Here is a 144179-nt window from a genome sequence, read left to right as displayed (position 1 = left end):
TTATGTAAAATTGGAATAATCCCGCAGTGTAGACATACCCCTAAATCCAGGGAATAGACCAGCCCTTTCCTTTTGAATTCTAGCCCTTTTCCAAAGAACACCTCGTACTCGGAACGTTTTGAGTCCACAGAAGCTGAATTGTTGACATAAAGATGCAGATCTTGGAGGCATCAACTGCCACGTCAAAACCCAAGCTCTGCCCTTCCCGTTGAATGAGAAAGGTGCTGCATCACATCCAGCCAGGAAGGGCATACAAAGGGCAGAAACAGAAACATGAGTTATAAAGGGCTCGTAATGTGCTTCTGTCTACAAACCAAATATGCCACTGGGCAGGCTTGAAGGGGTAGGGCAAAGTTGTTACATTATATGTGATTCCCTACTTCATTTCCAGCGTCTCTGTTATTCCTCCCTTCTCACTCCCCTCTTTGCAGCCAGCTGGAGTGGAAGCTGTCCTCAGCTGTCACAGTTATGAAAGAGAGGAGGTGGGCAAGGGAAGATATTTTACTGACCCACCTTGCTTCTCTAATATCCTGGGACTGACACGGCTACAACTACCCTGCCTATGGTTCTCAAAGTCTGTGGAGGCTGTGTCTTGGGGCGCGCCGCTCGCTGCTGGACTAGCGCCTCCTTCTGATACCCTGGGGATTAGCTCGAGCCCACCGCCGCCACCCCAGCCGCGGTTTTCACACCATCACGTTGTCCACCTGCAGATCCTCCTACAGCCTCAGGAACCACAGCGCCCTCTTCGTGGCTCTGCCCTCCGGCCGCGTCACTGTCTGCGTTCCCCCCTTCCAGGGAAGGTTTAGCTCCTCAGTAGTCCTAGGCAGTCTTCCCGCTCATGGGCTCTGGGCCACATGCCCCGTGGCTGGTAGATGAACCCGGGCCCATCCTAAGCTGAGGCCTTACTGCTCGATCCCTGGGCTGCTTCCTACTACTGGTTCCCCTTTTTTTCCTAGGCCTACCAGTTCCCAAAGCCACCTCCCTCTTCCCAGGGAGTATCTGCCATCTGCAGTCTGCAATCTCCATTCCTGGGAGTGCCTGCCTCAGGGCCGGCTTTAGGCCGATTCCCCGGAATCAGGCCCTGCGCCTAAGAGGGCCTTAGGCACCTTTTTAATTTTTTTTCACTCATCCAGCAGTGGTCTGGGTCTTTGGTGGCACTTCGGCAGCGGGGGGTCCTTCAGGCACCTATGAGGCAGAAGGTGGTTTTTCTTCCACATTTAGGTACCCTGTACTCTGGGGCAGGTGCATATTTAGAGCAGCCTGAAGGCCTCTATAGTTTGCACCCAGCTGCCTATGAAATCGAGGGCTGTTCCAGCAACCAGGAATAGGCAAAGGCATCTGGGGATGCCTTCCTTTTCCTTAGCCACACCCCTTATGCATCCCCCTAAACTGGGGGCTGGTGGAGGAGGTGGAATTGTGGAGAGCTGCTACACCCATTCTACGCCCCCTGGGGAGTCGCCCAACATCAGGGACATTCATGACTCCTTGGCACCGGCAACATATATGATACATGAAGGGGCACAAGAAAACGAGAAAGAGGGAATGTGAAGTCTCCAGGAAAGAGCAGAGTGCGTCTGTCCTCTGTCCTGTGACTCTGGCTCACAAAATGGTGGTTCCTTACCCATTTAAAGGTGCAATACCCTGAACTCAACATTATGACAGTCACCCAGTATGTGCACCCCACACGAGCTGGGATTTTCAGAACCGGAGAGATAGTCAACAGGCAGGCTGCAGGTCAAATCTGGACCACCAGACACTTTTGAATGGACCTCAACATTTTTTATTTACTTATTATTATCATTATTGTTATTTTTTACAATTATTTTCTCTGAAATCTGGACCCTGACTATACTTTGACCAAGAAATTTGGACCTTGACAAAAAATAATTGACTACCCCTGGACTTCTGCATCCAACTACCAGTGATGGACTCCCAGAAAGGGCGATGGTTTCAGGCCCTTAAACACTTTGGAAAAACCTCAGTCACGATGGTTCTAATGAGAGGGTCCCTCTGCCCTGTGATCTTGCACCAGTCCCCGGGCTGAACGTCAGGAAACCCAGTCAGTGCCTGTGCTTCATTTCACCAGGGGAGAGACAGAGAACCCACTCCGTTTCCTAGGCAGCTTTCCTGGAACGCAGGGAGGATCAGCCCCAGGTCTGACACAACTTTTCCAATCAGTCTGTGATCTCAGGGGCTCTGGGAAACCAAACCTAAGTATATCACTCTCCTTCGCTCGATGATATTTTTCATACTCCTCCATGTTAGACTCCTACCCTTAAAAGCTGCTCCCGTCTGCACGATGTACCTGGGGTTAAGCCTAGGGGATAAAAGGCACCTCTAGATCTGACCCTTAAGGATTCGAAGAATTTAAAAGCCCTTCGCAGCAAATTCCTGAACATCCCAGGCCTGATTCCTGCCCCCACCGCCTTCCCGGTTCAGCCTCCATCCAGAAACTATAATTCAAGTCACACAGCTAGCGCTTCCATTTAAATAAATTTCATCCTGATTTAATGCATGAACGACCTTTTCATGCCAGCCCTTTGCAGCCAGGCAGGTGCACAAAGAAACAATTCACCTCAGTCACAGCAACTGAAAAGCATGGTTCACCCCAGTGACTAAGATACATGAGACCAACTCACTTGGGCTGGGGGTGGGGCGAGCTTTGTAGCAGGACAGGGCCCATAGCCGGTCTTCCCCAAGCAGGGACGGTATTGCTCCGTGTCCCTATCCAGCTCACCTCTCGAGTGCTGGGAGTTACGAGGGAGTGAAGGAGTCGGAAGGCAAAAGCTTGAAGGTGATACATCCAGGGCCTAAGACCCTGTCACATCCTTGGTGACATATCCAGGCCTGAGACCTTGGTTGAGGCTTTCAAAGGGGGGTTGGCAGCACATTGGAATCAATGGGAGCAGTGTGGTTAAATCTGCTCTTTAGCTTTGAAACTCATGGTGATTAATAATCTCCTTATCAGCCTAGGCAGCCCCACCATGGCAAAGAAGAAATGGAGGGTGGAGAGTGGTGGCTCTGCACAGGTTCCCATGCTCAGCAGGGCCTGTGGGCCGAGTCTGGAGCTGATGGCCATACCGGGCAGAGCTCTGAGGACTGTTCCATCCGTCCCCTGCTCATTTGCTCTGCAAGAGCCCTCAGGAGCTCAAGAAGATCTGGAATCCCAGCTGGGGAAAGGAGCTGTGCCACATCCAACCAGGAAGGCAGATCTGGTATGTTTCAATCTTATATTGTCCCTCTTTGGATGCTGTTTCCAGTTCAACTGTTTCCCTCTTCTTTGCTGTCACTGCTCAATTATCTTCAAACATATCAGTCTTGGGAACAATTGTTGCGAAGGGATGGGCTGGGGATGTTCAAAGAGGGCGGGACTTATGTTTCTTGGGGATTTCTTTACAGCTGCCGCTGGTTGGCATATAGCAAACTGTCGGCCACTCCCTGTAACTTTGCCCTCCTCATTCTGTTTTGCGTCACTTGCGTTCTCTTATCCTACCTGCTGCTTCGACTCATCTCACCAGAGCACTTATCGTCATCTCAGGAATTTGTCAGGACGGAAGCCAGAGGTGAGTTGTTTTCTTCACTGCTGTCTGGACTGTGGTTTCGGTGGCAAGTTCCCTAATCATAGGCAGCCTGGGGATACGGGCACTGGCCGAGGCGGCAGGATCCCTGGGTTCTAATTCCCAGTTCTGCCAGCCGTCTGGTCTATGACCTTGGACAAGCTGTTTCCCCCTTCCCTGCTGCGTCTGTCTTGGCGTGAGCTCTTGAAGGATGGGACTGTGGCAGTGCCAGGTAGGTAGCACCAGGAATCCTGGACTCCTTGCTGCTGTATTGTCATGCAAATAAATTTCTAAAAAAGGGATGGGTGAAAAGTGGAGTAAAAGGCTGAGGAAGAAACTGAGGTGGGCAGTGGTGAAGGAAACCCTGAGCCTTTGGAAGATCCTACGTAGCCCACCAGCGAGTGTGTGTTATAGCAGACAGCTATGGAGCTTGGGCTTCTCAGCTCATGCTTTTAGCTCTGGGAGTTCCTGGTGTGTCAGCCAAAGGGGTGGTAGTCACATCTAAATTGGTGGGTGCTCCCACTGTATTTTGAACCAGGAGCCTGATGAAACTGCAACCTGGAATTACCTGGTGCCTCCCTAAATCCTTCCTGCCAGCCAGTGTAGAAGAGGTCTAAGGGGTTGGAAAGGACTAGCTCTTTCAGTTTGCTCTGAGTAATTCCCAGCCACAAGGGCAACATCATACCGAAATGAGGTTATTTCAGCAGGGGCAGGTTTGGGAGGTAGGCCACCAAAGAGCTGGTCTGCCCTTGGCTGTGAGTCTGCAAGTGGTTTTGCTTCGTGTTGCCTCCTTTGGGCTTCAGATCTGTGACCACTTTCTAACAAGCGGTGCCAGTTCCTGGCATTGCTCTGTTCCCCTCGTCCCCATCGTGTTTAGTTTTCACTAATCACTAATCCCTCCGTCATTGGTGTCTCCTGCATTCCCAGGCCAGCAATGCAGAGCAGCGAGCAGACGAAAAGCCCAGCCTGCAAGAACCTCCTCCTCTTTATTCTCTCCCAATTCATACTCGCCCTCTGTTTGTTTGCATACCTTCAGCCCTCTAGGAACCAAGGCCCAGAGCCCCGGGCTGGCAATCCCTCTGCACTCACAACCCAGCCTGGAAACAGCCCAACAGCACCGCAGGCTGGTTCGGAACTGATCATCCTGCTATGGACCTGGCCCTTTGGGCACCCTGTTGCTCTGCAGAAATGCTCGGAGCTCTTTGGCATCCGGGACTGTCACATCACGGCCAACCGCAGCTGGTACCACAAGGCCAATGCGGTGATTGTGCGTCACAAGGATGTGTGCTCCAGCCCAAGGAAACTGCCCCAGGGCCCACGGCCCCCTTCCCAGCACTGGATCTGGTTCAACCTGGAGTCCCCCAGCCACAGCCCTAACCTGGGCTTTATGGATAACCTCTTCAACCTGACCATGTCATACCGGAGGGACTCGGATATCTTCACCCCCTAGGGGTGGCTGGAGGTCCTCAGCCAGCCCCAGAACTTCAGCATCCCAGCCAAGTCCAAGCTGGTGGCCTGGGTGATAAGTAACTGGAACCCAGCCTCCCGCCGGGTGCAGTACTATGAAGAGCTGAAGAAATACCTCCACGTGGATATATACGGCAGCCATCACATGCCTCTGCCCAGGGACAAGCACTTCTCCACCCTGTCCCAGTACAAGTTCTACCTAGCCTTTGAGAACTCGCTTCATGAGGACTACATCACCGAGAAACTCTGGAACAATGCCCTGGGCTCAGGGGCTGTGCCCGTTGTCTGTGGCCCCTCCCGAAAAAACTATGAGCGCTATCTGCCCCCTGATGCCTTTATTCACATCAATGACTTTCCCAATGCTCAAGGGCTGGCCCAGTACCTCCAGGAGCTGGACAAGGACCCAGCGCGCTACCAGCGCTACTTCCAGTGGCGAACATGGCTAAAACCGTCCGAGCGAAGTTCCTGGGCCATCCACTTCTGCAAAGCCTGCCGGGCCTTGCAAATGACAGAGACCTACCAGACCAGGACCGGTTTGGCTAAGTGGTTCCGCTAGGAGTTACATGCTCAGTTTACTGAGTTTAGTACAAATCATTTCTGGCTGGTTCAGTTGCAATTAGCCAAGACTGCTATTTTGCTTTGTACAGAAACATGCCTACATTTGTTACAAGCTGGGTAGATTTTGCACCAGGAAACGACTGTTCTGTGCATCGTCACCCCTCTGCCAGTCCTTGGCTGACTAGCTTCAGAAATCTGAAATTATGAAAAGCAGAATAAGGAAGAGATGACAGAAGGAAAAGCAGCTTCAGGGAGGGAGGGGAGGGCACCAGTTTCAGGAAGCTCTGATTATGGCCAGCCTAGGCCAGTGGTTTTCAAACTTTTTTTCTGGCAACCCAGTTAAATAAAATTGTTGACGTCCGTCACCCAACGGAGCTGGGGACGAGAGGTTCAGGTTATGGGAGGGGGCTCTGGAATGGGGCAGGGGGTTGGGGTGCGGGGATGAGGGCTGCAGGGTGGGGCCGGGAATGAGGGATTCAGGGTGTGGGAGGGGGCTCTGGGATGGGATGAGGGGTCTGGGGTGCAGGAGGGGTCAGGGGTCTGAGCTGGGGGTGTAGGCTCTGGGATGGGGCTGGGGATGAGGGGTTTTGGGTGAAGGAAGGGGGTCTGGGTTTGGGGGACTGAGGGCTGGGGCAGGGGATTAGGGTGCAGAGTTACCTAAGGCAGCTCCCAGTCAGCAGCTCAGCGAGGGTGCAAAGGCAGGCTTCAAGCAGCAGGTCCAGCTCCTAGGAGGAGGCGCGCAAGCGATTCCGTGCGGTTCTCGCCCACAGACACCGCCCTCCCCAGCTCCCATTGGCTCGTTCTCCTGGATGCGGAGATAATGGGTGAGTGAATAGAAGGATGAGGGGCACATTGGGCATTGTGGCTTCCACATGCCAAGCTGAGCAATTTTTAGGTCTGAGTAAACTATTAAGGGGCAGGCGGATGACAGATAGATCAAGGTCAGTTCTGGGCTCCCGTTACGGTGGGGCATGGGATAAGTGGGGATGTTGGGTTCCCTGGATATTGCAATTTAAACAAAAAAACCCAGTCAGAAGTCCAGAGGCTGGTTAGATTCCTGGGAACATTTGGATTTTAACAGTTTAATAAAGAAAAAAAATCAGGTAAATTCGTCAATATTTTGCTTTGATCTATAATTTAACTAAGGAACAAAGAGTCTCTAATCTGCGGCTGTTCCACTGCCCAACTCTGGATAACTTTACATATTTTGGCCTCCTGATAATAATTTGGGCCCCCCCGAAGTTCGTTGGGTGGTGATGAGGAAGTCTTTGCCCACCTGGTTGCGCAGAGCCTGGGATGATTAGCTTGATAGACTGGTAGAAAGATCGAGATAGGTTAATAATTTTGGCTCATCTACGACCTCACTTGGCGTTCATCTTTTACAGCAGGTGACCCTAAGTTTAGGGCTAATAGGGATGGGAGCCCAGATGGAACATCGTAGTCTCAAGAACCATGCAGGGGGTAACGTCCAAATTACTCTGTCATAAACAGATAGTTAAGGGTTACTAGAACAGGAGTACTTCATGTCTCTTTTGCCTGTAAAGGGTTAATAAGTTCAGTGAGCCTGGCTGTCACCTGACCAGAGGACCAGTCAGGGGACAGGATACTTTCAAATCTTGAGGGAGGGAAGTCTTTGTGTGTGCTGTTAGTTTTTGGTTGTTGTTCTCTCTGGGTTCTGAGAGTGACCAGACGTGCAACCAGGTTTCTCTTCAATCTCTGTGATACAGGCTTTTAGGTACTCAGAATAGTAAGTACTAGGTAGATAAGGTGAGTTAGGCTTATGTTTGTTTTCTTTATTTGCAAATGTGTATTTGGCTGGAAGGAGTTCAAATTTGTATTGTGCTGAAAGGATTTTAATTTGTACTTGTATACTTAGGCTGGGAGGGTATTCCCAGAGTCTATAGCTGAAAGATCCTGTAACATATTCCATCTTACATTACAAAGATAATTTTTACTGTTTTTTCTTTCTTTAATTAAAAGCTTTTCTTGTTTAAGAACCTGATTTTTTTTCTGGTGAGACCCTAGGGGACTAGGTCTGGATTCACCAGGGAATTGGTGGGGAGAAAGGAGGGAAGGGGGAGAGAAAGGTTAATTGTCTCTCTGTGTTAGGATTACTTTCTCTCTCAGGGAGAGTCTGGGAGGAGGAGAGAGAAGGAGCGGGGAAGGTGGATTTTCCTCTCTGTTTTGTGATTCAAGGAGTTTGAATCACAGTGATTTTCCAGGGTAACCCAGGAAGGGGAAGTCTGGGAGAGGCAACGGTGGGGGAAAGGGTTTACTTTCCTTGTATTAAGATCCAGAGGGACTGGGTCTTGGGGGTCCCTGGGCAAGGTTTTGGGGGGGACCGGAGTGTACCAGGCACTGGAATTCCTGGTTGGTGGCAGCGCTACAGGTTCTAAGCTGGTAATTGAGCTTAGAGGAATTCATGCTAGTACCCCATCTTTTGGACACTAAGGTTCAGAGTGGGGAATTATACTATGACATACCCAAAGCACCTTTCATGCCAAAGTTTGCAACTCTAACACCAACACTCGTTATTAAGTGACGACAAGCTGCATTCAGCACAGTGGGACCACCTTACCTGGCAGTGAACTGCAGTCACCTCTAGGGTGTAAATTGACAGCGTTTGAACTGTACAGAGCAGAGTTTTTAAAAGGTTCAGGCCAGAATGTGTCTCATTGCCACATGGCTGAATGTAACACATACAGATCGGAACGTGCCCAGGGCTTGAAAAAAACAAACAAAAAAAAAGCCACAGGACCTTGGTTCTGCCAGGGGTTGAATCTTTCCCCTATTGAATCAAGTTCAAAGTCCCCGTCCTGCTCTTCAAAGCACTCCGTGGGCTGGTATGCACATGCACCTGTAGTTTCTGTGTTTATAGCTCAGAAGCAAGGTCAAAAAAATGAGCTTTGTACATTGACTGGAAAGTGGGGAGGGTTGTGATGGTCCCTTGTTCCCAGGAGAGTTCATTCCACAGTCTCTGGACAGGTCTACATTAGATTGCCCCAGTGTCGTCGCTCAGGGCTGTGAACAATCCCCACCCCTGAGCAATGTTGTTAAACTTCCCCTAAGACCCTGTGTAGACAGCACTAGGTGGTAGCTGAATTCTTCCGTCAGCCTAGCTGCTGCCTCCCGGGGAGGTGGATTAATGACAGCCATGGGCAAACTCCTCCTGTTGCTGCACTAAATGCTGCTGTAGCAGTTTCAGTCTAGACACGGCCTCAACTCACCCAACACACACACGATCAAACCAAGCCACTGCACTGCTTCTCCTAGCGAGAGGAGGAGGGAGAACACACGCAAGGCGGGTGTGTAGTCACATGGCTTAACACTGTGGTTCTCAACCATAGGTCTGGGGGCTGCGAACACATTTCAGGGAGGGGGTCACCAAGCAGGACCAGCATTAGACGTGCAGTGGCCAGGGTAGAAAGCTGGCACCCCACTGCATGGAGCTGAAAAGCCCAGGGCACTGAGCCCCACCACCTGGGCTGAAGCCAAAGTCTCAGCAACTTAGCTTCACGGAAGCCCCTGTAGCATGGGGCCCCGGGCAACTGCCCTGCCCCTAACGCCGGCCCTGGCTTTTATATGCAGAAAACCAGCTACTGTGGCACAGGTGGGCCATAGATTTGGGGGGAGCGGGGACTCAGAAAGAAAAAAGTTGAGAACCCCTGACATTGCATGGCTGGAAGGAGCTCAGATACAATATTGGCTACAACAGGAGCAAACTGCACCTGCAGAAAAGCCGCAGCTTTGAAAACATCTGACTCCACCTTTTCTAAGCACTGTCGCTCCTGGGATATTCCTGCCAGCCGCATGGAGGCTTTGGAAACAGCTTGAGTTTAAATAGTGGCTGAGTTGAAAAATGATTCAAACCTTCCAGCCAGTAGCATCTGAACACCTCCCAAATCTGTGCTGTCCCCTCTGCCTCTTTCCAGAAGGCAGCTTGCTGATGGGAAGCCTCAGGGGAGAAAGAAAGGGGAGTTTTGAGGAGCACGCCCCCCGCAGCTTGGCCAGGGGAGCCTGAGCAGAGTGGAAGGAGATGTGAAGCAGCTTTGTGATTTACTCAGGCTGCAGGAGCCAGAGGAGGAAATGGGAAAATCAGGATTGACACCCTTTTCTGTGTGGCCCCTGCCAATGAGCACCAAAGAGCTGCTCACTGTCTCCGCTGTTCTACTCATGGGACTTCATAGATCCTGCCATGAGGGGAGGCAGTTTAAAACCCTGCGAGCAGTAAATCCTGTAACCTCCCCCTAGCCCTCAGGGATATGTGGGCTGTATTTTCACAAACAGCCTCTCAAAGCAGCTCCTGCAGTTCCCCCATTCCCAACTCTTGGTGCCAGCAAAAGGCCTCTGGGTGTGTAAATCGGCATCTCGAAAGTCTCCATTTGCACACAAACACACGCACACTCTGGCAAACTTGGAGGCCTGGCTGAACAGTGCAGCTTGCTGTAAAGTGTGTGTTGTGCCACTCTCCAGCCCACGGAGGGGGTAAAGGCAGACTACTGCTGCCAGGGGGTGGAGTTATTCTGTCGGTTTGTGTGGCAGAGTTGAATGCAGTGGAGGAATAGGGCCTAGAGTCCAGCCCTTTCGTGGGGGTTGTCATGGGAGTGTATTGGCCATAAACGAAGGTTTAAATGCTGCAATCCAGACAACAGACACTCCACACGTATAATACTTTCCCAGCAAGAATCCTGGGATTCTGTCTCTGCAAACCCAAACCATCTAGCCGGGATCGAGGAAGCCAGACAGCATGTTGGAAGTTTGCTCAGTTTGATCCCATGGGCTGTTCAATGTAGAACCCATCCTGCCCCATACGGGTTACTTCAGACCCGTCTCTGATGGGATTCTCAACCTCCCAGCCTAGGCTGTGCTCTGGCGACAGGAGGAGGCAAAGCTGGGGCAAAGGCAACCGTTTCTGCAGGAGGTTGGCGCACAGGGACTGCTCTGCAAAACACAGAGCAGCACAAACCACCTCTAATCCCAGAGACCAGCTAGCTTGTCTCCTCATGGCCACCTTCTTGGATGTGCCCTACGCCTCGTCCCCTTGTAGCTGCCACCAGGGAGCTCCACCGTTATTTGTATTTCAGTAGGACCTAGAGGGGCAGATCAAGATCAGAGGAGCGGCTTCCTAAACACATCGCACCAAACAGCCCCTGCCTCGAAAGGCTGGCAGTCTAATTAGACTATGAAAAGGAGGAGGAGACGCCCACTACTAACAGGCGGCTCTTGTCACCAATGCAGCTTCTCCAAGAAGGGGAGACTCGTTATCGGAAAACTGAGGCACAGAGAAGGGAAGCAGCAGGTCGGTGGCAGAGCCAGGAAAGGAACCCTTGTTTCATAGAGGCATAGAAATGTAGGGCAGGAAGGGACCACGTAGTCCATTTTCCCACTGCTGCACTGCTTACAGTCAGCTGTATGTGCTAGCTAGGAAGACCTCACTCACCGCTGAGCTTCATGGTCGATTTTGGAGTGAAACATATAAAGCTACAGCCTGGGGTCTCCTCTCAACTGACGCAATGGGAACAGCCGGCCCAGTGGAGCCCTGGGGGGTGGCTAGGAGCCCACAACATGCTGTGATTGGGGATGTCTACGCTGCATTATTAACCTGGGGAGGGGGACCCCAGGCTCATGGACTTGGTGGTCCCAAGCCCGTGCTTGAGCCTCCACACTGCATTTTAAACCCAGGCATACGATTGCTGGACCCTTGTCTCACAGCCTTGCCAATGCGGCCATAGAATCCTAGAATCTCGGAGTTGGAAGAGCCCTCAGGAGGTATCTAGTCCAACCCCCTGCTCAAAGCAGGACCAACCCCAACTAAATCATCCCAGCCAGGGCTTTGTCAAGCCTGACCTTAAAAACCTCTCAGGAAGGAGATTCCACCCCTTCCCTAGGGAACCCATTCCAGGGCTTCACCACCCTCCTAGCAAAATAGTGTTTCCTAATATCCAACCTAGACCTCTCCCACTGCAACTTGAGACCATTGCTCCTTGTTCTGTCATCTGCCACCACTGAGAACAGTCTAGATCCATCCTCTTTGGAACCCCCCTTCAGGTAGTTGAAGGTTACTATCAAATCCCCCCTTACTCTTCTCTTCTGCAAACTAAATAACCCCCGTTCCCTCAGCCTCTCCTCGTAAGTCATGTGCCCCAACCCCCTGATCATTTTTGTTGCCCTCCACTGGACTCTCTACAATTTGTTCACATCCTTTCTGTAGTGGGGCCCCCAAAACTGGATGCAATACTCCAGATGTGGCCTCACCAGTGCCGAATAGAGGGGAATAATCACAATAATCTGCTGACAATGCTCCTACTAATACAGCCCAATATGCTCTTAGCCTTCTTGGCAACAAGGGCACATTACTGATTCATATCTGGCTTCTTATCCATTGCAATCTCCAAGTCCTTTTATGCAGAACTACCACTTAGTCAGTCGGTCCCCAGCCATATGGCACTACACTGACCGTCTGACTCCGGTCTGGGGCTTTAGCTGTGTCCACACTGCAAAATGACAGGGCTGGGACTCAAGATACAGCGATACTCAGGCTCTGACCCCTCAACCCCCCAGCAGGGTCCTACGACCTGAGCCCTGCGTGTTTGCTGACCTGAGTCAGACTGATTTGTGTGTGGACGGAAGATGGGCTTGGGCTCAAACATGAGACAGAGCCTGGGCTTAGTGGGCAGTGGAGATATACCTTTGGCTTAGGGCACATCTAGACAGCAAAAAAAACTCTGCGTGGCAACAATTTCTACAGAGTTGGGCTCGCTCTACGGCCCTAAAAATAGCCAAGATGCCGCTCCAGCTTGGACTGGAGCTCAGGTTCTAGTGTCCAGTGAAGGGGGTGGGTTTCAGAGCCCAAGCTCCAGCCGAGCTGGAACGTCTACACAGGTGGGTCTAATGCCATAGCGCAAGCCCAAGTCTGTAGACCTGGGCTCTGCGATTCACTGCCATGGTGGGTATTTTCCCCCGTGTTTTTCCTTTACATGTTTCAGCTGTGATAACTGAGATCCCCAAAAGACGGGTGAAGCCACCTCCTAGAAGGTGGCACCTTCAGCTAAGCAAGAAAACGTCCAAGTGAATGGTCTTGGCCAATTGTCAGCTTCTGTGGTAATGGTGATGATACTCCTTAGGTGAGCACAACAAGGAGCAGTGAAAAGGTGTCTCAAATTTCAGTGCACAGAGGGGCCCGTTCCTCTGTCGTTCCACATTGCTGGGCCAGATCCTCAGGGACTTGATTTCAGTGGAACTACACTAGCCGATCCAGCCCACTGAGTTATTTACACCGTTGCAAAATGGGTACAAACCACCACTGTTCTGGGAATACTTCAAAGCATACTTGAAGTTGTCATTGGATAAGAGGGAAGGTCTTGTCATGGACTGAGAACTGGTTAAAAGACAGGGAACAAAGGGTAGGAATTAATGGTAAATTCTCAGAATGGAGAGGGGTAACTAGTGGTGTTCCCCAAGGGTCAGTCCTAGGACCAATCCTATTCAACTTAGTCATAAATGACCTGGAGAAAGGGATAAACAGTGAGGTGGCAAAGTTTGCAGATGACACTAAACTGCCCAGGATAGTTAAGACCAAAGCAGACTGTGAAGAACTTCAAAAAGATCTCACAAAACTAAGTGATTGGGCAACAAAATGGCAAATGAAATTTAATGTGGATAAATGTAAAATAATGCACATTGGAAAAAATAACCCCAACTATACATACAATATGATGGGGGCTAATTTAGCTACAACAAATCAGGAAAAAGATCTTGGAGTCATCGTGGACAGTTCTCTGAAGAAGTCCACGCAGTGTGCAGAGGCGGTCAAAAAAGCAAACAAGATGTTAGGAATCATAAAAAAGAGGATAGAGAATAAGAAGGAGAATATATTATTGCCCTTATATAAATCCATGGTACGCCTACATCTTGAATACTGTGTACAGATGTGGTCTCCTCATCTCAAAAATGATATACTAGCACTAGAAAAGGTTCAGAGAAGGGCAATTAAAATTATTAGGGGTGTGGAACGGGTCCCATATGAGGAGAGATTAAAGAAGCTAGGGCTTTTCAGCTTGCAAAAGAGGAGACTAAGGGGGGATATGATAGAGGTCTATAAAATCATGAGTGATGTGGAGAAAGTAGATAAGGAAAAGTTATTTACTTATTCCCATAATACAAGAAGTACGGTCACTAAATGAAATTAATAGGCAGCAGGTTTAAAACAAATAAAAGGAAGCTCTTCTTCACACAGCGCACAGTCAACTTGTGGGACTCCTTACCTGAGGAGGTTGTGAAGGCTGGGACTATAACAGCGTTTAAAGGAGAACTGGACAAATTAATGGAGGTTAAGTCCATTAATAGCTATTGGCAGGGATGGGTAAGGAATGGTGCCCCTAGCCTCTGTTTGTCAGAGGGTGGAGATGGATGGCAGGAGAGAGATCACTTGATCATTACCTGTTAGGTTCACTCCCTCTGGGGCACCTGGCATTGGCCACTATCGGTAGAGAGGATACTGGGCTAGATGGACTTTTGGTCTGACCTGGTATGGTCATTCTTATGTTCTTATGTAAAGCACTCGGTGAGCATTACAGGAGCTGTCCAGTCTGCAAAATGGTGCTGACGTGAGAAAAAAAACCTGAACTCATTTCCTGTGTCGAGTCCTGTTGCAAACACCATGGCCCGATTCCCTGTTGCCTGCAGCTCATGGAGTCATTTAACACCTCTGCAAAGTGAGTGTATGATGCTGCCATTCTGGTCTGGTGGCATTTCATACCCACTTGGGTCCAATGTAAACTGTGGCCCAAGGTGCAGAGCGATGAAGAATCCGGCCAATGATGGCTCATTTCGCTCTTGGACTCGGGTTATTTTTAAATAGTGAGACAGGCTGTATATTCAGAAGTGGAGCTGTGATTCTCCTGGCTGTAAAACTCCGGATCTGCTTCTGCGTAGGCACCAGCCAGCAGGTTTTTAACAGCTTCACTTACATCCAGCCAATTCAGGCACTGATACACAGAGCCGGGAGGCATTCAGCAAGCCATTCCAGTGGGTATCTGGCCAAGACTCTAGGGTGTATCTGACCATAGAGTCTGAAGCGGCCAGACCATACACAAAGCCAAAACCCCATGTTAATCAATGGCAAAATGTAGCTGCAAAAGACGGTCTATTTTCCCAAGCGAAATTCACTTTGCTTGCTCATAAATCCAGCACCGCTATGATCATTTCAACAGCGACTGTATAAATAGGCTTGTCAGAATTCGATTTTCATTTTTTTTAGAATTTCAACCGCTAACATCAATGTTTATTTTTAAGCCTTTTTCAAACACTTTTTCACGAGTTAAATGTTCACACGTGTGCAGAACTATGGGGCTTTGCAAACATTTTTCAAACTTTTTATCGTTGTTTTCACAGTTGAGGGAAAAAGTAAAGCTTTATAACTGTTTAAAAACACATATATAAATTTTAGTCATAAATCAAACGCTAAATCAGTTCTCAGGCAGCATTTTTCTTACTTTGCCTGGCTGTCCATTGCTATTATTATCGATGGAAATGTTTTTTTCCATCGGTTTGTGTGTGTACAGGGAAATCAACATGTATTGACATTTACTTGTAAAAATCCAATCCTTCCAAGCTTACACATAAAAGAAAAATACCCTGAAACAATAAAATAAAAAAATTGCCAAAGAATGAATGAGATAACTCAAAACTGCCTGTACATGTTTGCTTTCAACACTTTCAGTGCACAACTGGCCTCTCCAAATTCATTCTCGAAAGCAGCCCCATTTCCAAGGTGCTTATGATTTGCATGGTGCATGAAGCTGATCTGGTAACAATATTATTGCTACTGGAGGAGCGGCTGGTATGCAGTGTGGAGGACACAGGGCAGAAGGCAAGTGCTTGAGAATAGGGACCATGTGTTTGTACTGTTCGTACAGCACCGAGCACTGCATAGCGCCGATTAGGGTGTGAGAATGCACCGTGTGGTCCTGGCCTCTAAAATATTCAGGCCCCAAACACTTGCTTAACAGAAGTTAACAGTCCAATTGGATTACCTCCAGGAGGCAAGTTTAGCTCTATTTTCCCCTATGAATGGGACCCTCATCTGGGTTGGGGCCTCTGGATGCTACTGCAATATAAATGAGCATGATTATTATTGTGTTACTAATGCAAGAGACTGGAGCTGAGAGGCAGGGGAGGGAGCACAGGTAGCAGTGAGCAGTGTGATAAACAGCATAGACTCATAGAAGATTAGGGTTGGAAGAGACCTCAGGAGGTATCTAGTCCAACCCCCTGCTCAAAGCAGGATCAACCCCAACTAAATCATCCCAGCCAGGGCTTCGCCTCGAGCCGGGCCTTAAAAACCTCTAAGGATGGAGAATCCACCACCTCCCTAGGGAACCCCATTCCAGTGCTTCACCACCCTCCTAGGGAAATAGTGTTTCCTAATATCCAACCTAGACCTCCCCCACTGCAACTTGAGACAATTGCTCCTGAGAACAGCCAAGCTCCACAGTCACAGGGCGTCAGCTGCTTAGCCATGGTCAAGTTTTATGGAGCCGTCTCAACAGAGGGAGTTTTAAGGAGGGATAGTTTGTGTTATTGTTTATTATTGGAGTCCTGCTAAGTGCGAGGCCAGTCCCTTTCCCTGAACGTTGGAAATTTTCACCAGGATCAGGTGGGGGGTTTGATTGGAGCAGCTAGAAACATCCCCAGCTATTTTGGGAAGTTTGCAGGAACCCACACGGTGAATCGTGTGGCCCGTTGGATCGGGTTTTCCATCGGCTGCCAAGGCTTTAGGAGCCTAGGCAAAATAAATACCCTCGGTTACGATTCATGAATATTGACATAGCTGATCCAACAGCAATACAGCTTCCAGCGCCGATGCCCAAAATGGCAATGCAGCCTTCAAGGGATCTACTAAACCCTCTTATTTTAATGACACTAGAAGCAACCGAGTCTGAGAACAAAGCAGGGTGTAATGAACGCCCCATGCACAAACAAACACAGGCCATGTGCTTTCGAGCTGCAAAACAAGCTTTTATTAACCCGAAGCTCCCAGAACTGGCAGCTCTCAGTTTATTGATGCAAAGAAAAGAGAAGCGAGCTTGCACCATTGAACCACGGAGTTTGCGTTCATTATTGGAAGGGAAAATCGACACAGCAGCCCAAAAGCGATGTAATGAAGAAATCCGATCAAGTGAAACATCTGGATTCTTGTACTTCAGGGGCCTTGCTGCCAGAGAGTGGAGAATTACTCTGTAACTGACAGGCCCATTTATTAAGCAAGAGCGCAGGATCGGGGGAGCATTGCTAGGAAGCAGCATGCTTGCTTCCCCTTTTTAAGTGCCCAATTTCTCCAGGGGCTTAGCTCCCTGCCTCCTTTCAAACAGGCTTTGTTTTACAAAACAGTGGTCCGGAGAAGCAAAAAGAAACATAAACCTAAGTGCAATCACAGGGTGTATGCAAACAGTGTCATGAGATTGAGAGAAAATTCTGCTCCCAAATTTGGTTCCTTCTGTAGATCACCTGGATGGCGCATGAGATTTCTAAGCAAGGGTTGTTTTGGTAGGTGTTGACAAAAAGACACCTTAGAACATATGGAACTAGGCAAAACAGCATCATCCAAATTGCAACATGCAGGGAGGTGCAGTTGCGCAGCCTCAGGAGCGGGGGCTGTCTTTTTGAGATTTACTGTTAGCTAGATTGGATGGCGAGGCTGTGTCTGGTGGGACTCGCCCTATGTGGGAGGGGACTGGTGGTATTTGAGGCTAGGGAGTATGGGCTAGTGGGTGCAGCATGGGGCTGGGAGTCAGACAGTCCGGAGCGTATGTTACTGACTCAATAGCCTTTCCTCAAGCAACCAGAACAGATGGTTCATCTGTATCAATCGCCCCAGCATCTTCATTGTCTCTGCATGGCCCTGTAGCACATGGGGAGCAATCATACACGCGTGGGAAGGAGGGTACTGGCCTTCCCATATAAAGGAAAACATGGAATGGATATTGTGCGGGAAGGAGGACCAGCCTTGCACTCGCCGCCATTGATGAGCCACGCTGCAGGACCCCTCAGATACTGCACTGATGGGAGTCAGGTAACAGAGAGACACAGTAATGCAGGCCACCCATTTTCCCAGCAAACTGACTGGAGAGATAATGAGGGCTCCTTCCAGCAGTCAGGAAATTGAATAAATTAACCCCACAAAGGGCATTTATAGCTTGCTGCGTGGGAATTCTGGAAGTGGGAAACTGAGGCAGGGTGCTGATTCTTGGTAGCCCAGCATGCTATGCAGTCATTTGCACCAGCACGAAGTGCTACCATTTGGATCTGGAGAAAGAGCTGTCAGCAAAGTCCTTTGTCTTCTTTAATGTTCCACAATAGTTTGTCTCGTGCCGATGGGCCTTCCTAGTTGGCCAGAACATAAAACCTTCTGTTGGAGATCAGCACTCTACACTAGTGAATGTCTCTCTCCTGTCTGGTGACTTTACACTGTCACAGAGTCTTATAATATGTCCATTGAAATATTACCTTATGCTATGGGATACAAACGTTGTAAGCAAGATTAATGCAGGCAGCAACTTCCAAGCGTTCAATAAGGTCTAAATGCTAAATGCATTTTTATAATCTTAATCCCTATTTCAACAATACTAACACGCAGGTGAGCCAGACTGATTCCAGATACGCATGTGTCAGTGTCCCACCAAGGCATGGGGGACCTTGGTATGAGCTGGCACCTGGTTTGCCAGCATTGCAGCTACAACTGTAGGGGCTTTGGGGCAGGAAGCAGCTTTATGTCCTGTGTTCGGACAGTGCCTAGCGCTATGGAGGCCAGGTCTGTAAAGGGAGGCTCCTAAGTGCTATTGCAGTATAGATAATGAATTATCATCATCAGTGGCAAGTGGGAAGCTCCCTGTGGTTAGTGAAGGTGCCTATACCAAGCCACTGGAAGGACCAAGGCCCCATTGTGCTCCGTCCGGTACAAACACAGAAGAGAGATGGTCCCAAGTTCTGCAGAATTGAAAAGTTCTTTTTATAAACAAATTAAGTTTCGAGCCCTCCTCGATAGGACGAAACCCTTCCACACGTGATCCCTGTGCAAACCACTACAGTGCGCTCGGCCGGAGTTGGCAGTCAGGCAGCTCGCCTGATTAGATTGCGGCTCGTTGCTTTGCCAAACAGTGCAAGAGACCAGTCAGTGTCACTGCTGCTATCCAGCACCACTAAGTTTCACTCTTCCACTGCTTAGGAAGTCTCTGAGCCGCTTGGTAACTACTGTCCCTGGACCTATCTGATAACCCTCTCCACATCTCTTGGGTCAGACTTTGGCTGGTAGGTGTAGTCCTCTTGCTAGAGGCTGGTCAACTCCAGAACTCCCCATCCTGGCCTCAGGGTGGGCCTGCAAGCAGCCCCCTGCCTCAGTTTCCCTCTTGCAGAAGCCGCAGTAACAACACGAAGCCAGTTTTTGCAGTATAAATAGCCCTTTGTGGGGTTAACTTATTACAGAAGTCCCACCACCACAGCTGAGATTTCCCCAGCACAGTCCTGACAGTACAGTCCATCTTCAAGTCCCAGTAGCCCACCCGCCCAAGTACAGCTCTGGCATTTCTCACCCCGCTCACCTTTCAGGTATGGATCTGGAGTCTCTCACTGTGCCTCACCCCAGCCCCTCTCCCTGGGATGCTTCTCTGCCCTGCTCATGCTCAGGTTACCCTCTAGCTCTTGTCATGAGACACCAGCAGGGTCATTCCTCTATCTTTCCGCAGCCTTCAGCTCTCTCAGGCCCTCCGGCTTCAGCACTCAGAGAGCCAGCAGGCATCTCCCTCTGCAGCTGTCGGCCTTCAGTGCTCTCTGGCCTGGGGAAGTCTATAGGTGACCCACCCTGTCATAAACAGATAGCTAAGGGTTAATGTTCTTTTACCTGTAAAGGGGTAACACCAGTAACCTGAAACACCTGACCAGAGGACCAATCAGGAAACAAGACTTTTTCAAATCTGGGTGGAGGGAAGTTTTGGGTGTGAGTTCTTTGTTCTTTGTCTTGGGTCTGACCCTCTCGGCTCTGAGAGTGATTTTTCTATCTCCAGGCTTTCTAATCTTCTAATTACAAGTTGTAAGTACAAGGATAGTAAGACAATAGGTTTATATTGTTTTTCTTTTGTATTTACATGTGTGTAGTTGCTGGAATGTGTTAAATTGTATTCTTTTTGGATAAGGCTGTTTATTCATTTTTTTCCTTTAAGCAATTGACCCTGTATATTGTCATCTTATTACAGAGACTATTTTTAATGTCTTTTTCTTTCTTTTTTGTAACATAAAGCTTTCTTTTTAAGACCTGTTGGAGTTTTTCTTTAGTGGGGACTCCAGGGAATTGAGTCTGCAGCTCACCAGGGAATTGGTGGGAGGAAGAAGTCAGGGGGAAAATCTCTTTGTGTTAGAGTTACTAAGCCTGACTTTGCATACCCTCTGGGTGAGGGGGGAGAGATTAGATCTATCGGTACTTGTGTTTCCAGGACTGGAAGCAGGGAATCTCCTAGGGTCATACAGGGAGGGGAGCCTGGGAGGAAGTAACCAGGAAACAAGGGGAGGGGGTTATTTCCCTTTGTTGTAGGACTCAAGGCATCTGAGTCTGGGGGTCCCCCAGGGAAGGTTTTGGGGAGACCACAGTGAGCTAGGCACTGTATAATTCCTGGCTGGTGGCAGCTTTACCAGGTCCAAGCTGGTAACGAAGCTTGGACGTTTGCATGCTAACACCCATATTTTGGACGCTAAGGTCCAGATCTGGGAAAAAATGTTAACCTCCTAACACCCATATTTTGGACGCTAAGGTCCAGATCTGGGAAAAAATGTTATGACACACCCCTGACTGCCTGCCACTTTCACCAGCCTGATCTGGCTCCACCACTCACTAGGGAACTCTGACCGCTCCCTCCTCCGAGGGCGTTCCTTCCTTGAAGCGCTCAGACCATCTCTCCTGGTCTCTATTTCTCTAGACACTCCCAGCTCTTCACTCTAGAATCCCCGCTTGCCTTTGGGTTGTCTCCCATTGATAACTCCCGGGTGCAGCCCCACCTGCTCGTTACACCAAACTAGGGTGCATCTGGACTGCAGCAGGAGAGCTGGGCCCGATTTCATTTATGGGGCCAGCTCCCCTGTTACGTAGCACTTAAACAATAGTTCAACTCCTGTCCCTTGGGATGTGCCACATACACCACAGATAGCCCAGATACTGGAACACGGGACACCTGAGTCTGCCAGTGATCTTGGGCGAGGCATTTCTGTTTATCGCTGTTTCCTCCCCTACACTCTTTGTCTGTCTTGCCTATTTAGATTGTAAGCTCTGTGGTGCAGGGACTCTCTCATCTGTATCTGTTCAGGGTCTAGCACACCAGGGCCCTGTTCTAGGATGGGATAGCTCAGTGGTTTGAGCATTGGCCTGCTAAACCCAGAGTTATGAGTTCAATCCTTGAGGGGGTCATTTAGGGATCTGGGGCAAAGATCTGTCTGGGGATTGGTCCTGCTTTGAGCAGGGGGTGGGACTAGATGACCTCTTAAGGCTCCTTCCAACCCTGCAATTCTATGATTATAGGATGAAGCCCCACAGTGCTATCATCATAAACATAAACCTGGCATGATGTGGCTGGGAACAAACCAAACCCAGAGGTGTCCAAGACCCACTGCAGTTTGATTAATCCTGGGACTCCAACGCCAATTATGTGAAACAGACAACAGCAGCTTTTCAGTGACTGAGCCACCAGCCCTTCAATAGCATCAGCGTTTCTGGCTGAGCAGCGTCTGAAGCAATAAAAGGCTTTTGGAGTTGGTTAAATGCCAGGATGAGGTTGAGCCTCCACTGCTGGAACAGAATCTAGATGGTGCAAGAGAGGAGGAAAATCCAGCAAAACATCACACTCAAAAGAAAAATGAGGTGTCCCTGGCCTTATGGAGACAGCAACTCGGCCCTCATTTGTGCTTTCGAACCTTCTACTGACACCTCTTTGGGGTGGGTCTCGTTTGATTTCATTTGCCTCAATGTTTAAGGCCAGAAGGACCATCATGATCGTCCAGTCTCGGTGCTATGAACCCCAAGTGTTTAAAAACTGAGGCCAGGAAAAATTGTGAGATTGGCTTGAAAAATCACAACATTTTTCAAAATAAACTCTGGGGGACTTTTTATTTATCATCCAGTGCCAGCGCTTATGGAGTTCAAGTTTTCAAGCTTTTCTCTTCAACCATGAGGGTTAAAAACTTACTTTGTATTTAAATGACAGCTGAGATTCTCAGCTAATCACATGCTGCCAGGAGCTGGGGCTTTAGGAAAGCACCAGCTGTCAAGAGACTCGTGATAAAATTGCAAGCACTGGCAATACTGCAGTCCAACCTCCTGCATGATGCAGGCCAGACAGTTTCATCCAGTGGTTCCTACATTAAGCCCGACAACTTGTGGTTGAGCTGAAGCACCAGAAAGAACCACCCAATCTGAATATAAAGCCTTGATGTGACAGTGAATGTGCCACCTCGCTTTGTGGATCTGCCATATCCAATCGAATTACCCGCATTTTGCACATCATTTGAATTTTTCTGCCTTCAACTTCCAGCCTGTTAGCTTATAGCGCCTTTAATTGTCAGATATCTTTTAGTGGACTTGTTTTTATGTATCAGCTGGGAGAGTTGCACAGGATCAACATGGCACAAACAGGCAGATTTTCAGAGGTGAGCTCAGAAGGCGTTTTGAAGGCTCAGCACCTGCTGGAAAACGAGGCCCAAGGACAAGGTAACGTCATTGCCAAATAAATCTGGCAGCAAGAAGATGTCCCTGAAAGGAAAAAGCTAGTGAAGAAAGAGAGGCCCTAGTGATCAGAACTCTCATCAGATGACTAAAAGGCTGGGTGGGGTCTGCCCCCCGAGGGACTCCAGCTGACGTCTTTGGGCAGGGCTCTGTAGCTGAGATCCTTGCAACAAGACGGCTCTGCTGGCCAGCCTGTGTCTCTGAGCTACAGAGCAAGAACAGCTTTGGCTGTTAGCACTTACCTTGGATGAGCGGAGAGGGATGTCCAGCCACTCACATGCCTTGGGCATACAGTAGTAATTATGAGTGAATGGCTCCCTTCTTTCCCATTGCATAGACAGTGCTCCCAAGTAGGATGGCTGACACATCTCCATCGAAACAGCTTTTTGATGGAAAATTTGGGCTTTTTTGCAACTTCATGAAATTTTTCACAGAAATTTTCCACACAAAAATTTAGATTTTTCATCAAAACCTAAATGCCCCAAAACAGAAATATGTGTATTTGCAAATGATGCTGCAGTGCTTCATGGGAGATGTAGTCTGGTTGCCTCATATCCTCATTTTTCTCGATGGGCCGGATTTCCCACCTGCATTAAATCTCCCATGATGAACTGCCTCCCTGCTTCAAGATGGGAGACAGCCATGCATCATGGGAAATGTAGTCCAACCAGTGAATCCAGCCCATAGGAAAAAATGGGAGCATGGGGCACCTGAACTACAACTCCCATGAGGCACCATAGCAGCACTGTCAAAGCAAAATATTGTGATAATGCAATTTTCACTGCAAAAAAATCAAAATTTTGTGCAAATACACCCCCTTCCTTCATTTTTCCTCACCAATTCAAGTCCCCTGGAAGAGCTCAGTACAGGCCCAGGACCCTATGGTCATAGCTGCTGATGGTGGTGAGGAGGGTGACGGTGAGGAAGGCCAACCCCCAGCTCTGCTTCCTCTGGCTCCTAATTGGTAGGAGATGAACAAGGGATGGTGCGTCTGTGCGGGAGTTTCCAGATCTCAGCACCATCCCCTTCCTTACCTTGAAAAGGGGCAGAGCTGGCAGCGCGCCTCTCACCCCTCAGACAGCCATGTTGGCAGTCGGCTCCATGAGCCCTGACAGCACGGAGATGGCCGTGGTGTGGAGGCCTCCACCCTTGGGGGCAGCCCCCAATGGCTCATCAAGGGGGCTGCAGTCTGGGAACTACCGCCTGAGCCTCTCACATCAACTGTCATTTCTTTAAACTGTTGCAAACGTCAGATTTTCCAGGCAGCCTTTTCCAATTTGATCATTAAAAATCAAATCTCACCCCCCCACAGTTTTTGACACAGGCTGGCAGTGAGAGTGCAGACTTTTCTGTTTCAGGCATGCACACACACATACAAGGAGATTTATGAGTCTCTGAAGATGGTGCCTAAAATATTTAGAGAGTGTAGCTTCGAATGTGAGTGATGGAATCCCCCACAAGCCAGCCGCTGCTGTCAGGAATCTGGGTGGCAAGTGGGGAAATGTAAACAGACCTTTTTTCCATTCCCCCAAACACTATAAATCTTCTGGGCCAACAGCTTTTCCTGTTTTTCATCTAAAATCCATTCCCCCACCTCACCCATCTCCCGGCCAAAGAGCACAGATTCACTGCAAACTGCAGGGAGGATCAGGCTCTTTTGTTTAGATTGGGCGGTCGGCAAACAAGCCCCAAAGGTGCTTATCTACCGTCTCCCACAAGGCACTGACTATTTTTAGAGCAGCAGTAAAGTAAATCACCTTTGTAGGAAAGCATTAGGACTTGTCTAGGCTAGAAATTTTTTTGCTAGCATAGCCGTACCAGCAACCCCACCTAGTGTAGATGCCGTTTATACCAGCATAAAAGTACTTCTGCTACCCTACTTTAAGCCAGTTCCCCAAGAGACATGGGTTATGGCTACACTTCAAATGCAACAGTGGCCCAGCTTCTGCATTGTTGTGCATCCACCTCCCCAGGAGGTGGGAACGAGGCTGATGGAAGAATTTTTCCATCAACCTTGTGCGAGCTACACACGGACTTCAGTCAACTCATCTACGGCGCTCAGGGGTGTGGGTTTTTCACAGCCCCGGGCGATGCAGTTGGGTCAATCTAATTTCCTGATGTAGACCGGCCCTCATAGACTCATAGACTTTAAGGTCAGAAGGGACCATTTTGATCATCTAGTCTGACCTCCTGCACAATGCAGGCCACAGAATCTCACCCACCCACTCCTGTAACAACCCCCTGACCTATGTCTGAGTTATTGAAGTCCTCAAATCGTGGTTTGAAGACCTCAAGCTGAAAAGAATCCTCCAGCAAGTGACCCATGCCCCATGCTGCAAAGGAAGGTGAAAAATGCCATAATAGCAGAATCATAGTCATGGGCGGCAGGTATCGTAAGCAAGCGAAGGCTGTGCCTCTCCAAACGGCCTTCCTGGGCCCCGCCCTCAGTCCAGTGGGCCTCCTGTAGAGACTCGGGGCCACTGGGGCAGCTGGTGCCATGCTGCCTGCCCAGCGCTGGCCGCCCGAGCACCAGGCCTGGGGTCCACCTGTAGCCCTGGGGCTGGGGGCACAGCTGTGGATGCTGAGGCTGGGGAGAATGCTACGGGCTCCTGAGGGGGAAGGGGAGATACAAGGGGAGGGGTGGGGTCTTGGGCACAAGGGGCAGCGGCCGGGTCGCTGTCTGCCCATGTGCACAGTATATGCCAGTATAACTGCATCTGCACTAGGGCTTATATGGGCATGGTTACACTACAAAAGCGGCTTGTGTGTGTCTACACTTTGCTCCTTGGGTCGGCGGTGCACATCCTCACCAGGGGCACAGCACCAGTTGAACTCTGGGGCATTGTGAGATGGCTTCTGAAAGCCAGCAACAGTCGCTGTCAGCAGCGCAGTGTCTACGCGAACAGTGATCGAGCTTACTACACCCACTCTACGCCTCTGGTGGAGGTGGAGTTATTAAGTCAGGGTAGCAGCAGGGCCGCCCGGAGGATTTAGGGGATCTGGGGCAATGCGGGGGAGCTGCGGTGCTTGTACTCACCTGGCGGTGGTCCGGATCTTTGAGGGCAGGGGGGCCTTCAGTCGCTCCGTGTCATCAGTAGCACTGAAGGGCCCCCCGCTGCCAAAATGCTGCCGAAGACCTGGAGCAACTGAAGGGCCCACCACCGCCAAAATGCCACTGAAGACCCAGACTGCCGCCTGGCCAGGGCTCACAGGGCATTTCAGCGGCGAGGGGGCCCTTCAGTCGCTCCGCGTCTTTGGCAGCACTGAAGGGCCCCCCGCTGCCAAAGACCCGGACCACCACTGCATTTTCAGCTCCAAACGATCAGGCATATCCAGCCTCAGCTCCACTGCACCTTGTGCATTTGTTTCTACCAACGCAAAATACTACCGATATGGGAGCCTTTTACAGCCACTCTTGCACTTGCTTTGTGGAGGTGTAAATGACTGCATGGGGTGTAGGGCGGCTGAGACTCAGAGCTGGGCTTGCTCCTTGATATAAACAACAGAGTAACAGAGCACATAATGCTCTCGGCAGCCACCTTGAGGCTTCAGAGCTGGTTTCCCTCAGTTCTGCTCCTGCAGGACTAAGTCTTATGGAACTAAAAGTTTCCTGTTTTGTTTCCAGCTGGTAGTTTCGTTGATCTTCATGCCAAACACAGCCGGTAGGGCATGATCTTTGGCCAGTGACTTGTTTGGCTTAGAAATGAGTCCATCAGCAAAAGAAAACTCCAGTGTAGCAGAAACGCTAGTGTAGCAACTCCATCAGAACATAAAGAAGGTTTTTCCTCTCACTCATAAGCATCTTGACCATCACCAACAAGAACAACTCACACGCAAACGGGAGTTTGGCGACATTTGGCATGAAAATACGCCTCTCCCCCTGAAGCTACCGGGAGGACAGTTCTCAAACTCTTACTAATTTCAGTTTAACATCTTGTGTGATGAATCACTTTCAAGCCAGGGATTTTTTTTTCCAAATGCTGAGTCCTCACGCATCCCCTTGCCTTCAGTGAGAGCTGCAGCTGCTTGGCAAACCACGACACTTCTATTTAGGTACCTAAGTGCGGATTCAGGATCCTAGTTAGCACTCTCTGAAATATGGAGAGCTCCCAGCCTGGAATTTAGCTGACAAGTAGAGCTCGGTGAAATATTCTGGATGACTAGATTAGTTACCAAAAATGCAGTTTTGGGGTTGGCTGAAATTATTTGTTAATTCTGGTCAAATTTGCATCATAGTTTCAGCCAAAAAAATAGGGGTTGGGGAAAGAGCTTCAGAAGGGAATTTAGGTGCCATTCACCAAAGCACTAGAGGTCCCCATTCTGGAGCAGGAGTGCAGGTCTACCACCTCATAGGAGGGTGGACTGAGCACTGAGAATTTAGCTTTTTGGGGCGTTCACTCCATCTTGCTTGTTGAAGCTGTCTGACTTTGGGCCAGAAAGAGAGGGTAAAACTCACTCGCTGGCCACTGGCTGCACAGAGGTGGGAGATCACCGTGCAGCTCCCCCTCTGGGATACGGACTTGGCGGTGAGGCTACACCCAACCCTGACACAGTTTAAGGACTGGGCCTGCCCCAGAAACACCCCAGGGCCCTGCCCCTCCATGCCAGGTGCACCAGGTGTGGGGCAGGCAGGATCAGCAAGGCAGGGTCCAAGAGTGGAGTGGCTTAGTGTGTGGGGGATCCAGGTGTGGGTTGAGAGGGTTCTGTGTGGGGCAATCTGAATGCAGGTGGCTCAGTGGGGGATCTTGATGCACAACGGCTTGTTGGGGGGTTCTGGGTCCAATGGAAATGGGATTCTGGAAGGGGGTCCAGGTGAAGGTGGTTGGGGCTCAGCATGGAGGGATCAGAGTGTGTGAGGGGACAGAGCTCGTCAGGGATGTGTGGGTGTGGGGAGCTGAATGTGGGGATCCAGATGCTGGGGGAGTGGGGCTCAGTAGGGTGGGGACCCAGGTGCAGCTGGTTGGGGCTTGGTAGGGTGGGGATCTGGGTGCGGGTGGCTCATTGGGGTGGTCCAGGTGCCGATTGGATGAGGCTCAGCAGGAGGGTCTGGATGTGAGGGGGTCTGGATGCACAGGGGTTGGGCAGATGAGGGAAGAACTCCCTGTACAGAGATCCCTCCCCCTGCAGCTGAGGAGCACTGAGTGCAGGAAGTACATGGGGGGGGGAGAAGGGAAGAGAGTGTGCAGAGCTTCCTACAGCTGGGGGAGAAATTTGGGGGTGAGTCTGATATGCTATTATGGCCCCGGATGCCGTGCAAGGGAAGAGGAAGTCCCATCCTCCCCAGCCCAGCCAGGACTAGCAGCTGAGCCAGGCACAGGGTAGGAGCCACCAGCCAGTCTTCCCCAATCCCACCCCCTGCCCCACAGTGATTTACATCTCTGCTGGCTGCCTTGGGCACTCAAAACATACGGCTGGGGAGGGTCATATGACTGCTCTTGTAAATTCCCTTTGCTCCCCTGTCAGAAAGTCATTTTTCTGTGGGGAAGCAAAGAAATCTGCGGGGGACATAAATTCTGTGCGTGCACATTGATGCAGAATTTCCCTAGGATTATTATTTATACTAAGTTGAACAGCAACAACAGGAAACTTTGACAACAACTTGGCTTGGACTAGCCTAGTGGTGAGTGTTGCCTCATCAGAGGAGAGAAATCCTGGTGCCAAGGCCCTGCTCAAAGGAGGTGTTCAAGTCCCAGTCCCTACGGTAGTGCTCTAGCTATTGGGTAGAAGTAGGCCATCCCCTTCTTCTCCTTGGTTTTGTGACCTATCCCTTCATTTCAAAGGAGGCTAAAAAGCCTGAAAATTAAATGAACCATTTCATTTCAGGTTGAACAAAATGTTCCATTTGACCCCAAAACAAAAAACTGTTTCAACTTTTTCAATTTGCTAAAAATTGAGAAAAATTTTTGGTTTCGATTAGACAGGAATCAACATTTTTTCTAATATTTCAAAACTGCCAGCAAACTGAAAAATCAGCTCCACTGCCAACAATGCCAAAACTCCAGTGCTGCCAAATAGTGAAGCGGATTCTTTCAACGCTTGCTGAAAAGTATCCTGAATAACTCTGTAATACTGGGAATTTTCATCTATAGATCTCCAAGAGCTTTACACAGAAGGGTCAGTATTATTATCCTCATTTTACAAATGGGGAGAAGGCGGGGCCGAGAGCTTAAATGCCTGAACATGCTGTGTAACCTTAGGCAAGTCAGTGGCAGAGTCAGAAATGGACCCCAGGAGTTCTAGCTCGTACTTTGCAGCTGTGCCGCTGTCGAGCCATAATGTGGACAATTCCTACATCGATGGAAGGGCTATTTGCTGTTGATGTAGTTAATCCATCTCTCTGAAAGGTGGCAGCCAGGTCAGTGGAAGAATTCTTCCATCAACGTACCTGCATCTACAGAGTTAGGTTGATCTATACATGGCGCTCAGGGCAAAAAATTTTCACAGCACTGTGCAAGGAAGCTAATTCTTAAGTGCAGACCAGGCCTTAGTTTTATATGCTATCCCAGGGGTAGACAATCTATGGCAGGGGGGCCGAAGGCAGCATGCAAGCTGATTTTCAGTGGCACTCACACTGCCCAGGTCCTGGCCACCGGTCCGGGGGGCTCTGCATTTTAATTTAATTTTAAATGAAGCTTCTTAAACATTAAAAACCCTTCTTTACTTTACATACAACAATAGTTTAGTTCTATATTATGCACTTATAGAGAGAGACCTTCTAAAAACGGTAAAATGTATGACCGGCACGCAAAACCTTAAATTAGAGTGAATAAATGAAGACTCGGTACATCACTTCTGAAAGGTTGCCGACCCCTGTGCTATCCACTGGAAGATGCAGCCAGAGAGATAACAGAAGGAACGACTTGCTGCACTGAGACTGAACAAATGAAAGCACTTCTCAAATACTATTACAAATTAGAACCAGGTTCTCTCCCGCTCTGAAAACTTTGCCCAATAGGCCAAGCGAGGTCCAGGTGACTAAAGCCTACAGGGAGGGCTACCATAAGGGCAGCCTTGTTTGGCTTTATAACCAGCTCTCGAAGTTGCCAAGTTAATAGCAAAATAAAAATGAATGCAGCATCCTGTTGCCATTGATTAGACAGAGACAGAAGTGAAAGAAAATAACTGGACAGAAATCAATACAATCCTCACTTTATTTTCACCTGGTCTTAAGTATGTAACAGCATCACACCTGGCTTTAAGTTGTTTAAAAAAAATATTTCATACTGCATTTTACTCAATGTTCAGAATAAATGGTAAAATGTAATAAATGTAAACTGCACTGGCACCGTTTTTGCTCAATAAATAAAAAAAAGAAAGAAAGAATGCTTTATGTAGACTGCCCATTACCGTATCTAAATAAATAACATAAGTTACTTTGAATAAATAGAGATCATCTCACATACAGATGCATTGCATCAACTTCTTGCAGTTGGTCATTCGAGCCAACAATGCGGGAATGGAAGTGGCTGAACAGATGAAATTGACCAGCGCTGAAGAATGGACCATGGTTACTAGGAGGAACCCAGTAAAATAACTTGATCCTGTGTAATTTACAAAAAGAGAAATGAAATATTGTTTCCCATTCCCATTGTGTTTCTTTCAATTAATTTGAAACTACTCTCCTCTTTGAAATGGGGACTATGCCATAACTATTCCTTGCTCAACCAATATTGAAAGTATTCAGTAACCCTGTTTATTAAGAAAACAGATTTTTTTTCCTCCCTAAAAATAATTTGTCTTCATAAATCAGGCAAACCGATTTAATACAAAGTTTCTGGAACTATTTAAGTAAGGAATGGCCCGTTTGCCAATGGTTTCACTCAAATGAAAACAATGAAATTGGGCTGCCTCTCACACATACATCAATACAAATCAGAAATGACTCCAATGTAGCCAGTGGAGTTGCAACTGGTCTAAATGACAGAAGGATTAGTCTCCTAAACACCTCTGTACTTCACAATCCTTTTTGCACTGGCCAGTGCTATGGATATATAGTAAAAACACAGTGAATTGTGCTTGTAGCTCATTAGCAGACAGAAGAGGGTAAAATAATCTACCAACTCTCGTGGCTTGATCACAACTGCCAGAATTTTTTTTTTAAATGCGTCGTGTCTGGGAAGCTTGCCCTTTTTCAAACGCTATGAAATATCATTGCCCTTTATTGGTGGGTATATTTAAAGCTAATGGCCGATCTTCAGCATACAGATATGCAAGTTGCAGGAAAAAAAAACCCATAACAGATGTTATTGTTATTAACAATAAATAATTCATGAGATGGTGAAGAAAGAGCCAGGCGGCAGATTTGGATGTCACTTTCACATAGAGAATTTTCCATCTTTTTGCCCTTTCTGCATTTTAGACATTCTTTGGGAGGCGTAAAATCTCTTAATGCAGCCGAGAAGGAGATGCAGAAGCATTTGTCAAATAATAGAGAGAAAACCTATTAAAAACAGATTTCAGTGAATAAGCAATGGAGGAGCACCCAGAACGGGACCGATTTAGCAATATTATTACATAACACAAACAGAGGGCCTTATGGTTCCTCTGTGTAATGGCCCCAAATACAGCCCTGGACAGGACACACACACATCAAAATCCTCTGGCGAGAGGGAGGGAGCTTGGCATTCAGAAACCCAAACATTAACACTCACATTCAAACAAGAAATCAAACCAAACCAAACCAGCCGGCCACATTTGTGGTACGGCACCGCAGAGATCAGGCATTCGAGTGCCCTCTGCTGTGCTATTGAATCATTTCCTTGGTTCGTCACTAATAATGGGGCTCTGATTTTTGGAAAGGGGTTTTACTAACTGACGTCTTGCCTGCAAACACCAGGCAGAATCGACTTGGGCTGGAGCAGGTTGGTAGCCAGAATGACACAGCAGTCAGCAAGGCTTTCAACGGCTTTATTGGGCATTTGGGTAGATCAGAACATTTTCATCAGCTTCAAGATGAGAAAAAGCAGGCTCAACTGTCGGCTGGAAAATGGAGGCAAACAGGGCAGCTGTAGCGCCAAGTTAATGGATGGCCTCAACACTCCATATAATGAAACTTCTCTTTGCCTTGGCAACCCCTCCTGTCACAACGATTCGGTGCCGGCCAATCCAGACAGATCTCAAAGCACTTCACGAACCCATTGTACAAACGGTGGCCAAATTCTGCCCTTGGACACATACAAGTGACATGCAGGTATCTGAGGATGGGACTTGGCCCAAGGAGTCACTCCCACTCCACCCCCAAAAATGCAGCCTCCTCTGGGGTTCAACACACCAGCTGTTTAGCAACACCACAGACGGGAAATGGCTACAGCTCCTATCCTGAAGATACTGAGATCAGCTCAGGAGACGTCACTCCACAGTCCCTCCTTCTGGGACCCCTTTGCGACAACAGCACCGAGATCCGACCAACGGGAGCCATTTCTCTCCCTGTCTCGCTCCTGTTTCCATGCCTCTCACTACAACTGCAAGTCTCCCACGTGTCTATTCATCACATCCTCTTCTAGAGTGATGTGATAGCTGCCACCTTGGCTGGCACCCTGAGGACTGAAGCGGGGAACCTATAGAGGCTAAAAGCACAAGCTGCGAAAATTCCCTAGCTAGGGTTGCAACAGACATATCCTCTGTGGATCAGGCCCAGAGCGGGACCTGTAGCTCTCACTGACCGATGAGTTAGTCACACCTCTACATTAGCGTTAGCGTGGGTTCCAGGAAAGACAGGGAGAAGATCTGTATCGCTATATAGGAAACAGTCGTACTCCACGAATAAACTCGAAGGGCCTGATTCTGACTGACACGGGTTATAACGCTGGCTCACTGGACCCATGTTATTTTACACGAGGGGTGCCAGCCCTCCTCCAGGACTGTCCTGGAATCTCCTGGGACGAACGAGGACGCTTTAATGAAAGATGATGTCAGATCCAGCTCGAAAGGATAAGATTTTCGGTAGTGACTAGCAATCCTCAGTGCCCAGTTGGATACACCTTAAGGGGCCCTGATTTCCAGGGGGGCAGGTGGGAGGGTAGCTCTGTGCTTGCTGAAAATCAGGCCCGTTTAAGGTAACTCAGGTCAGGCACCTGAAATCACTAGACACTTCTAAAAATCTTGGTCTTTAGGCCTGATTTGGACATCACTTAAACCAGGTGTGACTCCACTGAGATCAGTGTAAACCAAATTCTTCCCCCCAATTCCCACTGATTTCAATGGGAGCCTGGTGTGATTGTGAATAATTTCCACAGGATCAGACCATAAGAGTTTGTCTTCCCTGCAAAGATACGTTGAGTGTTGCCCCGAACTCGAGTCCCAGCCACACATAGACGGCCCTCACTGGAGTATGGCGCTGCATTTAGCTCAAATCGGCTGGCCTGTCCGGGGCTACAGGTTACATCTCGAGAGAGCACAACTCATCAGTTGCTAACACAACCACCTCGTAGTATGGATGCAGGCTACTGACACTCCCAAATCTCTGCTCCTCCAGAGCCTTCCCACAATTCCCCACATGTGACCAGACAGGAAGTTCTCCCAGAATTCACTAGGAAATCCATGTCAGAGCAGCTCTGCTTACTGCGGGCTCAAGGAATTATGGGATAAATATCCCCAGAAGTCTTCATGCCACGCGTGTGTGAGTGCAGTGCCAGTGAGCACACGGCTGCTTGAGTGTTACCTTGTGATGTGGCCGCTCTCACTCAAGCTTGGCTCGCATGAGAGGAGCCAACTGGCGTGTAGATAATTCAAGTGTAGCTGGTTGGGAATTTTTTGAAAAAAAGTGGGGTTTTTTGGTCAGAAGATGCTGAGTCATTAAAATCGATTTTTTCCCCCAGGAAAGGGTTAGTTTCAGGAAGGTTTCGCACAAGAAAATTAGAGAGACGCCTACTCCCCCTACCCCCTAGAGTAGCCAACTGCCCAGTGATCAGGGCACAGTCCTGGGGTGGTTGGGGGAGACCCATTTCCAGGACAGTGGCTCTCTCCATATTCCAGGAGCGGGCTATTGGCTATTCTGGTGTTTCTCTCTCTCGTTTTCCACAAATTCCAAAAGGTCTTGATTTCATCACACCGCGGAACAGGGAACATTTCGAAAATCTCAAACATGTTGGCAGGATGAGAAAACCGTTTCCCACCCGAGTGAACTCTGCAATGAAGACCTACCCCAGTATGTCAACCCAGAGAATCCCTGTTCCCTGTCTGCTGCATTCTGGCCCCAGCCACAGATCATCTTTTTTTTTCTAAACCGGAGACTCTGCAAATGAAACCAGGTTTAACTTTTAGAGTGGAGTGGGCTGGGAACCAAATGCTCAAGAGGCCATTTACTCTTCTTCAGTTTTTTTAGACGTCAGAAGAGCGTCTCTCTCATCACTTGAAAATAGAATATCCCATGATCCCAGCTCCCAAGCTGAATGCTATTGCATCTGCTAGCCAGGCCCATGGCCTGAGGCAGTATGAGGGGATTTTTTTCATTCAGAACTGTTGCTGTGACACAAGCCATACTCGGAAAGAATAACTGAAATAGCGATTGTGTAGGCAGTGCTGGTCAGACTGTTTGCTGGGAATAAATCCACTGAATATTTGTCAGCGTTAGGCTCCCTTTCCCCCTCCCCCACAATGAATCAATTCAGATTTCTGCACCTGCATTCATTACTTACAAGCATTTACCTTTCACAGTACTTAGCTCTGTAACTGATCAAGCACCCACTGAATCCATGGGAAAACTCCCATTGTTTGGTGCATGCAGGATGGTGCATGAAGAAGAGACATGCCCCAACCAAACCCTTGTTCCTACCAATAGCCAGGACTAGCAGATGTAACAGGAAGGGGATAAGAACAAAGGAAAACAAGGAGCTATTTGGGTTCTGAATGACTGCACCCAAACACTATGGCCACCTCTCCTATTGCATCAATTCTTCCATTCCCTGACATCTTTCATGATAGCTTATTTTTCTGCATGCCTAAAGGAAATGAAAACCATGAAGAAATTAGCATTGATCTTCCCTAGGGCTCTGCCACGGACCACATGGATTACCAAAGAGCTACGCTCCAGTGGTCCACCCCATCTGTTTTCTTGTCTCCAAAAAGACATTCAGTTTACGTACACATGGAATCTCTTGACCGATGCTAGCATATCAGGTTCCCCCGGATGTAAATATCACCCTACATTGATTCTGGTGAAGTGCTAATCTTCGTCACACTTGTCTACAGTGAATAGTCATAAAAAATCACACGTGTCTTTGATTTATCTATCACCTGGGTGACATTCTGATCTGATTTATACCTCGGGCAATTCTCCATGAAGCCATTAAACTGGATTCTCCAGTCACTAATGCCAATTTCGCACTGATGCAACTCCTCTGACTTCAACACAGTTATTCTTGTGAATGGAGAATCTTAGCTCCTTGGAGTTGCATAAGGGCGTGGGGGGGGGGGGGGGCTGGCATAAGTCATCACACAATTTGGCACATCAAATAAAATGAAAAGCAAAGGCCTAAGACACAGGTGGAATGGATTCAAGGGACCAGTTCGCCTCATATACCACAGTGCAAATCAGCAGCAATCCCACTAAACAACAGACTTGCAGTGGAGTAAAAAATGGTGTAAGCGATGGTAGAATCAAGCCTAACGAGGGGAATTCCACCACACAGCCTCAGGCTGAATTCTCGTGCACAGCCTGCATTAGGAGGTGGAACGTCTTGTGCTACGTTCGCTGTATTTTTTAGAAAATATACACATTGGCTTTTGTCACTTCTGAACTAGCAGGAGCTTGGATTAGCCAAGCCTGCTGTTGAAGAGACTTTAAGTACACCATGTTCACAACCCCATTAGGGCATTAGACATGGTTTGTAAAGTTGAGTATATGTGAACCCGGCAGAAGCAAAGCATTGCGGCAAACAGCTGCCGTTTGCAAACTGACCGGCGGTTTTACATGTGTGTACAAAGCCAACAGATGGACTTTATTCCCCTCTCCTCCTGCCAGTTTCTACATCTGGGCTCCTCTTTCAAAGGTGAGGGTAAAGATTAGGATTCCAGAGCCCAGCAGTCTGCTTTTATATGGAAGCAGGGTGCAAGTGAGTCAAAGCCTGCTGAATGATGATGTTTATATTGCTTTGATACATCTTGGCTCCGTTCAGTTAAGAGCAGCTTTTGGATCCAATGCAAAAAAGCCTGACCTTTGGCAGGAGTCAGAAATCTATGCTATTCACTCTCCACATTACATTTTTCATGTCTTGCAGGAGATACACACAAGAAGTATTTGGGTTCCCATTCACATTATAGGCCGGGATTTTCAAAGTCAGGCTCCCAACTCTCCCTTGACATTTTTTTTGGAGTTGGGTGCCTAACTCCCTTTGCCTCCTTTGCAAATCCCAGCCGTAGCTGCTCATTAGCTATGCGAACAGGAAGAAAGAAGCACGTTTCCCCTGACTGCTGTGAAAAAGAAACAAGAGGGACAGATACTGATCTCCACCACTTTCACGTGGGGCGTCTTCTGATTTATATCGGGTGTAGCTGGGATCAGAGCCCGGCCCACAGCTGGCCAAAAGATAGGGACGTCAATAACAATCAGAGAATTCCAGGCCTGTTAACTTTCCATTGTTTTGGTGACTGCCCTGTGGATGACACCAATACTCGTCTTCTGTTTACCATTTGCATTAGCTGGGAAAGGAGCCAGGAGGAGAAAACCAGCTACTTCACGCGACAAATATAGCCTGTTCAGAGACTGCAAAAGTCTGGAGTCTCATTTATTTCCCCACATAGTAAACAACACTGACCCGGCTGTAAACGCTAACCATAGACAGAAAGGGCCTGGTTCTTCTCTCACCTATGATACAAGCAACTCTACACTAGTGAAGTCAATGGGAAGCACTTGTGTACGTGCCATGGGAAGAATGGGACCTGGGTTCCTTGGAGACAAGGAACTAACAAAGCAGCAGACCAGCACACACAGCTCACCACACTCTCGTACATTCAGCCAACTGGGTGGGAAGTGCTAAATCCAAGTCCTTCTAGGATTCAGGCTCAGGTGATTGTGCTGTTTCCTGTTGCATTCAAAGGCCGCTGTTAAGTTGGGTTCTTAAGATTCCTATGGATTTCAGCCCCATCTTATCTGCAGAGGTGCAAGCTCTAAGGTGGCCTGGTTTTCGACTGGAAAGTCCAGTCGAAAAGGGGACCTGAGAGTGTTCGGTCAGATCTATTGACTGGACACTCAAAGTCCAGTTACTGGGAGTGGGGGAGGCGGGGATGCACCGAGTCATCACTCACTCCAGCTCCTACTCAGCCAGGACTGCCTCCTACCTGTGTTGGGCAGCAGCAGCTCCCAGGCCAGGCTCTGCAGCGAGTCCCCCCTGACACAGGTGTGGGGGGGGGTTGGAGGGGAAAAGCAGCAAGCAACAGGGGGAAGGGGGGAAAGGTGGGGCGGGGTGGGGCCTTGGGGGGAACAGGCGGGGCAGGGGAGCTGCCGGCACTCCTGCTGGAGTGTCTGGTTTTTAAATATTACGAAGTTGGCAACCTGACATGCAGCTCCTGATGGACATGTTGATTTCAACTGCTTTTGGATTGGGATCTGGCCCTTCTGATCTGCCACTGAACTTCTATTACAGCTCCAGATAGGATGTTATTGCTGATATGTATCCTAATTTTATCGCTCTGGTCTTCCACTGTATCACAACCCAATGTATCCCTAGCCCTCAGACTAAAATGCCATCCTATGGAAACACCCATCTCTCATACTCCAGAGTGTTTCTAAACCATTTTACAAGGTGCACCGAGGACAACCTGGTCATGTGAGCCGACACCAGCAACGGTGGAGGAAATGGAGAGTTGATCCAGTTACCGTAGGTTGGCATGAGCTTTAAGACAAAAAGCTGATGAGAGGGAAAATGGGAAAGAGATCGTTCCAATGAATGGGCAAAGAAGAGGTGATTAGAATGGATCTGAAGGCCTACACCAGCTCTTGTGAGATGGGAGGCTTTCTGCCGATCTCAGCGGGAATTGGATCAGGCCCTAAGGAGGGTGGAAACACCAAACATTTGTCCATTAAAAAGCCACATTTGAAGTAAAGTTGTGTATGAATGCCAGAGAACTCCTTTTCCTTTCACAGGACGGCCCAGGCTGGAGCAGCCCCCCCAGTTTTTTGCACAGCCAAGTGGAAGGCTGGGTTCAACAGCCACCCCAGTCTTTGGGAAAGCGGAGCCCGAGGCTGGTATTTTCAAAGGTGTTTGATGCCCAAATCCCAATCAAAATGAACAGGAAGCCCCAAGCAGCATCAACACTCTCAGCCTTACTGACTAATCATCTCCACTGCACAGAACTCAATGGAATTTGGGTGCCTAACTCCCTTAAGTGTGGCCTACACACAGATTTTGTATGGGTATAACTATTTGGGTTAGGAGTGTGATTTTTGACCAGTACAGTTATACCAGTAGAGCTCCTAGTGTGGACACAGTTATACTAGTATAAAAGTTGCTTTATAGTTTATTCTCCATCCCTATACTAATATAAGCACCTTTATACCAATACAAACGTGTCCACAATAGGGAAGTTGGACCGTTTTAATTACACCAGTATAGTCAAAGCGATATGACCTTAAAACGTAGACAAGGCCTTTGACTCCTTTGCAAACCCAAGTCTTAGGCCAGGTCTACGCTACACGCTTTCTTCAGTATAACTTCATTGCTCAGGGATGTGAAAAATCCATGGTCCTGAGCAACGTAGTTATACTGACAACCCCCCATGTAGCCAGACATCACTACCACCGCTCGCGGACGTGCAATTATTAAGCTGATGGGAGAACTCTCTGCCGTTAGCTTAGAGTGTCTTCAGTAGAAGCGCGACAGCAGCGCACCTGCAAGTTTGTAGCGTAGACCTGCCCTCCGTGTCTAATGAAGTGTGTAGACCCTGCTGGAGCATAGACACCAGTAACTCTATTACAGCAGTGTCCCTGCAAAGCTAGTCCAAGGAGCGGCATGATGGTTTATTTCAGCAGGACAGAAGGCCTGCCAGATGGAAAGCAAAGGAGTGCTCAAAGCAATAGAAACATGGGAAACTCCTTCTCAACGATCACATTTCCTGACTACCTGAATGTCAATATGACTGATGCGGAACATGGAGATTTTCAAGGCTGCCTAGGAGATCAGAACACCCAGTTCCCATTAAAATTAAGGCAGCTTTGAAATTCTCATCACCCCCATGCCCCACGCCAATCCTCTTCCTTGCTCTCTCTCTGTTTAAACCCACCAACCGGAAAGGTATGTTAAGATCACTCTCCTGGCCCAGGTCAATAGAATGGCTGGGATGGGGGGAGGGAAGCATCCAATAATTAATTGTTCATTGACCTCACTAGAATGTTGGCGTAACAGCTGTGAAGGAATGATACTATTCTGTATGCCTGCGATTGCCACCAATATCTATATCTATATCTCTCTATATATTCCTGTATATTTACAGAGCATGAATATACTGCATGTCTACAATAAAATAAGGGTAAGATATGATCTTAGGATATAAAAGAATATTTCTTGACTGTTCAGTCATTTATTCGCACCCAAAAAGGTTCCATCCACATGAACTCGGTGCCCTGGTGCAATTCTCTTTAGGCCGCAATCCGTCTCGGAGGGGAGCCTCTGAGGAGAGGCCTCAGTTTTCGTAGGACTAGGAATGTGGATGTCAATCTGACTCCTCCTTTCCAACTGGATCGCAGTTCCAGAGCTGGTCATCCAATTGCATCCAAAGACAAGGACGAGTGGCACCTTTTGGATTTGAAATACTTGGCCGGCAAAGCTTTCCTGCTAAATCCCTTTGTGCGAGCAATAAAATAAAAGCACATGTGGATGCCAGGCTGGCATGACGGATGCCGGCATCCTTGTGGAAATCAGTAGGTGTTTCCTCCTTCTTCTCCATTCCCCAGCTCCTCCTTCTTAGAGCATCCCAACGCTCAGGGGCACCAGGCCGGTGGGGGGAGCGCGGAGGCACCTGTCCAAGTGTCGAAAGGCTCCTCGATTTCTCTCAAAGCACAACCCGGCATCAAGAGTTTCCCTGTTGCCTCTAGAGTCCAACCACAGAACTGAGGTAGACTTGGAAACAGTTGCCTTCTTGACTCTCTGAGCCTGGGTCCCCTCTTAGTTCCTTTCACTCTCGGAGCGCAGCAATATTCCTTTAGGCCCTCGCGCTTTTGGCTTTTGGGGCACTGCCTTACAGATATCAACCTTCCCAGGTTCCCTTTCCCCGCTTCACACGCAGCCACATTCCTTGGCCGACAGCTCGTTGACGGTGTAGTAGCGGTTGTAAGTGTCCAGGAAGGAGACATCGTCGTCGTACGCGAGAGGTCTGCAGCAAGGCCGGGCTCTGACCTTCTCCTTTTTGATCTTCTTCTTGAGCCTCATGTTCTTCAGGGAGAGGTCGTAGTTCCTGACGGCCGTCTCGCACGTGCCGCTGCAGTAGCGGAACAGTACGGTCTCGTCTGACTCGTAGCCCAGGCCCAGCTCGCTGACGCTCACCTCCAGCTCCTTCAGGGCGCAGGGTTTGTGACGGGCCCGGGCTCGCTTCATGCGGTTGCCAGGCTTGGGGAAGAGCGGCAGCTCATGCCCCCCGGAGTTCATGGACTGGCTGTACCTCTCGACCAGCGTGGAGATCAGCTGTCGGATTTCCCCCTCCGTGTAGCTTTCAAACAAGGTACTGTCTGCAACAGAATAGGGACAGGGGTTAGTGAGCCAGGCAGCAGAGAACAGCAGGCACAAGCCCCGGGAGCTAGCCACCCAGATCTCAATGGAATCTGGCCATCCAACTTCTTTAGACTCCTTTGAAAATCCCAGCCCCGAATATTTCTACGGACTGTGGGTAAACTTTCTAAAAATGCTTAAGTGACTTAGAAACCTAAGTCCCATTGACTTACAATGGGATTTAAACTCCTAAATCCCATAGGTTCCCCCCTCCTTCACATCCCCAGGCTGCACGCACAAGCAGGAAAGAGCCTGTAAAAGGGACAAGAGAGAGTGATGGGTGTTAGGAAATCAAGGCTCCAATCATTTGCGAAGCCCCTCTGCAATGCCGACTACGTCCTACACAAATCTAATCTTCCACTCAAGACACCGAATTACCTGCCTAGCATTTCCCCTGGTGAAGCAATTGGCTTGTGCAACGAAACAGGCGCGCTCCTGCCTGGCTAGGCCGCCTTGCGAAAAATGGGCCCCAGCCAAACTCCAGCACCATCGAAGGCTGACATTCACCCCTCTCCCTGATCCTGCTTGCTCCTTAGAGGTCAGATGGGCCTGCTTTATTTAGCAGGGCAGAGGCCTTATCTACATTAGGGCTGAAAAAATCACCAGTTCAAGTATGGTGGTTTAAGAACTAGTGCAAGTGGGATTTGGGCCCTGCCTATCGTACAGTTTAACCCAGGGAAACCAGAAGCCTGTCTTTCCCTGCAATTGTTTTGATGATCTAGTCTGGTCCCACCCTCTGCAACACAGGGCAGAGACCCTCTCACAGCCAGGGCCGGCTCTAGGTTTTTTGCCGTCCCAAGCAAAAAAAATTTTGGCTGCCCCCCCGTCCCAGCCCTGCACTCCCCACCGCACCCTCCTGCTGCTCCAGCCCTGGGCTCTCCCCCTCCAACACTCCCTGCCACCTCAGCGCTGGGCTTCCCCCTTTCTCCCCCACAAGTGCCGTCCCCCCACCCCGCTGCCACCCCAGCCCTGGTCTCTCCCCTTCCACCCACCAGTGCCCCCCCCACCTCCTGCCGCCCCAGCTCTGGGCTCTCCCCGCCCCGCACCTGCACCCTCCTTCCGCTGCAGCCCTGGGTCACTGGTAACTCGCTCCCAGGGCGGGTCATTTAGCAGGAATTTTGGATGTGCACAAAACACAGACAAGATTGGTTCCCATATGGTTACAGAGCTGCAGTAAAGTGGAACAATTTTCAGCTTGTGTGATTGGTGGATATCTGGATGCATATTATAAGACTGTCCTCCATAAATGAGGAAAAGTTGAGGTGCTTTTATTATTCTTTTGTTCCACTCTTTCTTTCTCTGGGGAATTTGCCGATGCAATATCACTGTCTTCCTTTTAAACAAACAAACAAACAAAAGGCAATGGCTGTTGAAAATAGCAATTTCAGTCCTAATAACCATTGGGAAGCATTTTTTGGTCAATTTTATCCTACTTTTTCTACAGCAAGTTACAGTGGATCAGTATATTTGATTTGGGAGAAATGAAGTAACAGCTGCCCAAACCGAGCTTTAGCACTCCTGAATTTTGAGGTGTTCAAATCTGGAAGGCAGGTGCTAGATGTGTGTGTTGGGGGGGGGACTGTGGGCTCCGTGGGAGAGCATGGCAGCATGTATGCCTGGAGCTGCGCAGAGCCAGACATGCTGGTCTGAGTGGCACGGTAAGGGGGCTGGAGGGTTGCAGAAGTGGTAGGGAGTTCCGGAGGGGCAGTCAAGGGACAGAGAGCAGGGGGGACTGGATGGGGTGGAGGTTTGGGGGGGCAGTTGGGGGCAGGGAGAAGGGGGGAGTTAGATGGGTCAGAGGTTCGGTGGGGGGCAGTCAGGGCACAGGCAGCAGTTGGATACGCATGGATGTTCCAGGGGTTTGTCAGGGGTCCTAGGAGGGAAGTTGGGGGGGTCTCAGGAGGAGGCAGTTGGGGACAAGGAGAAGGGAGGCTTAGATGGGGGTGGAGTCCCAAGGGGAAGTTAGGAGCAGGGGTCCTGGGAGGGGGCAATCAGTGGACAAGGAGCAGTGGCGCTTAAATAGGGGTTGGGATCCCAAGGGGCAGTTAGGGGCAGAGGTCCTGGGAGGGGGCAATCGGGGGCAAGGACCAGCAGTGCTTAGATAGGGGGTGGGGTCCTGGGGGGCAGTTAGGAGCGGGGGTCTTGGGAGGGGGCAATCAGGGGACAAGGACCAGCACTGCTTAGATAGGGGTGGGGTCCTGGGGGGCAGTTAGGGGCAGGGGTCCCAGGAGGAGGTGATCGGGGGCAAGGACCAGCAGTGCTTAGATAGGGGGTGGGGTCCCAAGGGGAAGTTAGGAGCAGGGGTCCCAGGAGGGGGCAATCAGAGGACAAGGACCAGCGGTGCTTAGATAGGGGGTGGGGTCCTGGGGGGCAGTTAGGGGCAGGGGTCCCAAGAGGGGGTGATCAGGGGACAGGGAGCGGGGGGGGGAGTTGGATGGGTTGGAGTTTCTGTGGGGGGGCAGTCGGAGGGAGTGGATGGTGGCAGAGGGGGCTTCCCTCCCCCTGGAGTGTCCTGATTTTTCAATGTTAAAATATGGTCTCCCTCTCATTCACAGCACTCACACCATGCTGCTGCATGAGGTCCCCCTCCTTCCTTTCCGGTTGATAGTGGCCAAGGGAACGCTGGGAAATGTAGTTCTTTCCCTGCTCCAGGGCTGGCTCTATAGGCAGGGAGTTAACCAAGGAACTACAGCTCCCAGAGCCCCCTGTTGGGTCTCAGCTCCCCCGCCGCCCCTGCAAATGGGCTGTCCCAAGCAGGTGCATGCCTTGCTGGTGCGTAGAGCTGCCCCTGCTGCAGTGAGCCCTGTACCAAGCCCACCTGCCTGCCGCTGAACCGGGGCGTCTCCTTCAGCGCGAGGCGCCTGCTTGAGAAAGGTGCTCACGGGTCCAGTGCAGTCAGACCCTGAGGGTGTCCTAAACTAGTCTGCAACCCCACGTTGCGTGTAGCCCGGTTGGACGGAGCGGGGAGTCCGCCCCTTTCGTGGGGCTGCAGGCAGACAGAGCTAACCCATTGCATGCAGGAAAAGCCACTGCAAGGCAACAACTTTCAGATGCCTCCAACCCGCTGCCGGCGAGTGCACCCGTCCACTTCGTTCTTACTGGAGTCCTTCCTAAGGGCTGAATGAATTCATCCCAGCAGAGGCCACCGGCACCTTGGCCTCTCTCACACACTGTGAGCAATTAACCCGATGCTCGGTATTTATGGGGCCCCAGGCTTATGTGGCGGCTGAGCTTTCGGATGTGTACAACATCCCCAAGTGCTCGCAAACAATCGTGTGCCCAGAGCGGCTTATGACAAGTACGGGCCCTAGGGGAGGGAGCGGATTTGGGGGATGCATATTCCAGTGACTGGTCTCAGCCAGCCACTAGCAGAAGCCGTTTGGAAAAGGGCCCGGCGCAAGTCATCCCATTGGCCTGTTGAGGGCGAAAGGGATGAAAAGCCAGTGGAGCTGGGCAGGAGGTTACGGAAGCCAGCTGCTCGGCATCAGCTTTGCCCCCTACCTTCCCAGTCCCTGGTGGGGGAGGGGGAGAGTGGGTTCACTGGGGCCAAAATCCATAGGTGGGGAAATGCTTTTCATGGCACCGTCTCCTCTATCAGCTCCCCCCTGAGAATACAAGGCTGCATGAATTAAGGGCCCATTCCCCCCCACGAGGGTTGGTTGCAGGGACAGGGTCTGCCCGGGGTCCTACAGCTCTGGGAATCACATTGCTAGGCAGCCAGACGCCAGCGCAGCAGCAAATGCCCTGTTTGCTGATTTGCCACCCCAGGCCGCCAGCTACAGCTCATTGATCCAGTGGCTTGGGTGGGGCAGAACCCCGTTTCCATGGCCACAAGGGCCCCTCTGTGTAAAATGGGTGAGATAGTTAAAAAAAGAAAAATTACAGGGATGAGTCAGGATACAAGCGTCTTATTGAAACAGAATGAGAAATCTTTCAACCTCAGAGCGAGAGGCTTTAACGACAGCTTCCCCGTTCAGCCCAAGGAGCCAAGCTGGCTCCAGATGGCACAGATGCTCTTCGCTTGGAGGATATGGCCAGGGCCCAAGAGACAGGAATGCTTTCGGGGAGGCTACCTTCGGCCTCGTCCACACTTGAAGGATTGGCTGGTTGACCTATACAGAAACGCACCCTCCTCCCCCTGCCCCACCCCCTCAGCGAACTCCCGGTGCAGATGCAGCTTATATTTCCTAGTATTTCCAAAGTGATCTCACTTTGTGTTGTGTTTCCATGGCTTTCCTTGAGCTAAGCACCATGTGGTTGGGTAGGTGTTTGGGTAGGAGACCTCCAGATGCTTTGGCCAATGCAATTTCCCTTTGAGTGAATATTGGCCACCATGGGGCTTGCTTTTATAGGACATGTGAACAGGGGCGGTGAAGCCCTCCCAAAAGTGTGGAGGGGGGGCGCCAGAGGCCCCTGTTGGACCTGCCCCTGCCCATCCTCTTCCCCCCCCCGGGCCCCACCCACAACCAAGCCAGAAGCCAGAGCAGGGCCAGGATGCCTGGGTGGGCCCCTCCACCTGCCCGAGGTAGGGGGTGGGGCCGAGAGCAGTCCTCAGCCTGTGTCATTCCCCCCCTGGACCCTCATCCAGGGCAGGTGGAGGGTCTGTGGCTCCCCACAGCTGCTCAGGCTCCCCGGCCAGGCTCCAGCTGCCAGCCTGGCCAGGGCCTTGGGGGGAAGAGGCGGGGCTTGCGGCAAAAAGTGGATGGGCCAGGCCCTTCCACTTTCAACAAGTGTGAGCACCATGACCCTCTGGCCCCACTATTCCGGCGCCCCTCCATGTGAAACTCCAGTCCTGACCACTCGTGGCAGTTTCTGTAAGAATTAGGGATGAGTTAACCCTGGCATCCAATTCCAGTTCCAGCAATTACATTCTTTTTAGCGAAATTCCATCTACAGTTTCACTTGAATACAACAGTTCGGATTGTGTCTTGATCTGCTAGGTGATGTAGCTGGGTGGCCTTAACCAGCTGCTGTGTCCTATCCCAGAAGCAGCTACATTTCAAGGGTGAGTGACATCATCTGTGATCGTCAGGTGAAAGACCCATTGGAAGTACCAAGCCTTCTCGTGGGGCCAGTTCCTGGTTTTACTCAGTCCTTACTCACTTTGACTTCAGCAGGAGTAAAAACTTAGCAAGGCTGTTGGAGTTTGACCATTTGTTTCAGCTCCAGTTGACTTCAGTCCATGTGCAGTAGAATTGGGCAGGAAATGGTTTTCCCGGTCTGCAAACAGTAGATTTCAAACAATTTCCCCATTGGGACGAAATGGAGACCTTCAGAACCGTTTTTGGAAAACCACCGAGTGCAAGACCCATTCCACAAGACCCTGTGGTTAGGTGCTCACCTAGGATGTGAGAGACCCCCATTCAAGTCCCCACTCCACCTGATTCAGAGTAAGGACCTGCGCCCATCTCACATCCCACACGAATGCCCTAACCCCTGGGCTAGGGTCTGTTCTGGGACGGTGCACTTGCTGTCTATTTCAGTTACAGACTAGACCCAAGGAAACCATCTAGATAAATCGTTATTTTCCGATGAAAAACCACGGTCAAAAAATCCCCAACCAGCTCTAATCTACAGGCTATTTCTAGGATTTGGAAAGGCAAATTTCCGTTTTTGTTTTTTTTTTTTGGACTAGTAAAGCTGTAGTGGGCATGCATGTTTACATGCACATGGGTGTTTTTACATTAAATTGAATCGACGCCTCCAAATCTGCCAACCTGAAACCCACGTTGCTAGAGAAAATTCTTTTCACGGGACACCCTCTCCTCTCAACACCACACTGCATAGTGACCCAGCTGTCAGCCCTGCTAGGAAGGGACTCCAGGGATGGCTAGTGGGCTAGCCAGATCATAGTTTGAAACTGCTGTGAACCCAGTGCTTGCCCAGGCCCCCATCTCATCCAGATCCATTCAAAGATAGTTTCCATCCCCTTTTAAACTGACTTCCCCTCTCAGTGAAATGGGTGAAGAGTGCAGAGCCTGTCAGCTGATTACAAGACTAATTGCTGGTGATTCGGCTAAAAGTTCCCGTTATTACAGCTGGATTTAGGTCCTGTGACCAATCTTGCAGCCCATCTAGCATCCCTTGAGATGCTGGGACAGAGCGCTAGCTGTAGCACCTTGGTCACTTAGGCCTTGTCTACACTACAAAGTGAAGTTGGCGTAAGCCGCCTTGCATCGACCTAGTTGTGCACGTGTCTACAATTAAATTCGCCTCCCACCGCCATAAGCTCTACATTATGGAGCACAACCTCCTCGAGCGGCATTGAGCCACGGCTGACGTACGGAGGTCAATGCAGCGCAAAGGCAGACATTGTATTGACTATGCCAACCCTAACAGTCCTCCAGGAGCTGTCCCACAATGCCTGACATTCACTGCTCCAGTCACGATTGTGAACTCCACTGCCCTGGGGCCATAGAGGCTGTAAACTACCCACCTCCCTTTAAAACCCTGTAAATTTTTTAAATTCCTTTTCGTGGTTGTCTGGCTTAACTATCAGCTCTCCCTCGTTGTGTGTAACTCCCCAGCTGACCATGCCGGCTACACACTCTGAATACACTCTGGCCTGGACATACTGGATTTCCTGGGCACGTGGGGAGAAGAGGCAGGGCACGTACAGCTCCGAAGCAGCTGTAGAAATGTTGACATCTCCAAGCAGGTGGTGCGGGAGTGCAGGAGAAGAGGTACGACAGGCCCTGCTGCAGTGCTGCATGAAAGTGAAAGAGCTGCAGCAGGTGCACCAGAAGGCCATGGAGGCCAACAGTTGATCTGGTGCCAAGCCGCAGACTTGCTGCTTTTACAAAGAGCTGCCTGGCACACATGGTGGAGACCCAGCGCCACCCCGCACACCAGCACGGATACTTCTGAGGAACATGAGTCAAAGGCCCCTGCCATGAACAGTGAGGAGGAGGAGGAAGGTGGATGACACGCAACCAGAGAGGTCCAGCTGTCCTGCAAGCTGTTTGAGACATCACCTTAGTCCAATCCATCCCAACATTTGAGCATGGATGAGGCCGATGCAGGGGAAGGATCCTCAGGCAAGTGTGCAAATTCATTTCCCATTACTGTGATGGAGCCCCACACTGAGCAGGACACGGCTATCAACTTTTCATTAGTTTACTTGCACTAGGAGAGGTAGTGGTACCATGAAGTGCAGTAGAGCTGCTGTTCATGCCCCTCCAGAGTTAGGCGAGGGGATGGGAATGTGCAGATTGGTTTGTTATGTACATGGGCATGCCCCTTGAATCCTGCTGAGAGAGCGCGATGAAACTTTCACGGAAGTCCTCTGCAATCCTCTCCCAAAGGTCTCCAGGCATGGCAGCCTTATTTCTTCCTCTGCAGTAGGACATATTCCCATGCCAGTCGGCAGTTACTGCCAGGGGGTCTGCCAAAGCGAACGGGCTAGCAGCCTATGGGCCCAGATGGCTTTGGGACGCCAGCAACAGCTGTGGGAGGGGAGGGGACTTCTGAATCTTAACTTCCGCTTTCCGTAATGACTCTACTGTCCATGGTACTTCTGTGTGTTTCATCTGTAGCTGATGCCGTTGTGGCCTTGAGAGGTTCCCCCTCCACACCCGCGGAGTGCCCAAGTCAGAGAAGGAGAAAGAATAGGACTCAGGTTGACCTGTTCAGCGAGATCCTGCAAGCCAGTGTTGCATCAGACCACAAACAGAAGGCCTGGTGGATGAATATAGCAGAGTAGATGCAGAAGGAAAGAACGGACAGGAGAAATGCCCAGGAGGCCCAGCAGGAAAAGGAGAGGGAGATGCACCAGGACATAATGGGTCTTCTCCAGCAACAGACGCAGAGGCTGCAGCCCCTTGTGGACCTACAGGTTCAATAATCCCAGGCTTTGGAGACCTGCATGGTCACTGCTCCCAACACCCTGCGACATTCCATGTGGCATCAGGAGCTACATCCCTACCTTACCCCTCTACATAGGGGGACATTAAGGAAAATCACAGCTTCACCTACACTGACCTGGGAGAGCCACAGTTGAAGTATTTGTAGCTAAAATGGACATGAATGCTCCTTCCCTTTCTTTAAGCTGTGTTCCAAAAATAAGTCCCTGCGTGTAGCTTTGTGAACAGTCCTGTCTCCTTAGAGATGCAGGCATCATGAACCTTCCCTGACCAGTCAACACTGGTGCTGGTGAAGGATCCCTGGTGATCCACCAGTGCTTGCATAACCATAGAAAAATAGCCCTTTCTGATGCTGTAGTCTGTGGCAAGGTGGTCTGGTGCCAAAATAGGGATTTGCGTCCCGTCTGTTAATCCATTTGATAAACTCATTGCTGGAAATCCATCCCTTATGTTCTGCCCATTGCTGAGAGTCACAGTCCTGCGTAACAGGAGATGTTGCTGCACATCTGCATGACAACCACCCCTGCAGTGGATTTTCCAACTCCAAAATGATTTCCCACAGACCGGCAGCAATCTGCTGTGGCAAGTTCCTGCAGCGCAATGGCCATGCACATCTCCACTGTCAGTGCCACTCTCACGTGGGTGTCCCCGGACTGGAGGGCTGGGGCGAGCTCGGTGCACAGATCCAGGAATATGGCTCTGAGCATCTGAAGGTTCTGCAACCACTGCTCATCATCCCATGCCTGCATTCCGATGAGCTCCCACCAGCCACCGTTTGCAGCTACTCTGTGAATGCCACCAAAAACCTTGCCTTGGTTCTCACAGTGTTCCAAAGCAATCCACCCTCCAGGAATCATCATGTTCCCCGTGACTCAGCTCGCAGCTCTCAAATACTAGAGGATCACCAGTCTTGTGCTTGTCCTGGGGGGTTTTGCCTTTTCTGAGGGTTTTCACCTTCCTCTGCAGCATGAGGCATGGGTCACTTGCAGGTTTAAACTAGTGTCAGTGCTGGATTCTCTGTAACTTGAGGTCTTTAAATCATGATTTGGGGACTTCAGTAACTCAGCCAGAGGTTAGGGGTCTGTCACAGGAGTGGGTGGGTGTGTTTCTTTGGCCTGCAATATGCAGGAGGTCAGACAAGATGATCATGATGGTCCCCTTCTAGTCTAACTCTCATGATAATAGTCCAGAGCAGTGTAAGCTCCATGCTTCTGTCAGAAATGGCAGACAGCGACAAGTCCCAGGCTGGTTTGTGGGATTTTCTGAACAGGCGTGAAAATTATGGGATGGAGATAGCATTCTGGGGTGGAGACAGTTGCACAAGGGGACCTTGACACTGCGTTCCCAGTCACCCCTGCACTACCTGTTTCTGTCCTGCCAGTGCACTGGATGGTGGTGAGCTGCACCCTGGGATACCTGCAGGGTCCACCGCACGGTGCATCGAAATAAGCACTCCTGGTGAGCACACACAGCGCTGACACAAAGAGGCAAATGTGCCCATGCACAAGTGATATACTAACTTGAGTTGGCAAAAGTTTGTAATGCAGACATGCCCTGAGGTAACTATGTAACCAAGACAGTTACAGGCTTAATTGGAGGCAATTAACTTCTTATGGTGGAGCTTGTTGACAACTCGGGGGCAGGGATTGGGCTAATGAATTCATTAGCTCAATACAGGAAGAGAGAGAATTGGCAGGAAGTCAGGGGCAGGGAGCTTGGAGAATGAGCTGGAGAAACTGCAGAACTGGAATTAATTTGCAAACTGGACACCATTAAATTAGGCTTGAATAAAGATTGGGAGTGGATGGGTCATTACACAAAGTAAAACTATTTCCCCATGCTAATTTCCCTCCCTACTGTTACTCACACCTTCTTGTCAGCTGTTGGAAATGGGCCATCCTGATTATCACTACAAAAGTTTTTTTTTCTCCTGCTGATAATAGCCCATCTTAATTGATTAGTCTCATTAGAGTTGGTAAGGCAACCCCCATTTTTTCATATATATATATATATATATATATATATATATTTTTTTTTTTTTCTACTGTATTTTCCACTGCATGCATCTGATGAAGTGGGTTTTAGCCCACGAAAGCTTATGCCCAAATAAATGTGTTAGTCTCTAAGGTGCTACAAGGACTCCTCGTTCTTTTTGCTGATACAGACTAGATGGCTACCGCTCTGAAACTGTGTGGAAGGTTCCTCCTCCTGACACATGCCTGTACTATGTTCTGCAATGCTGGGAATCTAGAGATTACAGATACACGTGGGGAAAAGAAACAGACTGTGCGTATATTGTGAATAAGAGGCCGCACAAACGGGTTAGGCCCACAGCATACCAGGTAGCTGAGGGAGCAGTCCGTGACGGAAGCCTGAGCAAATTGCTGGGTGCCCGCGTTCACCCTGGCTGAGACGTAGTCTGGATGGGCAGAGATGTTCTCCTGAACGAAGAACTTCCACTGTTGAGCCACAAGGAAAAGGCTCCTTTAAAGGAACGTTGTCCCCTCACCCTCATCCAGCCTTCCAGCTCCTTGGTTTGAAAAGATCAGGTCAATATCTCTTCCAAGCTAACTCCAATCCTGCTCCAGAGTTCTGCTGGAACTCCTCCTCTCCACGCCCCTCACTTTGTCTTGTTTATTTTCCTGTCCAACTTTCACCACTTGCAGCAGCTCAGGCCACCCCTCATTGCATGACACTTAAAGTGCACGCTTAAAAAAAATAATCAAACATTTAGTGAATAAATAAAACTAACTCCCGTTGTGTTCATGACTTCCAGATGCCGTGCACACAGCCACGTCAGAGATGCTGGGAGGAATCACAGCTTCCTCCAGCGAAGGGGGAACGGGCAAGTCTGTGCTGCAGCGAACAGGTCAGGCACAGCATGCTCCGCTCACGCAGGCGTCACAAGCCATCTAAGCCATGGGGAAGAGGGCAGGGAGCAAAGAGACGTGGCACTGACCAATGGGACCACAGCGCTCGGGTCATGGGCCGTGGCTATAAAGGGCCCGATTCTGATCTAATCAGCCAGGTAAAGCAAGAACGACTCTGCTGGAATCAAAGGAGATGATTCCAGTCTCACTCCAGTGTCACACTGGCGTAACTCAACAGAAGTCAATGGAGCGAGCCCTGATTTGTACAGCTATAAGTGGGAGGAAAATCTGGCCCACAGGAGTTAAACTGATGTGAGTTCAGATCAGAACCAAAAACTCTAACACCATTAAAGCCATCTGTCACTCTGGATCAAACTATGCACTAGGGTTACCATATTTGAACATTCAAAGAAAAGGACACTCCACGGGGAGGAGGGGGGGGGATATTCGCTCGCGCCCCTCAGCCGAGCCCCAACTCCGCCCCCTCCCTGCCCCATTGTACCCCTTCCCCAAATCCCCGGCCCCGACTCCTCCCCTGAGCGTGCCGCGTTTCCCCTCTTCCCCCTCCCTCCCAGCCGCGTGAAACAGCTGTTTCACGGCACACACGCTGGGAGCTACGGGGGGAAAGCAGGCACTCTCTCAAGTGACCAACATTCACTTTCTTTCTTGAATGATCAACTCGTCTTTGGGAAAAAAAAATAATGGCAAAATCCCGGACATTTTTAGATATTTAAAAATTCCTCCCAGACAGCAATTTAAGAACCAAAAACCCAGACATGTCCAGGAAAATACGGACGTATGGTAACAATACTATACACTATAACAAGCCTAGGCTATTCTGTCTTCAGTGCAAACTCTCCGGGCCTGACTCTCATCTTTCTTCAATAAGATCACAACCTAATCCTCACCGCAGATGGCATCTAACCCTTCCAGACACAGACCTCAATTCAGAGCTGGGGTGTAAGAAGCAGGAAGAAGGCAGAAAGGGCAGCAAAAAGGTACATCTGTGACCCAAAGGTTATCGCCCCCACAAACTTCATGAACAGGGTCCAAAGCATGGACACGCTGGCACGCTGCAAAAAACCAGCTGAAAAGTCTCCTTAACGTTACCAACATGATCTGACTTCCCCTTTGCCTCATGCTTGGAAAGGGCTGAATCATCTTCAATGAAATTAACCGAACTAATTCAGCCGATGGCTGAGAGCAAGAATGGAGTATTTCAGCCACAACGGTTAAAGTCTGGCAAAGCTGAAAACAGGGGCCATCTGATAACAGGATGCACGAGGCCACTCTTGACTCTCAGCATTGCCACTAACTTTCTGTTTTTACTTTCGTCTCCTCTGGCACCTTTCATCCAGCTCTCAACCATTCATGGACCCACACAGACTCCCTGCAAGAGACACACGCAGAGAACACACTGAGGCTGCCCCTCACATCCAGGCCAAACTTGCTGTAGACTCCTGCACCTCCCTTTCCTCCTTCAAGGTTGGATATTAGGAAACACTGTTTCACTAGGAGGGTGGTGAAGCACTGGAGTGGGTGACCTAGGGAGGTGGTGGAATCTCCTTCCTTAGAGGTTTTTAAGACCCAGCTTGACAAAGCCCTGGCTGGGATGATTTAATTGGGGTTGGTCCTGCTTTGAGCAGGGTTTGGACTAGATACCTCCTGAGGTCTCTTCCAACCCTGATATTCTAGGATTCTAAATCCCTCCTCGACTGCGATGCCTACAAAAAACTTTTCAACAGCCAGGCTGCTGATGTGCTGAGACACTGCCCATCGTGACCAACCCTGTCTCATTGTTTCCTTGTGCTACCCCGTCTGTCTGTATCCCTCTGTTGTCTCTTGTCTTAGACTGTGAACTCTCTGGGGCACAGAGGGTCTTTGTGTTCTGTGTTTGTGCACCACCTGGCACAGTGGGGTTGTGGGGCCTGATTAGGGCTCCTCTAGGTGCTACCGTAATACAATAAATAATATTTTCATCGGCAGAGTCAGGAGCAGACCCAGATCTCCTGACTCGCAATCCCCTGCTCTCACCACTAGACCGTAGTCCCTCTTAGTGAAGCAAAGAGGTAATTAACCCATTTAGAATTCATCGAGGACCTAGCAACCTCAGCCTGAACACCAGCGGTCGGGACCAGAATTTCATTGTTCCTCCAAAGGGCAGCAGCCACCTCACAAACACCATCCCGTGGCACTGGCTCAGCACCTCCTGCCCGTGCTCCTGGAAAGATCACCTCTCAAAGTACCCACCAACTCTGATTATGCTTTAGGGAGCAGAGCACAGCTGGCTACAGCTGCAGGCCCACAGTCCTGGGGCTAAAGACAGTGGGCTGGGTTTGATCTGGTTTTTAATCACATGCTGTCCATCGTATGCGGAATACGCAAAACCACATGCTGTCACACCATGGATAAGGAAGCCTCCGGTAAAGCAGAAGAGGAACAAAACCCCTTGTTTGGAGGGATCAGTCTTGGATGAGCTGAGAACACAATGATCCCTGCAGCTTAATTGGCTTGAGAACCTAGTGATGGCCCAGCTCAGACACTCAGGGTCTGGCTACACTGCAATGGAAGTCCTGGGTTAGTAGAACTTGAGTTAACAGGCCCTGGGTTTGTTAACCCAGGACTTGAGCGTCTACACTCATTTGTAACCCCAGGTTAGGAATTGTTGAACCCCGGCTCCCAAGTTGGGCGCCAGCATCTACACCGCATTATGCAGGCATGAATCCAACCAGCCGTATCCCAGACTTCCTAGCGCCCTCCCAAAATGTGCCCGCTCAAGCCAGTTGTTTGTGATGCAGTGTGGGAAGACTTGGCTGTCCAGAGGACAAAGAAAGTCAGCCTGTGGGACTGTAGGATACAGCAAAACCTCAGAGTTACAAACACCAGAGTTACGAACTGACCGGTCAACCACACACTTCATTTGGAACCAGAAGTGCCCAATCAGACAGCAGCAGAGACCATAAAAAAGCAAATACAATCCAGGGCTGTGCTAAAGGGAAGCTAGTAAAAAGGATAAAGGGAAAGCAGCATTTTTCTCCTGCGTAGTAAAGTTTCAAAGCTGAATTAAGCCAAGGTTCAGTTGAAAACTTTTGAAAGAACCATCGTAACGTTTTGTTCCGAGTTACGAACCGCCTCCATTCCCGCGGTGTTCCTAACTCTGAGGTTCTACTCTATTACTGGAGGACTCGGAGCACGAGTCCAGTGGGGCTGCGTCTACACTGCAGAACAATAAGGCTTGAACCCTGGGTCTCGGCTTGGCTCAGGCTCAGACCCTCCAGGGAACGTCTACACTGCAATAAAACCCCATGGCATAGCTGAAGCTGACCATTATCCCACCCGTTCCATGTACACCAGGGCCTGGGGAAGAAACGCTCTCCCCCAGCAGTGCCAGCAGCGGAGATGGCTCTGAGCAGATGGAGTCAAGGCAAAGCATGCTATAGCTTACATTGAGAGATCAGTGGGTCACGGTGCTCCAGGGCTCGCGGGGATCTCCGCTGGCCTACAGGCAAGGCAGAAGAGGAGGCTGACCTTGACGGCGAGGAAGGGAAGGGGCTGTATTTCCGGCTTCCGTTGAGCATGTCTCTACAAACTAAAATGGACAACATGGAACTGAGGAGCATCGAGGCAATGGCTGCAAACTTCCATACCTTCATCTTAGAGCAAGTCAGAACATTGAAACTCTGCAAAACAGGCAAAACAAATATTCTTATTACAAAGCCTCTCCCCCGGCCCCCAACACCTCCCCGCAGACAGGTCCCCAGAAACTGAGGTCGTGCCATGGGCTTCTGAGCAACCTTCCCTGGGGATCTCGGAGCAATCACACGCATTCCTTCAGTCGGACTCACCCCCTTCTCTCGGGTCAGTATCATCCTCATCCCTATTTTATAATGGGACACTGAGGCACAGAGAGGGGACGTGACTTGCCCAGAGCCCAGCAGCGAGTCAGAACCCAGGTGTCCCGATTCACTGTTCCAAGCTCTCAGCAACGGACCTCATTCATGCCACCACTTTCCTATCATGGTAGCAGGCCACTCTGCTTGTGGGACAGAGCACATTTACAGACAATCAGCTCTGAGGAGCAGATTGTACCAGGCGCTAGCGAGGGCAGATGGGGGAAGGAGGGCACACGAACACACATATGTGCCCTGGGAAGGGGTTAGGGGCCAGGACACAGGTGCTGCTCAGCTGCCCAGTGTGAGAAGGTCGTGCAGAGGTGGTGCAATGCACACGCTTTCTGTGTGCCAGGTGACCCCTCCTCACCCCAGCCAGCAGAGCCACCTGGATGCAGGAGGAGTCTCACCTGCACCTTTCAAAAGGCAGCAGATCTCCCGGGTGCTCCCCTAGAGGAATTCTGGATGAGGCAAGAAGGATTCTACCTGAGATTGCAGGTGATGGATCATTTCCCATTCCGGGCAATGTACAGTCTAGCCTGATGGGTTTAAATCCCTTTAAAAAAAATAGAACCAGGGGCCAGCATGTTTCTCCTCCAGATAAATATCCATAATTCAGTACCAAAAAACCTCAGCGCAGCCAGAGCAGCAAGGATGTGAGTGCTGAGTAGGATTGCTAAATCTGATCACTACCTCCGGAACAAAATGGGTCTAGAAGCTGCTGCCAACAACCACCCACCGAAGCAATTCGCACTTCGTTTCTTTTCCAAAGACCTTTTGCCTGATCCTTCCTTTGCTCTGTGCCTCGGGGAGTCACTTACTCCAGCGCAAAGCAAATGCCATTCTGAGCCAGTAGCACTTCACGCCTGCTTTGCCCTGGTCTAATGAGGAGAGAAAGTCTTCCGAGCCCGGCCCCTTTACAGAAGTGACTAGGGATGGGTGGGAAATGATTCTCCCCTAGAGAGAGAGTTTTTGAGATATCAAAAAAATTCCCCAGCCCGAATTGAGAAGAAGAGTCAAAATCTCAAAAATTTTGGAGAACTGAAAATCAAATATTGGTTTAGGTGAATTAAAACATTTTAATTCCATCATTTTGAAACATTCCGTTTTGATAGTTTTGAAACATTTTGTTTTCAACCTTTTTTTCTTTTTTTTAAAGCTCTGAATATCCTCAGATTTCAAGATGAAAAACAGTTTCAACTCAAACCACCTGAATTTTCCATGCCAAAAATGTGGACGTGGGACATTTTGACAATTTCAAAACACTTCTTCCCAATAATTTCTCAGGTCAAGAGATTCGGCAAAATCAGCCCTGTTTCGCCAACGGTTTTGGTCTCAACAAATTGACATTTTTCAGCCAAACACAGCTGGTTGAAAAATTCCTGACTAGTCCTGTTAGAGAAATAGCCCTGGTCTACAAGACAGAGGATTACTCTGATATAACTACATCGTTCAGGGGTGAGAATAATCCACTCCCCTCACCGACGTGGTTAGACCGACCTAACGTCTGGCACTGTGTCTAAAAGTGCCAGTATGGACGGTACTAGGTCGGCAGGAGAACTTCTCCCACCAGCGTAGCTACTGCCTCTTGCAGAGGTGGATTAACTTCGCCAATGGGAGAGCTCTGTCCTGTGGGCGTAGAGCGTCTTCACTGAAGTACTACAGCGGCGCATCTGTATGGATGCAGAGTTTTAAGTGTAGACCTGCCCTTACACAAGTTTCACTGCTCTTTATTGTCTGCATGCGAAAACAGCTCAGCTAAGGGAGAGTGAGCTAGAATTTGTTCTTCCTTGGGCGCTGTCAATAGAATTGTTTACAAAGTTCCAAGCATTTACACCTGTGCAAACTCCCTGAGGACATTTGGGTTCTGCAGTGTCATGGAGGGCCTACGTTTCAAAGCAGGGGAAGCCCATGGATAACAGAAGGGCTAATCTGACACACCAACCAACCCTTTGTTAGTGGTGTTGATGCATGAGAATGAAAGAACCTCAGGGTGTGTTTACATTGCAAGTAAAAACCTGCGACTGGCCGGCCCATGTCAGCTGACTCAGGCTCAAGCTAAGAGGCTGTTAAATTGTGATGTAGATATTCAGGCTCGGGCTGCAATCGCATTTAGGGACCCTTACACCAGTTCAGAGTGGGTGCAAGCTAAGCTCATTCTGATTAGAACTGGGAGATATTTTGGAAGAAACTTTTTGTGATGAAAAATGCAGCTGCAGCGACATCAAAACCTTTCACAAATCGATTAAAACAACAAACAAAAAATAATTTCAAAGATATTGAAACATTTCAACATTCTCTAAATGAAGTGCTCTGATTATCTGGTGTGAAATGACTTTGTCGCAAAATGTCCTTTAATCATACTGTATATATATTTATATTTTTTTTAAATGCAAAAGCGTTTCAGAACGGGCAAAATAAAAACGTTCTGATTTTGTCAAAATGAAACATTGTGTTCGAGACGGTTTTTTATGTTAGACTTGCTGAAAAATTGCAAACGTTTTCATTTTTTGCCCTGACCCCAAATGAATTCCCCTCCTCCGCCATTATTTGGAACATCCATTTAACTACAAAATCTGTTCTTCGCCCCATTCTAATTTTGATCTGGTGGCCTCTTACCCGCTCTTTGCACTGGGGTAATTGGCAAAGAACAGAGGAAAAGTCACAGGAGTCTTGGAGAGACAACACACAGCCCTACGATGTCATTTTTTATGGTCCTTTTCAGAGCCGTTCCACAATTGAATGCATTCATTTAGAAGGGAAAACGAGATGTTTCCAGATGTGCCACATTCCGGTTGTCAAATGCCCTACATCCTGTTCTCCAGCTAGCGGAGATTCTTGCGCTCGTTACCGACAATTCTTAATAACCAAGTCATAATGGGCCAAATCGTACAGTCCTCACATGACAGTGAAAGGGGGTTAATAGTGAGTGTAAACGTAACAGATCCAAAGCAAGGCCTTTGTATAAGGCTACGGGCCTTGGCATCAATAAGAATCAGATCCACTGACTTTAATAGGAGTGTTGCCTACACAAAGTCTAAACAAACCACAGGAAGTTGGCTCAATAATACCAATAAATTATATAATGGGCATCCCATGCCAACCCACAAGGTCTCCGAGCACCTAGCATGCACAGAGCCAATAAACAAACGAGAGAGCAGAACCAAACGCCACTCCCCTGAGCTGGCCTCCTGCCCTTCACCCACGCCCAGCCACATACACAGCCGCCGCCCAGAGCCAATCCTTCCCCACAGCAATGGCAAGCTAGCACCGAACCAGATATCTCTTCCGCCTGGCTCTGGAAGGAGGAGGGCTCTGGGTATATGCCGAGAGAGAGACGGTAACTAGCAGGGGTCAAGAGTCCATGACCTGCCTCCCGGGTAGTCAGCAGCATCTGATCAGAGCTGCTTTTCTGGGGCACAGAAGAGGACCAGGAAGGGGCGTACTACCCCCTTAAGGGTCAGCCTGGAGCTCACAGCAAGAAGTGCCTGGGTCGAATCAAGGAGGCTCCCTCCTCTGCCCTCCCTCAGACTGACCTGTTTACACAGGGACAGGGAGCCGAGCTGGAAAGGGAGGATGAGAAGCCATCCAGGTTGCCACCAGCGGCGCTCTTCTGGCTGCGAGCCCCTGGCAGACTCGTTCCCGAGCACGGGCCAGGCATGTAACGTTCCGAAAAGCGACTGTAAAGGCAGCTCTGCGTTATCATCTCCCAGCGACCCCAGAGCCCAGCAGGCTCAGCTGACAAGCATAGAGAGGTTTGGCTGAAATGCCAAGTGAAGTATCAGGGCAGGTCTGAACTACGAAATTAAGTCGACGCTGTCCTCCTTCTGTCGGTGCTGCGCATGGTCACCGGAGCGCTTCCACGGACTTCAGAGGGGCAGTGCGGGGCTCAGAGAGCCTGCTGGGAGCTCCCTGCCAGGAACCCGGCTCCCCCCCCCAGTGCTCCCGGCAGGGACTGGGGGACTGAGAGCCCGGGCGGTAGCTGTGCTCACAGCTGGAGTCCCCTACCCACCCTGGGGTGACAGTCCCAGCTGTGAGCCGAGCTTGGGGCTCTCAGCAGGGAGCCTCCCCATTTCATGGCTCCAGCAGGGCCACGTGACCTCGTCACAGCTTGCTACTTAAAGCTGCGCAGAAAACACCTGTAGTTCAGCGGGGCAGGTGGGCTAGGACTAACCGGGGTGTCAGGAAAACGATATTCGTGCTGGAGTCGTGAACCCATTCCTCTGCGGGGGTGCTGTCCAGCCACAGCACTGAGGTGTGGATTCAATGAAGCAATGTCAGTCGGTAGAGACCGTCTGATCTCGTGCTAGTGCCAATTATCTGGGCCGAGGGCGTACTCTGGAGGCTGCCCCGTCCATCCCAGATCCCCAGGAGTGAGAACCCATTCCCACTAGGATTCCCACAGCCGCTGCCTTCTCCCTGCCCTCCACAAAGTCATGGCCTGCATGCTTAGCCTGGAGAAGAGATGCATGAGGGGCGACAGGATGACACTTGTCATGAATGGTCTAGGTTTACTTATTCCAGCCTCCGTTCAGGTCACTGGACTAGATGACCTCTCGAGGTCCCTTCCACCCTGTGGTTCTATGAGGTTCATTTCCCTCCATTTCTGACTGGTGTCACTACAATGTTAACTGCTGCAGATCAGCTGCAGCCTCCAGAATCCTCATCCTCTTCGCTGTCACTCTAATCTCATCACCTGCCTCCCGCTCTCCAGTGCCTTCACCGCTTCCGCCTCCCCCAAGCCTTGCCAAGCCCCCGCACCTCGGTCACCCACCACTCTCCTGCTCGGACTCTGCACTCTGCCACTTCCACCTCGGTCCCCTCCACGCCCCTTCTGCAGCCGGCATCTCCAGGTCCTCCAATGAGCCAGTGACAGAAGCGGGAACAGAGTCTCATATCCTGTCTATCTGTTGATGGCTGTATACTGCCTCTCACCCTGGTATCTAGGCACATACCATAGTATCCTCTGTTCTGAACACTGGTCCTCAAGGAGTACTCTAAGGGGGTGTCTACACTGCCCGTGGCTGGCCCATGCCAGCTGATTCAGGCTAAGGGGTTTGAGGGCTGTTTTACTGAGGGGTAGATGTTCGGGCTCAGGCTGGAGCGTCCCAGAGCTCAGGCTGGACCCCAAGCCCAAATATCTACCCCACAATTAGACACACCCGCCAAGCCTGAGTCAGCTGGCCCAGGCCAGCCACGGGTGTCTAACTGCAGTGTAGACACACTCAAAGATTGTGAAGGGGTAAGTTCTGTGCTGCTCCCTACCCCTGGCAATGTCTTCCCTGCTCAGTACACCGTGCCGCTTCCCACTCCTCCTCCTTCTGGAAACCCCAACTAGGTCTACCATCCCTCAGACAGCGACCCTGCCAGGCACTCCCCTTACACATCTTTCCAAAGATCACGTCAAACAAAACAGAGCAAACAACTAGGAACGAATAAACGGCTCACTGTTCCAGCCCAAGGCATTGCACACCCACTCTCTATGCATGTCTCCAGCCTCCCTGCTTCTTGTCTTCCCCCGCATTGTGGGAACTGGGGCAGATTGTAAGCTCTTGGGTACAGGGATGACACCTTTCTTTCCTCGGTGGAGGACTTGGCACATCTGCGGTGCTGTTCCCAAGTGCTGATCAGTAGCAAACCTGGTCATTTCCACTCCGCATTAGCCCGTCTAACAAAGCGCTTGACTTTATGTGGACTCCTGTGAAAAGTGGCTGCTTCTGTGTGCTTGTTGGAGCAGGGCAAAATCTGCACAAGCACCTCAGTGATTTAGGAACCTCTGCCCCATTTTCAAAAGCGGCAAACATTTAGGCGCCTCAGGCCCATGGCCATTCAACGCAACGTAGACTCCTAAGTGAGGCAAGGCAACGTTTTCAAAAGTGATTTGGAGCCGTAGGAGCTAAGAGTTTGTCTCTGCTTGAATCACTGCAGCTACACCGCTGTCGCACTCCAGTGTAGACGCTCACTGCCATGATGGGAGAGGTTTGCCCGTTGCTGTAGTTCATTCACCTCCCTTGGGAGGTGCTAGCTCGGTCGATAGAAGAATTCTTCCGTCAACCTAGCACTGTCTACACTGGGGGTTAGGTCGGCATAACTGTGTTGCCCAGGGGTGTGGGTTTTTCAGTGTAGGGATGCAGGGACTTAGGCTCTTTTGAAAAAGTTCCCTGTGCTCATGTTAATGCCAAACTGGCTTTTTCTAAGCAAGCCACTTCTCCCCAGGGGATCGTTTCACAGCATCTAGCCCTGTGATGACTTCTTGTGGGTCTTCAGCGTGTCTCCCCAAACCATGGGATTTCACGTTAATTACAGCGACTATCTGCACCTCCTCCCTTCAACCACCAGGCCCCGGGGCACCTGGCAAATTGCTAATTTCTCTCTCGTTTGCCTTATTCTCTCCGTCTCCAGCCGGACCCAATAAAACCAAGGAACGCGATTATCCTTGCTCCAGAGGCCGGAGTCGGTTGATTATAAATGTTATCGGAACTGATGCGCACGTCCTCCCCATGCGCCCTCTGCTGGCTCTGCGGGAGAATCAGCCGTGCAAAGTGATAAGTGGAGCCAGGTGACTTTTTTGTTGTTGTTGCAGCAAATAGAAATTTGGCTGAAAAATACCTTTTTGGGAGGCTCCAAAACTACTTATGAAGTTGGGTCAGATTCAACAGACAGTTTATACAGCTGCAAGGCTGGTTTGATTTGGTTGCCTATTTCACGCCCACTCTACAATCTGCTGGCACGGATGCAAATGAGCGCCCAATGTGCAGGGCAACTGAGAATTAGTCCTTAAACGGGGGCAGCAGAACCGAGGGTGGAGGGTGGAGAGACTGATCTAGATTTCTGACACACACACCCCCAACGTCTTGCAGAGCTGGGACCCAGCTATGTGCTGAACATGTGCTGGGGGTGGGAGCGAGGAGAGTCAAGAGCTGGACCTGGAGGAAGGCTGAAGCAGCTACTGAAGTGCATAGATTCAGGCCAGCCACTGGGGAGCAGGTAGGACTCCCTTGACCAGCCTGGTCTTGCTTTCCAGCCACCACAGCAGGTCCTAGTGCAGACACCCAGCCCAGGAGAGGGGCAGGACCATGCGCATCAGCTGCTTGAGTGGAGTAGAGGACAAGACGGGGCACTGTCAGCTGGGCGGAGGTCAGGTGGGCATCAGCAGGCAGGGCACCAGCCACTGAGGAACTGCCACAGGGACGGCAGGACGAACTACCGGGAAACCCCTTCCCAGCCTGGAGCTGGGTCCCCCTCCTCCGGTCTCTAACTCCCCTTGTTCCTCCTCCTCCCCCTCTGACCCACGTCCGTACATTCTGTTGATCCTCTACCATTGGGGGATGGAACAGCTTCCACATGAGAGATTAGAAAGACTGGGACTGTTCAGCGTAGAAATGAGATGGAGGGGGACATGATAGCGGTCTATAAAATCATGAGGGGAAATTGAACAAGGAAGCCTTATTTATTCCTTCACATAACACAAGAACCAGGGGTCACCCAGTGAAATTAATAGGCAGCAGGTTTAAAACAAACAGAAGGAAAGATCTCTTCACACAATGCACAGTCAACCTGTGGAACTCCTTGCCAGAGGATGCTGTGAAGGCCAAAAGTATGACTGGGCTCAGAAAAGAACTAGATTAGTTCCTTGGGGATAGGTCCATCCGTGGCTATTAGCCAAAATAGATATGGTTGCAACCCCATGCTCTGGGTGTCTCTAGACCTCTGACTGCCAGAAGCTGGGAGTGGATGATGGGATGGAGCACTCAATCACTGCCCTGTTCTGTTCATTCCTTCTGAAGCACCTGGCACTGGCCACTTGCAAAGGCAGAACCCTGGGCTACATGGCCCAGTGGTCTGACTTAGCTCGGCCATTCCTATGTACCACTCAATTCCCTGTAAAGGCAGGCTTTCATCAAGCTGAACTGGCCTGCAATTTCCTCTCTGTTCCTTTCAGCTCTTTGCAAACTCCAAACACGTCTCCATTTTAAACAAACCCTCCAACCTAGAGCCACAAACACAAAAAAAGAATATTTGCCAAGTGGGGAAAAGTGAGTTTTTAACTGGGGAAAGAAATGTTTATTGTAAAATGGAATTTGACAGCGTCTCCTTTCATGTTACCCCAGTCAATAGTTAAAATGGAGCTAGGAAGCTGCTATATTGCCAATAACACTTTATTTTATAGGATGTAATTATAGGCCCCGCAGGTTACAGGATAATTGTCTAACCCAGCCAGAGTCTAAATATTTTAAGTGGACTGTAAACAAAGCCAAGCTCAAAAAAAGAATAGTTTAGCCATATAAGGAGGTGAGATTGTTAAAGGCAGCCATGGTACCAAAAGGTTAGCTGTGGATGGACCTGATCCTGCCGGCACCAAGGGTGCAATTTGCACAGGGATAGCACAAGGATTCTACAGATCTGCTCAAGTCCTATTTCGGGAGCTTAGTAAGGAAGTGGTGTATAAGGCTTGTGTTGATTCTCTGCACAGAGTCTGTATTACAGCAGCAGCCATAGTCCCCAGCTGAGATCCAAGCCCCACCATGCTACACACTGTAAGAGACAGTCCCTGTCTCAAAGAGGTGACAATCTAGCTAGACAAGGCAGAGCACAGGGCAGGGGAAAGGAAGGTTTATTCTCCCCAGTTAACAGAGAAGCAAATTTCACCCAGCACTACCATCACAGCCGCACCGGCGCGCGATCGCGCCGGATTTCGAGCAACACGCCCCTTGAGGGAGGGAGCAGAAACACACCTTGCAACAGCTGGCACGAGGAATCCATCCTGCGATGAATTGCCCAAAGGCTCAGAAAGGTTTACAGGAAGGATTCCGCTAATAGCTCGGAAAAACAAAAGACAGAGCAAATTGCTCTATGTTATTGGACAATTCACTGCCTCCCTCCCCCCCCGAAAAGGAGAAAAGGGTGAAATTCAGCACATGCCACAGGCCACGCTCAAGGCCGCTTTTCATTCCTTTCTGTAAGTAGCATTACAGTAGAAATAAGAGACCCCAACCAAGGTCAGAACCCATGACATTAGGCCTTGTGCATCCATCTCGTAAGAGACAGAGCCCACAATTTAAATGTATAAAGGATGGGAAGGGGAAACAACTTGCCCAATGCCAATTAGGTCAGGGGTCAAGCTGGGCCCTTTACCCAGGTCTCCTGATTCCCAGTCCACGGCCCCCAACCACAACCCCCCTGCTGCCTCACTTGCTTCACTTTCATCTGAAGCACTCAAAGCACTTTGACAACTAATAAAGCATCACCACACGCCCTGTGAGGCAGAGAGGCATTATTAACCCCAGTCTACAGATGGGGTAAACTGAGGCCCAGAGGGACGCATGCCTTTCTCTGAGATCTCAAGGGAGTACATGGCACATTCCAGAGCAGAATCCAGTTCTCCTGCTTTTTAGGCTCGTGCCTTCACTACAGGAACATCTTTCCTCTCCCATTGGTAGAGACCCCACATTGGCCCAGGACATGGAGTTTCAGAGATGAGGGACTTCAATTTCAACATTGCCCTCTAGTGGCTGCAGGGCAGAGTCACAGTCATCTGGACCTCAAGCGGCAGACAGCCTGGACTTGTAGGTCACAGGTCTGGGTCCCCATTGTTGCATGGGACTGGCACTGCTGCCAACAACTAAAAGCTCAGTTCTTAGCACTGAAAAGCACCTGGTGCATTTGAACCACAGCGATGGGATGTAAGTGACAAGGTGGTTGCTCAGCTATCTAGGTGACCAGTCCCCATGGATGCAACCGAGCAACGGTAACAAACCCACGAGTGGCAGAGGAAATACTAACTGACTAGGTAAATCAGGCACAAAAGTGGGGAACCAAGTCTAGAACCCCCGGTCCTTTGAATCAAAACCCAGGCCTCTCTCCCCTTGAGGTAATGGAGAGCTCCTTCAGCTCACTTTTGCTGTAGGGCTAAGCTGCAGCCACTAGAGGGCAGCGTGGCCACCACTCAGTCACACAAAGCTAGTACATCACACAATCACCACTTGGCGTCTGGAGCCAGAGTAAATAACCCAAACCTTGGCAGTAGAGAAATGAAACGGAGCGTTCAGGGGAATCATAGAATCTCAGGGTTGGAAGGGACCTCAGGAGGTATCTAGTCCAACCCCCAGCTCAAAGCAGGGCCAATCCCCAACTAAATCATCCCAGCCAGGGCTTTGTCAAGCCTGACCTTAAAAACCTCTAAGGAAGGAGATTCCACCACCTCCCTAGGTAACCCATTCCAGTGCTTCACCACACTCTTAGTGAAAAAGTTTTTCCTAATATCCAACCTAAACCTCCCCCACTGCAACTTGAGGCCATCACTGGGATGCTGGACTTCCTCCGACACCAAGGTGATGGCTATGTCTGAGAAAGTCAACACAGAGTGGTGGTGGGGGTACTGGTTAGAGTGGGGCCTCTGGGTCAAGAGACGCATGTTCTACTCCCAGCTGTTTTACTTCATGGCCTTGGGAACGGCCCCTCAGGAGACAGTTTCAATTCCCTGCTCTACCCCAGACTAGATGTGGGACAAGTCGCTTTGGGCTGAGAGCTGTCTCATTTCTCCTGCTGCACAGTGGGGATGACAGCTCTGCCCTACCACACAGGGGAAAACATATTAAAGATTATTATGCTATGGTTAAGAACATAAGAACGGCCATACTAGGTCAGACCAATGGTCTATCCAGCCTTGTATCCTGCCTTCCGACAGTGGCCAGTGCCAGATGCTTCAAAGGGAATGAACAGAACAGAGAAATTATCGAGTGCTCCATCTGATGTTTCTAGGCCCAGCTGCTGGCTGCCAGAGCTTATGGGACACCCAGAGCATGCGGCTGCATCCCTGACCATCTTGGCTAATAGCCATTGACTGACCTGCCCTCCACAAACTTATCTAGCTCTTTTTTTGAATCCAGTTATAGGCTACGTCTACACTACAGCATAAAATCGAAATTACTAAAACCGGTTTTATAAAACCTATATTATAAAATCGATTTTACGCGTCCACACTAGGGCACATTAATTCGGTGGTGTGCGTCCATGGTCCTAGGCTACCATCGATTTCCGGAGCGGTGCACTCTGGGTAGCTACATTAAAGGAATGAGACCAATAACTTCAATTTCCGTCCACACTAACCCTAAATCAATATAGTAATATTGATTTTAGGGTTACTCCTCTCGTTGGGGAGGAGTACAGAAATCGATTTTAAGAGCCCTTAAAATTGATTTAAAGTGCCTTGTAGTGTGGACGGGTACAGAGTTAAATTGATTTAACGCTGTTTAAATCTATTTAACTGTGTAGTGTGGACCAGGCCATAGTCTTGGCCTTCACAACATCCCCTGGCAAGGAGTTCCACAGGCTGACTGTGTGTTGTGCAAAGTACTTCCTTTTGTTTGTTTTAAACCTGATACCTACTAATTTCATTGGGTGACCCCTGGTTCTTCTTATGCGAAGGGGTAAATAACACTTTCTTATTCACTTTCTTCACCCCATTCATGATTTTATAGACCTCTATCATATCCCCCATTAGTTGTGTCTTTTCTAAGATGAACAATCTCAGTCTTTTTAACCTCTCCTCATATGGAAGCTGTTCCATACTCCTAACCATTTTTGTTACCCTCTGTAACTTTTCCAATTCTAATATATCTTTTTTGAGATGGGGGCAAGTGCAAATACATGCAGTATTCAAGGTGTGGATGTACCATGGATTTATATAGTGGTACTATGATCTTTTCTGTCTTATTTATCCCTTGCCAAATGGCCCCTAACATCCTGTTAAATTTTTTGACTGCCGCTGCACATTGAGCGGGTGTTCGCAGAGAACTGTCCACAATGACTCCAAGATCTCTTTCTAATTTAGATCCCATCATTTTGCACATAGAGTTGGGATTATTTTTTCCAATGTGCATGACTTTGCATTAGGGCTGTCGATTAATCATAGTTCACTCACGTGATTAACTCAAAAAATTAATCGCGATTAATCGCAGTTTCAATCACACTGTTAAACAATAGAATACCAATTGAAATTTATTAAATATTTTGGATGTTTTTCAAATATATTGTATTCTGTGTTGTAATTGAAATCAGTGTATATTATTTTTTATTATAAATTTTTGCACTGTAAAAATGATAAACAAAAGAAATAGTATTTTTCAGGTTACCTCATGCAAGTACTGAAGGGCAATCTCTTTGTCGTGATGGTGTAATTTACAAATGTAGATTTTTTTTGTTACATAACTGCACTCAAAAACAAAACAGTGTAAAACTTCAGAGCCTGCAAGTCCACTCAGTCCTACTTCTTGTTCAGCCGATCGCTAAGACAAACAAGTTTGTTTACATTTACAGGAGATAATGCTGCCCTCTTCTTATTTACATCACCAGAAAGTGAGAATAAGGATTTACACGGCACTTTTGTAGCCGGCATTGCACGGTATCTACGTGCCAGATATGCTAAACATTCGTATATCCCTTCTTGCTTCGGCCACCATTCCAGAGGACATGCTTCCATGCAGATGACACTCGTTAAAAAAATATTACGCTAATTAAATTAGTGACTGAACTCCTTGGGGGAGAATTGTATATCCCCTGCTCTGTTTTACCCGCATTCTGCTATATATTTCATGTTATTTCAGTCTCGCATGATGACCCAGCACATGTTCATTTTAAGAACACTGTCATTGCACATTTGACAAAATGCAAAGAAGGTACCGAAGTGAGATTTCTAAAGACAGCTACAGCACTCGACCCAACCTTTAAGAATCTGAAATTACTTCCAAAATCTGAGAGGGACGAGGTGTGGAGCATGCTTTCAGAAGTCTTAAAAGAGCAACACTCCAATCCGCAAACTACAGAACCCAAACCACCTAAAGAGAAAATCAGCCTTCTGCTGGTGGCATCTGACTTAGATAATGAGAATGAACATGTGTCGGTCCGCACCGCTTTGGATTGTTATTGAGCAGAACCCATCATCAGCACGTTTGCATGTCCTCTGGAATGGTGGTTGAAGCATGAAGGGACATACGAATCTTTAGCACATCTGGCACGTAAATATCTTGCAACACTGGCTACAACAATGCCATGTGAATGTTTGTTCTCACTTTCAGGTGACATTGTAAATGAGAAGCAGGCAGCATTATCTTCTGCAAACGTAACCAAACTTGTTTGTCAGAGCGATCGGCTGAACAAGGAGTAGGACTGAGTGGACTTGCAGACTCTAAAATTTTACATTATTTTATTTTTGAATGCAGGTTTTTATGTACATCATTCTACATTTGTAAGTTCAACTCTCCTGAAAAAGAGATTGCACGACAGTACTTGTATGAGGTGAATTGAAAAATACTATTTCTTTTGTTTTTTACAGTGCAAATGCTTGTAATCAAAAATATATATAAAGTGAGCACTGTACACGTTGTATTCTGTGTTGTAATTGAAATCAATATATTTGAAAATGTAGCAAAACATCCAAAAATATGAAAATAAATAGTATTCTATTAATTGTTTAACAGCGCAAATAATCACAATTAATTTTTTAATTGCACGATTAATTGCGATTATTTTTTTTAATCGCTTGACAGCCCTACTGTGCATTTATTACCATTCAATTTCATCTGCCATTTTGTCACCCTGTAAGCCAGTTCAGTGAGATCCCTTTGTAACTTTTCACAGTCAACTTTGGACTTACCGATCTTGAGTAATTTTGTGTCATCTGCAAATTTTGCCACTTCATTGTTCACCCTTTTTATGAAGATGTTGAACTGCAAAGGTCTCAGTACAGAGCCCTGGGGGACTCCACTATTTACCTCCCTCCTGTGTTGCCTCTAACTTTTCACACCCGTGTGCAGAATGAATTTTGTTATGTGCACTAATATGGAGGTGATGTGTGACACATTACCTCCATATTGGTGCACATAAAATTCATGTGATGGGGGTGGGGCTGAGAGGTTTGGAGTGTGGGTGGGGGCTCAGGGTTGAGGTGCAGGGGGGTGAGGGCTCTGGCTGGGTGTGCAGGCTCTCAGGTGGGGCTGGGGATGAGGGATTTGGGGTGCAGGAGAGTGTGGGGGAGAGGCGCCTGTCCCCACTGCGGGAGCTCTGGGGCTGGGGCTGCAGGATAGGCACCCCTCCCCCAGACCCAGTGGGTCCAGGCCGTTCCAGGGTTGGTCTGGGCCACACTATGCCTGGGGTCAGCCTGGGCCATGCCTGGGGCTGCATGTGGGCCCAATCCAGCCATGGCTAGGTCCATGCTACTCCAGCCACGCCACTGTGGCCCACCGGCTGCCGCACGGCCATGCAGCTTATAGGAACTTAGCCTCTCTCCATTGTGAAAACTGACCATTTATTCCTTCCTTTTGTTACCTATCGTTTAACCAGTTACTGATCCAAGAGAGGACCTTCCCTCTTATCCCATAATTGCCTACTTTGTTTAAGAGCCTTTGGTGAGAAACACAGGTGCCGACTCCATGGGTGCTCCGGCACTGGAGCACCCATGGAAAAAAAAGTAGTGGGTGCTCAGCACCCACCAGCCACAGCTGATCTGGAACACCGCGAAACAGCTGTTTGGCAGCTGGGGAAGGGCTTAGGGGAGGCAGAGAGTGGTGGGCAGAGGACTTGGAGAAGGGGCGGAGTGGGAGCAGGAAGAGGTGGAATGAGGGTGGGACTTCAGGGGATACGGTGGAGCAGGGGTGGAGAACCCTCCCCACAGGGAAAAGTAAAAGTTGGCACCTATGGTGAGAGACCTTGTCAAAAGCTTTCTGAAAAGTTCATACACTATATCTACTGGAGCCACATGTCTGACACCCTCAAAGAATTCTAATAGATTGGTGAGGCACGATTTCCCTTTACAGAAGCCATGTTGACTCTCCCCCAACATATTGTGTTCATCTATACATCTGATCATTCTGTTTCAACCAACTGCCTGGTACTGAAGTTAGGCTTACCAGCCTGTAATTGCCACGGTCCCCTCTGGAGCCTTTTTTTTTTTTTTTTTTTTTTTAATCTGTATTACATTGGCCACCTTCCAGTCTTCTAGTACAGAGGCTGATTTAAGTGATAGGTTACATACCACAGTTAATAGCTCTGGAATTTCATATTTGAGTTCCTTCAGAATTCTTGGGTAAATACCATCTGATCCTGGTAATACATTGCTCTTCTATTTAAGTGTTTGTTCCAAAACCTCTCTACTGACACATCCGTCTGGGACAGTGCCTCAGATTTGTCACTGAAAAAGAATGGCTCAGGTGTGGTCATCTCCCCACATCCTCTGCAGTAAAGACCCAAGCCAAGAATTAATTTTGCTTCTCTGCAACTGCCTTGTCTTCCTTGAGTGCTCCTTTAGCACCTCAATCATCCACTAGTCCCACTGACTGCTGGCAAGGCTTCCTGTTTCTGATGTACTTAAAAATATTTGCTGCTAGTTTTTGTGGTTTTAACCAGCTGCTTTCAAATTCTTTCTTGGACTGCCTTATTATACTTTTACATTTGACATGCCAGAGTTTATGCTCCATTCTATTTTCCTCGCTGGGATTTGACTTCCAGATTTTAAAGGATGCCTTTTTGACAAAGCACTTCCACTGTGGATGCAGCTTATACTGGCAAAAACTTGCACTTTTGCTGGTATAGCCTGTTCCAGCCTCCCCACTTCACCACACCCCCTGAGTAAAATATGTTATACTGGCAAAAGTGCAGTTTTGCTGTCTAATTGCATCTGTAAAGTCCATAATAATAGTCTTTACCTCATAGGGATATTTTAAAGTTTTATTAGTGTTTGAAGGCTTGGCTCTCCTCTCTGTCTGAATCAGGAGTGACTTCCCTGAGGTTCATGGCATTACACAAGGGTTAAATTGGTGTAAGTGTGCAGCAAATCAGGCCTGGAGCCCTTCAGATCTTTTGATGAAAGGTGCTCTGGGAGCACAAAGCCACAAGGGATCGGTATGTCGGTTTCAGACTCGATGTAGAGACGGACTGAGCTAAACGCAGGACGTGTATTTCCAGCATCAGCTATTCTATGGCCCTCCAGAGAGATGGCCCTGGGTTCCATAAAGGTCATGCACCCACTGCACGCTTTAAATCAAAGTGCACCGTACAATTGCGAACATTGTTGGAGACCGCATCATACTAATCAAGGCGTCTTGAGTGTACTTTATAAACTGATAGACACGGATCAGGGTCTTCCATCACTGCAGGGTAACACAAGGAGCAGCTATCGGGACAGACCACCGCGAGCTAAGGGTTTAGAACAAAAATGCCAAGAAGATTATTGCTTTCGAACCGAGGCTGCTCTCTCAGACGCACTCCCATGGGAGGTGATGAGAATTTACTTCTTGAGGAACTGAGCGAAAATCAGAGGCGGGCCTGTGAATTGTGGTCTATTGTGAGCAGATTTTAGCTGGAGAGTTGGCTGATTTGGAATTTGGTCAATGCAGCATAAATCAACAGCCCCACGCTTGGGAGAAGCGAGACAGGCTCTATAAAGACTACAGACGATGAGGGCCTAAGGTTGCCAACTTTGTAATATTTTAAAGCCGAACACCCTGCCCCTGAGGCCCCAACCTGCCCCTTCCCCCAAAGCCCCACCTCTGCCCCCTTCCCTGCCTGCCTCTTCCCCAAGGCTCCATCCCCCATTGGCTCCTCTTTCCCCCTGCCCTCATTGCTGGCAGCTTTTCTCCCCTCTCTCCCCAGGGCGAGGCTCTTGCTTATGGAGCCGGGGCTGGGTGCGGTAGCCCCCCAGCGCAGGTAGGAGGCGGCCCCGGCTGAGCAGGGGATGACTTGGCGCCTCCCCACCTCCCCTGCCTGCAGTTCCTGGACTTCGGCCTCCAGTCGCTAGATGTGATTGGACACTGTCTAGTCCCCTTTTCGACTGGACTTTCCGGGTGAAAACCGGGCACCTGGCCACTCTACCTGGGCCACGGATTCACATATCCTCTGCAGGCAGCTGCAGAGCATGGTATTGCTGCAGATGAAGAGCGCCACCTGCTGGATCCCCAGAACTGCTTCCTGTGCGGCCGTCCTGTCCTGCGGAGGACTCTCAGGCTCCTTCGCGGCCCTGCCCGGCCGCTTTTAGCTCGGAAGAGCTGGCCCGGTTACAGCACAAGGGGGCATGGCTGCGGGCCACGTGAATGTTTGCAAAGAGATGATCTCAAAATACTTTTTCCAGAACAGGAACTAATAAACTGTCAGCAACTCAGAGGCCCAGAAATAGACAAAGGGAGGCAAGTGTCCCTTTCGGGCGAGGCAAAGCTGCTTGTTTAAAAGGCTTGCGGTGGGATTCGCACCAGGAATCGGAATGCTGGCAGGAGGGGATGAGCCCCTGGGGGTCACCATCAAAGGGACGGAGTGCTTCAGGAAGAACAGAAGGAAGAGAGATGAAAGAGTCAGCTATTTGCAGAGGCTGCGCTGCAGAAAGGCAGCTAATTTCCCCCTCTGTAACAAGCCAGGGCTCCAGGGAGTGGAAAGCCTTTGTAGCGGTAACCTGAGCACCCTCGCTTCAGGAAATCAGCCAGCAGCCCCACACAGCGGCAATGCACTCGGGTAGCTTTACAGACACTAGCGGCTGGCGTTCCAGCCTAACCTTTCTATTCAGGTTAGTAAGAGGAGGAGTATGGCAGTAGGGCCTAGTAGTGTCAGTCATGTGCTCGGTGCTGTACGAACACACAACAAGCAGGCAGCCCCTGCCCCAGAGATCTTACAGTTTAAGGTTCTTGTCTCCATGGGATCTGAGCACGTGACACTGTTAGCAATGCAGGACCCCATGCAACTGCATCATACACTCTTCTCTCCAACATGCTCCAGAAACATTACGACAGACTCAGAAAAGGGCGTCCCAGCGCCTCACACTTTGACTCTATGTGGACGAAGCAGGCAAACGTCTCTCTCCCCCACTTGACGTCCATGCACAACCAGAGCAGCGGTGATGCAGCTTCACATTCCTCCACAGCACAGGTAAACTGAGACCTCCCTCCGGGCTGGAGTTTGCTGTGGCTTTTGCCAATGTAATCTGGGGCAACTGCAGTGAAGTCAAAAAGGGCTCGCTCTGGGTTTGCATAGGAGTCTCAGAGATGAGAATCTGTGAGTGTGTCTCTCTCTCTCTGGTGGGTCTTCATTACAAAGCAGGTAAGTTTCCAAGGACACAACACTTTGGCCTCGCCATCTCTGCATAGACCAAAGCACGTGTGGTTCTTAAGAAGACCCTTCAGTCTTGTCTACATGGAGACACTCAGTAAAAATTAATTCAGATTAATTTTCAAAGTGGATTAATTAAACCTCAAACCCCTGTCTGGACACTCTCATTTGGCACTAAAGCGGCTTTAGGAAAATTAATCCAAATTAACAAAGGGCTGAATTCAAAGCAGATTAGTTACTAATCTGCTTTGAATTCACTCCTTCAATTTATTTGGATTAACTCTCTGAAGTGTCCCCATGTAGACAAGTCCTTCTCTCAGTCTGATTTCACACAAAGCAAGGCCACTAAGAATTTATGAAGCAAATCTGGAACAAAGGGGAAAGGCACCGCTGTCTGCACTCTAATTTCTGGTTCATCCTGGCCAAGAGAAACCAAAAAATACTCAGAAGATTTCCAGGCCAATTTCAAGATTAGCGAGCTTCTGAAAGTCTTCTGAGTAAACAACTGATCTTCAGCTTAGCCACGTTCCATGTAGTTTGTCCAACAGTAGTCAGAATGTCCAGGCACTTTAATCCAGATCCCACTCGTGGAACATTCTTATATGTTTTACCTTTTGCATCAAGGAATTGAGATCTCTAATTACACTAATACAGTTCTGACATCACAAATCATAGAAGATTAGGGTTGGAAGAGACCTCAGGAGGTCATCTAGTCCAACCGCCTGCTCAAAGCAGGACCAGCACCAACTAAATCATCCCAGCCAGGGCTTTGTCAAGCCGGGCCTTAAAAACCTCTAAGGACGGAGATTCCACCACCTCCCTAGGGAACCCATTCCAGTGCTTCCCCACCCTCTAGTAAAATAGTGTTTTCTAATATCCAACCTAGACCTCCCCCACTGCAACTTGAGACCATTGCTCCTTGTTCTGTCATTTGCCACCAATGAGACCAGCTGAGCTCCATCCTCTTTGGAACGCCCCTTCAGGTAGTTGAAGGCTGCTATTAAATCCCCCCTCATGCTTCTGTTCTGCAGACTAAACAAGCCCAGTTCCCATAGCCTCGCCTCATCAGACATCAAGTCTCTTTTCCATCTCGGGACCTGCCTTCCATCCAATCTGTATCACAGGCAGGGACGGCCACCATAGGGGAAACCCCAGTATACTCAAAAAGGTCTGGAGGCAGAAGGGCATCAGGCACACAGGCTGGGATTTCAAAGGGGCCTAAGGGAGTTAGGTGCTGAACTTTCACTGAATTCCAATGGATTGGGGTACCTAAGTAGAGATGGGTGAATTACTGATTTTTCAGTTTGGCCAGCAAACTGAATATTCAGTTTGGGTCCAGAAATGTTTGGCGCATGTCAGCAAACTGGAAGAGTGCATGTCAACCCAGCAAACATCTTGGATATGTCGGCACTGCACAAAAACACCTGCGGTGCCGAGTCTCAGAGCCTGCAGGGCTAAAAATGCAGCACTTGGGCATGCTGGGCTAAAAATTGCAGTGGAGACATTTGGGCTTGGGCTGGAGCCCGGGTTCTGAGACCCACTCCCCGCCCAAGGTTTCAGAGCCCAGGCTCCAGGCTGAGCCCAAATGGCTCCACTGCAAGTTTCAGTCGTGCAGCCCGAGCAACCTGACCCAGGCCAGCCATAGGTCTTCTATTGTAGTGCAGACATCCCCTCTGTGACCATCAGCCAAGTAGGTAGGACACTTGCCTGCAATGCGGGACAGCCAGACTTGAATCCCCATTCAGGAGCAAGATAGCTGGAACGTGAGATCATCCCCCTACCACGTGAATACGTCCTTAAATAGCCCTGGGGCCAGCCAGAACCACTCTGTAACCTGGTGATTAAAGCATTCACCTGGGAAGTAGGCACTGTGGTCAAATCCCTCCTCTGAATCAGACACAGAGAAGATTGGAACCCACAGTGCCTACCTCCCAGGTGAGCGCCTCCATCACCAGGCTACCGAGTCCTTCTTTTGTGCATTTGCCCAATGAATAGGTAAGGAGTTATGAAAAGTTGAACAGCAGGAGTCCTTGAGCACAGAATTGCCAATGGCTGGTGGCAAGGGCCCTCAGCTGCCAAGAGGGAGACCTCAGTTCACCTCCTTGTTCCTCTGATGGCCTGGCTATCTCCTTAGGGAAGGAGAAGAAGCCAAGCTGGAGAACTAACCAGATGTGAGGCTGGGAAGTAGGGTGACCACATGTCCTGATTTTGTAGGCACAGTCCCATTTCTTGGGTCTTTTTCTTACATAGGTTCCTACTACCCCTCCACCCCCGTCCCGATTTTTCACATTTGCTGTCTGGTCACCCTACTGGAAAGAAGGGCAGGTCTGGTCCGCTCATCCAAAATCAATCCAAACACTGCTTGTGGGGGCAAAGATGGGGGACAGTCTGGTGTGGAAGCAGCTCTGTGGGGATGAGAGGGAATCCTAATTAAAACCCCCAGCGTGAAATGAGCAGCAGGCTCTTTGCCTCCAAACTGCTCGGCTATAAAAAGGCTCCCTAGCTGGGAAAGGAATCCTGGAAAGGCTCAGCATGAGGCAGGGTGTTAATAGAGAACCGGGCACCGGGCTGCAACGTAAGGCAAGAGAGATGTGATGCTGGAGTGCAGACAGTATAAACAGCCCAGGTGGCGCTGGGGAAAGCAGGAGGCAGTGACACTAACCAGAACACTGCGGCCGTTTGAAGTTCCCTAACGAAGTGGTGCCAAGGCAGCTGTTGTAAACCTCCAACCGCTCCTGCCTGGGTCTCCAGAACCCTTCACACTCCGGTCTGACCTCGGGCCTGAAAGCAGAGGAGAGCTTGAGCGCTTCGACTTGCAACCTCCGGTTCTACCGTGGTGTCAGAACTTTGGCTCCATCCCTGACCTCGCCCTCCATGCGAGCGGCACATGGCAAACGCAAAATAATTCCTGCATGTGCACATAGATTTTTTTTTCTTTTTTGGAGATGCACGGCTAGACAGAAGCAAAACATGCAGGAGACACTGCAAGCAAAATAAAAGCCACAATAGCCAATCTCATTGCCTGGGTCAACTGGCTTGCGCTTGCAGGTCTCACGCTACCGGGCTGAAAAAAACAATGCAGACATTCGGGTTTGGGCTGGAGCCTGGATTCTGAAATCCAGAGAAGAGGGAAGACCTCAGAGCCCAGGCTCCAGCCTGAGCCCAAAAGCCTCCACTGCTGTATTTTTCGCCCCGAGCGCGAGTCCTGTGAGTATGAGTCAGCTGACCCAGGCTCTGAGACTAAAGCCCCAGGTCGTCTTTTTTTTTTTTCTTGCTGTGTATACGTACCCTTGATCTGCCCATTTGGGAAGCAGGAAGGTAAAGGCCTCTGTTTTATTTCACATCCATAAAATTTTAGGAGAAATATTGCTGGCAAATAGCAGCGCTGCGAGGAAGGATCTGGTGTTTTTGCTTTGTTCCTCATGCTCTTATGTGTTCAATCTGTCTATAAAGGAGAGGCTGTCAAGATGTTTCGGGGTGACTCAGAATATAGGGTTTAAACAGTTTTGCAAAGCCTAATATCACAGGAATTGTTTTCATTATTTCATGTCTTAACATTTAAGGGAAAATGTTTGAGGGGTGAGACATCCCTGTGAGGTCTCCAAGAATGCCAGGCTAACGCAGACCAGTGTTTCTCAACCTTTTTGATACCAGGGACAGGCTTGCTGCCTTCCTATGCGGTGTCAGTGAGATTTCAGAGACCGGTGCTGATCCACGGACCAGTGATTGAGAAACTCTGCTCTGAAGCAGTTCAGAAAGCAGATACTTCTCACAGATCCTGCTTGTCTGCCAAACCCCTATTTCTGTGGGCCACAGGAACTGGCAGACTGGAGCAGATCCGAGGTCCGTCTAGCCCAGTAGCGTGTCTCTGACAGTGGCCCGTGCCACATTCTCCAGAAGAAGATATAAGACACCTTGCAGGGTTGGTGGATTAAACCGTCCCCATGGAAGTCTCGGCCTGACCCTTGATTGTTAGAGGTTGGCTTACACCCTGAAGCATGAGGTTTTCTCTCCCTTCCAACACTGTGGTTTTTTAAAGCAAATGACTATGATAATTGGATATTCTGGAAGATCTCTGCATATTCTTAGATCTCCATTGACCAAACTTTCAGGACCACTGTGCCGGGGTGAAAGTAAAACGCAGATCATACCGGTATGGGCCTGGAAGGGGTGGGGCCTTGGCCGGAAGGGGCAGGGCTAGGGTGTAAGTGTCCCCTAGCCAGTCCATCTGTGCACCCTGGCCAGCGCTGCCTCGGGCTGCAGCAGCAATTTAAAGGACCCGGGGCTCCGGCTGCTGCTACTGCCGAGGCAGGATTGAACCTGGGATCTCTGGAGCTATGTGCATGAGCCTCTACTGCGTGAACTAAAAGTCACATGCCTCTTAGCTAAAGCTGTGGCAGACTCATTAATCTCTTTCTAAGTGGTCTGGGTGCCACTCGATGGGCCAGAGCACCACTCCCAAGAGGTGTGTGGGTTACAAGAGCACATCGGAAATTCATTCTCCAAGCTGAGCAAAATCCAAGAGCAATGGGAGAACATAGGTATCAACACTGGGGATTCTCGAGGTCCGGAACACCCATGGAAAGACATAGTGGGTTTTCAGCACCCACCCACCACCTGCTGATCAGCTGTTTTGGTGGGTGGGACTTGGGAGGCGCTTGGGGGAGGAGGTTGAGTAAGGGTGGACAGAGGTGGAGCGAGTGTGGGGCCTTGGTGGAAGAGGTGGAACAGGGGCAGGGCCTCAGGACAAAGTGGGGGTGGAGCATCCGCCTGGAAAAATGAAAGTCAGCACCAGTGTGGTGGAAAGTCAAATAGATTCTGAAATCTTGTTTTAAAAACTGGCAGCAGCATCACAAGACAGAGGAGAGAGTTTCTTTTTTTATTGTCAATGTCCCTTGAAGCCAGGATATATTCAGGGTGCAGTACTAACAATTTATCTCCCAATTCTACAAGCCTTCCTCACAGCTGGGTCAAGAGGACTGTTTGCATGAAGGCTGCAGAATCTGGGCCCTTGGTCTTCCTCCCACATGGGGCAGCGGGAGGTTGCAGCATTGCAGAGGTGTTTTCATGCCACCCTTCCAAATTATTTTGGACTGCTAATTCCTCGCCCTGACAGATAACGAACAGCTGAAAGGAATGTTACCGAACAGTGGACTTGAAATGCTGTCCAATCAACTTGCAGCCACGGGGAGGCAGCATGATCTAATGGATAGTGCTGGCCTGGGAGACAGGACAGCTGGTTTTATTCCTAGCTGTGCCGCTGTCCTGCAGCATGGCCTGGTGGGAGCTGCTTCTTCTTTGCATCTGTTTCCCCTCCCACTCTTTGTCTACTGAGACTGTGAGTTTGCCGTCTCTCACCACGTGTTCCCACCGTGCTTAGCACCATCCCCATCCCAGCCGGGCCGTCTTGGTTATCTTGTAATACCGATAACAACGGCCACCCAGGCCTGGTTCCGGCTGCAGCACTGAGAGTGCCAGCGTAGGCCCGCGCCAGAGATGTTAAGCACCACCATGTCCATATCGGTAGCTTCCTGAGCCTGCTCCCAAGAGGTCAGTACTAATCCAGAAGTAAAAGATTTACTGCGGTGCAGCCGTGGACCCTAATCTCCACTATGCAAATCAATCATCTATCAATACCGGGTTCTGTTAAAAAAAAAAAAGCTTTTTCCTTATGAAGCCGGAATCATTGGCCTAATGCGTTTGCCCGTGACCTTTTAAAAACCAGCTTCCTGCTACAAGTGCGCAAGATGACTACATTACATAAGGATCCTGTTCCTTTCTTTGGGATTTCCTGGCATTGGGCAAACCACATAGCGTGTGCCAGCCAACGGGGGATCTGAAATCCGCAGAAAAACAAATGACAGCCCATGACTCACTCGACCTTTGTTTGAACTGTGCTCTCGGGCTTTTCATTGCCATTTACAACTTGCAAAACCGTTTTCGATAACAAAAGCATAAGAACGGCAGAGCCCCGGCGACTTAACGAACAAAGCACACGTCTGGTTGGAAGGCATCGTTGCCAAGAGAATCCAGAAAGATCACAAAAATGACGGGTGCCAGCAAAGCTGACTGTTTATCTCCAAACAGCCCGAACTCACCCCTGCTCAAGGTCAATCTCACACTTGGAACTGACGGAGCTCTGCGTAGCTGCTTCCTCTCCTCGTTGACTCCTGCAACCCAACGGCCTGTGGATTGAGTCTCAGCCACCTCCCCGTCAATCCGAGCCCCAGTCCCAGCCAGGCATTGTGTTAACTGATAGCCGATAAAAATGGAAGGCATCGGCCCAGAACTCCCAAAGAACCATTTAGGCCCCAAAATTAAGTGCCCGGCACCTGCCATTAACAATGGAGAATCCCCCCAAACAGGGTGGCCAATTCTGGTGGGATGTGTTCTTGGAGGTTTCCTCACATGACATATGAAGGATTCATCTTTAATTCCTGGAGAATCCAGGGCAATCCCGGAGGACTGGCAACCCTCCCCATCACCCTCATGGTTCATGGGAGATACGAGTTGTTGAGTGCTTCCCAAAATCTGGCCCAGTGCACAGATGGCCAGCCCAAGACCCTCAGCCTTAATATCTCCCCATATGTGTTGAATACGAGGAGTGGCAGAACTGAGCTGTCTGGTGTCCTACAGAAGAGGGCCCCAACAGTTTAGTTGCCCAGAATCTATAGCTGAGCTGTGAGGTTGAGAGAGGAGGTCATGACTGCAGGTTCCTTGGCCTTTCTGTTGAGACTGCCGACAAGACAGCCAGCTAGTGGGGGTGATGCTCTATCCACTAGCTCCTACTCAGAGATCCACCAACTTCAGGAGCCGACAAAGCTTCAGAATGGAGAGTGAGGAGCCCCACTGCCAAACTGATCTAGCCATCATATCAGGCTCACGACACATTTCTGCTCGCTGAATTCACCAGGGGACTGCGCGGGTTAGTTTCTCTCCCACTCTGCCTTCTTCTCTTTCCTCGCTCCAGAACCAAAACCCTGCATGCTGGCTGCCACCAGCGATGTCTCACTCAAGCAGACACAGAGCTAGCATCAAAAGAAAAAAAACAAAACACCCCAGGGGCAAAGATCACAAAGCCCTCAGCATTAGCCTGCTAAGCTGCACTGACATGCTGAACCAGGCTTCTCGGCAACTGGATATTTCACATCTTAAATAGTGACAAAAGCTATTGAAGTCTCGATCCTCCTGGCACAGCCACACCTGCTGGTGAGGAAATGTCAAGCGACCAGCCAGCCCTTCACCCTGTCCTTTAGACACGCACTTGAACTTGGCCACTAGCTGCTTAAGATGAAAGATGCTGTGTGTTGTACCAGCCGATCTGTTCTGGGCTTACTTTGAAAGTTTGCATCTAGTATCCTGCCGGAACCTAACAGGCTGCACGGGATATTGCTCTAGGGATGCCTTAATAACTAAAATTAGCACGTATCTGCCTAGATCTCAAAGCAATTGATTCATTATTATTAATTATTTGTATTACTGTAGCCTCTATGAGCCCTGCTCACGGACCAGGATCCCTCTGTGCAAGGTGCTGCACAAACCGAACAAAAGACATTCCTTCCTCCAAAAAGCTTCCAAGCCAAGTATAAGACAAGACACAGCAGGTGGATATAGACAGACAGAGGAGCACATGTACATGCAATGGGACATGATCTCAGCACAGCCGCGTGCTACCCAATGTCAAGACTTTTGTCCATATCGCAGCAAAGGAGAGATTCAGAGCAGAGCAAAACGGCTTTGTGGGAGCTCCTCCCAAGCACGAGGGGCGCTCGTTTGCAGATTTGACAACCGGGTTATAGAGGCTGGCACTATGGGTTGATCCTACAGGTGGGGGAAACCAGTGCGCAGAGTGGGGAACGTGACTCGCCCAGGAGTTCTGATCAGAGATACCTTGGGGATTTGAACTCAGCTCTCCCACTGCTCAGCCACCTTACCCACTGTACCAGGCCGCCCTGCCAGGGAGCAGAGCAAGCCTGTAGAAGTACATATATCAGATATGGGACTTCGGAAGGCAACCCCCATCCCAATCCAGTTTTCTGAATTACACACAGGTTTAGCAGAACTTGATTTTTTTTTTTAAATCATTTTGACAGATAATATCAATGTTTATTCTGAGGCACTTTTTTCTATTTAAATGTTCACCACTGCACAAAGTGATGGGGTTTGTGCATCATTTTTACTGCTATAGGTGTACGTTTGCACAGTTGTGGGAAATAATTTTTTCGTTTAAGGCGGTAAGACTTTAGCTTTGAAAAGTTAAAGGTTTATAAAACTGTTAATACACAACTGGTCAACTTCACGTGTCACAGTAAACAACGTAAATATACTTAAGCCGTAATACGTTCTCAAGCAGCATTTCTCTTACGTCACCTACCTGTACATTTCGATTAATATCAATGGGAAATGTTTTCCCGTCAGTTTATGAGGGTCTGGTGAATCAAATCTTTCCAAGCCTAATTACACAAGAATCTTCAAAGCAGAGCCAGTCTGCCAAAATAGGAAGTAAGCTCAGTTCTAACAGAACAGAGTGACTTTGGCTTATCTGTTTTAGGGCTGGAATAGTCACGTATACTTTATATCTGTTTAAAAAAATAGCATGAGGAATACAGAATGTTTGGAACGTGCCTAGGAGATAAATTGTCTTATAGTACCTGGAATCGCTGTAAAAAAGTGCTAAAAATCTTGTTCTAAAGATGCTATGAGCCTGCTTTTCCATTGCCCTTGGCTTCAGGCAGTTATTTACACCAGGGCAAGTCCCTGCATACTTTGCTGAGTTAGAACGCGTATCTGCCTTCTCTCAATGGGTCAGTTGTATAGCTGATGGTCCTTAATGGGCATCAAGCGGGCTAGGCGGAGCTGACACCAACTTGTCTGGGGTGTCACTCAGAAGCACAGCACGAAATTGAAATACAGACAGTAGAGAGCCAATACTCACAACTTCAACTAAAAAAATGACACATACATACAGACAGCATAATCATAGCCAGCAACCCATAACCTGGTCTTAGACACCTTATATGACCCCCTTTACCTAAGGTTTGGTGCCATTACAGGACCTTGGTTGCAGCCATGTTCTATATGGTCCCAGATTATATCAAGAACGTCACAACAGGCAAAGACAGCTTTGCTTCTATAGAGAAGCCATGTGGTCTATTGGCTAGCAGCACTGGCCAGAACCCTAACAGACCTGGGTTTTAGTCTCAGCTCTGCTGTGTAACCATGAGTATGTCTCCGTTTCCACTGCCAGCCCTGTCTAGATTGCAGCAGAGGTTTGCGTAGGGCCTAGCCCAATGGACTTCTAGGCACTACTGTAACACAACAAACACTGCACAGCGCTGACCCAGCCATGGGGGAGCAAGCTAGCTTCCACTCTGGCTCGGGTACCAGCAATAAGATAATGAGCCACAGACTGACTGCAAGATCAGAGTGAATGGTGAGGGCATTATTATCATGTGTATTGTGGAAGCATCTACACGCCCCAGTCATAGGCCAGCAAGGTGCTTGATGCTGCAGCAACACAGAACAAAAGCCAGTCTCTGCCCCAGAGAGCTTACAATTGAAGTATAAGACACAAGACAACAGGTGGCTACAGAGAGCAGAGCATAAGGACACATTGCTGCTGGTCAGTAGCATAGGCAGCGGTCTGAGTACACCAGCTGCCTCGTCTTTGTCAAGTGCAATATGCAATCCAGAAAGTACCCAGACTGACTCTCAGATCCCAGGGGGAATTTTCAGCGCTGGCCTTTAGAAAAAAATCATCTTTCTGCTTGCAAACTGAGTAGCTTTGGCCTAGGAAATATTTGACAGAATGATGCAAGTGTGACGGACGTGGGACTGCTGTGTAATACTGTCGGATTACTGTATGTGATTGGGTAACTAGAGCAATTACTGTCTGAACATGCTGGTTCTGTTTAACGGCGGAGCTTTCGGGAAACAAGCAGGAAGGCCACACCATGGTTCCAGGTAAGCAACCTCCTGGGAAATGCATCCAGGATCATAAAGAGACAATGCCTGAGCTATTAAAAGGGATGATATTCCTTCCAGGCCCCAGCCACGTTACAAATCTCATTTTGCCAAGACTGAGAACGAACACATCGAAAGGACAAACAGCTAAAAACTCTCCGGTTTGATGTGGGACCAGTTGTTCCGTAGCTGTCTGTGGGGAACAGACTGACACAGACAGCTGTGTATGACTCTGAAGTCACACCTTCCTCAGCTTTCCAGGGGATGGTGACCCAAAGGTAAGAGACTTGCATAGGGACTGTTAATTGTTTTAAACTTCCTTTTATCGTATGCTTTGCTTTGTTGCTGCTGTTAAGATTAAACAATACTTTAGTAAGAGAAAGCGGCCTAGTCACCTGCATTAAAAACTAGTCACAAGTTCCTGAAGGGAAGACCCACAGGTCCCAAACACAGCCAGATCTGTTAGGGATAAACATGGTTGATACCGGGTCCTGGAATACAACACCCTGAGTCTAAATGGAAGGATCACGTCACTCCATCCAAGGGAGGTAAAGTCACAAAACCTCACACTTGATGGCGTGCACACAGGGAGAACAGAGAGAGGGTCAGAGGTGCAGCTAGTCTGATAGCCATGACAGCCAGGAATGAGGACAAATTGGAAGGGCCAACCTGGAGAATATTTTCTAACCAATTATTTCAACTACACATTCACTTCCATGAATACAGACCCTCGCAATGTGATTTCAGCAAGTTGCTTTTTAAAATTAGATCTAGAGCTTAGCTAATAATTGATTTTTCAGGCTCGTGGCTGAACCGAAAAAAAAATTAAGTTTCAAACCGAAACTGGAGTTTTTTTTCAGTTTTTCTTGCTGAAACAAGAAACCAATAAAAAAGAAATGTTCGGGTCGAATAAAATGGTTAGAACGTTAATTCCAAATGACATTTTCAAAACAAACCATTTTGATGTTTCCAAAAAGTGTTTGTTTACAGGGCGCTTGTTTGTCTGTTTTCGGAGGAAACATTCACCGAATTCAACCTGACTAAATGAAAAGTTCAGTGCCCCCAAATGGATTTTCCAGCAAATCTACTCTTTGTTGGAGATATTCTGCCCAGCTCTAATAAGTACTAGAGATGAGTAAATAATGTTATTTATGCTTCAGAGGCCAAACCCAAATATTCGAAAGAAAATCCAGTTTGATTTGCACTCAAATTTTTTCAAATTTATTTTTGTCCTATCAAAAAAATTTAATTTTGAAATGACCAACAGGTTTGCATTTTCATTCAGATGTTTTTCGTGTGTGTGTGTGTGTGTGTGTGTGTGTGTGTGTGTGTGTGAGAGAGAGAGAAACTGAACAAATTTAAAATCAAAACACTGTTTCAAACCAAAGAGTCAAAAAGAAACATTTCTAAAGAGTAGAAAGCTTTTAAAAAGACATCCAGCCCTGTTTTAAAGACCTCAGGTGACATAAAATTCACCATACTCCTTGGTAAATTTTGCCAATGGTTAATTACCCTCACTGTTCAAAAATTATGCCTTATTTCTAGTCTGGATTTGTCTACCTTCAGCTTCCAACCACTGGATCTCGTTATGCCTTTACCTGCTCTACTAAAAAGACTTCTACTAATAGAATTCTCTTCCCTGTGTAGGCACTAATAGACCATGATCAAAACACCTCTTTACTTTCTCTTGGATCAACTAAACAAATTGACAGGTTTCAGAGTAGCAGCCATGTTAGTCTGTATCCGCATAAAGAACAGGAGTCCTTGTGGCACCTTAGAGACTAACAAATTTATTTGAGCATAAGTTTTCGTGGGCTAAAATCCACTTCATCGGATGCATGCAGTGGAAAATTCAGTAGGAAGATATATATAATATACACACACACACGCACACACACACACAGAGAACATGAAACAATGGGTGTTACCATACACCCACTAACGAGAGTGATCAGTTAAGGTGAGCTATTACCAGCAGGAGAGGAAAAAAAAACTTTTTGTAGTGGTAATCAAAATGGCCCATTTGCAGCAGTGGACAAGAAGGTGTGAGGAACAGTGGGAGACGAGGGGGAATAAACATGGGGAAATAGTTTTACTTTGTGTAATGACCCATCCACTCCCAGTCTTTATTCAAGCCTAATTTAATAGTGTCCATTTTGCAAATTAATTCCAATTCAGCAGTCTCTTGTTGGAGTCTGTTTCTGAAGTTTTTTTTGTTGTAATATTGCGACTTTTAGGTCTGTAATCGAGTGACCAGGGAGAATAAAGTGTTTTCCGACTGGTTTTTTAACGTTATAATTCTTGACGTCTGATTTGTGTCTACCAATGTGATATACGCCATCATGTGTCAGCAATACCCCTCTGCCATGTACATTGGCCAAACCGGACAGTCTCTATATAAAGGAATAAATGGACGCAAATCAGACATCAAGGTTTATTGAAAATCTTATGATATTCATACGTGCATCCGACGAAGTGGGTATTCACCCACGAAAGCTCATGCTCCAAAACGTCTGTTAGTCTGTAAGGTGCCACAGGACTCTTTGCTGGTTTTACATGATAGTCAATGTTTTTCTTAAAGCCCCAGCTCCTGGAGTCTGATTATGTGAGTTTCTCAACTTCTAATTAAAGGGGAAAAAAGTAAGTTTCTAAGGCCTCAACAATAGGGGACATGAATCCTAAAGGCTTACAAAACCAAAGGGAAATAGAAACCCAACATGTATTATATTTGTAATATCTGCTGATTTTTAAGCCAAGCTCATAATTTTGGGGCTTGGTGTGATTTTTGAACCCCATACTGTAATCATTCATAAGGACAAAATTTTATCACTCTCCTGGTGCCAAGAGCCTCTCTCAAGATCAAGGCCTTGCTGGAACATCAAAGAGAATTTCCACCTGCCACCCTCTTTATTTTAGTGCCTTAAATGGGAGCTGAGCTGCTTTGAAATCCTGGCCCTTAGTGACTCGCTCAGCATTAAACAGTTTCCACTCAGGATCAACATACTAGTAAAATAACACCAGCATTTGCTGGGAGGGGGCTCCTCAGAGCCCACACAGCAAAACCCGACTCCTGTACGGTGCGGCCTGGCCACTGAGGATGAGCAGCGTGACGCAGTAGACCTGGTCTGAAAAGCTGCCTGAATGAACAGCTCACAAAGACAATACCAAGAGAGTAGAGAAAGTCTGTCAGCTCATAATCCAAACGCAGCGAAGCGCCAGCGCTGGGGTGGATGGGGCTGCATGCTGTTCAGAGAAATACATTACTAGGAATGAGGGAAAAAAAAGTTCCTTCAGGAGAACTGGAGGAGGAGGGAAAGGAAGAAGGGGGGGGAAAGGCGCGCGAAAGGAACTAAAATCTCAAGTTACTGACCCACTTCTGGGAAATGAATTGCTTATAAAACCCCCTGAATCGAAAGGAGAAAGCAGGCAAATCCCAGGATGAGGTAGAAGCTGCACAAAGTGAAACACGACCCACACAGTGAGCGAGAGCCTGCTGCAGCTGAAAGCTAAACTCAGATGTTCAAAAATCAGGAGTCCACCCCCCCACCGCTCCACCCCAGCCACCCAAAAAAAGCATGAGGGTTTTTTTATAAGGTTATAGTAGGTGTTTTGGTCTGGCTTTTAATTTTTCGCGCGCGCCTGCGTGTGTGTGCGTGCGCCCCCCCATGCCACCCCTTCTCCCAGGGCCCCACCCTGCCCTGCCTTTCCCTCAAGACTCCCCCTACTTGCTCCTCTCCTCCCTCAACTCCAGCATGAGTTGCAAACCCCAGCTCCAGCAGGCCACTTGGGAGTGCAGGTCAGAAGAGCGCTGCAGCCGCACGGGAGCAACCAGGGAGCCCCATTGGCAAGCTAGGACACGGCCCTTCCTGCCCGGCAACCTCCCACCTCCCTCTGAGCTGCCTGCCCAGCAGCGCCTTTCCCCACCCGCTGGAGCCCTCCCTGCCCCGGAGCTGCCTGAGAGCATGGCCAGGGGAAGCACTGGCTGGTGGGGCAGCTCATGTTCCTTCCATCCCGGGGAACGTTCCATGCCCGCCAGGAGCACATTACCCCGCTCGCCATGCCCTTACCCCTGCACTCTGGTCTCTGCCACAGCCCTGCAAACTGTACTCCTCGAAGGGGCCTCCCAAGCCGGTGTATGCATGTTGCCACAGGAGCCGCCACTTCAGGGCCATGCAACAGGCTGCCACTCTCCCCCACCCACCCACGGTAACCGGACCTTTGGTGTCCGGTCAGCACATCTGACTGGACACTGCCAGGTCCCCTTTTCGACCTTTCTGGTTGGAAACTCTATTTATTGAGGATGGCGATTTCGGCCCTTCCACGGCTGGAGCTCTCACCCCCACCTCTGCCCACCCGCCAGCCTAGCAATTAATTCTCCCCACCCGCAATCCTGATATCAAGACTGTTCCACCAGCCCAGATCTTCCCGGGGCAAAGCCGTATTCCCCACCTGCCAAACCAGCCCAGATCCCCCAAAGCTTCCCCAGATGCACACAGAGCAATCTTCCAAGATACACAATACATGGGGACATGCCTCCCATTCCCACACCCCAACCCCAGACGTCTCCTCCAACCCAGAGGCACACAGCAAGATTTCCCCCATGCACACCTGATCTCCCAGCCCAGGAGGTAGCAGCCATAGCTCCTCTGCCTGGAATCCCCTACAGCATTCTCTCCCCACGTCCTCCAGCCTGGAGGCTCCTCCCAAGATGGACGTCAGGGAGGTGCTACCATCTCCATACATGACCCTACCCAGTCCTAGCAAAGAGAGCTTGCCAGCACCACAGCAGGTGCTGTTTGCAGGCTGGGAGGAGGCGGCCAGAGGGAACTAAGGCTACCCCAGTGGTACCAACTCTTTTTTATCGCGAAATGCACCATAATTGGTATTTTTTCTTGAAGCGCCAGCTGCCAGAGTCCCAGGATTACACACAACCTCAGCTCCTACTGAAAAACAAAAAGTACATTTCTAGCCCTTGGAGGACTAGCTTGAAAATGAGACCAGAGTGTGACCCCCTAAAGGTTTATGAATTGGACACAAGAAGAACCCCAAATGTACTATTCTTTAAACTGCATGATTTTTAAGGCCATCTCAGGCTCATGGAGGGGCCCAAGCCATGACCTTTGATCGCCTGGGGCTGGTCATGCTGCTACATGTTCTCGGAAAGAATATTTTAGACCCATGCACATGGCAACCTGTTATTGTTTTTTTTCTTGTTCTTCTCGGGCCATCTCCACCCGAGCCTAAGCAAAACCAGAGCTTCAATGCGCCACAGATGGTTCCGCTTTCCCTCCCATCATCAGTGCAAACCGTCCAATGTGAAAGAAAACACAAAAGCCTTTTCCTCCCAACCCCCACTTCTCCCTGGTGCCCCTCCTCAGAGACCAGCCTCCCCAAGACTGACGCCTTTTCCCTCCACCCCTTCTTCTCTGGAGAAGCCTTTTGGATGACAATAAAAGCCTTTCTGCAGCGCCCCAGTGGATATTCTGCCTCCTTGTATCTAGTGAAGGCACGAAACCGCAGCAGCTAAACGCATCCCAGATTTGCAGAATCACAGACAAGAAGGAGACCGCAACTATGTGAGGGGATTTCTTGCATTCCAGGCAGGATGGAAACACGATCGGCAGGACATGCTAACCAGCAGCAAGCTGTGCCGTCCCTATCCTGACATGAAATTTATATTCACTGTGAATTACAGTTGGGATTGTTTTACATCTCCCAACAGCTGTGCAAATGCAACGAGGTCCCTGCGACACAGGAGAAGGTGGCTCCGGAAGCACCCGGTCAGTATCTCCATGGTTTGCAGCATCCACCCAGTACCAGTCTCCCCCAGCAAACGTTCGCTTGGATGTTGAAATGGATGCACCGTGACTCAATTCTTGCCCCGCCAGCCTTAGCATCTCGCGAGTCAGTTTACGAGTGGGAGCATGGGCAGAAGCCAGGAATTTTAAGCCAGTTTTGCAAAAAAGTAAGTCTCAAATTTGCCATCGCAAGCATCGCCTAGGAAACCTGGCTGAAAGGCCACTTTGCCCCGGTGCGGTCATTTGCACTGATGCAAAGAGAGTGCAAAGGGGTGTGAAATGCTCCTGTTCTGATTTGGTATTGGAGCGGGGTAGACATTTCTTAATCCTCAGGGCCCCAAAAGAAAGTTCATGGCAAAACAACAGCTCTGAGGCCTTTCCTCACCGCCAGAGCTCTCCTTCTGGCCCACTCTGTTCTCACAGCCCATCTCCCAGCTCTTCCTGGCTGGAGCTCAGCCTCCTGCCACTGGCTGCTAGGCCCAAACTTCATCCGGGTTTCCTCAGTGGAGCCTCTCCCTCCCTGGGTTCCTCTGTCACACCACGGCAGTCCTCACACTCTCTGCAGTGTCTCTACCATATTCTGAACGTTCCCTCCCTTCATCACAGCCTCCTTTACGGGGCAATCACCCATCTCGCTCTGAGGTGTGACTCATTCTGTAATATAATCAGAGTTGTCTAGCCCCAGTCCTAAAGGGTGAAGCCACCCTGTTACAATATCATCTTCATTTATTATTTGAATCCCCACTGTGCTAGGCGCTGGACAAACACAGAACAGAAGACAGTCCCTGCCCCAAAGAGCTTCCAATCTAAGACAAGAGACAGCAGGTGGATACAGAGTGGGGAGCCCGAGCAGCATGACAGGCGGTGGTTACATTTTTGTACCAGGGTAAATCAATATACAAGGTGCAGGGGATGGAGAAGCAGACTTATCCAATCATGAAACAAACATATTACGTGACCCATGTGTCCAATCAAAACTGTGCTCATTTGAATACATGATATCACGAGCGATGGGTCAAGAAATGCAAAAGCAGTCTGGCAAATAATGTAGGATAAAGAATAAAACAAGAAAATTGTGATTCCTTCACATAAAATTCACACCCAGCCCTAGGAAAACCTGATCTGCAGAACCCAGCCTGGTATAGTCACAACCCATTCATCTCCTAAATCAGGTCTTGCCTATAGTCAAATTTGCATTGGTTTAACCTTAAATTGGCCTAAAAAACCAATTTAGTTATACTGGTGCAGAATAGAGTGTGAAAACTCTCAATTTGATTTTAACCTGGTTTATATCAATTGAGCTAATCCAGTTCTTTACCAACCAATGGCTGGTTTTGCATGTAGCCCCAGATTTTGTTATGCTATTGTCTGCAAAATTACAAAAACCTCTAGTATCAGATCTCTTCTCCCTGCGTAACTAGTTATAGACTGTGATGAAACCACCTTTTTACCTCCTTTTCAAGAAACTAAGCAGACGGAGTCCCATAAATCTCAGTGCCAGGTGTGTTTCTCACACCTCTGATGATTTTTGTATTTCTTTTCCGAATCCTCTCCAATTTTGCAACATCTGTTTCAAACTACAGGCACCAAGCATGGACACGGTATTCCAGCAATGGTCTCACAGATGCCACATAAAGAGACAATATCACCATTACTCCGACTCCATGTTCTAGCGTCCATACATCCGAGGATCACATTAGGCCTTTCCCCCACAGCATCACAGTGAGAGTTCGTAAGATGTATATTAAGACAGATGTGCATTTGCTTGTACAGACACAGTATTGGACTGTATTAAAGTCATCATGCTGAGCTGTGCCAAGTTTCCCAAGCAAGCTCTATTGCCCTGCCCACATGATTTATCCTGTTCACAATTCACCACTTATCTCATCTGCACATTTTAATCATAAAATACAAGGGCTGGAAGAGACCTCAGGAGACCATCTAGTCTACCCCCCTACTCAAAGCAGGACCAACTCCCAGACAGATTTTTGCCCCAGATCCTTAAATGGCTCCCTCAAGGACTAAACTCACAACCTTGGGTTTCACAGCCAATGCTCAAACCACCAAGCTATCCCTCCCCAGCAGTTTGATCATCCAGTTCCTCCACTGCACAACCCTCCTCCCCACTGGGGTTAAATTTACCGCAGGGCAGAGGGGACCAGCAGAAGATCTAGGTGCCACTTCTTGCAAGTCGCACGTTGCCTTCGAAGTGGAACTGGAGTGATACACGGGCCCCTGTGCTTTGGACGAGTGTAAGCCCTGTGGGAATAAGAAGCCGCAGGCAGGGTCCTAATGTTCACATGGGAGAAGGTGGCACAAATCGGATCCATTTCAGAACAAGGATCATATTCAATTCACCACTGCATGCCGGATACTGGGGAGGAGTCAGCTGGTCGGAACACTTCTCCATTTCCTCCAAAGGGGAAACCGGGGGGCGGGGGGGGGGCTAAGTTCCTATTTTACATCCTTTGACCATGTGCGGTTCCCCTGGCAAAGCAGACAAGCTCCTACCCATGAAGAAGAGTTTGTTACACAGACGCCCAGCCTAGCTATCTGGGAGGCAGCCAGGTCGCCTTTGCATTCCTTCCCAGGAGGTCCAGTTCTGACTCTTATTTCGCTAATCAGGCAAAATATGCAGCTGACAGAGTTAGGGAGGGAATCTCTTCGCAGACTCTGTTGTCTAGGTCCTCGCCCCTGATACTGCTAGATTTCCTCCGTGAAGCCCAGTTTGGGAAGTGATACCCACCCTTCTTTACAAAGAGTAAGAAACGAACAGCACTGGCAGGAGGGGAGAGCCATAAAGGGGAACGGCCCCGTGCTGAACGTTCCTTCGTGTCGCTAAGGACCCACGCGGATGGCACATTTTATTTGGCCATTTCCTCGCATGGCCGCCTTGCACCGTCATCAGTTTGCCGGGCCCTGACGGCCAAAGAGAAACGCCCCTGTGCACGGTCTGTGTCCTTGCACACAAGAGGAGGCGATGCAGCTAGGCTCGGATGCTGGTAGCAGGGCCCATTAGGGAGGAAGACTAGGATGGGAATCAGAAGACATAGGTTCTAATCCCTGCTGATCTGCGATGTGACCTTATGCAAGTCACTTCCCCACTCAGAGCCAATTTCCCCTTTCATCCGTGGTCTGTCTGGTCTTTGGGGCAGGACCTGTATAGTTGTACAGTGCCTAGCCCAATGGGCTGATCTTGGCTGGTGACTTGTAGGCACTACTGTCATACCAACAGACATGACGCTGTCTTCTTTCCATAGGCCTCCCTTTGTCTCCATATTTCATCCAGCCCTGCTGGTGGCACCCTTACTACCTTTGGCTGTCCAGCCTGTGGTCCATAGATTGGCAAGGCCAGCACTGGTGGTAACGAGGGTGATCAGCAAGGAAAGGGTTAGAAATGCTGGCAGTTGTCTTGCAAATTGCAAGCCTGGAAGCCAAAAAAAACCCAAGCTCCCTGCCTTTGAAGTTAAATTCTCTCATGTCAGCTGTGGGCTTGGCCAACCATGACTGATGAAGACTCCATCCCAGCCACGGGACACGACTCATTTTGCTCTCCCACCCCGCTGGTCCACAGTTGCTCTACAGCATCTTTCCTAACCACGCACCACCTGGTTGCTGTGGCAACGACCGTGATGTCACATCCCATGCCCGTCTCGTGTTGGAATAAGTAATAGAATGGCCAAGGCAATATAGATCCTGCTGTCATTCACACATCACCAGCAGTAAAGAATGAGGGAAGAGAGAAGAGAAATCTCTGGGCATGGCCCAACAACAAGAAGGTTGCCAGAGAGAATGGTCTCCCCTCAGGCATCTGCATTCTTTAAACACAGATCAGATCCGGTGCCAGCAGATGTTACACAACAGATGATTGCTTTGGCATGGTGTTATTTACAAAGAAACTCAGCAAATTAGCCATACAAGATTTTATTCAGTTGCAAGATAATAAGCCACAAATGCCTGTTGAGTGCCCTTGGGTGCTGGAATGTTATCACCAGATTGGCGGGTTCAAGGGTTGAGGAACTCTGGACAGGCACAGCCAAAGTGGGAGGAGACACCAGCCTGGCTCCCATGCTGGATCCTAGGGGTCTGGAGAGACAGGGCCAGAGGTTTGGATGGCTGGAACAGTCAACTGAGTGAGTAGCATGGAACCACCTTGTTATCCAAACGATTCTGGGAGGCTCAGAGAAATCCACTAGCCCAGTGGGTTCCAAGAGGTAAAACCAGCAAGCACAACCCCCTTCCTGATGTCTGGCTGCCCTGTTGACAGGCAGAGGAAGACCATGCATATCTGAGTGCTTGTAGATTGAACTAGGAGCCTATAGGTGAGGTGAGCCAAGTGTTAAAGTCACTGGGCTATAGTTAAGGTGACCCAATTATCATTTACACGGCAGTAGCGCCAAGAGGTCCCAACTAAGATCACAGCCCCGTCGTACTGGGAGCTGTACGTCCACAATGGACAAGTCGGACTCAGAATGAGAAGTGACTTGCCCGCTCTCACCCAGCAGATCAGTGGCCAAGCCAGGAAGAGGACCCATGTCTTCTGAATCCCAGCCCAGCATCCTGACCACACCGCTGTTCAACCTGAAATGTTTCCATTCCAGACAGCCACGTTCAGAGAGAAAATTTAAGGTCAAAAGGTTTAGCCATTTTTTGACGACGACAAAAACCAACCAGCCATTTCTGGCATTAAAAGAAACAATGGTTGTTCCTGTACCTAAAGAGGCTGGGGTTAGAAGCCTGATATTTGGCAGAGACCTGCTGCCTAGGTCACATGTCTGCTTTCCTGCAGGCTGGTGGAAACAGGCTTTCACTAAGCTGAGTGAGAGTGGGTGAGCATGATTTCGACAGAGTGCAGGTGTCCGTGACATGCTAAAGATGATCCTGGTGCACCAGGGTTGCCCTGGTACCCTGTGTAGAAGGGTATATTGGTGGCGTGTAACCTTCCACGCTAATGTGAATCTGCACAGGGGTGCCTCTGAAAGCTAAGTGGGAAACCCAGGTTAAGATGCATGCTCTGCACTGGCACACATGGAAGGAGAAGTGAGTTCACTAGAGAGGCAGCATGGTCTAGTGGGCAGGGTGCTCATCTGGGATTCATGACAGCTGGATTCTAGTCCCAGCTCTGCAACTGACCTGTTAGGGGATGTCTCCATTACACGCTAAGCTTGTGACTTCGTGTTTCCAGGTCTGGGCATCTGTGTTACTTTGTAAACCTGGGTTGACCATTGCTGGGGCTGGGTCTCAGATCCACACCATGTGGACCTTCTGACAGGGGGTTGCAGCTTTACCTGTGTCCACACTGCAAAATGACAGGGCCTAGCCCTGAGATGGAGCAGGACCTGGGGTCTGAAGGCACGACTACACTGCAGAACAAAAATGTCTGCAGTAGTGAACTTTTGATCCCAGGTCAGCTGACTTGGGCTCATGCAACAGGGCTTTAAAAAAGCCACAGCAATGTTCCTGCTCTGGCTTTGAAGCCTGATGGGGGCAAGGACACAGAACCCAGGTGGCAGCCTGAGTGAGATCATCTATGTGGCTATTTTAGTGCCATGATCCTGGGTCAACTGAATTTTTGTCTGAAAAACTCACTGCTGCTGGGTTTTTCCTTGCGGTGTAGATCTACCCTAACCATCCACCCCAGCAAGGCCCTAGGACTTGGGTCCTGAGGGCTTGCTGACCTGAGTCAGACTGATTTGTGTGTGGACGGAAGGAAGGCTTAGGCTCAAATCAGAGTCAAAGGCCTGTCTAAACTAGGGCAATCAGCACTGTTTGAAAATATGTTAGGGACCATGATTTTAACTAGTGTTCGCCAGTCATGGTTGGAGAGTAGAGTCAACCATGACAGGCCAACATGCCAGTAAAGGTGTCAGACTTGTCCACATTAGGTGCAAAGCCGTGTGCAAAATTGTATTAGCCAATGTTTTTAAGCATAACCTACTTTCCTCACCTAGATGCAACTTTTGTATTTGTACAGCCCCGAGCACAATGAGGCCCCAGAGTCAGACCCTCGATGCCACATCCCATGCACAGCGCTGGTCGCTTCGTTGCCCTCCCCTGTCCCTCCAGGCCAAGGGCTGTCAGATGATTAAATTTCATACTCTTTTCCATCGTTTCAAACTTTCTACATATTACAACATGTTCCTGCCTCCGACCCAGCAGAAACAAGCCATCCAGCTCGAGTTTAGCTGCGTCCCATGGGGCGGGTGGACCATTTTTTCCATGGAAAGTGTCATTTTTCATGGAACAAAAACATGGCAAAAGTCACAGGCCGTTAAGTTTCCCAAACTTATTTTAATGGCCCCATCAACCAGGGGATTTACAAGTGCTAGAAATGCCTCCATGCAGAACCCAAAGGAAGAATTTCCGTTCATTCCTTTGTTGTTGGAGCTCTGCTTTGAAATACTCCAAGCAACAACAGGATAACGCCAGTGTATAACGTGACCAATGGGAGCAGCGGGTGCTAGAAAGGGGGAGCAGGAGCTTAGAATCCTCCATCTGACTGTCCTGTGTCCAGCCCTGCTCTGGCATTCTCACTACCTTCAGTTGTCCAGCCCCTGGTCCAGAGATGAGCCACAATGTTCTGCTTCCTAAACGCCTGCACCAGCAGGTTTCGCTCGGAAAGGCCGTTTCAGAGAGGAGGAAAGGCCAGCTGCAGTCTCCCAAAAGGGAACGTCTACCCAGCAGAGAGGGACACTGTGTTGACAAAACCAAAAGAGAACTTCAAAGCCACACACGTGACCTGCAGAAGCAAGAGTCCTTGCTCCCCAAGGGGAATCACTTTAAAGTCACTCCGCACTCTTGTCTCTGCAACCAGGCAGGGAATAGCTCAGAGAACTGGACAGGGGAGAGCAGAGAAAGCTTTCTTGACCCTCTAAACACACCCAATATACCCCTCTCCCAGCCACCCTGCTATTGTCCGCACTAGAGCTGCCAGACACTAGGATTCTGTAATCCACTTAATTTCAGACCTGATCCTGAAACAACTTTGAGGTTGTGTGGCCTATGGGATCTAGACTGAGACTCTAGAAACCTGGGTTCTAGCCCTACTGCTGGGTAAATGTGGGCAAACAACTTGGCTACTCCTTTCCCCCTGTAAAATGGGACACAGCTCTCTGTTGAAAAGCGCTTTGAGATCTACTGATGAAAAGAGGTGTCATTATTTGAAATCCACCAGGAGACTATGCCCTGTCCCCCATGGCTATTTATTTTCCTTAATAACCCTTTTATAAATTGCTGCCATTCTAAGCGCACTAAGTACACTGGGCTGCCTTTGACTCTGTGACCAGCTCTTCCAGTCTTCTCCAAGAGCTCAGAGAGCATGAGCTTCCCTTTACAAAAGCCAAGGTGGTCTGGCCCGAACATGGCCCAGGGTTGCACAGCCTCACTCTGTCCTAGGGCTTCCTGCCCATTCCAAGATTAGACTTATCACATCTAATTGCACCTGGCATTTTCCTTGGCTTCTTCTCTGAAACTAGGCCCCCGACAAACAACTTCCCTGATCTTCAGGAAGCGTTACTAAATATTACAGGGAAACCAAAATTGGGCTAGGCACTTCCAGGGCAAATGCAAAGAGCGTCCGATCTAAGTTTAGGCAGGACACAACGAGCGAGAGCAACAGTACTGGAGTTTGGGAGGGACAGAGCAGTTCTCCTTAGGGAACTGAACATGGGCCTTTCAGCACTACAGCAAAGGGCTCCACCACTTAAGCTAAAGAAGCAATTCAAACAGCTAGTAGCAGTAGTAGATCATTACCCTTTTATATGGACTAGCCACTAAAGGAGACTATGTCAAGGTTACTGAGTTATGGTATGTGTGCATCTTGATAGGACCATTTAAGCCACTGGGCCAGAGCCATTTCTTACACTGGTGTAAATCAGGTGTAAGATCAAGGAAGTTAGGTGAGCTCAGAATCAGTCCCATCACTTTATTCCGTTGATGGTGAATTAATTCTCTTCTTGTAGGTAACAGGGCAGAAGTTACTGGTTTTAAGCACACTATGTGGGCTCTGTGCCAATTCTTGTCTCTTCCATCCTGGTTCAACACTGTCAGAACTCCACTGCCTTGTGGGAAGTGACTCCTGAGCATTTCCACCCCGGGGACTTCACACTAGTTTCTTTCAGCTGAATAACATCTGGTCCTGATGATTTATGCTCCAGTTCCACAAGTTCATCGGCAGCCCCCACCATAGAGAATTCCCTCCCTGGCACGCTTACGCGCTGAGATTTCCCATCAACCGAGCCATAGGGATTGCAAAAACCCTCCCCAACTTCCAGGAGAAAAACAGATGCAAAAAAGTAAATAAATTCTTGCACCTTTGCTGCCTCTCTAACATCCTCTGATTGCCCCATCTCAACTCCTGCTTCCTTCCCCAGTCCTGAAGACGAGTTTTTTCAGCTCAAAAGTTTGTCCCTTCCACCAACAGAAGTTGTTCCAATAAAAGATATCACCTCACCCTCCCGGTCACCAGTCAATCGCCTACCTTAATAGCTCCAGCTGTCTGCCCTGCCTATTGGGGACAATCTCAACTGTCTGGCTTCTTCATGTACTGATTCAAGGGGAGAATAAACAATTAACATTCCACAGTGTTTTGCCCCCATGGGGTAAGTGATGGCCCAGGGTGTCAGGCAGGGGAGAATTGGGCCCAGATGATACCTGAATTTCTAGCAAGTGAAACAAACAAATAAACCCTCCCTCCTTCTGCCCCCCCAGAGCAAGCTACCTTCCAAGCCTTCATCCATCAGAAAGAAACAGTTTCTGATGCGGGTCACTTTTCAAGCCTGGGTCCTACAGCATGGGTTGCCCATCAAAAGTGTCTTGGGCCAGACACAAGGCCAGTCGTCCTGGTTCACTGCCTGGGGAGGAACTCGGCCTTTTCCCCACTAGGACTGCACGTTATGACGTAACAAAAGTGCCAGGACCCCTCCTCTCATACATTCAGCCCTCCTCCCCGATCCAGCCCTGGACCGAAAGAGGGTGATCGCAACCTCCTGCCAGCTGTTCCCAATCTCCCCGCTGAGAAGCTCGGCACTAGAGATTAATTCCTAATTTTTCCAAAACAGATGCCTAAAATTGGGCTCCTAAACTCGCATTTAGAAACCTAAATATGTGGCTGATGTACCAACTCAAGAGCTCCCATTGAGGCCTTTATTTCAGGGCTCTGGTGTGGAAGTTGGGGCCTGACTTTCAGTTTTTATTTTTTTTAAATCTAGGCCTTAACTCTTGGCAAAGCTGCAGAACCCGGACTAACACCGCTGCTACCAGCATCATAACGCCTGACCTAGAACACTGTTCAATCCCAGAGTAAGTGCTATTTATGGTCAGGGCAGGTATTAACAAGCATGTGTTACAAAACAAAGCAGAGATGCTTCCTGCAGAAACCAAAAGGGTTTTTCCATTGGTGGAGGAAATCCACTTCTCAGAGCGGTGGGTTGACAGAAGACTTCTTCCATTAACTGGCCATATCTACACTGTCAGGGCAGCATAGCTAGTGTGCTCGGGGTGGGGGGGTGTATTTTTCACATGCCGAGTGCCATAGCTACAATCAATCTAACTTTTAAATGTAGACCAGACCGAAGATGGGGAACATGCAGATAGGATGATATATGTGGAGGGTTAAAGGCAGTACATTGGCCATCCTTCATGCTGGGGGGATTAGAGCTTGCACGCCACAAGGAAAGCAATTTGTAGTTCTGCCCTTTCCCTTCTAATCGGGGCGGCTCTAGACATTTCACCGCCCCAAGCACAGTGTCATGCTGCGGGGGACGCTTTGCCGGTCGCCGGTCCCGCGGCTCCGGTGGACCTCCCGCAGGTGTGCCTGCAGAGGGTCCTCTGGTCCCGCAGCTCGGGTGGACCTCCTGCAGGCGTGCCAGCGGACCCACAGCAGGCACACCTGCGGGAGGTCCACCGAAGGCGCGGGACCAGTGGACCCTCCGCAGGCATGCCGCCGAAGGCACCCTGCCTGCCGCCCTCCCGGTGACCGGCAGAGCGTCCCCCGCTGCATGCCATCCCAAGCATGCGCTTGGCGTGCTGGGGCCTGGAGCCACCCCTGCTCCTAATCCTTTCTACACAGGAGTTGCCGACTCACGAAAGCTTCTGCTGAGGATTGCATTGTTCAGCTCAGCTCATGGTAGAGGGACCCGTTAGAGATTTGCAAATCCAATTTCTGCTAAACCCTTCCAGTGGATTCTGGCTTGAGCGCAGCCCGATATCATGTTAGCATTTATCGTCCTCGCTCCTGAAGCATCTTGGACCACTTAGAGCAACGCGAGAGCAAAACAAGTGCGAAATTCCTCACAATGGGACAATGCCTTGCAGAGAGACAATGGCAGCATGAAAGGCAGGCTGGGAGGTGAGAAATAACTAAGGAGGGTGGAGAGTCAGAAAAGTTTTGGGGGGAGGAGGTGGCAGTTAGAAAAGGATCGTGACCCCCCGTGCACTGCCTACCTGCGGCCAGTCTGTGATGCATTCTGGAGTCTCTGCCCGGAACCACTCTGGATGAAGCTTTGCAAAAATCCCTTCCCTGAGCAATCACTCCCACTCTCATGTGACCTAGGAGCTGCTGGCAGCTGTCTACTGGATGTGCAGTTGACTGTAAAGAGACCTTCGGGCTGAAGTCTCTCCTGCTTGTTCTCAGCCTACAGGCGTTGGTGGGCGGGGGTGAAGTCTGATGACACCTTGGAGATGGACTCCTTAAACTCAGATCTATCCCACAGAACCATGACTACAAACAACATAATACAACCTTCTATATCAAAACCACGACCTTTGGGTCTCAAAAGCAGGCGCTGCTACTCCTGCTTGAGCTAAAGAACCTCTTACTACAAAGGATCTTTCAGACTCGCGCGCTTCTAGACACGGACTACCCACAAGAGGGAGACCAAGACTCATGGATGCTAGAATGGCTGGCTCAACCATGAGCCCCACGTTGCCTTTACACCCAACGACACCAACCATGCAAAGGAGCACTGCCATCCACTCTTCTAGTGACAGAGGTTTGCAACCCCTGTGGCGCTCTCGCCTCTAGAGGGCGCCACAGGCACTTCAGCCCCGGTCGGGCACGGTTTCCAGTAGAACGTAACATCATGGGGTTGTCACTGCCATTTAGCGACAAGCCCACCGAGCAGTCAAAGGGCTCTGCTGATATGACAGCAGGCCTGCGTGCTGGAGCTCAAAGGACAGAGGTCTGATCCCGCTCCCAGCGAGTGTATCTGATCTGCAACATCTGGCTTTGTTCCACACGGGAACAGCCCAGCTGGTGTGAATCAGTATTCTGGAGAATCGGCTTATTCGAGAGGAGTTGTCAGGGTACATGCCCTCCTGATCAGTGTTAGGTGAACTGAACCACTGCAGGTTTCAACGTGTTCCCAGTGATCTCCGTCCTCAGCATTCCTTATACGTCACCAAGCCATTCCCGAGCGCCATTAGCCTCGCTCCAGCAATTTCCAGATTACAAAACTAAAGTGCTCATCCGCTCTGAAAAGTGACCTATAGCCATGGACTCATGGGGCTGGCGTAGGTGCCAAGTATTATTAGGATCCATATTAATGATGATTACCATTCCCATGATGTTTATTATCTCTCAGGGACTCCGGATCAAACCTGTGCATTTCCAGGTAAAGGGTTGAGGTTTTTGTTCTAACTGCCAGTGCTGCCAATTCAGCCTGGGATCCGATTTCCTTCTGGTATATACTTCGTCACCTGCAATCAAGAGTCTGATGGTCCATTTTTGGCCCTTAATGACACCCGTGCAGTCGCCAGTGAGTCTGCACAGGTGTAATTGATCGACTGGAATATAGGCTCTAAGGGACACATTTTTCAAGGTCCTTGGGAACCATAAAGGGCGGAGAGGGACCTACTTGGAATTTCCAAAGTACCTCTGGGGTTAGACACCTAGGTGCTTTTGAAAATCACACTGGGTAACAATCTTTGGCAGGTGCCGAAATATCTTTAAAAGTCTGGCCCGACTAGGTGACCAGATAGCAAGTGTGAAAAATCAGGACAGGGGTGGAGGGTAATAGGAGCCTATATAAGAAAAAGCCCCAAATATCGGGACTGTCCGTATAAAATCGTGACATCTGGTCACCCTAGGCCCGACGTTCAAGCATTTCAGCATGTACTGAGGCCAATGGGACTTAAACACATGCTGAATCAAGGCATCAGTAAGCAATGCGGAAGATGCTGCATAAGGACACAGGCTCCAGCTCGTTCTCTCTTAGCTTTGGTAGCTCGGCAGTGATACCAGGAGTGGAGAGCAGTGGGGAGGTCTTTGTGGTCAGTGCAGCGAGCAGATCGGGCCTGGATGCACACAGGAGAAAGATCTGATAAATAAGAAGGGGCTATTTTTATACAGGCCCTTTTCAGAGCAGAGCTTCACTTACAAGTGCTGGATCAAACCGAGAAATGTGCCTTCACATCTGCTCCAAAACATGTTCCTTATGTGCTGCTGGCCTCTGTCTTAATTACACCCTCACTGCTCATATCAGGGCACTGTAACCTGCAAATATTCTCCGAGGCCCCAGTCCAGCAACGCTTAAGCCTGTCCCTGATTAGCAAAACACTTAAACATGTGCTCAATTAAGTGCGTTGCTGAACAGACTAAATGGGGGTCCCAAAATTTATCTTAGGGTTTTATGCTGGTTCCCCAGATTCCTACCATGCAGCAGCTCTGAGCCTTACGGATTCATTTTCACTGGGTGTACGGGCCACATTTTTCCCCGCTGAATCGGAGCTGGCTGTTTTCTGCCCATGTTGCTAATCTCTCTCTCTCTCTCTCCCTCTCCATCCTGCTCCTCCCAAATTACTATCATCTGCGAGCCTCATCAGCATGTTGTTTACTCCCTCTTCCAGATCATTCATAAGCTGCCTGCCCAGTGCCTTTAACACAGAGCTGTTAACAGTTTGGCAACCAGGGCCGCTTTAGCAAGTGCGGGGCCCAACTCGTACTCACCCGGCGGCGCTCCGGGCCTTCGGAGGCTCTTGCGCAGCGGGTCCTTCACTCACTCCAGGTTTTTGGCGGCACTCAAGGACCTGCGGCCGAAATGCCACCAAAGACCTGGAGCAAGTGAAGGGTCCACCGCCAAAATGCCGCCGAAGACCCGGAGCAAGTGACGGGCCCAGCGCCAAAATGCCGCCGAAGACCCAGAGCAAGTGAAGGGCCCGCCGCCGAAATGCCATCGAATACCGGGAGCAAGTGAAGGGCCCGTGGCCGAAATGCTGCTGAAGACCCGGAGCGAGTGAAGCGCCCGCGGCCGAAAAGCCGCCGAAGACCCGGACCGCCGCCAGGTGAGTAAAAATTAAAAAGGCGATGGCACGGGGCCCTCTTAGGCTCAGGGCCCAATTCCAGGGAATCGGGTGAATCGGCCTAAAGCCAGCCCTGTTGTACATGGTGCTGTACATGTGCGATGTGCCAGAGGGAGTAACTTACATAAGTTCAGGCATAACTGTGCTTGTAAACAGAGTTTCATGCCCTGATCCAGCTCTCCTTGTTTCAAGATTACACAGCCCTCATAAACCCGATGCATTAATAAACACATCAATAGCGGGCAGCTCTTTGCAGGCTCACGTGAAAAGAGTTGGCGGGGTCTCATTGACAACCTAGCGAAAGCCATGATCATGTCTGCATCAGAAGCAGAAGGATCATGCAGGCTGAAGCCTTGTCAGATTGTTGGAGCTCTCTCACGGGCCTGGCGTTACTAGAGCACCTAGAATTTCCAGCTAAGATTATGGGCCAATTGCGCTAGGTGCTGTACATACACACAGCGAGAGGCAGTCCCTGCTCAGCATTAGATAGCTGATGAAAGCAGAGACACAGAACTTCCTCAAGGTCACGCAGCAGGCTAGGGTAGAGCTGGGAACAGAACCCGCGCTTCCTGCGATGCAGGGCTCTATTCACTGACCTACACTACTTCTCAAGCTTAGGGTGCAGTTCACGCTGATGCTACCTGTGCTGCACCTGTTATCCAGCTAGAGAGAGACCTTCCCACTCCCCACGTAGTCTTCAACCTCGCACCTTTCACCAGAGCTAAAAATCAAAGCAGGGAATCAAAAGGACCTCCATGGCAGTACTGCGACACCCGCCAGTTAAAACGACCCCGGATTTCTCTTCAGCCGCACAAGTACCGGAGGATTAAAGCTACGGTGACCAGATAGCAAGCAGAGCCGGTGCAACCTATTAGGCGACCTAGGCGGTCACCTAGGGGGAACCACTCCCTGCCCCAGCTCACCCCTGCCCCGCCTCCTCCCCGAGCACGCCATCACTGCGTCACTTCTCCCACCTCCCAGGCTTGCAGGTGATTGGCACCGCAAGCCTGGGAGGCGGGAGAAGTGAAGCAGCAACGGCATGCTCAGGGAGGAGGCGGGGCAGGGGGGAGCTGGGGTGGGGAGCTGCCGCATGGCTCCCCAGGCTAGGGGGGGGGGACCTGCCGCTGGGGGGGTGCCTCAGGGTAGAGAGAGACGTGCCTCTGGGCGGAGGAGGGGTGGGGAGCTGCTGTGGGGGAGGTGCCACAGGACTCGGGGAGGGAGTAGAGCAAAAGTGAGCTGGGGTGGGGAGCTGCTGCACGGCTCCCCGAGGGGGGAGCTGCTGCGGGGAGGGGACGCCTCAGGGCAGATGGGGTCGGAGCTGCCATGGGGGGGTGCCTTAGGGTGGAGGGTGGAGCTGCTGCTGAGAGGGGCGCCTCAGGGCAGGAGGGCAGGGAGCTGCCGCAGGGCTCGGGGGAGGGCGCAAGGTGAAAGTTTCGCCTAGGGCGCGAAACATCCTTGCACCAGCCCTGAGAGCAAGTATGAAAAGTCAGGACTGGGGTGAGGGTGTAGCAGGTGCCTGTACACGATAAAGCCCTACATATTGGGGCTGTCCCTATAAAACCAGGACATCTGGTCACCCAAGTGAAAGCCGCAAGGAAAAGGGGAAAGATGCCTGAGGCTTTACCGAAGCTTTGCCCAGCATGCCAGGAGTGCAGTCAGCCGCGGAAGGCCTTGGAGTGTATAGAGAAAGATCTCCCGGGCGAGGGAAATAATTGTTACTCATCAGAAACATGCTTCTCTGCACGGCCTCGCAGAAGCCTACTTAGCGCGGAGCGTGACAACAAAAAGATACCACCACAATCACTGCAGCAAGCCCACCTGGCTCTGTTTTTATCTTGCAATTTCAGGTCCTAGTTCAGCAAGGTACTTAGCTATCTGCCCACCTTCCAGCACCTGAGGAATTCAATGTTGTATGCCCCCCCCCCATGCATCCTAAAATCACAAGTCAGGCTCCCACCATCATGAAAGTGGCTTAAAATAACTTTTATTTTTTTTTAACAGCAACAACATTTGAGTTTTCTAACTGCCTGCTGGTTACGGAGCCCCTGGGGCATGCTTGGGGCATGTTTTCAAGCTTTTCCCTGCAACCACAAGGGCGAGAAATCTACTTCTGTTTGGACATGAAAGCGGAGTGTCCCTCCTAATCACATGACTCCAGGCACTGAGGCTTTGAGATGAGTACCAGATGTCAAAAAAGGCTGGCTATGCCGGCACCCCATTGGCCGACTCGGGTGCTATAATATTAGGCAGATGCTATAAATACTTGACCAAATGTACAACTTGTATGACAGTAGCGCCCAGAGGCAACCGGCTCTAATGGAAGCCCCATTATGCTGGATGTTACACAGACATCCCATGAGAGGCAGTTCCTTTGCCCTGGCTGAGTTTACATGTACAAATTATATATATGAGCCTGAAGCAAGAGAGTTAAAACCCACAGGGGAGAATGAACAGAACACGTTTAGAGTCATTTTTCTTGTCAGCTCTTTGGGGCAGGGACTGTATTTTACTTCCCAGCATCCTTTCTGGTCTATGACTGGAGCTCCCAGGTGCTACCGTAAGCACAAATAAACCCGACTACACAGGACTTACACAGCATTTTTCAGTAACTGATCGCAAAGTTCTTCACAAAGGGTGGGTAATATTTTCCCACGTTACAGAGGGGAAATTGAGGCCTGGAGAGATGAGATTTGCCAGGAGACCTTAGCCAGGGGCATCTGGCAGGAGCAGAGATGTGGGAACAGAGGGGAATCTTGATACTAACTGCCTGACCACTGGATCTATGCAAGCAAACCAGCAACATCTGGACCCCCGCCCATCCCAGCTGTTCTAAATGCTCTTGTTGACATGCGACATGAGCCGGACTGAACTCCCCTCTGATCCACCGAGCGGCCCTTTGCACAGAAACAGCAGGGCTCTGCACTACGGGAACCTTTGCTGTCAGGGCCCCGTTCATCAACGTGCCTCGTTTTAAGCACTTCGGTGGGGGCTACTCACGGGTTTGAAGCAGGGCTGCTACCTCTGAGATGCAGAAAAACTGGCCGTTGGCCACCTCCCCAACAACAGAAAGGGTCCTAGTCCCTACACCTGGAGCCGCAGGCCTCCCTGCTTGCCAGGTCACCTAGACACACAGGAGCCCCCACATCCACCCCATCCAGGAGCCTCAGCTTTCAAGGGAGCCTCCTACTGTCCCCTCCTAGGAGCTTCTGACTCCCCTACCAGCTCTTCACCCCTCCTTGCTGGCAAGGCTCGGGACCGGTAAGTGGGATGGACCCCAGCACCAATAAAAACTGCAGTAGCTTCAGCAGATGGGGGACCGGGCATGCAGAGTGGGACCCAGATGCTGGCCAACTCCTAGCCACGCGACGCATGCGGTAGTCCCCAGATCGCTCCACGGCTGCGTGCACACGCAGCTTGCAGGGAAACATTGGCCCAAAGTGTAAAACAACCCTAACGTTACATTTTTGGACCAGCAACTGGCAAGGCAGTACAAGAACCGGTTAGGCTGGTTGCAAACCGGCCAGGTGGCAATCCTGGGTTGAAGGTAGGCCCATGCTTGCCAATGTGGCCCTCCGTGCACGCGGTTGAAATGACTTGCATCATGTGAGTCTTATCAAATGAGCCCATCAGCATCGCTCAGGCACATGCTAGAAAAGTGTTATAACACCTGCATATAGGTGCGCCACAGTCTGCCACTCAACAAGGGCATGCTATGAGAATTCAACCCCACCCTTAAGGTCTCCAACATGCCGCCCACACTGTGGGATTGAGCATCTCGTAGCAGAAGACCAAGATCCAGAATGGTGGAGCTGGGCTGCCAGAACCCCCAGGACAGGTGGGGTCGAGTGCCGTGGAGAAGATGGATCAGTTCATCTACCTAGGCTGAAAGTGGCGTTCAAATGGTCACAGCAAACCGACGTTCTTCAACTAATAGATCTTGCCATGTCCTGCATGGCATCCACATTTGGCGTAAGGACGCAAGAACGTCTTTGCACTGGGATCTCCCAAACCTGTGTGCGACCTGTATTGCTATATGGGTCAGAAACCTGGCCCCCTCTTACAGGCATCCACATGCGGCTAGAGGCATTCCAGATGTGTGGTCAGCACCAATTCCTGAGCATAAAGTGGCTGGACTTTGTGCAAAATCTCGGCGCCTTGCAAAAACCCACTCTTCTTTTAGTCACTCGTTACATTCGAAAGCAGAGCTGCCTGGCTGGACAAAAACACCCCAATGCACCACACTCTCAAGTTCTGCATCAACATGCAAAGGGGTGCCCGCTGTGACTCCACCTTGCAGTGCTCATGGGGCCACCCCAGAGATCCGTGGATAGGCCCAGATCTGGGAACTTCACTACACAATGCCTGGTGCGACACCCTCACTCGTGGTCATTCCGGTGCGATGGTCCTTAGCGGACGGTGTGCATTTCCTGGCTGAGATGAGAATTGCTGCTCCCTTGATCCCATTTTAGGTCAACCAAGCCAAAGCTTTGGGGCTGGAGTTCCATATTGCACCCCCTAATGCAGGTCCCAAAGACTGCTGACTTCTGCCCCAGGGAAGTTCTCACACGGCCCCTCAAGAGCCCATTTCCAGGGCCTGTTTGCAACCAGGGCGACGCACCGGGACAGGGTCAATCCCCGTCTAGCCAACCTGATACTGAACACGTCTCATTACAGAACCAGGAGGATGGCTCAGACATTCAGCACTCAGAGAAATCCAACTTGGAGCCCGCTGCTCTTGGGAGGATCTTTTCGACAACGGGGCAGGAATATGTTACCCCTGCCTGCCAGAATTGGCATTAGCAAGTGTCTCGGTTCTTGCACAGGCTACTTTCTCCAGCGAAAGATTCTTTTAAAGCCTCTCCCTCAAGCTGCCACTCACTTAGGCCCCGCCCACATCCCTGGCACGAGGATGTCATCCTCACTGGGGCATGAGCTGTTTATGTCCTCTTGCGTTCCTTTGCCACATGCCATATCCTCTTTCTTGGCACCATCCCTTCCAGCCAGCCCTGCAAAGCTGCTAAGCCTCAAAAATGTGCTCTCACTAAGCAAGTGCCACTTAGCTAAGTCAGCAGCTGCCCTGCTGAACTGGAGTCTAGCACTTACCTGGGGCTGACATTCAGTGAAACTACTTAAGATATTCTGCCGGTGGCATGCATGTGTAGGAGACAGTGCGTTGTGAACATACATAAGATGCAGTGAGCCTGCTGTGGGGTGTACGCACAGAGTTCCTTTGGGGAATGTTCTGCTTTATACCCTGGAAGGGGCTCCCATCATGGCCTGTTCTAAGGGGATTGTAATATTTACTTATAGACATTGAAGACTTTCTTGGAACACTGCAAGTATCAACTCCAGCACACTCAGGCAGGACTTCACTTCCTCCTAGCCTCCTCCATGTTCCCCTAGCTTCCTCTGCTCCCCCTATCCCAGTCAGTTACAACAACATAGAATCATAGAATCTCAGGGTTGGAAGTGACATCAGGATGTCATCTAGTCCAATCCCCTGCTCAAAGCAGGACCAATCCCCAACTAAAGCATCCCGACCAGGGCTTTGCCAAGCCTGACCATACAACATACAACACCACTAAGGTAAAAATACAGCACCATTTACCAATGGCGCCATCATCCGTCAGCTCAGCGGTCAACACTGATCTTTACGGTACGTCTACATGGCCCATTACCCCACGCTCTCACCCAGGTGTTTGTGTCAATCTCCCCTCCCTAGGGAGAGGTGCATTAAACCTAAGTTTACTGACTTGGCTATGGGATGGGTTAGAAGCCAGGCTCTGCTTTAACTTAGACTGAAACACCCCCACCTGGCAGTGAGGGCAAAGGCTAAATCATTTGAGTGCTGGTGGTCTTCCAATGCCCTTCCCATAATACCCCCTCATAAATTCTCCCCCCAACTGATTCAGCAAGAATCCTAGAGCGTCTCAGCCCGAAGAACCAGGGCTTTGTCCTCAGACACACATGGGCAAGTGCAGAGAGGGCACAGTAGCAGGGGTATGGCTTTGCCGTGGTGATGTTCACACCCAGGGGCTAAGCTACCCTGGCTGCTCAGACCTGTGGGCCAACAGGCCCAGGCTAACAGGACCAGACCCTCCATGGCCCAGCCCCTTGTGCAGCCACTTGCACTATTGCAAAGCAAGTGCAAAGTGGGTGTAAATGCTCCCGCCCCGACTGGGCAGCACTCTGCACTCGCTTTGCACGGATGTAAAGGACCACTCGAGATGCAGGGTCATGGAGAATTGGGCCCCAAGAGTGCAGGGCTGGATTTGTGCACTGGTTTTGCATACGTGAGTATAAACGGGACACAGTATAGACTCGTAGATTTTAAGGTCAGAAGGGACCATTATGATCATCTAGTCTGACCTCTTGCACAATGCAGGCCCCTGAATTTCCCCCACCCACTCCTGTATCAAACCCCTATCCTATGTCTGAGTTACTGAAGTCCTCAAATCATGGTTTAAAGACTTCAAGGTGCAGAGAATCCTCCAGCAAGTGACTCATGCCCCATGCTGCAGAGGAAGGTGAAAACCCCCCAGGGCCTCTGCCAATCTGCCCTGGAGGAAACTTTCCTTCCCAACCCCAAATATGACAATCAGCTAAACCCTGAGCATGTGGGCAAAACTCACCAGCCAGACACCCAGGAAAGAATTATCTGTAGTAACTCAGATCTCACCCCATCTAACATCCCATCACAGACCACTGGGCATACTTACCTGCTGATAATCAAAGATCAATTGCCAAATTAATTGCCAGTATGTGCTGGGTACAGGCTGAGTCCTTCTAGTTGCCTCATCTCTGGTACAGCAGGGTAGTGTATTTTAACAGGAAGTCAGTGTCAATCAACAGACCTCACCCTGCAGGGCAGGTGGAAACCAGAGGACAGCTGAGACGCACTGGCAGTGCAGCCCGGCACCACCCTCAGAGGGGGTGCCCATGCTCCAGAGAGATAGCCCTGCACCATGCCCTGTCAATCAGAGATCCCTTTTGCCTTTCCCCACCATTGCACAAGGAACCCTGGGAGAGGGTAGTGCCCCTCCTACGTCCCCACAAGATGTAGCTGGGTAGGAACTTTGATGCTTTTCTAAAGGTTATTTAAGATCCAGTGAGGCCCAAATATTCCTCTCTGAGCAGCACAGCCCAGTCTGCAGCATGGCGTAGAGCAGAGGTGGGCAAACTACGGCCCGTGGGACTGTCCTGGCCAGGCCCCCCTCCCCCCCGGAGGCCAGGAGGCTACCCCCAGCCCCTCTCCCACTGTCCCCCCTACCCCGCAGCCTCAGCTCGCTCGCTCCACTGCCGGCGCAATGCTCTGGGTGGCAGGGCTGTGAGATCCTGGGGCAGCGCAGGTGCGGAACCGGCCTGACCCGGTCTCTGTGCTGCGTGGTGGTGATGGCGGTGTGGCCCAGCTCCAGCTGGGTGGCGCGGCTGTAGCACCACCAGGCACTGGTGCTGCAGGCAGCGCGGTAAGGGGACAGGGAGCAGAGGGGGTTGGATAGAGGGCACGGGAGTTCAGGGTGGTGCTCAAGGGGTGAGGGTGTGGATAGGGGTTGGGGGGGAATAGGGGGTTGAATGAGGACAGGGGTCCTGGGAGGGCAGTCAGGAAGGAGGGGGGTTGGATGGGCCAGTGGGGGGCAGTCAGGGCAGGAGACAGTCAGGGGACAGGGAGAAGGGGTGGTTGGATTGGGCAGGGGTCCCTGGGGGACCATCAGGAATGAGAGGAGGGGTTGGATGGGGCGGCGGGGATGTGTGGATGGGGCAGAGATCCCACAGGGGCCGTCAGGAATGAGAGCAGGGGTTGGATGGGGTGGCAGGGATCCAGGGGCAGTCAGGGGACAGGGAGTGGGGGTGTGTGGATGGGGCAGGGGTCCTGGGGGGGCCATCAGGGAACGGGAGTAGGGGCTGGGCCATTGCCCCCTCCCCTAACCGGCCCTCCATACAATTTACAAAACCTAATGCGGCCCTCAGGCCAAAAAGTTTGCCCACCCCAGCATAGAGGGTGTATTCGGCCGTGACTTCAGGAGACGGTGCGAAAGCAGCATGCACAACAGAGAGAGAATACACAGCAGCCCGGCTCTAAGACAAGCCAATGCTGGGTCCTGTGCCATCACCACCTGTCCCTATGTATCAGGGGGCTGTGGAAATCTTCCTCTTTTTGCTTCCCCCCCCCCGCCCCCTGCACCCTCTGTCTATTCAGGGCCCATCTCTCACTGTGAGTTTACATGGCACCTAGGTGTTCTATCTCTGCTGGGTCCTCCAAACCCTCCTGTAATAGAAATAACAATGGCAGAAATCATGGCGAGGAGGCAAATCCTCCCTCGCAACCTCCGGGACTGCGTAGATGCAGCTGGAAGCAGTGGTTCTGCGGCATTTGGAAGGAACTCAGCTCCGTGGACGTTCCCCGACCAAGGGTTGGGGCCTAAGAATTCTCCGTCTCGGCCTTAACTCGAGCAAAGCTCCTGCTCCACCGTCACGTGCAACTTCCATTGCAAAGAGGACACCGTAGGGCTAGGAAAGGACTTTGGGTACGTCCACATGGCAGCTGCGTGGTGTGATTCCCAGCATGGGCGGATGTTCCCATGCTCGCGCTGCTCGAGCCAGCGGGCTAAAAATCGCAGCAGGAGGCGAGCTCATGCTAACTTGGTACGTCGACACATGCTGCCTTCGCGCCTCCCAGCTGCCGGGTAGACATACTTTCCGGGGCCTGATACGGAGAAACCCTCCCCTTTGCATTTCCCCAGTACCCACCCTCTCTAGGATCTAGCTTCAGGTAGGTAGAGGAGTTCAAGTTCCTGGCAACACAGAGCAGAGGGGTTAAAAGATGCACCCAAAATCCTGTGAGAAAACAAACGAGCAGGGTCTATTCTTTGTCTTCGTTAGAGCCTGTCACCACTGGAGCTGCAGCCCAAGTAAAACAGCTCCCGTATTGTATAGGGCAGGCTTAGAGGTCAACAGCCGGCAATAAATATCCTTTCCAACAAGCCCGAGGCGGCCACAGCCAAGAACAACATTAGCAAAGGCAAAGAAGCCACCAAACGCTCTGCAGAAGCTCAGTTCCTGCACGGAGATTCAAGCCCTTGCTCCCTTTCCAGACAGCGGGAGCAGGAACGTCGCAGCCAGGCACGTCGGCCCAGTGGAAATGGATCTGGACAAGGAGGGGTTGGTCTTCTCTCAGCCACTGAGCTGTTTAACTGAATTTGTTATATTTCCTGGGCTAGATTCTCAGTTGTAAATCTGTACAGCTCCACTATATTCAAGCTCAATGATGGTAGTGTATGGAAAACTGTGCTAACATGGCAAGCTTTCTCTTTAAGAGTTAGGACTTCTCGGGGCCATCTGGCAGGCTAAGGGGCTCTGTACGGAAGTGTGTGATCTGGGTCTTCTGCAGTCAGCCTGCAAAGTCCCAGGCTAGAGCACGGTGGGGCGAGTTGTGCCTTATTGCCTTAAAGAGCAGCCTGCTTTGTCTCTGTCTGGTTTTGTTTCTTGGGGGTTAGGGTTCTGGATTCTAAGAAATAAAACGGAGTCGCATCAGCACCTTCCAGATTGTTTTCATCTAACTTCGCTATGCAGATGCTGTGAAAATAACAATGATGTACACCAGCTGAGACCAAGGGGTCCTTTCCTTTCCAGATCAGTGGTGGGAGAAGTTGGCTTGATCCATTTTCAGGCCAACTCTCAGACAAAATGAAATTGACGCCTGAGCAGAGGGCCATCGCAAGGCCCCGGTAAATCTTGAAAATTATTACTCTATAAATTGCTGTAGTCTGTAGGAGCTATGCAGCAAGGCTCTACTGTGCTAGCTGCTGTACAAAGCCAGAATGAAAGGACCCTAGGAAGCCCAGAATGTAAGTAGTGCCTGGTTCTTGGCCCGGCCCCCTCTGCACAGGAATGAATTTCACCCGCACTTTGAGTGTGATTGTTCGATTCAGGGGTGAGAGGAGCAGAGAAAGTGAAAGACGGGGCCAAATAGACTGAAAAATAGAGAATAGGGTGGAGCAAACTGAAAAACAAAGATGGGAGGGGGAGGATGAGGAGACAGAGAGTGAAAATGTCTAATGAAAAAATAAATACCTTCTTGTGCCAACCTCAACTTTGTGGGATTCTTCTACCCCTTCCCCAGTCCTGCCAATGCCCAAGCGTCCACAACTCATAAGCTAGACACCCCCCTGAAAAAGCCCTGAGATTTTAAAGAATAACAATTGCTACTTTCTTTTTATTCACCTTCTGGCTTTTGAGCCTTAGAGGGCCATGTTTCCAAGTTTTTCCCTGCATCATAAGGGCTAGACTCTTCCTTTTTTATAAAATTAAATCAGTGATCCGTGCAATCACAGGACTCCAGGAGCTGGGGCTTGGATGAAACCACTAAATATCATGAGACTCACAAAACAAACCTGCATGAATCAGCAACACCGCTTCCTGTTAGCTAGACGAAGTCTTTTTTAAAAAAAAAAAAATCAGAGCCATCTTTAAGCCACTATTAAAAACCTTGTTCATGATTCCACACCCTGGAGTGAAACGTCAGTCATCAATTAATTTCCAAATTTGAGAAGAGAAAAGGAGAGCATCTTTTGCACTGTCTGCTTAGCTACGCTCTCACTTGGAGATGAGGACAAGGCTGAGACATGTTGTTACCTATATATTGCTCTAGTGCCTAGAAACCAGCCAGGCTGGGTCCCACCACACTGGGTGCTGTACAAGCATATAGAAAAGGACAGACGCTGCCCAGAATTGCTCATAATCTAGGGATAGATTTTCAAAATCGCTCAGGGTGTATTTTTCAGGTGCTCAGTACCCAAAGGTGAGGCCAGGGTTTTAGCTCCCAACATGCCAGGATCTACCCATTAGCACAATGGGCACCTTCTCCAGTGTAACTGAGGAACATGGTGGATAAGGAACTCTGTGGCTTGATCCCAGTCACAATGATTCATTATGTTATGTTCAGGGCTGGGAAATTTGAGCCCTTCATTAGCCATCAATCCACTTTAAAATATATTCGGTCTCCCACCGTTTTCTCGGGCAAGCGTCACGAATAATCATCTCCACTGTGAGCTGCACATGTGGCTAATTCTCCTCCCAGAAATCACTCCAAGCCTGGCAGCATTTTGGGCCTGGGACCATCTTTGTGCTCTGTGATTGTACAGCACCTAGCGCGATGCGGGTCCAGGACAAGGTTCTTGGGTACTTCCACAAATAATAAATGATAACAAATTAAGTACAAATTCATGGATACTGTGGCCACAAGAAAATGCAACATGGGTAGGCTTGACAGAATTCTATTTTTTTTTATTTCAACAGGTATCGAAGTTTATTGTTCAGCCTTTTAATATCTATTTAATTTTTCCATAGTTGCACAAAATTTGCGGGGAGGGACGGACAATTATTTAATAGCAGTAGCCCCTGAGATTCAAAAAGTTAACACTTTATAAGCTGGTAAAACACAAACTGCCAACATCCCGCGTCAAAGTAAACAAAGTAATTATCCTTAAATCAACAAACCGTGCCCGCTTTTCCTAGTCATTCGTCGGTCCATTTGTAACGAGCTGAATTCAAAACTCAAAATCTCTGGAATGTGTCTGCCTGCCGGCCATGTCGGTACCAGGATAGTAGCGAGATGACTTGGGTGCACCGACGTCTGCTGGTGAGGGAGACAAGCTTTCGAGATACACCGACCTCTGCTTCGGGGTGGGATTTTGACTGTAATTAGTTCTCAAACAGCATTTGTCCTCCGTAAATTTCAATGACTGCCAATGGAGGGGGGATGAAATTGATGCTGACCGACATTTCCTGATACAAATCTAATCCTTACAAGCCCAAACATGGGACTCCTTCATGTCAGAGCTAATCCGGCTCCCCTCTTTCCTGTCTCCTGCCTGGCACTAGCATATCAAAAGCCTCCAGCACCGCCTTGCAGAGAAGCAAGGAGGTCCCGTGTCTTGAAAACAGAGTCTGATTAATGACAGCAGCACTCTGAGGATTAAGTTTATTTAGATGAACGAGCTGAGCCCAGCATTGCTGCAAAGGGAGGAGAAGCCCTTGACCAGATCTCCCCTGGCACCCTCCCCTGCCTGTGCAGCTTTAAAGCAGATTGGAGGGCTCAGAGCTGAGGGCTGCGTGCTGCCAGGCCACATGGGAACAGGCCGCAAGGGGATGAATCCCAGCAGCAGGCTTTGGCACATGTGTTTTGGGTTAGACAAGTAATGAAAGCCTGCAGTCACTGGAGGGGAACCAAAAAAAAAAAAAACAAACCAACACAACCGATGGATTGCGCATCAGTAGCCCCAAATCCCTGTGTCAGAAACTTTGTCAACAGCGGAGTCCTACTATTTACCTCTTTCGTTCTCCTTGCCCCGGCCTCAACCCGCAGCAGATGCCGGGTGAGACAGAAAGACGAACTATCCCTATGGTGCGCCTCAAATGGTTTTTCCCCCAAATTAATTATTCATCTTGCAGTAGCATCTGGAAGGCCCCTCCGAGATGGGGGGCTCAGTCGTGCTAGGCCCTGTACAGACCCGTAGGAAAGCCCCAAAAGCGTGCAAAATCCAAACAGGACCAGTCTCCGTTCGGCGTCTAGCCCTGATCTCCACTGGGGCCCCTAAGTGTGGGTCGGAATCGGGAGAACAGCAACAGCCAACGAGGGCTTGCAGATTTAAGGTCCTATCTCATGCGACCTTAGGGTGACTGGACAGCAAGTGTAAAAAATCAGGGCGGGGGTTGGGGGGTAATAGGACCCTATATAAGAAAAAGACCCCAAAATCGGGACTATCCTTATAAAATCAGGACATCTGGTTACCCTATGTGACCTTGAAATTAAGTGTTAAATAGGTGCCCATCTGTGCTGGAATCCTTACGAGGTGGGGAGGATGTGGATGTATGTCCTGGATGTATGTTTCAACTCAGCGTTTTGCTCGAAGAGAAGGGGGAAAACGGGAACTGTATTTCCAGTCTGACCTTGGGGTAGCTGTTCACCGAGGCAGGCCAGAAGCACGATAGTGAGATGTATTCATGAGAGGGACTGAGATGCAGGGGCCATTCCCTTTCATGGGGTAGACAGAGAAATCCAGTCCAAGGGGGGCTTAAAGCTGGAGTCAGCTTCCCAAGCAAGGATCTCTGCACCTGGGTATAACAGTCCTCCCATTCTCTGTTTGGCACAGGCACCATGCGCTGAGCAGAGCTCCAGACTCTCTCTAGTACAGTGGTCCCCAAGGCGGTGCCCATGGGCACTATGGCGCCCGCCAGGGCATCTATCTGCACCTGAGTACTGGCCCGCAGACAAGCATCCGCTGAAACGCCATCGAAAAGCGGCAAAGTCAAGAGGCATCGCCGCCAAAAAGCAGCAGCATCAAGAGCTGCCGAAATGCCGCTGATTTTCGGCGGCGACGCCTCTTGACATTGTCGCTTCTTGGTGGCATTTCGGCGGATGCTTGTCCGCTGGCCACGGTGGCTCGTTGTCCGACACCCACCAGACGAAAAAGGTTGGGGACCACTGCTCTAGTACATACCCCGGCTCCCTGCTGGGCTTGTATTTGGGCAGCTAGCCGGTGTGCTTCACCGCTGTTGGCACCCAAGCTAGCTAGACCAAAGCTAGCTGAGGAATGCAACACAGACAAACCCGTTGAGGCCCAACACTGTATGGAACAAGGACGATTTCCAGTCGAGAAGTAGAGACACAGATGCCAAGACCAGAAGGATCCACCAGGATGCTCAACACCCCCCAATAATTCCCAGACCGGATCTTTTAGAAAAAAAAAATCTGATCTTGATCTAAAAACTGCCAGCGATGGAGACTCCACCGCAACCCTTGGTAAATTGCGCTAATGGTTAATGACCCCCCCTGTTAAAAATGCGCGCCTTGTTCCCAGTCTGAATTTAGTTCGCCTTCCATCTTTCTCGGCTAGGTTGTATGATGAGGAAAGAAAGACACATTTTTAATGAGGCTTTCACAGCGGCAGCTGTTTAAAATCGCTCCGGGGGCTGGAAGGTTAGAGGCAGCCGTGGCGGGAGTGGATTGGTGGGCAAAAGGCATCTGAGGAGGTCAAAAGAGCATGCGGAATGCTCTTTAGCATGGGAGGTTGGAGCTGGTGACATCAGAAACAAGTTAATTTAGCCCACTGACAGCATCTGTGTTATAAGTGCTGACAGGGCTTGGGATTCTCAGGGGTGGCTAGTGATTTCAGGGCAGGGGCGGCTCCAGGCCCCAGCGTGCCAAGCGCGTGCTTGGGGCGGCTTGCCGCAGGGGGCGCTCTGCCATTGCCGGGAGGGCAGCAGGCGGCTCCGGTGGACCTCCTCCAGGCGTGCCTGCGGAGGGTCCACTGGTTCCGCGGCTCCGGTGGAGCATCCACAGGCATGCCTGCGGGAGGTCCACCGGAGCCGCGGGACCGGCAGAGCGCCCCCTGCAGCATGCCGCCGTGCTTGGGGCAGCCAAATTGCTAGAGCCGGCCCTGTTTGGGGGGTGCCTGGTCCAAGACTTTTGAAGAGAACAGATTTTCAGAGGGGCTTGTAGCTCACTTTCTGAAAATCAGGCCCCTTTAAGAGGTCTCAGGTTGGGTAACTCAAAATCACTAGAGTGGGGGGGAGGGGGCAACCTGTGGCTCCGGAGCCACATGTGGCTCTTCAGAAATTAATATGCGGATCCTTGTACAGGCACCAACTCTGGGGCTGGAGCGACAGGTGTCAACTTTGTAATGTGCTGGGGGGTGCTCAACTCAACCCCTGGCCCTGCCACAGGCCCTGCCCCCCTTCACTCCTTCCTGCCCCCTCCCTGAGCCTGCTGTGCCCTTGCTCCTCCACCGCCCCCATAGCCTCCTGCAAGCCACGAAACAGCTGATCGAGAGGTGCGGGGAGGGAGAGGGAGGCGCTGATTGGCGGGACTGACAGTGGGTGGGAAGCACTGGAAGTGGGGGGCGGAGGAAGCTGATGGGGGGTGGCTGCTGTATTACTGTGGCTCTTTGGCAATGCCCATTGGTAAATTCTGGCTCCTTCTCGGGCTCAGGTTGGCCACCCCTGGACTAGACACTCCCAGCAACCTTGGCCAAAGCGTATAGGTAAAAGGAACAGGTTGGTCATGTGCTTAGGGCCCTGGACAGAAAGTCATGACTGGGGGTCTGTTCTCAGCTCTCCACGGACTTGCTAGACGACAAGCCGCTTCACTTCTCTGTGCCTCAGTTTCCACACCTGCGAAACGAGGCTAACATTTCCCACCCCCTGCAGGGGACGTGGTGAGAAACATCAACACACACAATCCTGGGGTGATGAGCATCACTGAAAAGCCTATGAACATCCATAACCCACTCCCCACTTCTATAACCCGTTCCGAGGATTAGGCAGGAAGCCCTGAGACCACAGTGCACTAAGTCAGCAGGTCTGACCACACCTATATGCTGCAAGGCACAGTCCTACCCTTACCAACTCCCTCCTGTCCTGCTCCCAACTCGGATCTGGGCTGGGAGTTACTGGCATTCCCCAGCTCATGCCTCTCTGGAATCCCTCTGTTTTTCCTCTCCACATTGTGGACACGGCTGGAGATAAATATCAAGTGTAGCCTGATTGATTCACATTGTAGAGCGTTCAGTTGGCTAGCTAGAGAAGGGGGGTACAGCTGAAACTGTTGGCTAGGATTTATTTTGTGTATTATTGCAGCATCTAAGAGCCCATCATGGACCAGAACCCCACTGTGCTTGGTGCTGTACAATCCCAGAAGAAAAAGACTCCCCACCCCAAAGACTTTGGAAGGCTTTGGAACTGCTGATTGCCTGACCGAGGCCGCCTACGATCCATTCCACATGTGGCACTCAAATGACTCAGGGGTAGTGAAGTATCGATTGAGGTGCAATAAAAAGCCACTGCTCTTCTTGGCTCACTCTAGGAAAACCACTAGAAAACAATCTCTCTGACCCTTTATGATCATAATGCACTGAGAGGTTTGGGGACAGATTTTCAGGTGGCGTAAGAAGTCAGTGGAGCGATGCTGATTTACCCCGGCTGAGCATATGGCTCTCAGACTTCAAACCCCCCCAGCTTTGGATCAGCTGTCCCCTTAAACCTTTCTCCTGAAATGCCAAAACCTGCAGGTCTCATAAAGTCATCAGCTTTGGCACTCGCCCTGTGAGTCAGCCCCAGTGCCTAATGCCTATGGCATTTCCTAACTGTAAACGTTAAGTAACCAAAATGCCTGCCACTTGCAATCACCATCTGTGGCGCATACTACCTGTGGGAACGGGCATTAGCACGGAGCTGCTCGATATCAATTCCTTGTGCTTGTCGTTGCATCTCCTGGAACCTACTCCTTGCTTTGCAGGGAGGTGTTCCTGTATTAGGATGGCCAGTTTCGACAGGGCCACTTGAAAGAAATATAATAAAACCAGAGAGTCAAAAAAAAACCCTCTGACTCACGTTTGAGTTCAATCAATCAACCAGCCAATCCACCTGCCTGCAGTGGAGATGAACCAGCAGGGCTGAGTCTCTGTCCCAAGGAAAGGGAGGAAGAAGAGACGAATCATAGTTTGTGTGAATCTCACATCCCCACCCACCCCCAACACCCTTTCTGACGAGATTACCCTCCTAGAGATTAGAGGAGAGCTTCAGTGATCATAGATCATAGAATGTCAGGGTTGGAAGGGATCTCAGGCGGTATCTAGTCCAACCTCCTGCTCAAAGCAGGACCAATCCCCAGTGAGGAAAGCTCGTAGCATAGCGAGCCTGATTCGCCACTGTCTTGAGCCTCATGCAGTCATATACAATTGTGCCAAGTGTGAAATGCCATCAGAGTAGAAGGGGAGTGATTTAGGCTCCCTGGTGTAAATGGCTGCATAAGGCACAGGGCCACTATAGAATCAGGCCCTGGCTCTTCCACATCTGGGGGCAACAAACACAGTCCTTGGTCGGTAGCATTGGCAGGATCAAGCCCTTCCTTACACAGGCAGACTCTCTGGGCCAGTCTGAATGCGACTCGCTCATTTCATTCTACTGGGATCATTCTGTAGAGGGTCCGAGAATGTAAAACCCATCAGGTGCCCTCAGACACCCACACTCACCAGGCTGGAATACTAATCGTCAGGTACTGACCAAGAGGATAGTATTCTGAGTTCTCTGCTCTGTCTTTCCCCAGCCCTTATTCAAGGCAAGATTTCCACGGAAGCAAACTGGAGTTTGCATGAGTTGAGAACAGAACAAGGGCCTCGGGTTTCTGCCATTTCTTTCCCACTGGAAGAGTAGCAGTAGTCAAACTGGCTTCTGCAGCAGCATCCCAGCTACTGGCTATGGAGCACCCCAGCGAGTAGTTAGTGAATCGGGTCTTGCTTGTGTGGTGGGTCCCGCTGGCTCCATTTTACAGACAGGGAACCAGAGACTCAGCAAAGATCAAGGCCTGGTTTTCAGAGATGTTTTGCAACTCTCATGTTCCATTAAAGCAGGTGGCTAAAAGTAGGAGCAGGAGTCTCCTAAAACCACAGGTGCTGGAGGAAGGACTCACTGGTTGAGGTTCTGTGGCCTGTGTCATGCGGGAGGTCCAACTAGATGATCATCATGGTCCCTTCAGGCCTTAAAATCTTTCTATCTGTGAACATTTAGATCCCCGAATAAGGGAAACTGCAGGTGCTCTGGGCCTCTGAAAAAGCAGGCCATGAACAACTCGCCCCAGCTCACCCAGGCAGGTAGTGATGGAGCAGGGAAAAGAACTCCGATGTGCCGACTTCTAGGCTTCAATCTGTGACTAATCTCACTCCACTGCTACTTCGGCTTCCTTGCTCTTCTGATTTCCCTGTTGCGATAAACTATCTGCTCAGCCCATTCTCTAATTGAGGGTTGGATCCAGAAGCAAAAATATGATTTAAACCCATCTTTGCTACCAACTACCATATATAGGTAAGAACATAAAAACGGCCATAGTGGGTCAGACCTATGGTCCATCTAGCCCAGTGACCTGTCTTCCAACAGTGGCCAATGCCAGGTGCATCAGATGGAATGAACAGTAGAGGCAACTGAATGATCCATCTCCTGTCATCCACTCCCAGCTTCTGGCAAACAGAGGTTAGAGACTCTTAGAGTGTGGGGTTGCATCCATGCCTGTCCTGGCTAATCGCCATTGATGGACCTATTTCTCCATGAATTTATCTAGTTCTTTTTTAAACCCTCAAGTATCAGAGGGGTCGCTGTGTTCGTCTGGATCTGTTAAAAGCAGCAAAGAGTCCTGTGGCACCTTACAGACTAACAGACGTATTGGAGCATGAGCTTCTGTGGGTGAATACCCACTTTGTCGGATGGCCTTTTGGCCTTCACAACATCTCCTGGCAACAAGTTCCACAGGTTGACTGTGCATCATTTGAAGAAATACTTGTTTTTGATTGTTTTAAACCTGCTGCCTAGTAATTAGTAAGGAATCACTGCAACCTTACTCCTTTAAAAACTTCCACGGTTCACATTTTTAAACCTCCACCCAGGCCCAGCAATACTGGGAATTTTCTTTCCCTTCGTGCAGAGGTAAAACTGACCTGACAGCCCCTGCTAAGCCCTCTGGATACAATGAGGAGAATTCAGAGGGGGCTTAGAACTGGCTAATAAAACTTGCGAGAAGGTGACAGGTTTGTGAAGGCAGGCAAAGTGCAGATGCAGATTCTTCCGTTTCTTAAAATAATATTTGGACAGGACACATTTTCCCCCCCTTACACGAACAAACCCCGCCATGACCAGCTCTGGCAGTGTTTGTGTTTCGATGCAATGAGATTGCTTCATACTTGGAGACAAACTCCCCTCGCTAGACGGAAAGGACTTCTGGACACCAACCCAGCCGCGTGCACAGGGGTTCACCTCCAGCAGGATGGGAAGCGGGATAAACCCACTTAGTGAAATTACACAGTCTCGACTTAGGGACGCGCTGCACTCCCTTGGCCAAGGTGCCAGGCGAGGGAGAATCGACTCCATCAACTTCAAGGGGTGGCAGAGCCAGTCACAGATCAGGAGACTTGAAACATTCTCTAGCAAACTTCGCTGCAACAGAGTCCTTCATTCTGGACAGGCTCCAGCAGACAGACGGGAGCACGATCCCATGTCCAAGCTCTGATCAGGCCACATTCCATCCCCCGAGGATGCAGCGAGTGTAAACGAAAGGCCTGAATTTGACCCATTGACTTCAATACCGGTTTTGCCTGAGTAAGAGCTGCAGGATTTGGCCCCCAAGTTACAGGTCTGCCTCTGCTGCCTTTGTTCACATTGAGCAGTATCTCGCTAGGGACCACGTCCAAAGTCCATGAAGGGACAGAAGAACCTCAGAGTTAGGAACACCAGAGTTACGAACTGGCCAGTCAACCTCACCGGGAACCAGAAGGACCCAACCAGGCAGCAACAGAGACCAAAAAAATAAAGTGAACACTGTTCAGCGGTTTGTGCATTGACCTGCTAAACTCCTTGAGTTCAATCCTTGAGGGGGCCATTTAGGGAATGGGGGTAAAAATCTGTCTGGGGTTTGGTCCTGCTTTGAGCAGGGGGTTGGACTAGATACCTCCTGAGGTCCCTTCCAACCCTGAGATGCTGTGTTCAGTGCTGTGTTAAATGAAAGAAACATTTCTGCCCAGTAAGTTTCAAAACTGTATTAAGCCAATGTTCAGGTGTAAACTTTTGAAAGAACAACCGTAAGGTTTGGTTCAGAGCTACGAACAAGCTCCAGTCCCAAGGTGTCCGTAACTCTGAGGTTCTATTGTAACGGGACTCCTGGAGCCAGGTCCAACTGAGTCAAGGGGACAGACTCTGGCCCGTCGCCCCAGTCCAGCCCTCTTACAGGAACAAGCTGTGGTTGTTTTGCTCCTGCTCTACTAGGATCTAGCGAAGATTTGAGCAGGGACAACACCACACACCCATTTGTATTTTAAAAAATAACCTCCATACGCCCCCCCCCCCCCCCGCAAAGGTATAAAAACGTGAAAAGCAGCCAGCACTTCCCCCACCCCTGCCACAGGGTCACCACCTGCCCTTACAGTGGCTAGTGAACCCAGGACAAATCCACCCGTTTCCCCTTTCAATGAACCAAAACCATAAAACGTGGTCTAGCCATCTGGAAATCTGATGTTAAAAAGAGGCACCAGGGACACCACCTAAGCTAAGCGCCCGGAGGGGGATGGTTTATTTCAGGCATATGTAAAAGAAGCAGCAACCTCCGATTTACCAGCCTGCTCCCCAGAATACCCATAACTGAAACGCTCGGGAAAGTGGGTTAAAATCTCGTTGGTTTCTTTATGATCTTTCAAAAGGGGGGAATGAGAAGCAGCCTTGGTCAATCAAACCTCGCCTGTCCAGGTGCCGACCCACCTGTGCTCGCCCGAGGAGGGGCTCAGAGCCTGGGGGGGTGCACCCCTCCAATCCGCCCCCCGCTTCCCCTGCAGACTGGAAGCAGCAGCCCAGGGAAGCGGGCTATCCCTACCTTTAAGCCCGGCCAATCCAGACTCCTCAGTTGCGTCTCCTGTTGAGTCCCAAGGGAGACAAATCTCTCCGCTCCCGAGCCATGAAGAGCAGGGTCAAGTCCCCCGGGTCCACGCCCTCCATGGAGGGAGCCAGGCAGCGCAAGGACCAGTCCCCACCCGGCCGGTTAACTCCTCACGCCAGGCTGGAGCAGCGGGCAGGCTCCGGGTCCAGCGCATCCTCACCGGGAAGTCCCATCGTGGCCCCGTCCGGCCTCCAAGCATCCAACCGGCATCAGGGGCATATCGCAGCCGCCCGCCTCCCGCGCCGGACTAGGGTCGGGCTGGCTGGGAGAGGAGCCCCCCGAACCCTGCACCCCAAACACCGAGCACGTGGCTGGGAGCCGGCTGCTTCTCCCTCCCCGCCCAGCCGGCCCGGCGGAGTCCAGGAGGGTGGCAGGCGGCTCTCCGGTGCCCGGGGCTGCCCCGCGGCTCCAACCCACCCCTCTCCAGCCCCGCGGCCGCTTGGCGGAAGGGATCCCCGAGGGAGGAGAGCGCGGGCAGCAGCTCTGACCCCTCGTCCCCTGGTGATGCCCCAGAGATGGGCTTAGCTCTGCCCGGATTCCTTGGCCCTTCCCTGCCTAGGAGCGGGGCAGCTGCGCTACTCTCCGCCCGGCAAGTCCCCTCCGGAGCCCAACAGCGGCGGGCGATCCCCGAGCGCCTCCTCCTCGGGTTCCCACTTCCAGCTCAAATTCCTCCTGCGGGCAGATCCTCCTGGCCCTGCTCAGTCCCGGGCGGTCCCCGCAGCCCTCGCCTGCCCTTCGGTGCCCCGAGCGAGCAGGACCCTCCGAGTCCGGTGGCTGCGCTGCGCACGGAGCAGGGGGAGCGCGCTGGGGAAAGGTGCAGCTACTCTCGGGGCTCAGCAGAAGATGCGAAGGGAGGAGCCCGGCTGGGGCGGAGCCCGGCGCAAAGGAGGCAGCCGGGTGGCGGGTTCGGGACCGCCTCCTCCCAGGCTCGGATTACCCGACCTGCCAAATGGGTTACTGGAGCCCTGGCTGCTGGGCGGGAGGGCTCGGCGAGCCGGGCAGGGACAGAGACGGTCAAAGCGAGGCGCTAACTGGGGAACGGCCCCCGCTGGAGAGTCACGGGAATTATCTGCAAGCCTGGGCGGGGGGGGAGGGGGGCATTCATCGCTCTCAACCCGCCCCCCCCCCCCACCCCTGCTCTGGCTCCAGCCTTTCCCCCGCTGCCGCGCCGTGCGCCCGGAGCGCTGCGCCCTGGAAAGCGCCCAGAGCCCAAGCCAAAGCGCAGCAGATCCCCGTGCCCCGGCAGCTCCCAGCACGGCTCTGGGCAGCTCCGGCGCAAGGCTGGGACGCAGGGCAGAGGGAGGAAGCTTTGCTGAGCTCGTCCCGCCGAAACCGGCCCCGAAAACACGCGCTGGGCTGCGCCCGGCCGGAGCACGGTCCTCACCTTAATCCCCCAGCAAGGTGGATTATCCGGCCTCTGCCCTGGCCTGCCCCGCGGGTGCTTCAGGGACACGCTAAGGTGTCTCACTTCGGCCATCTGTTCCCAGACTGGGTATTTGTCTGACTGCTCATGACTCAAGGCTGGGAAGGGAGCGAGGACCCCCTCAGGGCAATGCAAAGATGTGAAAGGCCTTATGCAAACTCGGGGAGCTGAGGTCACCCCAGGCCTGTTCAGAGCTGCAGCCCTATTTCTCACTCGCTCACACCTCGCTCATCGACGTAAAAAACAAAGCAGCCCCGTCCCTGCAGCTACCTCTGATTTCCATGCAGACTTGGGGACAGTTTCTTGGAATAAAGGGGTTCTCCATCTGGGGGCTGGGACCCCTCAGTGGGTCACAAGGTGGTTACGAGGGGTTGGCAGCCTGATCCCCCAGTAAATTGCCCCCCCCCGTTTTAATTTATGAGCGGGGGAGGGAGTCACAGGCTGAGGCTTGCTATGTGCCAGGGGTCACCAGCACAAAAAGTTTGAAAACCCTCAACTATGATTGAGGCCGAGCAGCACCTGGGAGGCTGCTCGCTGCAGCGGGCCTGAAATGTCCCATATTTGGGGTCCCAGTCTAACAACCACTTAGGGTGATCAACTTGATGCCTACTCATAAATAGTCCCATCTGACCTAATTCTCCATGGCTGCGTGTTCTGAGCAGTCACTTGGGCCAGTGGGTGCAGAACACAAACATTGAGATTTGGTAGCATTCACTGCCCTTTTTGCACTAGTGTTGGTGACAGCAAGGTTCAGGGCAGTGGAGAAGCAGGCTGGAATATCGAATGCAGTTGTGGCCAATACCAGAAGCTGGGAATGGACAACGGGATGGATCAGTTGGTGATTCCCTGCTCTGTTCATTCCCTCTAGAGGAACTGACATTGGCCACTGTCAGAAGACAGGATACTGGGCTAGATGGACCATTGGGCTGACCCAGTATGGCCGTTCTTGTACGACATTGCGGAATGAAAGGCAGTTGAGAAGAGAGCAGCGAGAATGATCAGGGACCTGGAAAATCTCCTGTGGAAGGAGATTGAAAAGATTGGGATGGTTACATTAGAAAGGAGATGAATAAGAGAGGACATGATGAAAATGTATAAAATAATGGACGAGATAGAGAAGGGAGACCAGGACCTTCTGTTTTCCCTGTTGCATGACCCAAGAACCAAAGGAGAGAAATTCTAGAGTGATGAAAGGACATGCCCTTTCACACAATTTGTGATTAGACTTTGGAACTCACTGCCACAGGAAGCCATTAAGGCCACAAACTTAATATTTTAAAGGGACTGGACACTTACAGATACTAAGACTATTCAAAGTCATGCCACAGGGTTTAACCCACTCTCTATTAGAAATCAGGCTGAGACTCAATGTGAGGGACAGATTTATCCCACATCTGCTACTGTGGGGTTCTTAAATCTTCCTCTAACACTGGCCAATGTCGAGATGGTATACAAGGCTGGATCAGAACCAAGGTCCACCCAGTCTGGCACTTCATATGTTCCTACTCATTGACTTCAATGAGGCTACCTTACATGGCTAAAGTTACTTATGTGTACAAATGTTTGCAGATTTGGGGTCTTGATCTATCTGCCCACTGGTTATTGGGTTTTAACTAAAAATTAGGAGTAGGGGCCAAACACTATTCTATTTTAAAAATTCTTGCCACACTTTTTTTAAACAGGTCAACAGCAGAAACTCAGCCTAGGTGCCATCCAGTGTTTAGATGTATAACTGGAGAGATAGGGGGGTAGGTACCTTATCAGGCCCAGGTGATGGGTATGAAATGTGAAGGAAGGAAGCAGTGAGAGTGGGCTAAAGGAGAGACAAGGTGGGAAGGAGGGGGGGGGGGCTGGCTGATGATTTCTCTCTGGAGTACTGGAAGTGTGAGGCTGTGTGAAGCAGGCATTGGCTGATGTCCTGTGGCTCACTGGGTGCAAAGCAGACAGCCAGACTCAAAACTGAACTGAGCCAGGGGTCAGAACTCAAAACAAAGCTGAACTTTCAGCCTCTTCAAACTTCAGAAATCTGTAGATAACATTTGCATACCCTGGACTTCACGTTGCCTTTCCTGGCAGCCAGCAGCACCTGAAGTGGAAGTGCCAGACGTGGTACTCTCTCGGAAGGAAGCAGGCAAGCCCTAGGATTGAGATGGATGCTTTATGCACCCAACTCACCTGGCTGCAACAGCTCCACCAGCTTCCCCTGGCTTTCCTTACCGACTCCTGCCTGCAGCTCCCCCTAGTGGTCAAGTATGTCTTGCATCTGCTCTCCCCCTCTGCTAGCATTTTGGCTCAATGGGGCAGCCCTGAGCAAAAGGGTGGCCATGACTCAGAGATGCCCCTCTGAGTCACCCCACCACCACCTTGCTTCCTCTGTGCTCCTAGGGGAAAGCAATTACTGCCAGCCTACATCACCAGTGTATTGCTACTGCCTAGTGCTGGCTCAGGTGAGTAAGGGATGCAGATACAAGACTGCCCATTCCTTACCCCACACACTCTCGCTGGCTCTCCAGGAAACACTAAGCAGGCCAGTACCCTGTTCCCCTTACATGGCTGGGTAAGGGGGGGGGGGGGAGTTCTTATCCTTTGTGCAGCCGTGTTGCTCAAGTCACACCCTAGCTCACACAAACTACCACGTGGTGGGCTGCTCAGAAGGTACCACTGGCATGGGTGGAAATACCAGAAGCATCCCCACAGAACCTGTTCTTCCAGCCCAGTTTTGCAGACTCAGCCAAACCCAACCGAACCTGCGAGACACTTTAGCACATGACTCTCAGAGACAGGCTGTTGTGATCTTTCTTGGCATGATGTTTTTGTGGGCAGCTGGGAAGGGAAGGGGAAAATGCAGTATGGTGACTGGGGTGGTGGGGGGGACAGAGCACAGCACAAAATTGCCCTTGCTGTCTGTTTTCTAGAAATTAAAGCCAAATAGCAATTAGAAACAAAGGCACAAACTTTTAACAGAGGGCAATTAACGATTGGAACAAACTACCAAGGAAAGTGGTTGTAAGGGTACAGACTCACCCCAGCAGTGCCTCCTGCTGATGACTTCTGAGAATTAGCTCATTCCAGCTCCAGAGCACCATCTGCAGGCTAGTGATTTGCCTTACCTGTGGCCCTCCCAGGACCACAGTGCCCCCTTTACCTGGGGTGCTGCCCCCTGGCAGTAACCCCTTTCTCTCAGGGTATCCCCTAACCAGGAGACTCCCACCCACTATCCCCACCTTGCCTCAGTACCAGGCTACCCACGCCCTGGGGCAGACTGCAGTACTAGCCTACTCATCACTGGCAAGGTTGGGTTTGGACCTGCTGCCTTGGCCTACCCCTGGGCTGCCCTCTGCAACCCCCAGTACTTGTTAGCCCAATGCTAGGCCACAGCCTGGGGCTTTCCAGGCTGGAGCTCCTCAGCTCCTCTGTCTTTCCCCAGCCCTGCTCCCCTCAGGAGCCCTGTCTTTAGCTCTTTACAGCCAGGCAGAGGGAGACTGACTGGGCTCCTGGCTCAATTATAGGGGCCAGCTGGGCCTGATTGGGGCTCGACAACAGCTGAGCCTACTTTCCTCAATCAGCCCAGGTTTCTTGCCCCAGCCACAGCCCTCTCCTGGGCTGTTTCAAGCCCCACAGGAGCAGGAGCAGGTAATCACTCTGCTACAGTGGTAATAACACACACATCCCTCCACTCTTACAGGTACATATCTGGCCTCTTACCATAGGGTCAAAGTGTCTCACAATCTTAGACTTGCAACAGCCCTGCCAGGTAGGGAGATGCTTTTATCTTCATTGTAGAGATGGGAACTAGAGTATGTAGGAGGCTATGTCCCATTGAAATCAATGGAAGTTAGGAGCTTAAGTGCTTTTGAGGATCTGGGCCCAAGTCATAAGTGGCTGATGAACTTATGCTGGGGAGGGGAACTTCCCTTTCCCCTGCATGGCTGCTCGTGGAGGGGGAGATCAGACCCACATCTGGGAACCTCCCGCAGCTTCAGGACACTCCCCAGCTGCTGCCTTCAGAGCCCAGCCCTGAAGGCAGTATAGAAGTGAGGGTAGCAATCCCACAAACCCCCCTACAACGGCTTTGCAACCGCCCTTCCCCACCCCCAATAACTCCCTTTTGGATCAGGACCCCCAGGGTTACACCGCTATTGAATTTCAGCTGTAAACATCTGAAACCATGACATTGACTATTTTTAAAATCCCATGGATGGTGAAATTGACCAAAATGGATGCTGAATTTAGTAGGGCCCAAGAACTTAGCAGAAATCTGTGGCAGAGCAGGGAACTGAACCCAGCCCTCCCAAGTCCTAGGCTTGTGCCTTAACCCAAGTGGTGGATTCTCCATCTTTTGAAGGTTTTCCATCAAAACCGGCTGCCTTTCTGAAAGATGAGCTTTAGTTAAACAAGTGACTGGGCTCAGTGCAGGAGTAACTGAAGTAAAGTTTCCTGGCCTGTGCTGAACAGGAGGTCAGACAAGATAATCCAGCGATCCCTTCTGGCCTTAAAAACAAAACAAAGCTATGAATCCAGGAATTGAGCTAGCCTATTACAGATGAAGTGGTCAGGGATCCGCTCGCACTTTCAATCCCAATGTGCAGCACCCTGCGTTCTGTTTTTACTAATGTCTCTAGCAGCAAGAGTTCCTCACAGTCTCTTTCCATGGCAGAACTTGGGCAAGACCAAGTCAGGAGATGCCAAATACCAGGGTGAGAGATGTACAAAATGCCAGCTAGAGAGATTTTTCCCATTCTCCAAACCAAGACTGCAGCGGTGCTCTAATATGGCAAAGACACACTGCTGGGAGACATTTTTAATAATAAATCATTCATGTCAGCTCTGTACAGACTGATGTCAAGGAATTTAAATCCTACAAGCAGCAGCAACTTTTAATTTAAGTCAGATCTGGGCCCTTGAAATCTTACAGGCCCTGTTGATTTAGAGCAGTGCAAAGGGCACAGGTTGTTTCAGTTGCATTTGCTGAATGGTGGCCAGGTTCCAGAAGGGACTTAATTCTTTTGTGGGATTTCCTGTGTCTACCTGTGCACCCTGCAGCTCAAACCAGGATCTTAGTGGGTTCTAGATGGCAGTGCTACTAGATGAGCCATAAATGAGTGCCCCTCCCTGCTCCCCCCTGAGGCAATTAGGGACAGGCAAAGCCCCTTAATTGCTCTTTGCTAAAACCCAGCTAATTTTACTGAGGTTCTTACATGCCCCCATCCCAGCACCAGAGGGTCCAAGCACCTCATAACACACCTATGAGGCAGGGAAGTATCATTATCCCCACTGCATAGACAGGGGAGCTGAGTCCCAGAGCACTTGCCCAAGGCCCCACAGGGAGTTGGTGATAGTGCTGGGAAATGAATCCAGATCCCTGAGTTTCAGTCCAGTGCACACACATACCATTTGCCCTGAAACATCCTACTTTTGTAACCCTGTCCTCCCCTGTCTGTCTCACCTACCTTGCACCTCTCCTTAGATTGGGAGCTCTTTGGGGAAAGTACAGTCATCTACAATAAGTTTGTACAGCCCCTAGCACAACAGGGCCTGTGGTGGGACACACTCACCTTTGGAGCACTCCCTTGCATCCAGGCTTAACATCACTAGTATCAGCATCAGTGCCACCTGCTGGCTGGCTGCCTCTGGCTCCAGACCTTCCGTGGCTTAGCTCCTGGGCCGGTCACAAAGTTCAAACTCCTTTCAGGGTATCGCCAACAAGACCAAATGAACCTGAATAATTCTTCTGCCCCCTTTCCACTACTGAACTCCTCCCTCTCTACTCACAAACCCTACCTTAGGGCTTCCCACCCTGCCCCAGTAGTGGGCTGCTCCCTTTGTCCTCCTGTTAAACCCTTACCCTGGGCTCCTCTCTGACAGAGAAACCTGTCTCCCCTGCAGTCTCTTCCCCAACTGAGCTCCTTCAGTCCTCTTTTGACAACAGCTCCACCCTCTCTGGCCAGGAGCCAGTTAGCTACTCACCTCTCCAGGCAGAAAACCTGACTAATTGGGTTCATTTGCCAGCCTTGCAGGTGATGGGGTTAAGTCTCATCACGAGGCCTCAAACTGATTGCAGTAGCAGCTATTGGCCTCAATCTAAATGTTTGATATTAAGAGAGTCACATGAGAAGATCCCTTTTTTCTAATGCTGCCTGGAAACAAGACCTTTGCTGTTGTCAAAGCCTTACCTCTCCCCAAAAGAAGCAGGTAGGATGGACTAGGAGGACTTGACTGAAGAGCTGAACAAACAACAGGAACAAACATTCTAGTTCAAAGAGATTCTGTGTCCAAAGAGGAGTGGAAAGCATAGCTGGTTTTTCTTCCTTGCGTGCTTTGAGCAGAAGTGAAATAGTTATTGTCAGTGTTGACATATATCACATTAGGCTTCAGAGCTAACAGATCTTTATGTGGCAGCAGCTCGTGCCTCTGTTTCAGGCGTCTGTGGATGCAGGGAGACATTTCTGCATCAGTTTTTGAGCTGGCCAACATATTTCAAACAAAATTCAAATGAAAAATATATATATATTTTTTTTAAAAATCACAATTTTTTTTGATTTTACAAACCTTTTCAGTTGTGCAAAATGGCTCATCAGAAATTACTGAGATGTTGCTGCTGCTTACCTTTTCTCCAAAAAAAAATTGATTTTTTTTTCAAATTATTTGCAATTTTGGTTTGCCATGGTGTAATTTTTGATTGGGTACAGGGATGTCATGTGATGTTTTCCTGATTTCATGAATGTTCACAAAAATACTTGATACACTCACCTCCACCCATGTCTCACACAGGAGTCTCTCTGTAGTTTGGAAAGTTTTGGTGGGGGTTTGGCAACCACGAAAAAAAATCATTAACCCCCCCCCAAAAAAAATGTTTGTTTCAAGAACTTTGAAATAGAAACATTTTTGTATTTTTTTTTAAATTTGTCACAAAAATAAAGGGAAAAATGTTGACCAGCCCTAACTGGTTCAAATGTTGAAGTTTATATTTGCACCCATAGAAGTCAGAGGGGCTTAATCTTTTTGGAGCAGGCTATAGATTGACCAGACAGCAAGTGTGAAAAATTGGGACAGGGGTAGGAGGTAATAGGAGCCCATATAAAAAAAAGGCTCAAATATTGGGACTGTCCCTATAACATTGAGACATCTGGTCAACCTAGCAGGCTAGAAGCTAGCACTACTCAAGTGCTATAGTAGTGCTCTATCCACAAATCCATCCTACATGACTAAATATACCTGCCTGCTTTTCACTATGCTTTGGGCACTGCTAGATGGTGAAATCAGCTATGTTAGAATACCTCTGATGCATGTTAGAATAAATATCAGAGGCTACTGTCCTGACTGCATTATTCATGTTCATATTTAATTAAAGCGAAAACTCAGTTTTTAAAATTTGGATGAAGCTATTTCAGAATTTCCAGACTACCCCATCCTGAGCTCAGCAATCCATTGGGCTGGGCACCATAGATACACATAGTACAAGACATCTCTGCCCTAAAGAACTTACAATGTAAATGGACAAGACAGAGAAGAGGTGGGAAGGGAAACAGAGGCACCAAGAGCAGAAGTGACTAGGCCATGGTCACCCAGCAGGTGAGGTGCAGGGCTGGGAATGGACACCCTATGTCTTGAAGGCCTGTGGTGGGTTGTCACATTACGCAGGAGGAGCTCAGGTATTTGACCACTCAGCCTCTGATGTCTTCCCAACAGCCTCAATGCTAGTTCAGGTGGCTCTGGCCATCTGCTCCATACGCCAGAGTCCATACAGTCAGAGTGTCCACCAGCTTTATGGGTTAGATCAAACAAAAGCTGGATGGAGAAGACCTTGTGGAAGGCCTCATACATGTTGGAGGTATGTCATGGCTTCCAACCTTGCAGTATACAGCAGGCTGCAACATTGGCAGGAGACCAGGAAATGGGTGATCTGAAGTGTGCGCTGTATGTTCCATGAGCAGGAAAATTAAGGAATGAACGAACATCTTGGGTCTCAGTGCGGTGACCTCTCCACTAGACCGTGCTTACAGCATCAAGGCCTGCTTGCACGAACAGCTGCCTTTGTTCTCCCTTTATGCCGCTTCCAATGTTCAGATTTGGAAAAACATTATTCCATACAGGGCTTTATCTCTCGATCTAATTAGGCTGCCTAATTTCATAATTACATGTTCTCATGATGCAACTAATCTTAGTACATAAGCTTAGACCACAGCGGGAGATGGGAGCTTACAAGTGGAGCCTGGAAACACTGGACCATCGTATCAACAGTACCGATTCCCTCGAGAAATAGAGCCAAAGATGAGAGAATTCTGAATACTGTGCCACTCCTGACTGTTCCTAACTGGGAATACACTGCCAGCATTCATAGATTCATACAGTTTAAGGTCAGAAGGAACCAATTAGACCTTCTATGTCTGACCTTCTTTGTATCACAGGCCATTAAATTTCACCCAGTTATCTCCATATTGTGCCCAATAACTTGAGTTTGGCTGAAGCAGATCTTCCAGAAAGTCAGCCATCAAGCGATGGGGAATCTGCCACTTCTCTTGGCAATGTATTCCATCCGTTATTCACCCTCCCTGTTAAAATGTGTGCCTTACTTCTAATTTGAACTTGATAGCTGGGCTGGATGAATATACACCACAAACAAGGAGACTGTGCATTTGAACGCTAGTGTACTAAATAAAATCCCTTCTTCTGAAGGCTGATTCAACTACATGGTAGCCATGAACCATGTAAACCCAGTTCCTATGATAAGCCTCAGTTCAGCAAAGCTCTCAAGCATGTTCTTAAATGTAAGCATACAAGTAATTTCTTCCCTTTTCACGAAGTGCTGAAGTGTATGCTTGATTCCTTTGCTCACAGGGTGACCAGACAGCAAATGTGAAAAATCAGGACAGGGAGTGGGGAGTGGAGGTAATAGGAGCCTATATAAGAAAAAGACCTCAAAATCAGGACTGTCCCTATAAAATCGGGACATCTGGTCGCCCTATTTGCTCACTGGGGATGGGTTACTTCTGCTTCACCAAATCAGGACCATATTTAACTGACTTGGTCTGAACCTTTGAATTTGTTCAGGTTAAGGACTGCACAACTTTTTCCCCCCTATAGAGGTCCCGCAGCTGTAGGTGCCACGCTACAGAAAAGCTGAAGTTTTCTAGTTTAGGATGAAGGCCTCTTTTCTTTCCCCTAAAGGTTTTGGAACTTGCAGAGCTCTGGTGCTGTCCTGCCAAAGGGCAAGTTTGAATCTGAAAGGGACAAAAGAAGCACATGAACATTTTTGCTTTTTCTGGCCCAGCCACTCCAGCGCGTCCTGATCTTGGGAGATGTCCAGCCCCAAAGAATTTGGATAAGGTAAGGAGAAGCGCAGCCAGATGGACTCTCTCCCGGCCTTTGGACAGTCCCCCATTGTCACTGGATGACGTGTAATGGTTTTACGTGAGGCTGTCTCACCGCCCTGGGATAGGTCAGAGCAGCCATCTTCCCCACTGCATCATCCTGGAGTTAACAAGTTCTCTACTTCCAGCAAGATCTGTCTTGAATCTGTGTGTGTGAACAATGTGTGTCTGTGCACTACTACACTCTTCTACATGGAACACAGAGACTCAGAGACTTCTCCCACCGAGCTTACTGGAGAGAGGTCCATGCCTTTGGAACCAGCAAAAGTCAGTTCTATTCCCACATGCACATGGTGATCTGACAGCCTCGGGTTCTGAGACTGGACAGGTGACCACGATGCCTTTAACCATGGTCCTGATTCTGCTCTTGCTTAGCCCAGCCGACTTCAGGAAAGACTCCGCTGAAGTCAACAGATGGTTTGAAAGTGGGGTCGGTGAGAGGAAAACCAGCACCAGTGCTTCCATGCCACCGCTGCAACATCTGCACACACTTTGCATTCAGTTTAACCTTGTGATCGTGCGTGAGAGTCACAGGAAAGTAGCGTGACAGATATTTCAACCGCACACAATATCTGTGGGGATTGTACTGTGTACATGGTGTATGTTACATGGTTGGCCAGGGATTGTATTTAACTCTGAGGGCAGGGGGTAGAGTTGCACATAGTGGTTCAAACTGATTTTTCCGGAAATCAACAGCGAAAGAAAGAGCTTTGGCTATAACAAGGCTGGGTTTAAACTGGCTCAGGGCCTTCTTTCTGAGCCAGTGAACAGACAGGACCTTCTATCCAAGGGGAGCCCAGCCCCTGTGGAAGGGATGGAAAGCCTTGACCTACCAGTGCCCCATAAGACAGATAGGTGAGCTCTGAGCATGTGTATAGGAACTTTGATGGCTTGTTATACATTTTCTCCACAATGCTTTTACCTTAAGACTAAAGGTACTTGCTTAGAAAGAGCGGGGTGGTAACAGCTGACAATACACGGGTCAGAGCCCCTCAGAGAGAAAGCAACACACTGGTGCTGGCCTTTGGGGCAGATTGGCTTGCTGGGGAGATCAAAGCGTATGGCAGGGAGTTGGGCAGTCTTAAAACCCCCAGTCAGGGGGAAATGGAACAAAGATCCCTGCCCAGAGACAGGTGGCAGCTGGAGACCTGAGACCTCATTGGGCACTCCTGGAGCGGACCGTGGAGTGGGAAGGATACACCCGCAGCAGTGACAAGTAGCATCTCCTTGGAGACAGATGCCAGAGCAAAAAGTAGCTGCTATAATAGAGAAGCAAGGGTCCGTTTCCAAATAGGACCGAAGCCTGTCGCTGCTTCATGGGAATAGCTCCATATTCCTGCTCTGAGGCTTCCCAGATGCACCACACTGGCATCCTACTGCTAAATGATTTGCCCCCTTGCGCTAGGTGCTGTACAGACACACAGACAGTCCCTGCCCCACAAAGCATCCAGATCGATCCAGCAGGATTCGCTTCCCCTCGCATGGCCCAGAAAGCCATTTGCAACCCTACCTGAACTTGGATTTACAAAGAAATAAATCCGCTCCACTTTGCCATTGCTCCTTCTGGGCACACCCCTTGTTCTCTCATCAGGCTGGTGGCGCCCATAAAACACAGTTGTTTTGGCAGCAACAGCAACATCCAGCTGCTTGAATTATAGCGGTTCCTATGGCCCAAAGAAAGCCATTCCATTCCCAGAGCAGTAAACTAAAGGGCTGCTGTGACCGGGCTTACTGGCCATACCGCTGTAAGGTGTTGGTTCCACCAATAGACTCCGCACAGCGGGTGTTCCAAAGTGGAAGCTGTGATGCTTCCTGGACAAATGGATTCCAAAGGCTGCATTTCCCTCCTTTGATTTATGCCGTCAGAATTCCCTGTCCTATGCACCTTGTTCTGGCATCCCAGGCTAGAGGAAAATGAACTGCAGATGTGCCCAGCACACCTGGGTTTCAGATTTCCGCACTGATGAACAGGGAGAGGGGAAAGAGTTCTCTAGAGACAGCATGGTCCAGTGGGTAGGGCACGGAGATCTGGAGATCTTCAGGCTATTCCCAGCTGCGTAACCTTGGCCAAGGCACTTTGCTCTTCTGGGGCCCCTCCCACCGTTTGTCTGCCTCATCTATTTAAATTGTAAACCCTTCAGGGCGGGAATTGTCTCTGGTGGTAGAGCAGTTTTTAAACTAAGGGCTGGGAGAAAGTCAACAGGTGCAGAGGAGCACATGGCTCAGACAGAGACATCCCTTAGGGGAGGATCTACTAATGGAGATTCTCTACGTCCTAGTAAGGAGGAGAGGATGGACGATGATAAAATACAGGTAGGATCTGATGAGAAACAGCCAAATGAAAAAGAGGCCATTCGATTACATCACGTAACAGCAGACAGATAAAAACTGGCAATTTTTTAAAGTGCATATATACAAATGCTAGAAGTCTAAATGATAAGATGAGTGAACTAGAGTGCTTCGTATTGAATGAGGATATTGATATAACAGGCATCACAGAAACTTGGTGGAATGAGAATAATCAAAGGGACACAGTAATTCTAGGGTACAAAATATATTGGAAGGGCAAAACAGGTTAGGGTGACCAGATGTCCCAATTTTATAGGCACAGTCCTGATTTTGGGGTCTTTTTCTTCTATAGGCTCCTATTATCCCGCTCTCCCATCCCGATTTTTTACTTTTGCTGTCTGGTCACCCTTGAACAGGTCGTACTGGTGGGGGAGTGGCACGATATGTGAAAGAAAGCGTGGAATCAAATGTTGGAATAGTCTTCAATGAACCAAACTGTGCATTGTCCATTCACAAATCAGGCATATTTGAAATTGAAAAGGTAGGGACTGCAAAAATAAATGTCCTGTCAAAATACACAACACTAGGGCTGGTCCTGGTTGTATTATTCATTGACATCATTCATTCATTAAAAGCCAGCTTTTAAAAATGTATCTCAGGCTCTCATTATCTGTATGACACCTAGAGGCCCCATCATAAAGGGTGCTGTGCAGACATATATTGAGACCCAGAGCCTATCACAAAGAGTGAATCTAACTTGGCAAGGTGACCAGGGGAGGAAGATCCAGATCCAGAGAGGTATTTAGGTACCTAATTCCACTTGAAATCAATGGGAATACCCCTGAGGACCTGGGCCAACATGGCTTGCTTAGGGTCATGCAGCAGGTCATTACCTGAGCTGGGGCTTAAACTCAAGCCTCCTGTGTGCTAGTCCTGTGCTCCATCCACTAGGCTACACTGCCAGGTGGATGCTGCTGCAGAATCGCTACCTGAGTGCTATAGATGCCCAGAGCCTATGTGGGGTCTTGACCATAGATAAGCGGAGCTAGGACAAGCCTCTTATTGCGCCAGTACAGCACTATCTACAAGTATCTTGTAATATAAGCCCTGAGACACATTCAGCTTAGAACCTTTTCTGTTACATTCACAGCTGTCTTTCCGAGGGGCTTTGGTACCATGTATGGGATGAAGCATGATCCATACAAATATATCTCACCTTGCATCACCTCCTCATTCCAAGGGGAGAGAAGACAAGGAAAATACCCTTCCCTCTGCCCCCTGCCACACCAGTGCAGATGTTGCAACTAAGCCTCTCCATCTGTCACAGGCAGGGGACATTCCCAGATGCCGGAGGAGTACCCACCTGAAATTAATTATGGAAAATTTCCAAATAAAATAAATAAAGGGTTAAAAACTGGTGAGAGGGTGAGAATCTGGAAAGGTCTTCAGGGAACATGGGAAGCATGACAATTTCACATGGCATCTTCTGTAGTATCTGAACTGGTTGTACAGTTCAGCTTCTATAGGGCCAGGTGGGGATTCCAATGGGGTGCTTAATCCCTTTAAGGTTTGTGCCTGACCATATTTAAGTAATTACTCTCTTAACCTCTCTATGAATGCTGCCAGGTATGAGTACCCCTTTAAGAGCAAGGCATGATGGGAACCCCTTCTTGGTATAAAACAGAAGGCACCCCCTCTGGTAGAGGTTTGGAACAGAGGACAGGTTGGAAGGAAGCAAAGGGCTTGAAGGCCCAGTTGGCGGGATGAAGCTGACTTAATGGGTGGTTTATTCCCTCTTTTCTCCTGTCTCTCCCATGTTTGTTTCTGTAAGTATTAATATGATGGGATTGTTTTCTATTACACACACTGAGTCCTTGCATTTCGTCTGGGAGGTCTGGGATCCTGATGGCCCCCTATCATGGGAGAATATCATGAGAGATCCTATAACAATGTAGCACATTACTCTTCCATTGCCACAGTGCAAGAAGCACATTGGGCTGGTTATTAATCCAGAAAAAACAAAGTCCTTGACCATTACCAGCCTCCATCTCCAGATTACAACCAGCTCAGACAGGCCACCGTGCAGGCAGCAACTGTCAAACACTTGGGAAGCACCATAGGTTGTGCCGGAGGATGCTTGAAAGAAGTGGATACATGTATGGCACCAGCTGGCTGCCATGTTTCGGGCCTTTCAGCAGCCACTGTGAGATGGCATGACATCAAGCTTGCTACAAAGCTGCAGCTCTACAGACCCCTTCCCCCGCCGCCCCCCGCTTCTTATCCCAACTCTATGGCATGGCAGTGGAATGCGGGCACCGAGGAAAACTGGAAAGTCACAGGTTGATTTTGTTGCCTTCCTCTGCTGCTTCAGATTAAGAGGCAGGAGAAGCTCAGCAATGAGGATAGTCACAGCTGAGCCCAGCAACCACCTCCATCACCACCTCCACCTCCATCACCACGTCCATCAGCACAACCACCTCCATTACCACTTCCACCTCCACCAGCACCTCCATTACCACCTCCATCTCAACCAGCACCTCCACCTCCATTACCACCTCCATCAGCCCCTCCACCTCCATCAGCACAACCACCTCCATCAGCACCTCCACCATCACCTCTACTAGTACCTCCATGAGCACAACCACCTCCATCAACACCTCCACCAGCACCTCCACCTCCATCAGCACAACCACCTCCATCAGCACCTCCACCATCACCTCTACTAGTACCTCCATGAGCACAACCACCTCCATTACCACCTCCATCAGCCCCTCCACCTCCATCAGCACAACCACCTCCATCAGCACCTCCACCATCACCTCTACTAGTACCTCCATGAGCACAACCACCTCCATCAACACCTCCACCAGCACCTCCATTAGCACCTCCACCTCCACCAGCTCCTCCATCAGCACCTCCGTCAGCACCTCCATCAGCACAAGCACCTCCACCAGCACAACCACCTCCATCACTCCATCAACACCTCCACCTCCATCAGCACCCCCACCAGCACAACCACCTCCATCAGCACCTCCATCATCACCTCCACCTCCACCCAGCACCTCCATGAGCACAACCACCTCCATCAGCACCTCCAACAGCACAACCACCTCCATCACCACCTCCGTCAGCACAACCACCTCCATAAGCACTTCCACCTCCACCACCACCTCCATCTCCACCAGCACCTCCACCTCCATTACCACCTCCATCAGCCCCTCCACTTCCATCAGCACAAGCACCTCCATCAGCACCCCCATCACCACCTCCACCAGCACCTCCATGAGCACAACCACCTCCATTAGCACCTCCACCTCCACCAGCTCCTCCATCAGCATCTCCGTCAGCACTTCCATGAGCACAAGCACCTCCACCAGCACGTCCAGCAGCACAAATACCTCCATCACCACCTACACCAGCACCTACACCTACACCAGCACCTCCATTACCACCTCCATCTCCACCAGCACCTCCACCTCCATTAGCACAAGCACCTCCACCAGCATCTCCATCAGCACAATCACCTCCATCAGCACCTCCATTACCACCTCCATCAGCATCTCCACCTCCACCAGCACCTCCATGAAAATCACCACCTCCATCAGCACCTCCATCAGCACAACAACCTCCATTAGCACCTCCACCTCCACCAGCACCTCCATTACCACCTCTATCTCCACCAGCACCTCCACGTCCATTACCACCTCCATCAGCCCCTCCACCTCCATCAGCACAACCACCTCCACCAGCACCTCCATGAGCACAACCACCTCCATCAGCACCTCCAACAGCACAACCACCTCCATCAGCACCTCCACCTCCATCAGCAGCTCCATTAGCACCTCCACCTCCACCAGCTCCTCCACCAGCACCTCCACCAGCACCAGCACCTCCATTACCACCTCCATCTCCAACAGCACCTCCACCTCCATTAGCACAAGCACCTCCACCAGCATCTCCACCAGCACAATCACCTCCATCAGCACCTCCACCTCCACCAGTTCTTCCATCAGCACCTCCATCAGCACAACCACGTCCATCCCCACCTCCACCAGCACAATCACCTCCATCAACACCTCCACCTCCATCAGCACAAGCACTTCCACCAGCACTTCCATAAGCATAACCACCTCCACCAGCATCTCCACCTCCTTCACCACCTCCATCAGCACAACCACCTCCATCAGCACCCCACCTCCATCAACACCTCCACCTCCATCACCACCTCCACCTCCATCAGCACCACCAGCTCCTCCATCAGTACCTCCACCTCCACCAGCACCTCCATTACCACCTCCATCAGCACCTCCACCTCCGTCACCACCTCCACCTCCATCAGCACAACCACCTACATCAGCACCCCACCTCCATCAACACCTCCACCTCCATCACCACCTCCACCTCCATCAGCACAACCACCTCCATCACCACCTCCACCTCCACCAGCTCCTCCATCAGCACCTCCGTCAGCACAAGCACCTCCACCAGCACCTCCATCTGAACAACCATCTCCATCACCACCTCCACCTCCACCAGCACCTCCATCAGCACCTCCACCTCCATCAGCACAACCACCTCCATCAGCACCTCCACCACCACGTCTACCAGCACCTCCATCAGCACCTCCACCTCCACCAGCACCTCCATCAGCACAAACACCTCCATCACCACCTCCACCAGCACCTCCATTACCACCTCCATCTCCACCAGCACCTCCACCTCCATTAGCAACTCCACCTCCACCAGCTCCTCCATCAGCACCTCCGTCAGCACAAGCACCTCCACCAGCATCTCCATCAGAACAACCATCTCCATCACCACCTCCACCTCCACCAGCACCTCCACCTCCACCAGCACCTCCATCAGCACAACCACCTCCATCAGCACCCCCACCACCACCTACCCCAGCACTTCCATCAGCACCTCCACCTCCATCAGCACAACCACCTCCATCAGCACCCCCACCACCACGTCTACTAGCACCTCCATCAGCACCTCCATCAGCACAAGCACCTCCACCAGCACATCCATCAGCACAAACACCTCCATCACCACCTCCACCTCCACCAGCACCTCCATTACCACCTCCATCTCCAACAGCACCTCCACCTCCATTAGCACAAGCACCTCCACCAGCATCTCCACCAGCACAATCACCTCCATCAGCACCTCCACCTCCATCAGCACAAGCACTTCCACCAGCACCTCCATAAGCATAACCACCTCCATCAGCACCTCCACCTCCTTCACCACCTCCATCAGCACAACTACCTACATCACCACCTCCATCTCCATCAGCACAACCACCTCCATTAGCAACTCCACCTCCGTCAGCACCTCCATCAGTACAAGCACCTCCACCAGCAGCTCCATCAGCACAAACACCTCCATTACCACCTCCATCAGCACCTACACCAGCACCTCCATTACCACCTCCATCTCTACCAGCACCTCCACCTCCACCTCCACTTCCATCAGCACCTCCACCTCCACCAGCACAACCACCTCCATCAGCACCTCCATCTCCATTAGCACCTCCACCTCAATCAGCACCTCAATTAGCACCTCCACCTCCACCAGCTCCTCCATCAGCACCTCCGTCAGCACTTCCATGAGCACAACACCTCCACCAGCACCTCCATCAGCACAAACACCTCCATCACCACTTCCATCACCACCTCCACCTCCACCAGCACCTCCATTACCACCTCCATCTCCAACAGCACCAGCATCTCCATCAGCACCTCCACCTCCACCAGCACCTCCATTACCACCTCGATCAGCACCTCCACCTCCTCCTGCTCTTCCATCAGCACCCCACCTCCACCAGCACAATCACCTCCATCAACACCTCCACCTCCATCAGCACAAGCACTTCCACCAGCACCTCCATAAGCATAACCACCTCCATCAGCACCTCCACCTCCTTCACCACCTCCATCAGCACAACCACCACCATCAGCACAACCACCTCCACCAGCTCCTCCATCAGCACCTCTGTCAGCACCTCCATCAGAATAAGCACCTCCATCACCACCTCCACCAGCACCTCCACCTCCACCTCCATTACCACCTCCATCAGCACCCCCACCTCCTTCAGCACCTCCATCAGCACAAGCACCTCCACCAGCACCTCCATCAGCACAAACACTTCCATCACCACTTCCACCTCCACCAGCACCTCCATTACCACCTCCATCTCCAACAGCACCAGCATCTCCATCAGCACCTCCACCTCCATTAGCACAAGCACCTCCACCAGCATCTCCACCAGCACAATCACCTCCATCAGCACCTCCACCTCCATCAGCACAAGCACTTCCACCAGCACCTCCACCTCCACCAGCTCCTCCATCAGCACCTCCGTCAGCACCTCCATCAGCACAAGCACCTCCACCAGGACCTCCATCAGCACAAACACCTCCATCACCACCTCCACCAGCACAACCACCTCCATCAGCACCTCCATCTCCATTAGCACCTCCATCTCCATCAGCACCTCAGTTAGCACCTCCACCTCCACCAGCTCCTCCATCAGCACCTCCGTCAGCACCTCCATCAGCACAAGCACCTCCACCAGCACCTCCATTACCACCTCCATCTCCAACAGCACCTCCACTTCCATTAGCACAAGCACCTCCACTAGCATCTCCATCAGAACAACCATCTCCACCAGCACCTCCATCAGCACAACCACCTCCATCAGCACCCCCACCAGCACCTCCATCAGCACCTCCACCTCCATCAGCACAACCACCTCCATCAGCACCCCCACCACCACGTCTACCAGCACCTCCATTACCACCTCCATCTCCAACAGCACCTCCACCTCCATTAGCACAAGCACCTCCATCAGCACCTCCGTTACCACCTCCATCAGCACCTCCACCTCCGTCAGCACCTCCACCAGCACTGGTTTGACTTCAGCTGCATTTTTGGTACAGACGCAGTATTAAGCTGGAAGATCAACAAATTACGAAGCATGTGTACCAAGAAATGCCACTATGCAGCCAGTGATTGAGCAGGCACCAAGAGCTTCAATGGAGCAAGAAAAGCAGCGGAGATGAGCACAGCCTGAATAGCCAGCCAGACCATCTTAAAGGACCTAGATAGAGACTGATCTAGGTGGTGCTTTATCTGCTCCATCCATCCCTTTGGGATTTGCCTGTAGCACGACACCAGCATCAGTCGCCCTGCAGATTGCATCACAGGATGTGCTGGATGGGTCCCTCTCCCCACTGCCCCCAGGCTGGGCAGCGTTGCAGCAGTCAATCAGCAGGATGCAATGCAAGGCTCTCAAAGAAACGTCACCTCTGCTGGGCTGCAGAATCCCTCGCATGTGAACGAAGACCATTCCACACGCAGCCCCCGGAGGCCTCAGAGAGAAAACAAACGCCACCAAGGCAACAATGTCCTGCCAAAACCAGTAGCTGCTAAACAAACATCTTAATGCAAAGCAGCCCTAAATGGAGTGGATGGAAACGTGCCTGGGAAAACGTAGCTGAAATTACAGAGCTGGAGCAAAAGGACACAGAGCAGGGAGGGCTTTGGAAAGAGAGGACAGAAGCGGCAGGACTGGGTGCCTCCCATCATTTTTTTACAATTAGTGTTTTATTTACAACATGTCAAATACGAAGCCATCAGACAAAGGTCATAGGACGACCACTTGAGAACTCAGCCCAGAGCTGTGAGCAGAACTGTTGTTCGCTACCTTGCTTGGGGATTTATACAGCCGCCCATCACCGGAGTATCTGGGGGCCATCTATGTAAAAGCAATAGCAAAGGCAAAGCCCTAAGGGGATTTCAGGGAGTTTCTGGGTCTTCTCCCTCTTCAGGGCTAAAGCACTGATTGGGGGAGGCTTTTTCGTTTGGATTTTTAGATTCTATTGATCTCATTTTTGGTTGGTGGGGGTGCACGGGGTTGTGAGCATCATTCTGGTGGTGGAAAGACATTAAAGACAAGACAAAAACTCTGCAAAAGTATAAAACTAGTGGTGTTCTGTGTGGAACTCAGGCGAGTTACTCCTGATTTACACCGGTTTGCATGAGAAGAGGATGAGGCCCACAGAATAAGTCAGGGGTGTATCTTTCAGGCCACCAGAGATTATTGTTGAGTGAGTGTCATCAGCAGAGGCGGGTGGTGCACAGTGCAGAGACAGTGACCCTGCCCCAAGAAACTTACAATCCTGATCAGCAGGACAGTCCATGGAAACAATGCATCCTCCAAGGAACAGCTCCCAGATAAGCAGACGACGCACCAATGTCAGTAATTCTTGGCTCTTATATTGCACCTTTCACTGTAAATTTCCCTTAGAAAAGGAAAGTGAAGATTATCATCCCTATTTTACAGATGGGGAAGTAGACGTACAGAGAGGGGGAGTGAGCAAGGTCCCTTAGCGGGTCAGTGGCAGAACCCGGCCTTCTGACTTCCAGTCCAGTGTTCAACCTTAAAGCAGTGCAGGCTCTTCCCCCGGCGCCTTCCCTTCTCTTGTGCTGTATGTTTGAAAGCCTTTGCAGGAGAAATTTCGAGGAAGGAGGGGGCTGAAAGAGGGGAATGTAATTGTATAGGGATAGGAGGAGAGGGGGTGAGATGGAAGAAGATATGAAGAGCGTAAACCAGATTGTGGACCTTGTGCCTGGCTCTGGCAGAGTCTAGGAGCTAGAAAGGACTTATAACAGCCAGGGGGAGATTACCCCCAGTGCAGGAGCAACATAGAACTGACATACACAATGCTACACTGCCCCCACTTGCAGTGCCAGGCCTAGGGGCATGCCAGGGCCAGCGGACAATGAGGACCATTACAAGTTAGAGGA

General features: G+C 50.0%; 3 protein-coding genes across 4 annotated transcripts; 2 read left to right on the top strand and 1 right to left on the bottom strand.

Moving 5' to 3' along the window:
• Window positions 1-4491: 4491 nt before the first annotated feature.
• Window positions 4492-5580, top strand: LOC127040293 (3-galactosyl-N-acetylglucosaminide 4-alpha-L-fucosyltransferase FUT3-like). The gene is given in 1 exon segment (XM_050934274.1): window positions 4492-5580. A coding segment is annotated over 1 exon segment (1089 nt).
• A 31220-nt stretch (window positions 5581-36800) lies between these two features.
• Window positions 36801-122363, bottom strand: NRTN (neurturin). 2 transcript variants are annotated; one of them, XM_050934277.1, is made up of 3 exons: window positions 122220-122363; window positions 54221-54455; window positions 36801-40003 (listed from the first exon to the last, which is right to left on the bottom strand). In XM_050934277.1, exons 2-3 carry the CDS (start codon window positions 54426-54428, stop codon window positions 39555-39557), a joined length of 657 nt encoding a protein of 218 aa, XP_050790234.1. In that variant the 5' UTR covers window positions 54429-54455; window positions 122220-122363; the 3' UTR covers window positions 36801-39554. The 2 variants fall into 2 exon arrangements, with proteins under 2 accessions (XP_050790234.1, XP_050790233.1); XM_050934276.1 differs by lacking the exon at window positions 122220-122363 and adding an exon at window positions 113309-113363.
• On the top strand, window positions 122301-142321 carry LOC127040397 (serine-rich adhesin for platelets-like). Its single transcript, XM_050934509.1, is given in 8 exon segments — window positions 122301-122667; window positions 122842-123186; window positions 137788-138333; window positions 138421-139554; window positions 139557-139730; window positions 139733-140200; window positions 140598-140694; window positions 141466-142321. Coding segments are annotated over 8 exon segments (3987 nt in total).
• Window positions 142322-144179: the final 1858 nt, after the last annotated feature.

The sequence above is a fragment of the Gopherus flavomarginatus genome, chromosome 24, assembly GCF_025201925.1.
Source record: "Gopherus flavomarginatus isolate rGopFla2 chromosome 24, rGopFla2.mat.asm, whole genome shotgun sequence".
Lineage (NCBI taxonomy): Eukaryota > Metazoa > Chordata > Testudines > Testudinidae > Gopherus > Gopherus flavomarginatus.
This window is presented reverse-complemented; position numbering and strand designations above follow the sequence as displayed.

Coding starts and splice junctions, on each gene's coding strand:
- NRTN (XM_050934277.1), bottom strand. CDS start 54,428: ATGAAGGTATGGAAGTTTGCAGCCATTGCCTCGATGCTCCTCAGTTCC. Junction 40,004..54,220: donor TGACCCACTGATCTCTCAAT/GTAAGCTATAGC, acceptor ATTCTGTTGCAG/ACAGTACCTTGTTTGAAAGC.